General features: G+C 37.8%; 3 protein-coding genes and 1 long non-coding RNA gene across 20 annotated transcripts; 1 reads left to right on the top strand and 3 right to left on the bottom strand.

Moving 5' to 3' along the window:
• Positions 1 to 5,910: 5,910 nt before the first annotated feature.
• LOC145798933 (uncharacterized) lies at positions 5,911 to 11,212 on the bottom strand. 2 transcript variants are annotated; one of them, XR_014340844.1, is made up of 4 exons: positions 10,947 to 11,212; positions 10,724 to 10,845; positions 6,502 to 9,973; positions 5,911 to 6,319 (listed from the first exon to the last, which is right to left on the bottom strand). It is a non-coding gene; the product is annotated as an uncharacterized LOC145798933 (long non-coding RNA). The 2 variants fall into 2 exon arrangements; XR_014340845.1 differs by having other exon boundaries at positions 9,838 to 9,973.
• Positions 11,213 to 15,158: 3,946 nt separating this feature from the next.
• LOC145800082 (uncharacterized protein At4g28440-like) lies at positions 15,159 to 17,907 on the bottom strand. The gene is made up of 2 exons (XM_082889735.1): positions 17,685 to 17,907; positions 15,159 to 15,673 (listed from the first exon to the last, which is right to left on the bottom strand). The coding sequence occupies exons 1-2, from the start codon at positions 17,905 to 17,907 to the stop codon at positions 15,483 to 15,485; spliced, it is 414 nt and encodes a 137-aa protein (XP_082745861.1). The 3' UTR covers positions 15,159 to 15,482.
• A 14,299-nt stretch (positions 17,908 to 32,206) lies between these two features.
• On the top strand, positions 32,207 to 109,485 carry LOC114270342 (uncharacterized). Of its 16 annotated transcripts, XR_014340837.1 has the most exons (20): positions 32,238 to 32,528; positions 34,694 to 34,745; positions 44,565 to 44,606; positions 56,876 to 56,991; positions 57,215 to 57,290; positions 76,491 to 76,529; positions 77,002 to 77,043; positions 77,526 to 77,638; positions 77,853 to 77,928; positions 82,710 to 82,754; positions 83,321 to 83,362; positions 83,875 to 83,987; positions 84,203 to 84,278; positions 101,684 to 101,728; positions 102,299 to 102,340; positions 102,822 to 102,934; positions 103,150 to 103,225; positions 103,419 to 103,529; positions 107,894 to 107,944; positions 109,312 to 109,485. XR_014340837.1 is itself a non-coding variant. In XM_082888321.1 (19 exons), the coding sequence occupies exons 2-19, from the start codon at positions 34,706 to 34,708 to the stop codon at positions 109,341 to 109,343; spliced, it is 1,179 nt and encodes a 392-aa protein (XP_082744447.1). In that variant the 5' UTR covers positions 32,207 to 32,528; positions 34,694 to 34,705; the 3' UTR covers positions 109,344 to 109,485. The 16 variants fall into 16 exon arrangements, 9 of the variants coding, with proteins under 9 accessions (XP_082744447.1, XP_082744450.1, XP_082744451.1 ...); XM_082888321.1 differs by lacking the exon at positions 103,419 to 103,529 and having other exon boundaries at positions 32,207 to 32,528; XR_014340838.1 differs by lacking the exon at positions 76,491 to 76,529 and having other exon boundaries at positions 32,239 to 32,528.
• Positions 45,700 to 49,492, bottom strand: LOC145798932 (uncharacterized). Its single transcript, XM_082888320.1, has 4 exons — positions 47,456 to 49,492; positions 47,248 to 47,384; positions 47,093 to 47,168; positions 45,700 to 46,995 (listed from the first exon to the last, which is right to left on the bottom strand). Exons 1-4 carry the CDS (start codon positions 49,227 to 49,229, stop codon positions 45,785 to 45,787), a joined length of 3,198 nt encoding a protein of 1,065 aa, XP_082744446.1. The 5' UTR covers positions 49,230 to 49,492; the 3' UTR covers positions 45,700 to 45,784.
• Positions 109,486 to 116,699: the final 7,214 nt, after the last annotated feature.

Here is a 116,699-nt window from a genome sequence, read left to right as displayed (position 1 = left end):
CTTTGTCTCTTTTTATTATTCTTAGTCAACGATAGCACAATCACCATAGCTTTATTCCTAGCCAATAATGGCGCGACCCCCACGCGCAAAGCGCATGGAGGTCCAACTAGTATGATAAAAAAATTAAAATAAACTTTACCTGTGACACCAATAAAGATTTCACTCCTTTGTCAAATGTATATAAAGGAAGCAATTTTATTTTTTCACATTATTTTTTTGTCTTGTCACTATGTCAGAAAATTAAAAAAATTGAGAGATAGCAATGCATTATTTGAAGAATGAACAATGAATTGCTATAGAGAGTGAGAGAGATGCTTTGAAGAGAGAGAAGAGAACCGTGAGAAAAAAAGTAAAATTTTAAACTATCAAATATTTTTCTTTATTTTATTGACTCTTGTTTTGCATAAGGAAAAGTGTACGTATTGCTTTTGAGGGGCATTTCTCTAAATAACTTAAAATAATAAATCAATTTCCAAACTAAATCTAGTTTTGAAAGAATTCTTAAAATAAGTTAACTCGCGGTTCACAATCGTGATTTCAACATATTTGCACCTATCTCGCGTGAAAGTTGGTAAATCTTAAATTCGTGGTTTCAAAAAGCGCTTTTGATTAAGAAATCGCGGTTACAAAACGCGATTTTAATTAATTTTTTTTTCTTCTGTTCTGAATCACGATTTTATCCAAAAAAAATTTCTTCTGAACTCGCTGTTCCTAACCACAATTTATGCAAAAAAAAATTCTTCTGAACTCGCTGTTTTGAATCACGCTTTTAGACCAAAAACTTTTTCTGTTGAAATCGTGGTTGTGAACCACGATTTCAATACTGATTTGCCAACCACGCTTGGACCAACTGATGCCTAATGTAAAGTAAACACAGTTGGTCTAATAAAGTTATTTCATAAATAATAAAAAAATTCTAACAAATAAATTTCTAAAAATAAAAATAAAAATAAAATTCTAAAAATTTACGCTACCTTAGGTGCCGTTTGGTAACACTTTCGTTTTCAGTTTTCTGTTTATATTTACAAAAATTTTAAAAACTCAAATAAAAACTTGTTTGGTAAAATTTTTAATTTATAAATCAGTGGTTTCAGTTTATAAATTTGGCCAAAAAATGAAAACACAAAAAATGTGTTTCCGTTTTGAGTTTTTAATTTTTTTTTTTACCACCCAACATTAGCCACCACCCGCCACCATTTTCCACCACCGTCTTCCGCCACCATCACCCATCACCCACCCCCTACCACCACCTGCCACCATCACTCATCACCCCACCTGCCACCACCACCCACCCCTCGCCGCCGCCACTACCACCATCCACCCACCACCCGCCACTACCATCCACCGCCCGCCACCACCACCACCCGCCACCTACTTGCCACCACCACTCACCACCCACCTGCCACCACCATCCACCACTCGCCACCACCAGCCACCCGTCACCACCAGCCACTTGCCACCCACCCGCCACCACCACCCACTACCCACCCGCCATCCACCTGCCACCACCCACCACCACCACCACCCGCCATCCGCCACCCACCTGCCACCACCACCCACTACCCGCCACCACCCACCACCCACCACCGCCCACTCGCTACCACCCGCCACCACCAACCACCACCCACTACCCACCCGCCATCCACCTGCCACCACCCACCACTACCACCACCCGCCATGGTCATTCACCCACCCACCACTACCACCACCCACCTGCCACCACTACCCACTACCCGCCACCCGCCATTACCACCCACCACCGCCCACTCGCTACCACCCGCCACCGTCACCCACCCGCCCACCATCACCATCACCACCCGCCACCTACCCGCCACCACCACCCGCCCGCCACTGCCCGTCATCTGCCACCCACCCACCACCCGTCATCCGCCACTCACTCGCTACCATCCACCACCCGCCACCGTCACCCACCCACTCACCACCACCACCACTCGCCACCTACCCACCACCACCCGTCATCCACCACCCACCTGCCACCACCACCACCACCCACTCGCTACCACCCACCACTCGCCACTGTCACCTACCCACCCACCACCACCACCAGCCACCTACCCACCACCACCCGTCATCTGCCACCCACCTGCCACCACCACCACCACCACCCACTCGCTACCACCCACCACCCGCCACCGTCACCCACCCACCCACCACCACCACCCGCCACCTACCCACCACCACCCGTCATCCGCCACCCACCTGTCACCACTACCCACCACCCGCCGCCGCCACCACCACCACCCACTCGCTACCACCAACCACCCGTTACCGTCACCCACCTACCCACCACCACCATCCGCTACCCACCACCCACCGTCACCACTTTCCACCACCGTCTTCCGCCGCTACTTGCCACCATTTGTCATTTCTCATTCTTTTTTATATTTTTAAATTTTTTTAAACATTTTATCAATTACCAAACACGTTTGTAGTTTATGTTTTTCTAAAAATAAACAAAAACCTGTTTATAAAATTTTTGTAAATATAAACTGAAAACGTAAACGTTACCAAACATAAAATTTATTTTTTTTATTTTACTAAAATAAAAATAAATAAATTTTAAGAATTAAACCCTAAATCCTAAAATAAAAAAAATAAAATTTATCCGTAAACACTAAGGTAGCGTTTGGTAACGTTTACGTTTTTTGTTTATATTTATAAAAATTTTATAAACTAGTTTTTATTTATTTTTAGAAAAACATAAATTACAAACGAGTTTGGTTTGAACAAAATGTTTAAAAAAATTTATAAAATAATTATTGAAAGAAAATAATTATTTGAAAATTTTATCCCTAAACAATTATTTATCCCTAAACAAATAATTGAAAGAAAATTTTATAAAATTTAATTGAAAAAAAAAAATTATTTGAAAAAAAAAATTAATTGGGAAAAAAAATAATTAATTGAAAAAAATTATTGAAAAAAAATTATTTGGTCTTAATTTCAAATAATTGAAAAACAAATAAGACCAAATAATTGAAATTAAGACCAAATAATTTTTTTCAATTAATTTTTGTTTCTATTAGTTTTTTTTTTCAATTAATCCTTTTTTTCAATTAAATTTTTTTGAAATATTTTTTTTCCCAATTAAATTTTTTTTCAAATAATTATTTTTTCAATATTTTAGGCTTGAACAAACATATTTTTTATTTTACGTTTTTAAAATTTTTTAAACATTTTAAAACTAAAGGCATTTAAATTTTATAAATTTTTTAAAACATTTTGTTCAAACTAACGTTTGTAATTTATGTTTTTCTAAAAATAAATAAAAATTAGTTTATAAAAATTTTATAAATATAAATAAAAAACGTAAACGTTACCAAACGCTACCTTAGTGTTTACGGATAAATTTTATTTTTTTTATTTTAGGGTTTAGGGTTTAATTCTTAAAATTTATTTATTTTTATTTTAGTAAAATAAAAAAAATAAATTTTATCCCTAAACACTAAGGTAGCATAAATTTTTAGAATTTTATTTTTATTTTTATTTTTAGAAATTTATTTGTTAGATTTTTTTTTTTATGAAATAACTTTATTAGACCAACTGTGTTTACTTTACTTTAGGCATCAGTTGGTCCAAGCGTGGTTGGGAAATCAGTATTGAAATCGTGGTTCACAACCACGATTTCAACAGAAAAAATTTTTGGTCTAAAAGCATGATTCGAAACAGCAAGTTCAAAAGAAAATTTTTTTTTCATAAAATTGTGGTTAAGGACAGCGAGTTCAAAAGAATTTTTTTTTTTATAAAATCGTGGTTCAGAACAGCGAGTTTATAAGAAAAAAAATTAATTAAAATCGCGTTTTGTAACCGCGATTTCTTAATCAAAAGCGCTTTTTGTAACCACGAATTTAAGATTTACCAAGTTTCACGTGAGATAGGTGCAAATATGTTGAAATCGCGATTGTGAATCGCCAATTAGCTTATTTTGAGGATTCTTTCAAAATTAAAATTAGTTTGGGAATTGATTTATTATTTTAACTTATTTAGGGAAATGCCCCTTTCAACTTCCTTCCCTCCCTCGACAGTATTTTTTTTGGGCCTTGTGCATATTAATTAAATAAACTTTTATATATGAGTGGTGCTAGAATCTCAAATAATTTATTAAATTTTTTATATAGGTATGAAATTTATATATGTGTGGATTTGTGTATAGTGACGGAATCAGAAAATTAAATTAGAGGAGGTACTTATTAATTATAATATCTAAATTTTTTTATAAAAATGTTTCATGCAAGTTTTTTTGATTAATTTCGAGAAACATCAGAAAAATAATGTTATTTGTAACTAGTGTATTATGGACAATATAAAAAAATATGGATATAAGTCTCAAAATAAATTATATAATGATAAAAAAAAAAATTATACAAAATTTGATTAAAAATTTAATATAATGATAATAGCACGTCATTATTGATATGTAATATCACCAACTAATAGTATATAAACACATAGAGAGTGAATCTTACATGTCAAATATAACTAACAATCTAATAAATTTCATATATTGATAATGAGATTATTTATACCTACATGTCAATAATAATGACATCATCGTTACATTAAAAAAATTTCATAAATAATATGGTTTATAGTAGTCTCCTCATTTTCAATTAAAACAACCATTATTGTTCTTATATTTTTTAAAATGTCATTGACATTTCACTTTAATAATATTGTTGTAATTTTTTTTATTTAAAATATTTTCTTTATGTTTATAAAATTTTGAGGAAAAAAAAAGAAAATCCCAAAATCCAGGGGCACGTGATCCCCATGGGCACCTCCCTCTCCCATTGTTTGTATAGATTCCACACTCATATGAAAAGTTTGATAAAAAATTTAATAAATTATTTGAGATTCATAATATTTTTTCATATATATATATATATATACACAAACATATATATCATAAAAGTGGGCCCTTTATTATTTTAGGGTCTGAGGGGAGGGCTTTAGTGGCCTTGCACTTGGGCCATAGAATTCCCTGCTTCGTTATATATATATATATATATATATATATTTTGTAATGGAGGGGTCTGTGCGCTCTTATTTTGTTGTACTCCATTTGATGAACTATGATATGTAACTACGCTGGAACTATGCTGCATGTATGCCATTTCATTCCATTGGAAAACTTGCACCAGTGGCTTGGGTCAAGTATTTGAGTGAACTTTATTTTCAGTCAAGGAAAATAAATAGTAAAATCAATTAACAAAAGTCATTTTTTAAAAAATTTATAGATTTAATCTCAACCAACTAATACCACTACATTACTTCTTAATCAAACATATTTTATCTTATATCTCTAACTTAATACTATCACATTATTAATCTTTTCACTCAATCCAACTATATTCATAATTCTATCTAACATAATCAGCCAAATAAACACGACTTTATAAAAAAACTGGACAGCTACATCACATCACTTGCATCCAAAGAAAAAACCAAAGCGTTTTGCTTTCTGTTGAGGTCAATTATAACTTTGCTTGATTTTCCTAATTTTGACAACGATCAGTTGAGCGGTTCTCCCTCTCTCATGTGTGCACACAAATTTTCCGATGAACAGTTTTACCACCCGGGGAGCCACTACCGGGTCCCAAATGTTTGATTACAAAAAGACCTGAAGCTAGGAAGCTAATTTGGAGACTGCTGGGAAGAGCACTAAACAAAAAATTTAAATTTAAATTTAAAAAAATGTATATGTAAGAAGAAATACACAAAGCTATATCAGAGTAAAACCACATTGGGATTCATCCATTTCCATCAAGTCTCCGTGGAAATCCTCTTTCTTGCACCCGGAAAGGTTTTTTATATCTTGTGCCTTACCCACACTTTATATCCAGCATATACTTTGCTATCAAGATATTGCTATTTGGACCACTGAACCGATTGATCATCTCAAATCCCAATTCACATAAGAAGAAAGTTGATAATCCTCAAAATACAAAAAGTACCAACAACTATATCGATCCAACTGTTGAATTTAAAATAAAGTCTAAAAACATCAACGAATGACTATAGCCATCAAGGAAAGGAACATACAAAAATAATTAGCCAAATACCATTCCCTTCATAGTAATAACATACATTCCAGTGTAATATCTAAAAATTGTAGGAGCATACAAAAATCAAGCATCGCACTTCCTTACAAAAATAGAATGTATTCTTTCTTGCAGTCCCAAATAATTTATTCTGAGATGAAGGGAGACAAGAAAAAGTTTACTTTCAGAGGTAATCTTGCCTGCATCAGTGAGCATGTTGAAAACTTGAAGGCCCTGCTATAGCGGAGTCGCAAATCCTGTCCCCACGCAAAGAAAAACCACGTCATGTTGATAAACGATCCTCATACCAAATACGAGCCCTTAAAAAATTCAGATGATAAACAAGAACATGACAACGAAACAGGTTATCGTCTGGATATGTCACAGAACTTGTACAAATCCTTTTAAATGAGTCTCAAAAAATTTCAAAGATTTCAACCTCCAAGAGTTACAACACCACGTTCACAATTTTCTTCCGTAAGTTAACAATATGCATCCCCTGATCTGATGTTGTACCTATCACCCAAAAAAAAATTCCCTGGTCTGACGCATCTCCTGTAACAAACAGAAGACATGCAGCTCAACCCAGCAAAAATTCCAAAAATAAATGTTCTTAAAAACTGATCTTCTTCCACATTATTATCAGGTTCTCTCAAATATCTCCAATCTTTGCACCCACTGTCTTCTATAATGTCTTGTTCCTCATCCATAGAAAAGGCACCAAATTTCTACCATGACTATATCCTAAAAAGATGCAATCATCTTGCCAATCAATCACAAGATGCCCTTATAAGATAATCTAAAACTTAGGCACTATTTGGCATCCTTTACTCTTTTTTTTTATCTTTTTATCTTTTTTGGGCCACATCACTTCTACTTTTTCGCACATCGTTTCATAAAAATTCAAAAAGTATACTTGTTTAGATCATCTCAAACACCCTCTTAATTTAGAGATAATACCATTGGACACTAGGAACTTATAGCGATCTTGATTTTCCCTCCACTTGTTATTGTAATCCGGACTTGGTTCCGTGGATGTCTGTTGTTGTATATATTGCATTTCCGTTCTTTAATTCTTTGTATTTGAGTTTTAGGATGTGTTGGGCAGGTTTGTAGCAGGTTGGGTGTGTTTTGAAACTTATAGTCGCTGCCCAGTTTTTGGCGTCTTCGCTTGAGCGAGGCTCTTGTCACTTGAGCGAGCTCCGTGTTTTAGTTCCTTCGCTCGAGCCAGGGTTCCTTCGCTCGAGCCAGATTTGAGTGGTGTGTCTCTTGGCTCGAGCGAGCTTTCTTGCGCTTAAGCGTGCGTCTGCGTCTCTTTTTGACCTAAAGATTGTATTTCTTGGTTCGAGCGAGCTTTCCTTTGCTCGAGCAAGCGAGGACTATGTTTTGAGTTTCTTCGCTCAAGCGAGCATTCTTGCACTCGAGCGTGCTTCTGGGTTGTAGACCTGAAGCTTCGTGTTGTTCGCTCAAGCAAGGCCTTGTGCGCTCGAGCGAGGTTTATCTATGTCTGGTCGCTCGAGCGGCCACTCCTTCACTCGAGCTAACCTCAAATATATCAAATCATAGCAGCAGTCTCCTTCATCACTTTTTGATTCTCTTTTCATCTCAAACCCTAGAACCGACTCTCTCTCTCTCTCTACATTCATCTTCTCTCTACAAATACATCTAGTTCTAGTGGTCTTCTACCCTAGTCCCTTTGTAAGAAAGGTAGAGCTTGGTGTGGGCTACATTTTGATCCGAAAAAGTTGGTGTTTGGAGCATCTTGGGTTTTCACTTTCATCTCCTTGAGTCTCTTCTTTTGAGGTAGGGATAATCTACTCCTTACTATGAGTTTTGACTTGAATTTTAGTCATTTTGTATAAATGGTGAAGTTTTGCTAATTTTGGAAAGTTAGGGTTTTGAAATTGAAATCATAAAAGAGGGGTTTTCCATGTTGAAGTCTAATATGTGTATGAGACTTGAAATTGGAGTTGTTTATGAAATAGGAGTGAAATTTGGCCTTGGGGGCAACATCTGTGAATGGGGGGATTAAAGCCCTAATTGAAATTAATTAATTAATTTGTATAATTAGTTTGGGATATATGGAAATACGAAATTGAGTTAAGAATCATGAAATTGCATGGAATTGTGGTAGAGTGGCGTGGTTGGATTAATTCATCACCCACCTAGGAAATTGTTGATTATTTATCTGTTTGATAAATTTATTATCTGTTTAGAAATAACTATTTTGGGCTATCGGTAGAGGATAGTCTTGATTGTTGTAGACACTGCATGATGATTAGGAAAAATTGAAACTAATCAATTGGTATGTCATTGAATATGACAGTTAGAACAACACATTAAATATGTGTATTGATTGATCATTGTATATGATGAAGTGTTTAAATACATTGCATATGTATGTTTATGTGGGAGGAGATAGGAGATGTACTCCAATGTGTGGGTGTGGGAAGAGATATGGGATGTACTCCATTGTTTGGGAGGAGATAGGAGATGGACTCCATTGATAATTAAGTTGGCCAGAGTGTCAAGGGTGAAAGTCCCGAAACCTCATATGCATCTGAATGATGTTGATATTGGAAGTGTTTTTAATATGAGTTGTAGTCTCATTTGAATTATGGATATTGAAAATGGTTTTAATATGAGTTGTAGTCTCATTTAAATTATTTAGCCAAGTAACGAGTCATGTCTATGAATTGAATTGGATAAGTAAAGGGAAATGAAATAAAACACGAATGTATTTGTTGTTGAACTGGGAAATGTTGTGAGTTGGTTTACAAGTGCTTACCATTTGTCAAACGCTAATGTTTTAATTATTGCTTATATTTGGTTTAGCATATCTCTACTGAGCTTTGGCTCACCTTATATGGGACATTATTTTCAAGTACAGGTGATATGCCACCTCCAATGACGTAACTTGGGAGGCTTAGAAGCTAAAAGATCTTTTTGTTATTGTCATCATTTTGTATTACATGTAATTCAAGCCTAGGGCTTAATATGTTAAGAGTTAGAACTCTCTTTTGTTTTAACCAAGTATTGGCTTGGAAAGTTGTAAGTCCATAGGGCATTTACTTTTATTGTCAACATGTAATACTTTTTGTAATGAATACTCTGAAAAATGAAGAAATATCTCATTCTCGTATATCTATGGATGTCATATGTGATTGGGTTTTATGCATTATTTTGAAGGCGTTATAGAACTTGTGCCCAATCAGGATCAGTCATTTTCTAAGGGTGTTTTTTTTTTTTTTTTTTTGATCAGCAAATTTTTTTTTTTTTTTTTTTTCCAAGGGTGTGTGTGGTGGTGTTAATGGGGTAATTTCAAAGAAAGATTACAATATGTTTAAAGAGACCAAACAAAAACAATACATACAGAGAACACAACACCACACTGTTGGATCTTTAATAGAAACAAACTAGATAATGACTCATAGATAATTGCAAATCCATACGACTCTTCATTGGAAAATGTTCTCACATCGTGTTTCCAATTTTCTACAAAAAACTCAAGTTGTGCAACCTATTATTGGCTGTTATAAACTCAATGTGGAACTTAGAAAAGTACACTAAAAAAATCCAAAGAAAGCACAACTATATCTTACAAATTCATATGATCATAAAACTTAAATTTGATGCCCCATTCAACTTAAGGAAGAGACAACGACTAAATGTGAAAAACCAATGACCATACTGAATGACTAATTCCATTGTGCAAAACAATCTGCTCCAGCTATCTGATCTGGATGCTTTTCAAAAAGATAGGGTCTCAACATACATCTCAGCCATCACATAGTTGTTTCCACCATTGGATAACCCTTTTTTAACAAGAAGCAGGAGCCCATTACCAATAAACCAAGCTCAATTTATGGAGAAGCCTCTGATAGATTATAGAAGATACGATCAATTTGTTCCTGCAACATCCTTAAATGATCAGACTATTATTGAACTGGCCCAGGGTATTGGTTTGATAGGTTAGGCCGGTGCTAATTCCATTGCTTGAAAAGAAAGCAGATTCACATACATGGATAACATTCAGTTCAAGAATGTTCAAGTTTTATATGCCTTTGTTTCATCTAATCAAATCACAAAAGCTTCAGAGTGTTGCCACAACAATATTCAAATAAAAATAATCATCAAGTTACAACATTTTGTGGTCCCACAAATTGGGCACCAGATGAATACTGATGCAACATGTCTATGGCATATATAATCCTCACCTAAGTTAGGAAATTACAATAATTTTAATAGACAATTTAAATTACCATTGAAATCTTACCTTCTCTGTATCCTCCTTATTATTGCTAAGCACAAGCTATACATATATATATATATATATATATATAATGAAATTAATAAATGCATACCCTTACATAACCCACCAAAAAATATAATGTCCTTTTAAGGTTCTATCTTGAGTTTGTTTGAACGATAAACATGAAGTTCAAATAGAAGCGAATGCAATTTGGTTCCATCCAGTTTCATCAATGTCAACAAATGCAAAACCATTTATAACAAGAGATTATTATTCACAAAACCCCTCTTTCTAAAAACAAATGGCAACACAAATAGTATGACCAATGACCATAAACATTCTTCAATATGAATTGAACAACTCTGAGAAATAAACAAAATGGGAAAGACTTTTGGTAATTAATTAGTACCTTCAGAGAGACAACCCAATTGGCCAACCTTTGAAGACAACACAGAATTGAGCAAGGAAGAAGCAGTAGCAGAGTGAAGAGGCATCAATGACTCTCCACAACCCAACTCCACTGGCAACCTACTGCATTGACCATTGACAACCCCAAATCTCAGATCAGTTACATAATTACCAAAAACCCTCTTCAAAAAACAACCACCCCATTCACATAGACAAATGTGTACCTGGTGGAGAAGAAGGAATGGTGGTGGCGAGAGACGCGAGAGGGAGGACCAGAATTTGAGGAGGGTGCGAGTCCGCCGAGGTTAGATGGCGATTGGGTTCAACTTTTGCGACTCAGGAAGGCTTTAGCGTACGATGTTGATCTCTGAAATAGCCTTCTTGCAGGGTTGGTCGCCATTTTTGTCCCTTGCTCAACTCTCCTCCCCTCTCCTTGATTCTTTTTCAGACAAAACCCAGAGACTGGTCTTGGGAACGTGGGGGCGAAAAGAAACAAAATGATTAGCTACGTTATTAGAGAAAAGAAAAAATAAATAATTATGATTTCTTTATTTTTGTTTGAAAGAGATTATTTAATAACGTCAGAATATTATATCATCATATTCTAAATTAATTATTAATTACTTAATTTTTATATTGTTCTTTACCCTTAATATAAATCAGGGGCCTTACTTTTTTTTACTAATCAAAATTTTCAAAATTTTATAGAGCATCATGTGTTTATATTCCGAAAATACTGAATAATCACTCATTATTTTGTTACATTTTATAAGATAAAATAAAAGAAATTATTTTATGTTATATTATTAAAATAACATAAAGCCTTTGAGAACGTGGGTATCAATTATTTTATTTCTTTCTTTTATTTTTACAGAAACAAAATTGATATTATAAAAATATAAGAACTTGCTGGTTTCTTTTCTCTCACAATCTCTTCACTTTTAGAAAGATGAAAAATAAGAATTATAAGATAAATGAATTTTTCTCCGTTTCTCTCTATTTTTTCCTATCTCTCTCTACTTAAATTATCCAAACAAATAAATATATATATATATATATATATCTTAATTTCTTCTCTTTTAATTCCAAATCACTCAATCCAAACATAAACCGTAGCTTGTTTCTTTCTGCGAGAGTGATTGCTGATCAGACTCCAAGTCCAGATGGGCCTGTCCCAAATACCATTACCGATTCGTCCAATAATGATGGACTGTTTTCGGTTTGTTTGGGTCCCACGGAAAAATATTGGGAGAATAGCAAGGAGAATTTACGGCCTGATTTTATAGACTAGATTTATTTAATAATAATAAGTTTTGTTTTAATTTTTTAATATAAAAATATTTTACAAAAATACAATCAAATGATTTATAATTTTTGTATTTTATTTTAATACAAACTAATATAAAAAAATTAAATGAAATAAAAATAAATCAAAAATTATAAACAAAATCTAAATATCTCAATTATTTATCATATTGATAAATTTATGATGATCATTATAAATTTATAACACCAACCGGTCATTCTACGAATGCAAAACATATATATATATATATTAAAAAAATTAAAATTTCTCATTATCAAAACAATGGACAAATATGTAAAAATTAAAAATAATTTAATTTAGAATTTATGAGTTAATTAAAGTCCATAGGATCTGTGCTAGTAAATATTTCAAATAAAATAATCGGGGTAATTATTAATTACAAATTATAGGCAATGTAAGAGAGTATTAGGGGTATGTGTCTCACTTTGCATTTCATAATAATAATAATAATTTTTAAAATAAAAAATAATAATAAAATTACCCAAAATTCCCCTCATCCTTTTATGCACCCTTTAAGAAAAATAAAATACATACAAAATCAATTTATTAATATTGGAGAGCCTAACGAGCACTTGAAAACGGATGGTGGATAACTTACCCTGTGGGTATCTATGGAGACCCAACCCAAATACATTAGTTTTTTTTTTTTCTTATCCATTGGATAGGGTAAGTGATATTCTTTAAATATTCATAGGGGATGGGTCGGGGATCGGTACCCACTAATTTCCTCATATGTTTGTTTTGTTTTTGTTTTTTTTAAATAATTCACAACCAACGCTAAATATACATTCAATTTTTATTTATTTATTTATTTGTTCAGGTTCACAACCAATTTTTTTTTTTTTTTTAAGATTCACAACCAAAACTAAATATACATTCAATCTTTTTTCTTTTATTTATTTATTTATTTCAGGTTCACAACCAAATTTTTTTTTTTTTTTAAAGATTCACAACCAAAGCTAAATATGCGTTCAATTTTTTTTCTTTTATTTATTTATTCAGGTTCACAACCAATTTTTTTTTTTAACCAAAACTAAATATACATTCAATCTTTTTTCTTTTATTTATTTATCTATTTATTTCAGGTTCACAACCAATTTTTTTTTTTTTTTTTAAGATTCACAACCAAATATAAATATACATTCAATTTTTTTTTTTTTTTAATTTTTAAGATTCACAACCAAAACTAAATATACGTTCAATCTTATTTTATTTTATTTGGCTAACAACAAAATCAAATACACATTAATTAACATTGTCACATTATGCTTGTCAAATTTTATGCATATCTAGAATTTTTTAAATTTATTTAGAAAAATTCTATTCTTACAAAAAAATTACATCTTCTTTTTTATTTTATTTTTAATTTTATGTATCTCCTTCTCCTCTCTATTAATTGATCTTCGATAATCTGAAGGTGAGTTATTGCTCTCGTTTTCATCTTCTTCTTCTTCTTCTTCGTTTTAAAAATTTGTATTTGCATTTATAGAGTTATTGCTCTCCATTAATGGTAGGTTATCCATTGAAGATCAATTATTAGACAGGAGAAGGAGATACATAAAATTAAAAAAAAGAAGATGTAATTTTTTTTTTGTAGGAATTGAATTTTTTTCTAAATAAATTTAAAAAATTCTAGATATTCATAAAATTTGACAATAATAATGTAACAATGTTAATTAATGTGTATTTGATTTTGTTGTTGAGTCAAATAAAATAAAATAAGATTGAATGTATATTTAGCTTTGGTTGTGAATCTTAAAATAAATATATAATTGAATGTATATTTAGCTTTGGTTAAGATTGAATTTTTCAAAATAAATTTTAAAAATTCTAGATATACATAAAATTTAACAAGAATAATGTGACAATATTAATTAATGTGTATTTGATTTTGTTGTTAAGCCAAATAAAATAAAATAAAATAAGATTGAATGTATATTTAGTTTTGGTTGTGAATCTTAAAAAAAAAAAAATGGTTGTGAACCTTAAAAAAAAAAAAAAAAAAAAAAAAGATTGAATGTATATTTAGTTTTGGTTGTGAATCTTACCCAAAAAAAAAAAAAGTTGTGATCCTTAAAAATAATAAAAATAATAAAAATAAAAATTGAATGTATACTTAGTTTTAGTTGTGAATCTTATCCAAAATTAAAAAAAATTAAAAAAAAAAGAAAGAAAGTTGTGAACCTTAAAAAAATAAAAAATAAAACAAAACAAAACGGGAGGTCAAGTTGGGTTGGGGAATATCTAGACCCATTAGGAGATGAGGAGGGTAGTACCCATGAGGAATGAGAAATGGGAAAAAATAATTATATGAAAATGGAGATGGAGAATTAATATCCACCCCATTAACTCTCATTGCCATCCCTAAGTATATCTCCTCGTTACAACATTCTGCATTCATTGTCCAAAGTGAAATCATTAATAAAAATATTGGATAAGATATAAAATGAGAAGTTCTATTTGCACTCTGTTTTTCTATAAAATAGTCTTTAATATCAAAAATTAAAAATAAATGCTAATAATAATCCCCTTCAAAATCTGCAAGAATAACGTGAGAAAGCAAATGAATCGAAGTGAAATTCAACTGATCATGCATGAGGTTGCCTCATTAGGCTAGGATAAATTATGTTCTTAATGCCATAAAAAAAGTATAAATAAACGACTATATTGAGAATCACAGTCTTCAAACCAAAGTGAAATTCTTAATGCCATAAAAAAGTGTAAATAAACGACTATATTGAGAACCATAGTTCTCAAACCAAGTGAAATGCCGCTGATCATGCATCGAATCACGTACATATACATACTAAAGGCGGTTGCCAAACATCCAACAAAATAAACACATAATCACAAAACAAAGACACACCCTGTCATTAAGAGAAAACTCAACATAAAACCATAACACTTTAGGAACTGTGTTTGCACAATATCAACAAGAATAATACTAGGAATCATGAAAAAATATCATAAAATGTATCATGAAAAATTTTCATCCTTAGATCTTAGATTAATGTGTAGTGTTTTATTGTATGTGTAATCCAAAGATAGAAAATCTTTCATAATCATCTTCATGATATTTTTTTCATAATTCCTAACATTACTCTGAGCAATCCATGTGTTAAAACATAAATAAACAACCAAAGCAAGTTCCTTTTATCTCATCCCACTGTGGTTACCAGCAGGGCTAGGATTCTAATTTGCTTCACCAGCTGTGCCTTGACAGCCACCAAGGGACAATCTGACTTTCTTGTAGACACAACTTTGATGATTTTTCTTCCTAAACAAAGAACTTTCCCATGCATCTTGGAAACAGGATTACCTGGTAAACAACTTAAATATCACTTTGCCAATCTCATAAACCACAAAATCCACATCTTTGCCTGATTCAGTTGTTTTGGCCCCCGAGTAGTAGCAGATACTACATTTGCACGAGTCACTCTTCCACCACATTGACCAGTTCATATTCAACCAATGACAGGTTATTATCCTTTTTGACGATGAAGCTGGATGGTTCAGTTACTTCCACACGACCCCACTTGTCCACCGCAAGCCTCATTGACCCCTTAAACATGTCAATCTTTGCATTGCGTAGAATTATAGTAGCATCAGGTTTCATCATGTCCACTGCATAAAAAGGAAAGACAAAAGTACCGTTGGAAAAATGGTATTTTATATGGCTTATTTTTGGCCAACTTTGAAGCCAAAATTGAGTGGACCCCAAACGTCTTTTGGGGTGAGTCCGAAGAAGTGACGTGTTCCTTGTCGCGGGGCAAGTCACACGGTGAAGACGGGACGTCAAAACTATTTATGAGTGAATGGGAAATTAACGTCGTTTTAGGGTCTAACATTAATTTTTTAAACAAAATTCATTTGAATTTTTTCATAAAAAAATTATTGTGGAAATTTAATTTAAATTTAAATTCAAATTTTTAGTTTCCTAAAGTTTGTACCTTTTCATTTATTGATTAAACTATTCAAATAGTTTAATAATATTATTCCAAACAGTTTGAAAAACTGTTCCACTAACGATTTTTTTTTTTTATTTATTAAACTATTCAAATAGTTTAAATAAAAAAATATATTCCAATAGTGTTCAAACTTTGTCTCCAACGGATACTTTTTCATTTGTTTGAATAAAAGTGTTCAAAGTGCAACGGTCAGAGTCTGTTTGAAATTCGAAACAGGTTGCATCTGTTCACTTTCAGAACTGAATCTGTTGGACAGATTCACACCTGTTCGGACAGAGTTTTTTGTGCCTATAAATACCAATGTTCCAGCAGTCTTTTAAATATGAAAAAAAAAGTCTGCATGTGTTGATATTGCTGTCCAGATTTTATTTAGTGCATTTTTCTTCATTCTAGTTTTAGGAAAAAATCAAAGAGAGTATAGAACACAAGTTCTAATTCGCCGAACAAATTTGTTTGAAGTGCTTCTACAAATTTGTGAAGATCATTGTATCTTGGGAGATAGACGCCACTCAACCGTAAGCACTGTAGCGGGATGAATCTGTCTTAAGGACAGAGTGTCACACACTCGATTTGGTCTTTTAATTTTCGTTTGGTTCGACAAAATAATTTCTGTAAGTTTTATTTTATTTTGTTTGAATTAGTTTGAATTTATTTTATTTACACAGAAGATTGTTCCAACAAGTACACTCAACCAAACTAAGCAAAAACTTGACCTCAAAAAATTAAAGACACAAAACACATCCTGCTTTTCAGTTTAACTGTTTTAGCTAATAATATTCTATCTAAAATATGGAAGCAAATCTAGATTCTGTTGTCCACAGAACAAAACAAGTTTTGAAGTAAAACTCAATATAAAATATATAAGATTCAAGAAGTAGAACATAATATCACCATGCCAATCACCACCTCATAAATATGTAAAAGGAAAGTAATATATGCAACAAATATCAATGATAAACATGCATGATAGCATACATTCAAAATTTAAAGCGAAGATCAAGTAAGTGCAGAGGATACAAAAACAAGTAAACACCAAATTAACATTAGCAGCAGCACTAAAGAAGGTCACTAAACAGACCACAATAGCAGAAGAAAGAGACATTTAACCAATCCTAACTTGTACCGCGTTCCATGTTTAAGTTAATTTGAGATATCTTTTGTCTCTAATAATATATGTTTCCAAAAAAATATTTGAGATGTATTTTATGTCTGATTGACAAGGGGACCGTGTGTAAAAGCAAAAATTGCGCCATAAAACTAACACAAATCATAAAGAAGAGAAACACTCTTGGAATTTCAGAAAAAATTCCAAAATCTCACTTAATATGCCTATCAGTTCGTTCGGATCAAGTGATTTGGTGAGAAATGATAAGAATAAAGAGAAAGAGAACTCTTGTCATCTATTAGTAAAGAAAAGTGGACTCCAAAGCATAATTGCTAAAACAATGGCTAGGAAAGAAAAAAGGAACGACAGATTTGTGAGTACAAAAAACAGATATCAAAAGATGACCTTACTGCTGATGGTTCCTGAACCATGATTTTGCAAGTCATTGAGAGAGAGCAATAAGAAACAAAAACAAAAAACTAGAATAAAAAGATTTGCATGCAATAGATTTATTAAACCAGCCCACTAAGAACAATAATCAAGTCACCAGAAGGAACATTACCCTGGTCATTCCTTGCAGTAAACACGATTGTCCCAGTTTTATCTCCAACCAAGAACTCAGGAATCCGCATTTGGTGTACTTGGGGACCATCTGGGCGGCCCTTCTGTAATACCATATTCGAACTAACAAACTTCACAATGAGATTGTGTTCACTGGTGCCAGGGCGCAGCTGATCAACTTTAGTGAACACTGGTTTCCTCATGGATGATTTTGTTTCAGCCATTTCTAACAAACTCTGCAATATCAAATACACAAATTAAGAGCCAACCCTATAAAAGTAGTAAAAAATTGAATCCCTCGTTCCCAAAGTGTGCATGAGAAACTATGCAAAGCCACAACATGCACAATAGAGAAACCTTGTGGAAATATATATATCAAAACAACAGTCACCAAGGACCGATAATTGAAAATTATGAAAACCAATATACCCCATTGAGAGGGTAATTTATGAGTAAATTGGGCCGAGCTGAGTAATGGGCCTTCTATGGGCCATAGTAAGAAGGGCTTAGTAAGTGGACTGTAGTCCAGGTGTTAGCTCGGTCCAGGTATGGAAGTGACCTAGCAAGGGTTAGCTTGGTCCAAAAGAGCTCTGCCGTTAGCTCGGTCACCACACTCAGAGCGGTAACAGTTAGCTCAGTCATACCATATTGAGCCGAAGTATGTTAAGCTTTCCTCAGAACCTTGCTATTGGTTAGCTCGGTCTAAGCTCGTTGTGGTTAGTGCGGTCTCGGACAACCCAGTTGGAATATGTCAAACCGAGGTACACGCAGTGAAAGAAAGAACCGAGCTAGTGGGAGCTCGGTCTAGTCTGCGGTTTTAACATGGCTATGTTATCTCGGTTGTATTGACATCCAACCATGGTAAAACCATCTCACTTGGTTTAAGCAGTGAGGGGGGTGTTGAAGGATAAGCATTATCTTTCAGGAATGTGATTCCTAGGAGGACTCTACATGGAGGAGTAAGAGTCCTACTAGGATTGTGCCACACGGAACCTATAAAATCTCATAACATCACCTATGGAGAGGTAGCACAACTTTGATTCTTGAATACACAGAACTTTTGTCTATTTGTCTATTTTGCTGACTTAGGCATTGGAGAGGTATCCGGCACACACCCGTCGGCTAGCTCACGTTTGTGTCTTCAGGGAGTAAAGCGACGACGTTTGGAGGAGCGCGGACTTGATCAACAGAATTATACGAGAAGATTATTTCTTGCTCGTACAATTGGCGCCGTCTGTGGGAATCACAGAAAGAACAAAACCTCTTGATCAAAGTGTTCCTCGCTAAATTAGACGCAATGGCACACAATGAAGATCTGCCGCAGTCCTCCATTGACGGGCAAACCCCAGAGGGAGGTGGGAGGCGCGAAGGTTTGCCTTTCATCCCTCCCATGGCAGATTTGGAGCCCCAGCGACAGAATCCTCGGAGGGATGCGAGGGGAAGACGGGGTAACAGACCCCGTCGCTCATCAAGTTCTGACAGATAGAGGCGGAGGATTGACCCTCAAGTTTTGGAGGATCGGGTAAAGGAGCAGGACGAGTTAATCAGGAAGATGGCGGCGGACATGGAATTGATGAAGCGCCAGATAAAAGAGAAAGGGGTGGCGACAGGAGTGGGGCGCAAGAGCAATACGCCTCCTCGCCACTCAGAAGATCATGGTAGGCATACCACACCATCGCAAACAAAGAGTAGAAGCCTCAGGACAGGTGACACTCAATCAAGGACTTCCAGAACTCGTTACTCCAGGTCTGAGAGAACGAGATCATTAAGGTCTTACACTGAGGGAAGTACCTATCGGCCCTCACATACGCACCAGACATCATCTAGGCAAACGGAGTTGCTTAGATCGTCCGACTTACGGACTGTGCTTGAAGAAAAGGCATGACGGAAGGAGGATGCTAGGGCACGCGACCCACACAGAGTTTCAGCCCTTCAGTGGTTGCCTCCTCGAATGTATGGAAGCGTTGAGGTAGGAATGCCAATACCGCGTCTTGCCTACGAACCAACAGAAAAAGCACTGGCAAGGTTACATAGCTTGTCGTTCGTTCCAGCGATTGAGAATGCACCCTTACCTTCAGGCTTCATCCGGCCTAAATTTACGACGTACGAAGGAAAGACAGACCCTTACATGCACCTAAGCCACTTTCGCCAGGTCATGGCAGTATACCGGCAGAACGAGGCTTTGATGTGCATCCTATTCCCATCTAGCCTTGGTGACCTAGGTTTAACCTAGTTCGAAAGGCTACCAGAAGGCAGTATAGCCTCCTGGGCGCAGTTAGCAGTTGCGTTCGTGACAAGGTTCAGAACGAACACCAAGACGCCAGTAGAGATCGATCAGCTACTCTCCATTGACATGAGCGACAAGGAGACGCTGAGATCCTACAACAGTCGTTATTGGGAGACCTTCAACCAGATAGGAGATTATCCCACAAATCTCGCCATCGCGCAATACAAAAGAGGACTTCCAGTCGGAAACAGGCTGAGGGACTCAATTACTATGACACCTCCCCTCACAATGGAAGCTTTAATGGAGAGGGTACACCAACACATTCGAGTGGAGGAGGATGGCGCCCGTGCTAAAACAAAGTCCGGCACCACCGCAATACCAGATAAAAAGACTTCAGCAAAAGTCAGCGCGATAGACCGTTCAAGCAAGAACGGGCGAGGCAGGCGAGACAACGGAGAAGACCAAGATAAAAGATGGTTAAGAGTCCGCACTGCCATTACCACGGTATTCAAGAAACCAATCTACCGAGTTCTCAGTGAGATATGTGATGAACTTTTCGTCAGATGGCCAGCTAAGCTGGGAGAAGCGCAAAAGGACTACGACGAAAGATCCCGGTGCACCTTCCATAAGGAAAAGGGGCACCGCACTAAAAATTGCACATCGTTGAGGTAGCATCTGGACGAGTTAGTGGCAGCTGGTCACCTGGATCGGTACATAGAAGGAGGGGCGCGGCCAGCCCCCCAAAATCACGATCATCAAGACGGAACACCGACTGACGCCCCACCTCAAGGCGCGATAAACGTAATACATGGGATATTTGAACTTGAGCGAGTATGTGAGCTCAGGGGAATGATAAAGAAGACTGAGCACCTAAACAAAGTATTAAGTGCGCAGCCCACCATTAAAAAGGGGAAAACAGAGGCCACGAACGTCATGTCTTTTTCAGACAAAGACTTGGCAAGGATATATTGCCCTCACAATGATGCACTGGTCGTCACTCTCCACGTCAAGGATTACGACGTCAAGCGAATTTTGATTGATCAAGGGAGCTCATGTGAGATAATGTATTACGAAACCTTCAAACAATTGAAACTGGAAGACAATGACTTGGCACCTGCCGTATCCCCCCTGACAGGATTCAACTCAATGCCACAGTGGCCAGTCGGCAAGATTATCCTCTCAGTCAAAGCAGAAAGTATGACGAAACAAATGGAATTCTAGGTATTGAAAGTCCCTTCCACTTACAACATAATCTTGGGAAGGACATGGCTGCACGCCATGCAATCGGTAGTGTCAACCTACCATCAAGTAATGCGGTTCCCCAACGAAGCTGGAGTAACTGAAGAGGTCTATGGAGACCAAATTATGTCCAAGCAATGCTTCATCACAGTAAATGGAAGTCGAGCTGCCAAAGGGTTTGTTCAAATGGTAGAAGAACCTGAAAGCAATGAATTGTTTGCGGATGTTGGCAAAGCCGCTGAACAGAAGGCAGTGGAAGACTTGGTACAGGTAAGAATAGATGAAAAGGACCCGGAAAAATTCTTTTTGCTTAGCTCATCTATGTCCAGTCCCGAAAGAATAGAGGTCATGGAATTCTTGACTTCTAACATCGAAGTGTTTGCCTGGACGCCGTATGACATGCCAGGCATCGATCCAAACTTCATCTGTCACCAATTGAATGTCCACCTAACGGCAAGACCAATCATACAGCGCACTCGTAGATCGGCACTCCAACATGCCGAGATAGTGGCGGAAGAAGTAGAAAACCTGCTAGAAGCAGGAGCTATCAGAGAGGTGCACTACCCCAGATGGATCTCCAATACAATAGTGGTACCTAAGAAGAATGGAAAATGGCGTGTCTGCGTGGACTACAAGACAGTCAACAAGGCATGCCCAAAAGATAGCTTTCCTCTACCACGAATAGACCAACTAGTAGATTTAACGGCAGGACACAACCGTCTTAGCTTTCTTGATGCGTACAGAGGTTACCATCAGATCGCTATGTATGAGCCAGACCAGGAGGTCACATCCTTTACAACACCAAGAGGACTGTATTGTTACAAGGTCATGCCCTTTGGCCTTAAGAACGCAGGGGCAACATTCCAACGGATGGTCACCAAGATGTTCGAACCATTGTTAGGTAGAACAATGGAAGCCTACATCGACGACATAGTAGTCAAGAGCAAGGATAAGAATGACCATCTCAGGGACCTAGGCGAGATGTTTCAGATCCTGAAAAAACACAAGCTACGCCTCAATGCATCTAAGTGTGCGTTCAGCGTAGGATCAGGCAAATTCCTAGGCTTCCTGGTAACCAACCGAGGTATAGAGGCAGACCCTTCTCACATCAAAGCAATTTAGGATCTAGAGAGGCCCAACTCAGTAAAAGAAGTGCAGCATCTCACCGGTATGGTAGCCGCGCTCAACCGGTTCACTAGTCGGTCGTCAGATAGATGTCGACCATTTTTTTAAGCATTAAAGGCCAAGTTTGAATGGGATGAAGAATGTGACCGCGGCCTAGAAAGTTTGAAAGAATACATGTCTTCTCTGCCATTGTTAGTGACCCCAACACTTGGAGAAGAACTATTCCTGTACCTAGCCGTTTCACAGCACGCAATCAACGCAGTGTTGGTCCGAGCAGAAGGAATCCAACATCTGCCCATCTTTTATGTCAGCAAGGCATTGTTGGGCGCAGAAACCAGGTACTTACCATTGGAAAAATTAGCCTTAGCCTTGATGATGGCATCAAGAAAATTGTCGCATTACTTCCACGCCCACACAATAACCGTCCTCACAGCTTTTCCATTAAAAGCTTTGTTTGAGAGGGCGAACTTTTCTGGATGAGTCTTGAAGTGGGCAGTCGAGTTGGGATAGTTCGACATCAAGTTCCAACCCAGAACCGCGATAAAAGCCCAAGCCTTGGTAGACTTTGTTGCAGAATTCACCCCAGGAAGTCATCATATCTACCTAGTCGACCTGACTGATACAACCGAACTAGGGTTGGAAGTTGACGCCGGAATAGCGCAACCCCTGGTGCAGGATACCCAGTCAGACCTTAAGGCAGACTAGAGTAAAGTAAGGGAGGAAGAAGCAAACCATGCTACACCAAGTCAAGACTCACCAACAAATAAAGACTTGGTACAATCAGATAGCGAGGGACAAAAAGCAAGCATGGACCTTGAAGAAAATACCAGCAACACTCTTGATCCCAAGGCATCATCTGATCCCTCCACTTGCTGGAAACTGTTCGTTGGAGAGATGTGGAAGCTCTTCGTGGATGGTGCGTCCAACAGGAACGATGCAGGACTAGACATAGTCCTCATCTCACCAGATGGCCTAGTAATAGAGCAGGCAGTCAACCTTGGCTTCCGAACATCAAACAACGAAGCGGAATATGAAGCGCTTCTGGCAGGCTTAAAATCAGCATCCTACATGAAGGCCACCGAGCTAATAGTTTGCAGTGACTCACAGCTGGTGGTAAACCAAATTTCAGGTGACTACGAGGCAAAAGACGACAGGATGGCTAAGTACCAAGAGTTAGTCAGAAAAGAGATCAAGAAATTTGAAGCAGTACGGATAGAGCAGATCGGCAGGGAAGAAAACAGTAAAGCGGACGAACTAGTAGGCTTTGCTTCAATGGCAGATACCACCATCCCTCATCCATTGCTGATTGACTACCTACCAAGACCAAGCATTGAAGAACCCGAAGTAGAAAAGGTATGTTGTGCCAAACTAGGCCCTTCGTGGATGGATCCCATCATATTGTTTCTAAAAGACGGCGTCTTACTGAAAGAAAAGAGAGTGGCCAACAAAATAAGAGCAAAGTCACAGCGCTTTTGGCTCTTCCTATCAATGGCATTGTACAAGAAATCCTTCACAAGACCTTACCTAAAGTGTGTCCACCCTAGCAAAGTGAAAGCATTCTTGTTCGAAATTCACGAAGGCGTATGCGGAAGCCATCAAGGAGGAAGATCATTGGCCTACAGAGCAATTTCGTAACGATATTGGTGGCCATACATGCAAGCGGATTCAGAGAAGTATGTCAAGAAGTGCGAGAAATGTCAAAAGTTCGCACACTAAATACATCAGTCAGCCAGAGAGCTTCTATCTTTAACTAGTCCATGGCCCTTCACAATGTGGGGCTTGGACATAGTAGGACCACTTCCGACAGTACCCGGCAACAAAAAATTCTTCCTTGCAGCAACAGACTACTCCACAAAGTGGGTGGAAGTAGAAGCACTAGCATCAATAAAGGAGAAAGATGTGAAGAAGTTCGTTTGGCAAAATATCATCATTCGGTTCGGTATACCCAAAGCGCTAATATCAAACAACGGCACTCAGTTCAACGGAAAAATCTTTAGAGGCTTTTGTGAAGAGTACAAGATAGAATTCTACAACTCTACACCGGCATACCCCCAAGCAAATGGCCAGGCAAAAGCATCAAACAAAGTTATCTTGGATGGATTGAAGAAAATGTTAGAGAAAGCAAAATGAAAGTGGGCTGAGGAACTTCCTCATGTTTTATGGGCTTACCGTACCACACCTCGGCGATCAACCGGAGAAACACCATTCTCTTTAGCCTACGGCATGGAGGCAGTAATCCTACTAGAAATCGGCCTCCCCACAATTAGAAGTAAAAATTTCGATCCAGACTTAAATGGGGAAGCCATAGCCTTGGAACTCGACCTTGCGGAAGAAAGAAGAGAAAGAGCACTGGTTTACATTGCCTCATACCAACAAGAGTTATCCAGAAAATACAACAAAACAGTACATCCAAGGCAATTCAAGGTTGGAGATTGGGTACTGCGCAAAGTAATGGGAAACACCCTGGTACCCGGAGACGGCAAGTTAGGGCCCAACTGGGAAGGACCCTACAAGGTGGTTGGATTAGCAGGAAAATGGGCATACCACTTGGAAGATGAAGACAACAAAGCCATTCCCAGACCATGGAACACTGTCAATCTCAAACTATTTTATTTTTAGCTTTTCTTTAAACTCAGTTGTAGTTTTCTTTTCTCAATAAAATAAGTAGTTTCTTTTCAGCATAGATTGTTTTCTTCTGTAAGAGATTGTTTTAGTGAGCTAAGGGCATTGAAAGCATAGTTGGCCGGAAAAACCAACACCCCTCCTAAGCCCAGGATAAGGATCCAGGCTGCAGGACGTTTGGTCGGAATAACCAAACACTTTATTCTAGGTTGGCAAGAATAACCAACTTAGAGGTTGGCTGGAAAAACCAACACCCCTCCTAAGCCCAGGATAAGGATCCAGGCTCCAAGACGTTTGGTCGGAATAACCAAACACTTCATTCTAGGTTGGCAGGAAAAACCAACTTAGAGGTTGGCTGAAAAAACCAACACCCCTCCTAAGCCCAGGATAAGGATTCAGGCTGCAGGACGTTTGGTCGGAATAACCAAACACTTTACTCTAGGTTGGCAAGAAAAACCAACTTAGAGGTTGGCTGGAAAAACCAACACCCCTCCTAAGCCAAGGATAAGGATCCAGGCTGCAGGACGTTCGGTCAGAATAACCAAACACTTTACTCTAGGTTGGCAGGAAAAACCAACTTAGAGGTTGGCTGGAAAAACCAACACTCAGTACTCTTCAGCCGAAGTAAGGATCTAGGCTAAAGAGTGGTTGGCTGGAAAAACCAACGCTTAGTACTCTTCAGCCGAAGTAAGGATCTAGGCTAAAGAGTGGTTGGCTGGAAAAACCAACATTTATTGTTCTTCAGTCGAGATATGGATCTATGCTGAAGAAGTTGGTTGGAAAAACCAACACTTAGTACTCTTCAGCCGAAGTAAGGATCTAGGCTGAAGAATGGTTGGCTAGAAAAACCAAAGCTTATTGTTCTTTAGCCGAGATAAGGATCAAGGCTAAAGAGGTTGGCAGGTTTGGCCAGTCAGATTACAAAGCTAAGACCGGGATAAAAGTATCTCGGCCAGAGAATGTTATACTTCATTCAGATTACAGTTAGAAAGTTACATGCATGGTAGTTAACCGAAATAACAGTTGGAACAAAAGAGATTTCATTGATCATACAAAGTCAAAGTACAAAATGGGGGACTTCAGCCCGGTTATAGTCTTTTTCCAAAAGACAAAAAAGAAGAAAAATACATAAGTCAAGCAAACAGGTCATCTAAGTTAGCATCTAAAACCACTCGGTCTTCACCTAGAGGTAGCTCGGTTGTGGCAACCACGCTCTGGTTAAGCTCGGTTGGAAGCACAACATCGGACACAGTTGGCAAATGTGGGATGGAAACCTCAGGAGTTGGGGAGGTAGACTAGCGACCGGATTGAGTATTGTCCTCTGGAGCTTCATCTTCATCCTCCTCCTCCATAAATTGTTGTTGAACGGTAGCAGCATACTCCGCTAGTGAGCTCGGTATGAAATATGGAAGAGGATTGAAGGCCTCGGTCTCAGGTCCATGACTGAGCTGCGCCACAGCCCCCCTCCACCTGCATTTAAAGAACAGGTCCTTCGCAGTTTCACACTGCTTGATATACAGGACTTCGCCTTCTTTGAAACCACGGTCCTCCGCATCCTCCAGCTTCTTCTTGAGCTTTGTTATTTTGGCATTCTTTTTTCCTTCAAGCTTGGCTAGCTTGCACAGATATTTATCTTTTATCACGACCGCAGCCTTTTGCTTGTCTGCTTCAGCCGAGCTAAAAAGACCAGTCAGACGACCATTCTCGGTTTGTAGCTCGGCTATCTGCTTCCTGGCCTGTTCTAGCTCGGCGATTTTTTCATTAGCGTCGGCCATGGCCTACCTAGTGGTTTTTCGAAGTTCCAACACTTGCTTGTGAGGGATGTGGTTTTTCTGTATGGCTTGCAAAAGGATGGTAAGACAATTTTCAGTAAAACCAAGCCAAAAGTCGTAAGAATTTCTGAAAAATAAGCGAAGGAGCAACTGACTAGCACCATTGATTTTGTGGACGAATGAAAGGCCTTTAGTTCGGTTAGGTGGTCGTGGTGCCTCATGTCGGCTGGAAGGCAAACGCCTTTAACAAGGTTGAAGGCCATCAAGTGGTCTTTTTCTGTGACCACTGAGTCAGAATCCGTGATAGCACGGTTCTGAAATGTGATCTTTGGTACCCACTTTGAGGAGCTAGCTCGGTCTGAGCGCTCAGGTGGAGGGCTTGGTGAAGTGGTTCCACGGTTTCATCCTCGTCGACAAGGCGTGGCTCGGTTATGGAAGTCCGAGCACACTTGCTTAGACGAGATGATGAGGGCTGAGCAGTTGGTAATGCCACTACGGTCTCTTATGGTTGGCTTACTGGTGGTATCTTGGCTTGGTTTGTTTCGGTTAGAAGGGCCCTCATTGCTCTTTTCTTGGCCATTTCTTGTTCGACAGTTAGTGGGATGAGATTGATTTGAGGCAATGATGGATCTGGCTTTGGCTAAGGTTCAAGGAAGAAATCGGTCACCCTGGTCTTCTTACGGCTACTATATCAGTAGGTTGGTTCGAAATTCAGTAGCTCAGCCCAGCCTCTGTTTGGATATCGGAGTGCGGCACGAAGTATGTTTAAGTTTGGGTAGCTGTACTGAGACTTGAGGAAGTTCAAATCTGCATGAAGTAAGGAGAATACGGTTAGTTCGGTTCAAGAAGTGAAAACCGAAGTAAAGAAAAGCATGCAATAAAGCCAAGGTAATCCTACCGGCTTCACCCTTGTTCCAGTTTATTCTGTCACCTGGGATCTGGGCTCACTGGTCCTCAAAATTCCCAGATACCTAGAGGAAATCATCATCGTTAACATCCTTATCCGGGGTATCTTTTATTATCTTTTCACGTCGATGTCTTATTCTTAAATAGTAAACCCAGCCATCTTCATTTGAGTCAAGGGAGTACTGGTGGAAAAGCTCGGCTACACCAAGGTTAAGGCCAGCCCGGTGATTTAGCTCGGCGATGCCGTTTATTATACGGTAAGAATTGGTGGAAAGTTGGGTAGGGCAAAGGTTTGTTTGTCTAAGGAATTCACATAGAAGGGGCTGTACAAAAAATCTTAGTCCAGTTTCTACTATGGAAAGAAGTGTAAAGGGAACAAAGCCAAGGTTTCTCCAGGGTATGGTATCCAGTTCAGCTAGGGTGAGGTGGACATTATCAGGGATATGGTAGTCCCTTCGGAACTCGGCCATAGCGCCTGGGGTGTTTACCAAATATCTATATTTACCCATGAGGTTTTAAGTTATGAATAAATAAGCGGAGAATTAGCTCGGTCCTGAAATGACGCTTAGTAGCTCGGTCAAGCGTTCAAGGGAGTGCCTGGTAGCCTAAGTCTGCAAAGTGAAAAAAGAGGTGTTAAGCACAGATCGTTGGACCGTGCTACAAAAAACAAGGGCAAGATAAATGAAGTCCTAGCTCGGCTACACAAGATGCTATCAGTTTTTAGCTCGGTTTGAGCAATGGGCTTTTTAACCCGGTTGAGCCTTTGGGGCAGCATCCTTAGTACAGCTTGTACTAAGGAAGCTGGTTTAGCCCCAAGTTGTAGCTCGGTCGGAAGTTAAGGCTTTCTAAGTACGGTATTACGCAAACCTAGTACGGTCCGATTGCTCAGTTAAATGAAGCTAAAGGTACCTAACCTATGGAAACTACAAGTATGGCGTGGGTTTTAGTTCGGTTGTTAGATGTGGCTAGGCTTGCACCTAATGCAAACAATATCCTAGTTCGGTTGGGATGTGATTTTGGATCAAATACAGTGTTTTTTCACACTATTCATGAATGCAGTGGTTCTATCACAAGGTTTTCCCATAAAACTGAAAGTGAAAGTGGCGTGTGTTTTGAAAAACGTACGAATACGTGTGTTGTGTATTACAAAACAGATGTAAAATCAACAAAAAGGAAATAAGATTGGGCTACTTACAAGTTTGAAGACGAGCTGATGAAGATCAAAGCCACAAGAGAAAGCTCTTTGTAGGTACTATGTTTGGGAAAAATGGAGGTTCGAAGAGAGAGAGAAGGAGATGAATAGTGGAATGAATGATTCAAAACGAAGGGGTGTTTTGTGTAGAGGGAAGGACAAAAAGGCGAGATTTTTCAAAATACACGAAGTACGAAGACGGCGTGACAGTTACGCTGAGCCAATGACAGTTTGCCACGTGGCCATAGAATGGGAAGTGGTTCAGTATAGCAACCAAAGAGACGTTTTGACCGGACATGTTAAAGTAGCCTGGTGTAAATTTAGCTCGGTTGGAAGGCTAAAGTTTGAGCTCGGCTGGTAACAGGAAATCCCTATCATGCTGCGCAGATGAAATTAAGGGGCAATTGAGAGGGTAATTTATGAGTAAATTGGGCCGAGCTGGGTAATGGGCTGTTTTATGGGCCATAGTAAGAAGGGCTCAGTAACTGGATCGTAGTCTAGGTGTTAGCTCGGTCCAAGTATGGGAGTGACCTAGCAAGGGTTAGTTCGGTCCAAAAGAGCTCTGCCGTTAGCTCGGTCACCACACTCAGAGCGGTAACAGTTAGCTTAGTCATATCGTATTGAGCTGAAGTATGTTAAGCTTTCCTCAGAACCTTGCTATTGGTTAGCTCGGTCCAAGCTCGTTGTGGTTAGTGCGGTCTCGGACAACCCAGTTGGAATATGTCAAACCGAGGTACACGCAGTGAAAGGAAGAACCGAGCTAGTGGGAGCTCGGTCTAGTCTGCGGTTTTAGCATGGCTATGTTATCTCGGTTGTATTGACATCCAACCATGGTAAAACCATCTCACTTGGTTTAAGCAGTGAAGGGGGTGTTGAAGGATAAGCATTATCTTTCAGGAATGTAATTCCTAGGAGGACTCTACATAGAGAAGTAAGAGTCCTACTAGAATTGTGCCACACAGAACCTATAAAAGCTCATATCATCACCTATGGAGAGGTAACACAACTTTGATTCTCGAATACACAGAGCTTTTGTCTATTTGTCTATTTTGCTGACTTAGGCATCGGAGAGGTATCCGGCACACACCCGCCGGCTAGCTCACGTTTGTGTTTTCAGGGAGTAAAGCGACGACATTTGGAGGAGCGCGGACTTGATTAGCAGGATTATACGAGAAGATTATTTCTTGCTCGTCCACCCATTTTCACTGCCGATGGTGTGGTATTTGATCTTTATAAAATAACGTAATCTAATGCTCTATTTGGTTCACCGGAATCATATGGAATAGAATAGAATGATCATTCTTTAGACTCCACTATGGAATGATGATTCCATTTGTAATGTATTTTTTATTATTTTTTTAATCTAACCAAACATGAGAATAAACATTTTGATTGAATAATCATTCCATTCCAATCCATTCCAATGAACCAAACACTACTTAATTGTATAGTATATTTTATAACGAACACTATAATCCCACTGGAGATTGCAATTTGTATAGAAAATTGCACAAATATAACAAAGTATAATTTATTAAAAATATATATATAACAAAAATAGAGTATTCTAATTTTCAGGAAAGCTTCTATACATGGCTCAAGGAGATGCAGCAAAAGCTATATTCAACCTGTTTGAAGCAGCTAGCTTATAGCTTCTTTTCTTTTTTTTTTCTTTTTTTGTGTGTGAATTTGCACCAGAGTGTTTGGTTGGTGCAGTTTAGTTATATATTATGAAGCAAATATAACTTCGGATGAATTACACTAACGGTCTCTATAGTTTGGGGTTTGTATTACTTTGGTCATTGACTTTTCAATTGTGACACATTTGATTCTGAATTTTGAATCTTGTTTCAAATAAGGACAATTGAAGATACTATTGGATTTTTCATGGGCAAATTTGTCAATTTGATAAAATGTAAATTAATTTGCCAAAAATAAATGTCAAAAAATTATTTTTGAATTTTTAAAAATTATTTCTACCTACTAAAGATAAAATTATACAAAATTGATAAATCTTTTAGACATTTATTTTTTTTTACCAAATTAATTTTTATTATGTATTTGGATGATGATCATGTAAAATTATTTTTTAAAAATTAATCATGTAATTTTTATTAATTTTTATCAATTTTATCTTTGGTAGGTAGAAATAATTTTTAAAAATTTTAAAATATTTTTTTGACATTTATTTTTGTCAAATTAGTTTATATTTTATCAAATTGATAATTTTGCCATTGAAATTAAGCAATGGTATGTTCAATTGTTCTTATTTGAAACAATATTCAAAATTCAAGGTCAAATGTGTCACAATTGAAAAGTCAGTAATTAAAGTGACACGAGTCACAAACTATAGGACTATTAACGTAATTTGTCCTATAACTTAAATAAGTTGAATGAAAATTTGATTATCTTGAAACTAGGAAATGTGTGATTTTAGCTCCAGCTTATCAACTTTCAGCTTCAGAAGAGTTGTGCAAAACTTGCCAAATTATTGTTTGTTCTTCAAATACAAAGACATCATTGTACATACATATGGATAATTATAAAATTCATCGTGAAAAACAGGGTGCACAAAACTCGATTATCTTATCTTGCACATATGACGAACAAGAAAATTAAAAAACACAGATTACTTCCTCAGTAAGATAAACATAAAAATTAATTCACACCGATTGATAAAAAAAAAAAAACTTTTATCATAATTCACATCAATGCACATTAGAGATATACCCAGAAAAATTTAAACAAAAGTCAATGAAAATCCAATAAATAAAAAAATAGCAAAATTATCGAATAAAAACCCTAATATTTTCAGATCGGAGATAGGGAACTTTTGAAATGATAAGATTTATGTTGATTACCTTTTGATGGTATCAATCAAAGAAGCGGAAGAGGAAGGAAGAGAGAGTTATTCTTCAATATTTTTCTTAAATTCTTAGAATATAATTTTTTTTGAAATTCGAAACTAAACAAATAATCTTATTTTACAAATTCCTTGAAAAATATATTTAAAAATTAAAAGTATTAATATTAAAAATTTAGAATTTATTTTATTATAAGATTGAACCATACGGTTTTTTCAATAAACCATACGTTTTTTCAATAACATTATCATGAAACAGATTGCAATAAATAGATAGAGAGAGAGAGCGATAAAAAGGAAGATTTGAACAGACGAACAAAAATTAAACTGATAGGGTTTGTTTTGGTTTGGTATTGCAACAAATATGGGTTGGGTTTGTTGTCTAGTTCAACAGATAGGATTTGGTTTGCTTAGTATTTCAACAGATAAGAAAAAAATTAAACAGATAATAAACTTTAGATAGATATTTAAACAATAAAAATAATACACTCCTCTGATTTGACAGTTTTAGAAAACACTAATGAAAGAGAAAAATAAAAATAAATAAATAAAGCCAAAGCATCTCGTCACAACCTGCACACCAATTAGAGCTCCCAATCTGTTTAGGACTCTTGATTTAGAGCCCAATCTGTTTGAAAGTTTTGAATAGACCAAAAAACAGCTTCGTCTCATATTCACCCAAAAAAGCTTCGTCTCAAACGCGGACTCTGCCTCTGAAATCGTCCTCCTCTCAAACGCAGACTCTGCCTCAAACCCCTCTCTCTCTCTTAATCTCAAACAGCTTCGTCTTTATCAAATCGACCCCGGAGCCGTCGAAGCCCACAAACTGGAGAAAACAAGAACAACTAGGGCAACCGCAAAACATTTAGGCGTCGCCAATTTCTCTTGATCTCTGGACGGTAAAGCTTGATCACCTCTCTCTCCCTCTCTCTCTCTCCCTCTCTCTTCATACCAAACACAGAGTGAGGAGATGCCGTTGATTTCCTTCAAATCTGCACGCACTGATCATGTTTATTGTTGATTTGCCTGATTTTTGTGGTAGATCTATTAGATTTGTCTGATTTTCTTTCAGCAGTTGGGTATGGCCCTGTTTGTTTGGTGTAGCATTTTTAAGCTAAAATTGATAATATAAAAACAGAAGCTTGCTCCAGCTTATTTTGAGCAGATTACTGGTTCTGGCTTTTTAAAAGCTACAAAAGACTGTTTGGTTAAAATTAAAGCCAACAGCTTCAGCTTCCCTAGCTTTTTTTTTTTTTGAAAAGAAAAACGTTGGAAATCCTGCTCTCAACTTCCAAATAATCAGTTTTATTTATTTATTTATTTATTTTTTATTTTCAGCTTATTTAATCTATTCTTACCTAATAAGTTATAAGTAGAAAATTTTCAGCTTAAAATAAGCTATAATCACCCCAAAGCTGTAACAATCAGTCCCTATATCTCGTTTGAATTTCCATCTTCGATTTGGGGCTCTCTTTTTCTGTAGTTTAATTCTAATTGCTTCTATCTCCTACTTTTGATTCATGTTGATGCTGTTTTCGCTGATGCATTGATAATTAAAGTAATGGGTTATAAAGCTTTGCTGCTAATCGTTGGTTTGATGGTTGTTTGAAGCAAAGTTGTTAATCTCGTACCAGGCAAATATCGTTTTCTCGATTGGTACTGGTACTGGTATCAGTATGTTTTTGGATTTATCAAAATAATATTATGTATATATTAAAAATATTGTCTATTAGTAAATAATTTAAGCATATAATTTGACCATCTAAAGCTGTATTGTATTTTTTTTTTCGAGTAACAACGTGTATCATATCACATATTTGATATTAATATATATAGGTATTATATATATAATAAAACAAAAAATTTAGAAATTCGCTTTTGCTTGCGTGCCGTTCAATTTGGCCAGTATTGTCTGGTATCTGCAGAATTGGCCAGTACTCCCTGAGAAACTAACTGAAATGGTATTGGTCTATTTGTATTCTGTTTTTTCCTGTATGGTATGTACCGGCCGGTGCGGTATGGATTGACAACTATGGTTTGAAGAATACATGTTAATTCAATTGCGCCATACGGTTTCATATAAAATGCTTCTCTAGGTGGTTTAGGAAAAAAGGGGTTGAGTTGAAATTTGAAACAAACTGCATTTCAATTCAATTCTATTCTATTGTGAATTTGTATTGTGGTTCAGTGTATTTGTCATTCAGAATTAATTTTCTTGACTGTAGATTTATGTAAGGTGATTTACTCATGGTCTTTGTAAACTGAAAAAGTGATAATGGTGTTAAGGTCTCATTTTCCATTTTTTCTCATCAGTACATTTTGAATCATGTTCCCATAAAATCACAACCTCAAAGGCCAAGGTCCAAATGATATTGATGAAAAACCAAGATGCATAAGAGCCCACATGCCTTTTGTAGCATACATATTAGTGTCAATTTATCAATGCGATTTTTTAATATAACATTGAACATGTAAACAAGTGATAGAACACCGCTAGTAATAGGTTTATTGGACTATGATTGAGGTGGACACTTGCTACCTTTCTAGTTGAGTGAGTGACATCCTTACTTTAGGGTCTTGGCATTATGTGTACTTACTTCATATGGTAGAAGCTCTTGCTTTTCACTTAGGTTTGGGTTAGTATGGTTAGGCTCTTGGATCAAAGAAATGAAGGTGGGTTTATTTATTTATTCTTTTACATAAGAGATTAAAAAATGTAATGATCATTTTTAGTAGAAATAATATTAAAATGTGTAACTAATTTTTCATTGTACGGTTATTCTTGTCAACTTCGTGTTATGTAGATTTGGTACTAACCCCACTTGTTTAATATTTGCGTTATTAGGTTGTGTCATAGATGTGTTCATGTTGGGAAATGGTCAGCCTTAACTTGCTAACTTTGTGTACGGTTCAAGTCATGTTATCATGTCGTGTCAAATAATTTTATCCTTAATTTTGTTGGCCAAAAAAATTAGAAAGTTGCCAGCGGTATCAAACTCAACCACAAATTTACTTTTCTCTTTCTAATATATATTAGAAATTAATTGAACTACTCAATTCACAGGAATTTGAAACCATGCCCGCTTGTCCTAGTCGCGGAGGAGGTCGTAGAGGAGGTTAGTAATTTTAAGTTCCCGTGCTTCTATTGTTACGTTTCGTTTGGTTTGGTGTGCTAGTGTTGAAGTTGAATGTATAAAGAGAAATAGAGAATTGTATTATTGATTGATCTAATGTTATATCTATTACAATGATTCATGATTCCTATATATAGAAGAGGGTGAGTGTGTAGTAGGTAAGGAGTAGGTGAAGTGGAGGTGGTAGTGGTGTAGTGGGTTAGGTTTAGTGGAGTAGGTGAGGTGGTAGTGGTGTAGTGGGTTAGGTTTAGTGGAGTAGGTTTAAGTGGGTGAAGTAGGTGGAGAGTAGGTGGATTTTAACAGCCCCCGCAAACTCAAGGGGGATAGGAACTAACCAACTTGAGTTTGGAGAGAGTAACAAAACAAGAAAATACATAAAAATAAAAGAGGATAAGAGACACTGTATGGTCGTGTCAGACCATTGGTGAAGACACTGGATGGTGGTGTCATAACGTTGTAGAGGACACTGTATGGGGGTGTCATAACCATGTAGAGGACACTGTATGGTGGTGTCATAACGGTGTAGAGGACACTGGATGGCGGTGTCAGACCGATGTAGAAGACAGTTTATGGGGTCATGTCGGACCGTTGTAGCAGACACTGTGTGGTCGTGTCAGACCGATGTAGAAGACAGTTTATGGGGTCATGTCGGACCGATGTAGAAGACAGTTTACGGGGTCATGTAGGACCGTTGTAACAGACACTGTTGTGACAGTTGTTGTGACAGTTTACGGAGGCTTGCTGGACCCTTGTAGAAACTAACCGGAATCAATGTCGGGACAGTTTACAGAGTCTTGTCGGACCCTTGTAGAAACTAACCGGAATCAATGTCGGGACAGTTTACAGAGTCTTGTCGGACCCTTAAAAAGTCGCACCCTCAAAAGGTGTGCCCAATCTTTCAAAAGGCGTGCCATCAAAAGGCGTGCCCAATCCATAAAAAGGCGTGCCATCAAAAGGCGTGCCCAATCCATAAAAAGACGTGCCATCAAAAGGCGCGCCAGACACGCGGCGATGCACGTGATCGACAGTGCGCGTGTCGGCCTCTTCGTCATGCGCTATATAAATGAAGGCGGAGGCGGAGAGAACATGTGGAAATCAAACCAGTCTGAAACCTCTGAAAAAACTCTTCGTGGGCTGAGAGAGATACACTGGTAACACTCTGTAAACACTCTGTAACCAACCCATCTCTGAAACACTCAGCAACCATAACATGGCCTCTTCTTCCCGTCCAGCTACCCAGAACATGGCCTCCTCTTCCCGTGGTCTGCTTACGCTCTTTCCAGAACTGAACGAGTGCACAAGAGAAATAACTGGTGTGGTGGCCAGTGAACCCCAACCAAACACTTCTGGGTTTGCTCCTTTGAACTTTCCGATGCGGTCGGTGGAGCAAAAAATGGCGGTGCAAACTGATATTGAGGCCAATCAGTATACTCTGAAGTCATGTGTGGAAACCATGACGGCGGTCACAAACTTGTCGCACCGGCTGCAGAGCAGGACAAATGAAGTGCAACAGTTAAACTCCCAGCTGGCTCTGCTCCAACGCATGTATAAGGATGCGCGAGCAGAGATAAGTGTGCTAAAGACAGAAAACAAGGAGCTGAAGCGGAAGGCCACCGTGATGTTCCGATTTGGAGGGCCACCATATGCTGTAGTGGAGGAGCAGGGAGGACTGATCGTGCCCAGTGGAGTGGGAAACACGGAGGCAACACCGTCAAGGACCGCCCAGGACGGAGGCAAGAAGAAAAGACCGGCGGAATAGGCGAAGAAGTGAGGTCGGTGGGTGGCCGTTGGCAGAAAAGAAAACAAATCTTTGGGTGTTTGTGTTTGTGTTTTGGTTTTTTTTTTTTTTTTTTTTGTGTAAAATTGTGATCGGGGTTGATCCCTGAGATGAATAAAATATGGTTTGGTGTGCAAAGCTATATTTTTGTTTTTTTTTGTTTTTTTTTTTATTGTGAAAAATGGAACACGAAAAAAAAAAAGATAAGATAAATAAATAAAAATTCTATTTTGTGGTGAGGGAGTCGGTGAGGGAGGTGCAAAAGGTGATTAAAAGAAATAAATAAAGAAAGAGTGTGATGATGGATATGGGTATAGATGTAATAAAGGAATGAAAAGAAAGAAATAAATAAAGAAAGAAAAGAAGAAAAGAAAATGGGTTTGTGAATCTGTGCAATATGTTATAATAAACATATATATATATAGATATATATTAAAATAAAAGAAAGTTGAGTGGGTTGATTAAAAAAAGGATTGTGGGTTTGAAAGTGGAAAATAAAGAAAAGAAAAGAAAGGCATGTGGTGAAAGAAAAAGGAGCTGTGGGTTTGAAAAAGTAAAGTGAGAGAGAGGAATTTCGTTGCAAGTTTTCTGACTCTTCTCAAAAACAACACAGCAGTGTTAAACTCCACAAATGCCTTCTCTGGATCTTGAATCCTCAGAAAATTCTTTCCAGATTTCAAATGGGAAATCAATTCATGCTTCCTTGGATCAACAATTACTTCATTTTCTTGTATTCTACCACTAACAGAAGCATAACTCAGAGTGGGGGCATAAGACTCGATCTTTGCTTGCCTTCTTAGTGCTGCATTGATCTGGCGCAACTGCTCATTCAGCCGTTCCAATTCTCCTCTCATGTGTCTTGCAAGCAGTCCTCCAACTGTGGCCCCTACAAGGGCTACAAATAGCAGTAAGGGCATGTCGAAAGCAGATGATGCCTCACATGTTTCTGCCAGAGCTTCAAAAGGCATACGCAACATCAAGGCATTAGTGACAATAAGTGCCACGGCTGGGGATCTTACAGGAACCATCACCTGAGCAACTAAGGCCTAGTTTGGGAAGACTAAATAAGTGCACTTTTTGACTTTTTATGAAATATGGGTTGGATTTGGGTTGGGTTTGAAGTGATGTATTAGAGAGGTGATGTGACTTAAATAAGATGATGTGACTTAAATAGGATAGTGACTTTTTGACTTTTTATCTTTTTTCAATCTTCCCAAACTAGGCCTAAGTCTTCCGGAGTGGTGTCATAATCTACTTGTGTATGGACAGTATCACAAGTTCCTTCTGATACAGAGGTGTTGACATCATTTACTCCTGTAAGCATAGACCGACTGCCTAGCAGTGGCAAAGACATGGAGTTTGAGAGGAATTTGGCCGGAGGAAGATGAGCGGCGGTGAAATACGGCGGCGGAGTGAGGGCGTGTAGAAAACTTTAGCGGAATTTGTTGAGGTCCGGCGGACGGCTAAGGTGAGGTTGCCGCCCGCCGGTGAAGCGAAAATATTAGGTTCTAAACCTGCTCTGATACCATGTTGAAATTGAATGTATAAAGAGAAATAGAGAATTGTATTATTGATTGATCTAATGTTATATCTATTACAATGATTCATGATTCCTATATATAGAAGAGGGTGAGTGTGTAGTAGGTAAGGAGTAGGTGAAGTGGAGGTGGTAGTGGTGTAGTGGGTTAGGTTTAGTGGAGTAGGTGAGGTGGTAGTGGTGTAGTGGGTTAGGTTTAGTGGAGTAGGTTTAAGTGGGTGAAGTAGGTGGAGAGTAGGTGGATTTTAACAGCTAGTACTTTTGTTTTGTTTGTAAGAAATGCTAGAGACCCACACTTTTAGACTTATAAAGTCATCCACATTAATGTGGCAAGGGACTTAGGCCCTATATCATTGGGCGTGTAACAAATTAAAAGTTTAACACCTATCATATCACAACATTGTGGATCAAATTGTGGGAGCTTTTTGGGGGTCTCAAACATTTTTCTTTATTTTGATAGGCATTATGTGTTATTGCAGGTTCTCTTTACCTCTGTATATGGGTTTATTCCTATATTTTCCTTTTTGGGTATCAAATTTAGATTGCTCACAATTTCTGCTTTGTTCTAGCCCTTATACAACTACTAGTGGTTTAGATCTTGGTCTTATATTATTTTGGAATATATTATATTACATATTTATATATATTCCTAATTTACACAAATTAAATGATAATTACTTCATGCTAATATTCCATATTAGTGAATAATTGGACAGATTCTAGCAAGCATATATAGTAACTACAACATTTTTTCGTCCTACTAAGCCATCTTCTAACACATTTACGTGTTTTTTTTTTTCTTCTTTAAATTTTAAGTGAAACTTTGATTGGATTATGCTTAACAAAAATGCATCTTTTTGGGTATAAGATATTTATGCCAATTATGGAACTTTGATAATAAGATGTTTTAGTCTAATGTTTATTGTTTACGTGATAGAACTGATAAATGAAAGTGGGTAGGTTTGCCCTAGTGTAGCGCTTTTGGGTGTATTTTGGTTATATAGGATGAAAGAATTGCTTTTTATTGTGAGATTGTTTTTGGAGCGCTTTCTTTGTCCATTAGATTTAGGAATTTAGATAATTGAGTTTTTTTAAGGGCTTGCAGTCCTAATCAATGTTTTAAAATTGGACCGGACTAAGTTTCGGTTTTGATGAACCACCAAACCTGTTTTGAACAAAAAGTTGGCTTATTTTTGTTGAATCGACCAACTGTTTAAACTGGTAACGGGTTCAAGAAACCGAAGATGACCGGGCGTGTTATTTTTGTAAAAATTTGTTCAAATGGAGATAATCACTTTATTTTCTTCTCATCACTTGCTTTTATTTTTAAACAAATCAAAAATAAATATATATGTTTTTTAGGGGCGTACCTAGTGCACAAAGCTCCTGCATATGCGGGGTCTGGAGAAGTGTTGATGTCAAACCCATGACCTTAAGGTCACAATGGGGCAGCTTTACCGCTGCGCCAGGCTCGCCCTTCAAATATATATGTTTCTTAAAATATAAAAATAATTTAAATAAATATGTTCTGTTAATAATGATCATGGAGGGGAGACGCTTGGGCGGGGCCCAAGTAGAGAGCGAGGAGGTCCTGTGTTATTGAAATGAAGTTAAAAGTGTTATCGTGGAATGTGCGTGGCTTGAATGATAGGGACAAGCGCCTAGCAGCCAGATCAGTGCTTCGAAGTGCGAGAGTAGATGTGGTGTGCTTGCAGGAAACGAAAATGGAGGTGCTGGGTGGAGATGTGGTAAGAGAGGTTTGGGGGTGGTTGGTTTGTGGAATGGACATACTTACCAACAATGGGCATGGCCGGAGGGGTTCTTCTTTGTTGGGATAAGAGAGTGGTGTTGAAGGAGGGTGAGGAGTTAGGAGGTTTTTTGGTGTCCCGTCTATTTCGGTGTGTGGTAGACAATTTCAGGTGGGTGTTCTCTGGGGTGTATGGGCAAGTCCAAAATTCAGAGAGGGGTTTTTTTTTGGGCGAATTGGAGGATGCTGCAGATTGTTGGTTAGAGCCGTGGTGTATGGGGGCGATTTTAACATGATTAGATGGCTGGTAGAGAAGATAGGGAGTATTAGGGAGAAGGGGTCAATGCGGGCGTTCGGTGCATTCATTGATGAGATGAATCTGGTTGATTTGCCTCTTCATGGGAGGAGTTTCACTTGGACTAATGGGCAACAGATGTACTGGATTGATAGATTTTTGGTTACTCGTGGTTGGGAGGAGCATTTTTCGAAGGTAGTTCAAAGTCGATTACCTCGTCCAGTGTCACATCATTGGCCTATTATGCTTGACAGTGGAGGGTTTCGTAGTGGGCCGATGCCTTTTCGATTCGAGAATATGTGGCTGCAATCGGAGGGCTTTTTAGATACGGTTCGTGGATGAAGTATATGGTTAGTTGAACTCCTAGTTGCATGTTGGCTCTGAAATTAAAATTACTCAAAGGGGATTTGAAAAAGTGGAATAAGGAGGTTTTTGGTTGGGTGGAGGTTCAGAAAGTGAAAGTGGTGGCCATCCTTTAGTCCTTGGATGAGCAGGAGGTTTTTGGTGGGCTTCTAGATGCGGACGTGGCTAGAAGGAAGGCAGCAAGGCAAGACTATGTTTGTCTGGCTTGTATGGAAGAGAGATGTTTTAGACAGAAATCTCAATGTTTATAGTTGAAAGATGGGGATCGAAATACCAAGTTTTTTTCACAGGATGGCAAATGGCCACAGAAGGGTCAACCAGATTGTGTGAATGCGGGTGGATGGGAGAGATTTGACTACTGATGAAGAGATTAGAGGAGACATTGTGGGTTTAGTAGTGGCTTTTAAGGTTCAAGATGGGGCATGGAGGCCAGGGTTGGATGGGGTTCCTTTTTTAATGTTATCTTTGCAGGGGATGGGGGGAGGGGGGTTGGAGCAGGCCTTCACAAAGGAGGAAGTGTTCAGGGCTTTGAAGGTGATGAGTGCTGACAAGGCTCTGGGTCCAGATGGTCTCACTTTGGCTTTCTTCTAGCGTTGTTGGAGTGTGGTCAAGGAGGATGTGGTGGCAGTGTTTGAGGCCTTTTCACGACTGGACAGATTGAGAGGAGCTTTAATGCGACCTTCCTGGCTTTAATTTTGAAGAAACGGGGGGCTGAGGATGTGAGGGACTTCAGGCCTATTAGTTTACTTGGGAGTGTGTATAAGTTGCTGGCAAAAGTGTTGGTTTCGAGACGTAGTGTTTGAATCCTAGAATGTTTTTGTAGGGGGGCGGCAGCAGATTCTGGATGCGGTTTTGGTGGATAATGAGTGTGTTGACTCTCGAATCAAGGAATGACGGCCTGGTTTGATCTGTAAGTTGGATGTTGAGAAGGCTTATGATAATGTAAATTGGGAATTTCTCTATATATTATGGGTCAGATGGGTTTTGGTGCAAAGTAGTGTCAGTGGATGAAGTTCTGTGTATCCACGGTGTGGATGTCTGTTTTGGTGAACGGTTTGCCGGTAGGTTTCTTTTCGACTTATCAGGGTCTTCTGCAGGGAGATCCATTATCTCCCCTGTTGTTTATCCTAGTTATGGTGGCTTTTAGTAGATTGTTGTCTCGGGCTGTACATGAAGGTTTGCTGGAGGGTTTTAGTGTGGGTTCGCCAACTGGGACAACAGTTGGGGTGTCTCGCTTACTGTATGCGGATGATGCTTTGGTTTTCTACCATGCGGATGTGGAGCAATTGGGCTTCTTACTATGTGTTTTGATTTGTTTTGATGCAGTTTCGGGTTTACGGATTAATTTGAGCTAGTCAGAGCTGATCTCGGTGGGGGAGCTTTGGAGGTTGCCAGTGTTAACGGCGGTTTTATGTTGCAAGGTGACAAATTTAACGGTGACTTACTTGGGACCGCTGCTGGGTGCTAGTTTCAAGGCGAAAGAGGTGTGGGATATAGTGATGGAGCAGGTACAACGTCGTTTGGCAGGATGGAAGCGCGGCAATATCTATCAAGAGGGGGAAGGTTGACGTTGATTAAGAGTGTGTTAAGCAGTATTCCGACCTACTTTATGTTATTGCATGTTATTCCCGTCTCTATGGCTGCGAGTCTAGAGAAACCTCCGTGGGATTTTTTGTAGGGGGGTAGAGGAGAGGTTTTAGATATCACTTGGTTGATTGGGGACGGGTTTGTCGCCCCAAGAAGGTGGGTGGTTTGGGGGTGCGGAGTTTGGTGTAGTTTAATAGGGCTTTGTTAGGGAAGTGGTTGTGGCGGTTTGCTAGCGAGCGGGATCATTTATGGCGTAGGGTGATGATTTCTAAGTTTGGGGAGGTTGAGGGGAATTGGTGGTCGAGGGATGTGATGGGGTTTCATGGGAGGGGTTTGTGGAAAGGAATTTGGTTGGGGAGAGGGGGAGTTTTGGGAGAGGGTGAATTTTTGGGTGGGGATTGGGAAGAAGGTTAGATCTTGGAAGGACAGATGGTGTGGGGAGATGGTGTTAGAGGTGTGATTCTCTTTGATTTTTGGCATTGCAAGGGATCGGGAGGCCACGGTTGCTTCTTATTTGGGGGGTGGGAAGGTGGTGGTTTGGGATATTCAGCTTCGGCATGAAGTTCAGGATTGGGAAGTGGGTCAATTGGGGGAGTTGTTCGATTTTCTATATGGGTTGGGCCTAGCGGGTAGGGGGAAAGAATTGTTGGTTTGGAATGTGGTGGGTGGTAAAGGTCAATTTTCTGTTTAATCCTTTTATTGGAGCTTGGTGGGGGAGGTGGGAGGTGCGTTTCCTTGGAGGAGGATTTAGGTGCCTAGATTTCCTTCTAAGGTGGTTTTCTTTTTATGGACGGTTACCTTAGGTTGAAGTCTTACAATTGATAATTTGGTTCGTTGAGGGCATGTACTAGCGAACCGTTGTTGTATATGTTGCGTTGATGTGGAGTTGGTTGATCATTTACTTCTTTATTGTTTTGGTACTTCGCAACTTTGGGGGCTGGCTTGTTCTCTTTTTGGGATTATATGGGTGCAGCCAAAGGGGGTTGTGGAGATGTTGTGGAGTTGGAGGGGAGGGGAGGGGGGGGGGTTGGGTTGGGCGGCGTCAACGATGGGTGTGGTTGTTGGTGCCTTTTTGTTTGATGTGGTCGGTTTGGCTGAAAAGGAATAGAACTTTTCAAGAAATTGATCATTCGGTGTTGTGGTTGGAGAATTGGTTCTTATTTAATTTGTATAGTTGGTTGGAGTGTAGAGTTGATCTGGATTTGTTTACTTTCTTAGATTTTTTGGATGATGTAATTGGTTAGGCGAGTTTTGTTTTCCTCTCTTGGTCTTTTTGTATTCTTTGCATTATCTTGATATTTTTTCAATAAAATTCTATTATTTATCAAAAAAAAAAAATTTTTTTTTTGGGTACAAGTTTAAATATATTTATGAAGTAATTATAACATCACAGATCGATTCTGGTTTAATTCTAGTTGACCCGACTATTGAACTAGGGATCCATGAGTTGGGTCCTTTTTTGGTTTGATCAACCGTCCCAATTTCAAGACATTGGTCGTAATTGTCTTAAGGAAAAGTTGAGTTTTGGGATGAGGTTGTTGGCTTTTTGGATTTTGTTCTCCCAATTGGTGTGTGGGGGTTGATATTAATGTTGTTAGTTTTTTCTTTGAAAGGCTTACGGATTAAGGGTTACAACAGGCATGAGAGTTAGATGCATTTATTAGGGATTGTGATTGATTGATCAACCATTGTCCAATGCGCCTTTAGTCCAACGTGTATGTTGCAGGTTGGATATGTTTTTATTCTCTGAGTTGGGAGTAGAGGTTTCCAACTGTTAGGCAAGAAGTTCTTCCTAGTTGTCCAGTCCACTCACATTGTAGATTTTGAATCTTGCCGTAAGTTTCCATTGTTGATCCACCCCTGTTGTGTCTCTGCCGGTGCCAAAGGGACATGGTGAGCCAAACCTTCTATAGTCCCCTCCAATCTTTTATTAGATATTGAATGACAAGACTGTCTTCCTCAACATTTTCTGCGCTCCTCCACTTGTCTTCTCAGCCAAACATTCCTTTGCCAGAGGCCTCCTACTTGTGCATATATTGCTCCATAACTTATCAGAGCCTTATGAGCTCCACATCTTTCAACTACACCACTGGTGCCCCTAACCCTAAGAGTATAAAACTCATCTGAACTTCATTTTGTATTATCGGCAATGAGACTGAAAGAGGAACATCTATAATATTATTATATATGACCACTTGACTTAGTGTAGTGTCCTAACAATTTTTTCCCCAAGACACCCGTGCATGAGATGGTTTTTTGTTTGTGTTCCTTCACCACAAAAAGGGACAAATATATAATAGCAAGCCAATACCTATGTTCAAAAAAGAAACTCTTTGCTGTTTCAACCATCAAATCTCTTCTTGATTTCAAAAATAATAGCACACAGATCACGTGGGCTCAAATGCTAGCATTATATATGTTGGGAACTAATTTATATGGTTGTTGGTTTTCATTTATTTCTATAATTGTTTGATTTGGTTTGTGTCAATTGGCAGGAACGTCTTTTGGGACTTCTTCGAGTTCCAGGGGTGATACTGGTAAGTATATCTACTATAATTTCATATCAATTTATTTTATTGAACTTTTTTATTCTATATCGTTTTTGAGTCCTTGACTAATTGGTATTATTTCTTCCACTTCACATTCATATATTGCTGGAAATTTGTGTTAATGTATATAATAAGATAGTGGCATGTATATAATATGATAGTGGTGTTGGTGACAGATAGTGGCATGTATAGAATATGATAGTGGTGTTGGTGGCAGATAGTGGCATGTACATAATATGATAGTGGTAGATAGTGGTAATATATAATATGTAAGTGGCATATAATGGGTTATAATGATGTTTGTAATATCTCCTATATAAGGAGTGTCATTTGGTCTTGTAAGATAAGAAGTTTTGAATATAACAGAAATATATTCCTTCTTCCTCATAATATATTCCTTCTTCCTCATATTTTCGGAGTTCTTCTTCCTCATATTTTCTAAGTTGGTATCAGAGCAACAAAAAACACAGCAGCCCTAAAACCGTCACAGCCATGTCGGAAGTCACGTCCGAAACCACTTCAACGCCTGCCGCTGCCATTCCGGTGAAAACGTCCAACTCTCTGTCCAAATCACCACCATCCGCCTAAATGGTGATAATTTTCTCCGCTGGTCACAATCTGTCCGGATCAAGGTTCTGAAAAGCGGTTGCGGTCGCCGTAACGGTGGCGGTGACGCGGTTGCGGTTGCGGGGTGTAAAGGCCGCAGCGTAACGGTTGCGGTTACCGGAACTGTGAATTTTTTTATTTTTCGCACAATTTACAAAAAACTTACTGATACGCATATTTTTTTTTTAGAATCATATTTATTGGGTTTTAAAATAAATTTAGATAATTTTTTCATAATTTTTAAGTATGATCCAATATATTTCATATTTTTAAATCACTATAAAATAATTTTTTTTACATTTTATTTCAATAATTAATGACTTTATATGCCATAAATCCATGTTACACTTGTGGTAAAAATTTCTTTTATTGGACTTAGATGTATAAAATTATTTTTAATTATTATACTTGTGGAAGCATATGTGCATTTTAACTCAAATAGTTTTAAAAAAGTATACATTCTTAATGGAAGAACTTGAAAAAGTACATAACATCATAGCATAAATCACAAATAATAGAGAGTACATTTTACATAATGTTACTACTAAAATTACATAATGTCACCACCAAAATGAGTGACGTGGTGCATCTTGGGATTCAGATTGTTGAGCTTGATTGTTGCTGCTACTTTCACCCCACCAAAATGAGTGACGTGGTGCATCTTGGGAATCAGATTGTTGAGCTTGATTACTACTACCTTCACCCCATCCAGTAGGAAATATATAAGTAAATGTGCTCATCATGTCATCCCTTTCTGTTTCGTGCATTGGGAGAGAAAATGGATACCTTGGCTGAAAAGGATCAACATACTCTTGTTGGGCTTGTTGATAATTTGGCAAACCGTATCCTGGAGGACCACGTTGTTGAGGGGGCCAAGGATAATTTTGTTGAGGTGGGTAAGGATAGCTCTGGCTATCACTGCTATAGGATGGGTAAGGATGATATGGATAACTATGACTACTATCAGATGAATCAAGCTGTTGTTCTCTACTTCTTATTCTTCTTTCATCCCTACGTGTATCACTACCACGAAACCTCCTAGGTAGTTGGGGTAAAGGTGCAACAGGTTCTCCAATATCATAATGTTCCCCAACATCACATAATCCAAATCCTCCAATAAAATCTTCACTTCCTGCACCAAAACTAGTACCATCACCGCCATCACCACCATTGTCGCCGCCACCGCCACCACCGTCACCGTGAGAAGTGCCTTCACCATCACCATCATCACCTCCTCCATCAGATGGTGTTAAACCACCACTATTATCACTTTGAGTTGGAGTAGGAGTTGAACTTTGAGAAGTGCGTCGAGGTTGATATCTATGGCTGCCACCACCATCGTTTCCATCGCTGCCATCGCCGCCATCGCCATTGCTGTCGTTGCCACCACCACCATCATCATCTGAGACCAAATCTAGCCATTCAGAATTATCCACACCATCTAGCAAAGGATTTTCCCTTTCTTCTATCCATGGACTTATTGGATCATCTTCTTCAAATATATAATCCAAGTTAATAGGATTAAAACTCCTATCAATCTCCTCTTGGCTGCTTCTTTTAACATGTCTCAATTTTAATCTCATGTTGTAGGTGATGAAGACTAATCTTTGGATTTTCTTATATTTCAATCTATTTCTCGTCTTCGTATGGATGAGACTAAAAGTACTCCAATTACGTTCACAGTGAGATGATGTGGTGGTTTGACTTAATACTTTCACAGCTATTTTTTGAAGTTCAGGAGCACAACTGCCATGAATAATCCACCACTCAGCTGCACAAAATTACATTACATTAGACATAAGTCAAAATATGATAAAAAATTATTTAAGTATTTATATATTGTAAATTTGTAATTTTGAAAATAAAACCTGGATTTGATTGTTTCCATGCTCTTTGTGCTAAAGGAGTACCAAAAGTTTCCTGTTTATCTCGAAACAGCAACAACTACAATTTGGACAATCATTACAAGTAACATTTGCAAAAGTAGATTATTACTATTAAAATTTAAATAATTAGTACGTACTTGATTTGTTGCTTTCACTTGAGCATCCATATTAGGCTCCAGTCTGGTAATTACTTTTTTAAGCCCATCCATCACTTCTCTTATCATTTCATTGGATGACGTAACACCATATTGGAATTGAGGATTTAAAAAATATCCTTAAAAAATAAGAAGACAATTAATAATTGTAAATAAATATACATTTTATAATTGAAATCGTAACACTTACCAGCCGCATGCAAATCTTGATGCAATTGAAAAGACCATCGAGTATCAATAATTTTCCAATAGTCGGTGTAGTAGCGACAATCTCTTTGAATTGCCAACTTTGCTCTATCTATAGCTTCATATATGAAACCCATTGTTGGCTTCTCATCTCCATCAACCAACCTCAATACTCTGACTAGGGGCTCATGAACTTTACAAAGCTCTGTTGCTTTCTGCCAAAACTCCTTTCCCAAAATAATTTTTTTCACATTGTAAGGCTGCCCAGTCTTTGCCTTCCCCCATCTAGAATTCTTCCACTCATCACTATTAAACATAGCTCTCAATTGTTGTTTATATCTAACAATACTCTCAATGGCAATAAAATTTGTAGCAAATCGAGTGATGGCAGGTCGAATCAATTCTCTACCTCCAGTGAATTTTCTCATTAAATCCAACACCCATCCACTATTATAAATGAAATTGGTGATGGTTTTACCATCTTCAATCACCTTTGCTACACTTTTCTTATTGGCTATGTCTTTTAGCATGAGATCGATACAATGTGCTGAACAAGCTGTCCAATATAAATGTTTCCTTTTTCTCATTAACATTTTACCGGCAGCTTTCAGTGCAGGTTCATTATCAGTTACCACTTGAACAACGTATTGTTCTCCAATTTCATCAACAACTTTATCTAACAACCCAAAATAATATTCAGCAGTCCTACTAACAATATTAGAGGCATCAATTGATTTGTGAAATATAGTACCTCTATTGCAGTACACTAAGAAGTTGATGATGTGTTGCCGAGTTAGACTGCTCCAACCATCACACATGATGGATACACCTCTCTCTGCCCAAATTCCCTTGAATGATCCTATCCATTCTGTCATTTCATCATGCTCCATGCCCAAATATACTTCAGAAACTTCATAAGCACTAGGACCCTTTACTCCTGGCCCTACTTCAGCAGCAACATCAAGCATGGGTTGTGTATACTCTGAATCAACTGCATTGAATGGAATACGATTATAGAGTATAAACTTGGACACTGCCCGTCCCAATCTCTCTTTTAGCTTCTGTAAATTCATTGTGGAGATTTTTCGCTGTTTTGTACTCTTGCTTTTTTGGAGTTCTACATCCATTGCCCTCAACCTTGCTTCAGGAGCATTGGGCTTAATCCAATTACGTCCACTCCCACCAGTTTCACGCACAGATTGTGATCGACGAAAAACATTAGCAATACCTGACCCTTTTGGCATTCTTTGAGCACTACCCCCTGCACCAGAACTACCACCTGCATCGTATTGTGATCCATGACCTGCAACACCTCGTCTAAATTGTTGCCTTTCCTCCCATTGTTGTTGTGAACGAATACTTGCTTGTCTAGCCCTGGTCATCTCTGGATCAGAGTCAGAGTCATCATCTCGAAGATCTACAAAATCTCCCTCTTCATTTTCATCATAGAGATCATCTCCCCTAATATGTGCTTCCAATTCAGCTTTTCTCTTTTGTTTGTCTACTTTACTCATTTTCTTATTTTGTAAATGTTTCATCATTTCTTGCATCACGTCTCTACTAACATTGGGACAAGAACGCACTTGTCCTGTTTGATGTGCTAAATGTTGTTTGAAACGCGTAATCCCACCTTTAATGTGCTGTCCACAAAATTTGCAAATAATATGATGTCTAGTGCCTTCAACTTGAGTTCCAAATTTCCAACCAATATCATCACTTGGGGGTTCATCATTGGCACCCTTTTGTCGCGGCATTTTTGAATATGAATTCTGCATCATTAATACATTTTTTAAATTTATTTTTAAATGAAATGATTGTGAAAAAATATTTAAAATTAAATACTAAATAAAATAATTATAAAAAAATGTAACCACTATTTATACATTTGGATTTTATATGCCAATGTAATCATATAAAAATTTAAAAATAAATTATAAAAATATTTTTAAAAAAAGAAAATTTTGCCATAAAATTTGTTGTCACAACAAATTTTGTCATTAAAAAAAAAAATTTGTTATCACAACACATTACAATAAAAAAATAAAAAAATATTTATAATTAAATGTTAAATGAAATGATTATTAAAAAAAATTCAACCACTATTTATACATTTGGATTTTACATGATAATGTAATTAGGAATAAAGACGTTTTTCATGGCATTGATTGAGCTATTGTTTTTATTTTTATTTTTTTATTTTAGAGAAAGACATTTTTTTAAAAAAATAAATAAATTTGTGCTATCAAAATTGTTGTCACAACACATTACAATAACAATTTTTTTTTAAAAAATATTTCAAATTAAATACTGAATAAAACAGTTATAAAAAATACAACCACTATTTATACATTTCGATTTTACATGCCAATGTAATCATATAAAAATTAAAAAATGAATTATAAAGAATTTTTTTTGAGGTATTGATTTTTTTTTTAAAAAGACATTTTTTAAAAAATAAAATTATGCCTTTAACAGTGTTGTAATAACAAAATAAAAAATATTTATAATTAAATATTAAATGAAATGATTATAAAAAAAATTCAACTACTATTTATACATTTGGATTTTACATGCTAATGTAATTAGGAATAAAGACATTTTTCATGGCATTGATTGAGCTATTGTTTTTATTTTTATTTTTTTTTTATTTTAGAGAAAGACATTTTTTAAAAAAATAAATAAATTTGTGCTATCAAAATTGTTGTCACAACACATTACAATAACAAATTTTTTTTAAAATTTTTTTCAAATTAAATACTAAATAAAATAGTTATAAAAAATATAACCACTATTTATACATTTCAATTTTACATGCTAATATAATCATATAAAAATTAAAAAATAAAAAATAAATTACAAAGAATTTTTTTTGAGGTATTGATTTTTTTTTTCCTTTTGAAAAGATATTTTTAAAAAAATAGTGACTTCAATATTGTTGTCACAACACATCACAATAACAAAATAAAAATATTTATAATCAAATATTAAATGAAATGATTATAAAAAAAATTGCAACAACTATTTATACATTTGGAGTTTACATGCTAATGTAATCATATAAAAATTAAAAAATAAATTATAAAAAAAAAAATTCTTACATAGTTGTTTTTTGGGCTTCAATCACTTGAGTATTTGTTATCTTTTTGAATAACCTGCAAGAAAAAAAAATTCAATAAAAACTGACATATATAAAATGTATTAATTTAATTATAGGTGTTATGATTTTTAGATATTATAAAAAAAAATCAATCACTAATTATTATATATAAAATACTAAAAATAAATACATAGCTCTAGATATATATATATTTAAAAAAAATCAATCACTAATTATTATATAAAAATACTAAAAATAAATGCATAGCTTTAAATATATCACATAAATTTTGTAAGTTTTACAAAATTTAAAATCTGAAAATCATTGTAAAAATAAAATTAATAAAAAAAAAATTACTAGACACGGTTGTGTCTTTCCAGGAAGCTCCACACAAAAAAAAAAAAAAAAAAAAAACAAATGTTATATTATATTATATAATTTATATACCTTCCCTTCCCAAGGTATATCTTCCCCACGAAGCCACAAACAAAAATAATATATAATTTATATACCTTCCCTTCCCAAGGTATATCTTCCCCACGAAGCCACAAACAAAAATAATATAAAAAAACAAAACAAAGGCAGCACTTTCGGAGGAGGAGATGATTCGGTCCAGGAGCAAACACAAAAAAAAAAAAAAAAAAAAAGGAAGATCAGAGATGAATTCGGTACAGGAGCAAACAAAACAAAATAAAAAAAGAAGATCAGAGATGAACCTGTGGCAGCCGGAGAAGATCAGAGTTTTGTGTTGAAGATCAAAGGGGCAGCCGGAGAGTCACAAAACAGAGGCACGTTTATCTCCTCCCTCTTCTCTCTTCTCTCTCTCTATTTCTCACTCGTATCATCCGTATTTCAGATCTGAAAATTTGTGGATTGATACAGCTCACCTCGAAATGGTTCATGTGCTGTAAAGCAAAGAATTTGAACCCGTGATTGAGCCTCTGAATAATAAAGGTACCACATCTTTTGGTTTTTTGTTTTTTTCTTTTGTTTGAACCAACATATGCATCATCCGTATTTGTTTTGTTTTTTTTTTGAAAATAATCAGTGAAAAAAAGCCCTGTAACGGGTGTAACGGGCCGTTACGGCCGTTACGCCACCGTTACGACCGCTATGTCGGCCGTAACGGCCGATACACCTGTGAATTTCATTCACACCGCAAAATCGGGAGTAACGCGTGGTGCCTACCACCGAAACCGTTACGTAACGGCCGAAACCGTTACGTAACACCGCATTTTTAAACCTTGGTCCGGATGTATATCCGTGGGCAAGGAAAGATCCGTTACATCACTGGTGACAAGAAGGCTCCTGTTGTTAATGATCCGCTGTTCGATAGTTGGGATGCTGAAAACTCCATGGTTATGACATGGTTGGTCAATTCCATGGAGAAGGATATAAGCTCTAATTACATGTGCTATACTACTGCACAAGAGTTGTGGGATAATGTTAGTCAGATGTATTCTGACCTAGGAAATCAATCTCAAGTTTTCGAATTAACTTTGAAGTTGGGAGAGATTCGTCAAGGAGATGATTCCGTCACCAAATATTTCAATTCGTTGAAAAGGTTGTGGCAGGATCTTGACATCTTCAACACATACGAATGGAAATCGGTTGACGACTGCAACCACCACAAGAAAACTGTAGAAGACAGCCGTATTTACAAGTTTCTTGCCGGCCTCAACATTGAGTTCGATAAAGTGCGAGGAAGAATTATTGGCAGACCTCCTCTCCCATCCATTGGCGAAGTATTTGCTGAAGTCAGAAGGGAAGAGAGCCGAAGGAGCGTCATGCTTAAGAAAAAAGGTACTGGTGAATCAATTGAAATTTCTGCTTTAATTAGCGATGCTGCGGCCAACAAGGCTGCAAATTACCAGTGCAGGTTTGATGATAAGCCACGGGTCTGGTGTGATTTTTGCAACAAGCCTCGCCATACACGCGAAACGTGCTGGAAGATCCATGGCAAACCTGTCAACTGGAAAAGCAGCAAACAAGGAGAGAAGAATCGTGGCTTTCCTACCGCTAATGAAGCCGGTTCAGGTCCCTTCAACAAAGAGCAGATTGATCAACTCTTAAAGCTGATAAAATCCAACTCCTCATCCGGTACTCCTAGTGTTTTGTTGGCAAACAGGTAGAAATCCTAAAGCCTTCTCTTGCCTAAACTTCTCTCCGTGGATCATAGATTCCGGTGCCTCTGATCACATGACTAGTTTTTCCCATTTATTTAGTACCTATTTCCCTTGTTCTGGTCATGACAAAATCAGAATAGCCGATGGTAGTTTTTCACCTATTCAGATTAATTTTCTCAGTTAGTTTAGTAAATCCTTTTCCTGCAATAGGTGAAAAACTACCATCGGCTGTCTGTCAGTAAACTATCTAAGGATTCTAATTGTCGTGTTACATTTTTTGAATCCCATTGTGAATTTCAGGACCAGAATTCGGGGATGATGATTGGGCGTGCTAGGATGCTTGAAGGTCTTTGCTACTTTGATGAAGTACCTGTTAGTAATAAAAAAGTTCAGAGCTTTAATAGTACTAGTTCAATCTCTGTTCGAGAAAAAATAATGCTATGGCACTATAGGCTAGGACATCCTAGTTTTCTTTATCTGAAACATTTATTTCCAGAATTATTTAAAGGGATTGATTGTTCTTCTTTTCATTGTGAAAGTTGCATTTTTGCAAAATTTCATCGCTCTACTTATTTGCCAAAACCTTACCAGGCTTCCAAACCTTTTTATTTGATTCATAGTGATGTTTGGGCCCCTTCTAAAATCACTACTCTTTCTGGTAAAAGATGGTTTGTTACATTTATTGATGACCATACCCGCTTATGTTGGATTTATTTGATGAATAAAAAATCTGACGTGAAAAATTTATTCACAAATTTTTACAATATGATTGAAAACCAATTTCAAACCAAAATTGGTATTTTACATTCTGATAATGGAACAGAATATTTCAATGAGCAGTTGGGTGAGTTTTTGGAAAAAAATGGGATTTTTCATCAATCTACATGTCGGGATACCCCTCAACAAAATGGCATTGCAGAACGAAAAAATAAACATTTACTTGAAGTAGCACGTGCTATAATGTTTTACATGCATGTTCCTAAATATTTATGGGGTGAAGCAATTTTAACAGCCTCTTATTTGATAAACAGGATGCCTACAAAGGTGTTAACATACAAAACACCTTTTGATTGTCTCAAAATTTTTTTTCCTGACACGAGGTTGTTTTCTGATTTACCCGCCAAAGTTTTTGGATATACTGCCTATGTTCATGTTCCCAGTCAATTTCGTTCAAAACTTGACCCCCGTGCTATAAAATGTGTTTTTTGGGGTTATTCCTCAAACAAAAAGGGGTATAAGTGTTTCGATCCTCAAACCAAGAAATTTCATGTGAGTATGGATGTGTCATTTGTGGAAACAAAATTCTATTTCCCCAACACTTCTCTTCAGGGGGAGACAAGTGGAGTAGAAGACCATTTTTGGGATATTTCTATCCCGCTCCCCAATGTCATTTATCCTACACAAAAACCGCATCTGTCTGATAATGATCACTTAGGAGAACCAAGTTCTATGGTGCCTAGTCAAGAAGATTCTTGTTTAGGGGGAGAAGTACTACAAAATGATCTAAATTCTGAGCTTCAGGTTTATACTAGGAAGCGATTTCATTTGAGGAATAATGACCCGAATGTCCATCCTAATGACCCGAATGTCCACCCGAGTTCTGGCATCGAAATTTTAGGTAATCCTATTCCTTCTATTTCCGACCTTGATGTTCCTATAGCAATTAGGAAAGGTGTCCGAAATTGCATTAAACATCCTATTGCAAATTACCTCTCCTATCAAAGACTGTCTAAAACCATAGTGCTTTCACATCTAGGATTTCACACTTGTTTGTTCTAAGGAATATACAGGAAGCATTGGATGATCCGAATTAGAAATTAGCAGTCATGGAGGAGATGAATGCTTTAAGGAGAAGTGGTACTTGGGAGATAGTTGATCTACCCAAAGACAAGAAAACAGTTGGGTGTAAATGGGTGTTTACGATAAAATGTAACGCAGATGGAAGCGTTGAGAGATACAAGGCGAGACTGGTGGCTAAAGGCTTCACTCAAACTTATGGGATCGACTATCAGGAGACGTTTGCTCCTGTTGCTAAAATAAATTCCATCAGAGTACTGTTATCTCTTGCAGTAAATTCAGATTGGCCTCTACATCAACTTGACATTAAAAATGCATTTCTCAATGGTGATCTTGAAGAGGAGGTGTTCATGAGCCTATCGCCGGGATTTGAGCAGAGACTTGGAAGCGACTGAGTATGCAGATTGAACAAGTCATTATACGGACTCAAACAATCACCAAGAGCGTGGTTTGAACGCTTTGGGAAGGCAGTTATCAGTTGTGGCTTCTCGCAGAGTCAAGCAGATCACACAATATTTTATAAACATTCAAAAGACAGTAAAATTGCAATTTTGATTGTTTATGTTGATGACATCATTTTAACTGGTAATGATGAAGCAGAGTTAGCAGCCCTCAAAGAGAAACTCGCAAAAGAATTTTACATTAAGGATCTGGGAGCCCTCAAGTATTTCCTCGGAATAGAATTTGCAAGATCCAAGGAAGGTATATTCGTTAATCAGAGAAAATATGTTCTTGATCTCCTTGGAGAAACAGGTATGCTTGGTTGTAAGATGGTGGAGACTCCGATCGAGCCTAACTTGAAGTTACAAGCTGCTAAGGCTGAAGAAGTCAAAGAGAGGGAACGATATCAGCGACTTGTAGGGAAATTGATTTACTTGTCTCATACGCGGCCTGATATTGCCTTTGGAGTCAGCATGGTAAGTCAGTTCATGCACTCACCAGGGACAGAGCACTTTGAGGCCGTTTCTAAGATCTTAAGATATTTGAAAGGAACTCCAGGGAGAGACTTACTGTTCAAGAAACATGGACATCTTCAAGTTGAAGTATACACAGATGTAGACTGGGCAGGAAGTGTTACAGACAGGAGATCAACATCCGGATACGGCTCCTTTGTAGGTGGGAACCTAGTTACATGGCGGAGTAAAAAACAGAATGTGGTAGCCAGAAGTAGTGCAGAAGCAGAGTTCAGAGCTGTTGCCCATGGAATCTGTGAAGTAATGTGGATTAAAAGAATTCTTGAAGAATTAAAGCGTTCTCACCCGACACCTGTGAAGGTCTATTGTGACAACAAAGTAGCTATATCTATAGCTCATAATCCAGTTCTACATGATCGCATAAAACATATAGAAGTGGATAAACATTTCATCAAGGAGAAAATCAATGCTGGCATAATCTGTATGACCTACCTTCCAACAGGTGAACAATTAGCTGATGTGCTAACGAAGGGACTACACAAGAAGCAATTTGATAAGCTGACTAGCAAGCTGGCTATGGAAGATATCTTCAAACCAGCTTGAGGGGGAGTGCTGGAAATTTGTGTTAATGTATATAATAAGATAGTGGCATGTATATAATATGATAGTAGTGTTGGTGACAGATAGTGGCATGTATAGAATATGATAGTGGTGTTGGTGGCAGATAGTGGCATGTACATAATATGATAGTGGTAGATAGTGGTAATATATAATATGTAAGTGGCATATAATGGGTTATAATGATGTTTGTAATATCTCCTATATAAGGAGTGTCATTTGGTCTTGTAAGATAAGAAGTTTTGAATATAACAGAAATATATTCCTTCTTCCTCATAATATATTCCTTCTTCTTCATATTTTCGGAGTTCTTCTTCCTCATATTTTCTAAGTTATATGTTATTTGTAAAAACATCTCGTTTTGGCAAAATTTGAATGAAAAAATACCCTTGATGGAAGCAGGAGAAGTTCAGCTTTTTAGTTTGATTATTATTGCAATTAAATGGGGTATAGGACCGCTCTGCATGGAAATTGGAAAAATTGGAGGTTTGGTTAAATTTTACTATTACTGCAAAATAACTATTCAAAGCAATCAGAAAATTAATAAAACGGCGGTGCTACATGCACCAATTAGTATATTAACTAGTGTACCAACTAGTGTTATGACATTATTAGAGCCCCTATTTATTATACAAATTACAAATATTCAAAATTTTTAAAATTATGCCACATCATCTGTTATGTACACTAATTGGTGCATATAGTATTATTCTTAATAAAATTAACAAATAATCAATAAATTGGCTTTGAATATTTGTTTGACCAATAATCTAGCAGACGTAAGTTTTTCGTAAGTTAGTGTTAACTGTTCAGGGAAGTAAAGCCACTAGTTCAATTGATACTTTCTTTCATTTTCCTTGTAACTACAAAAGATTCGACGTTAAGGACTGCACTTTTAAGCGGCTTGAAGCTTTTTGGAGAAAAATATGATTTTGAATTGTTAGCGAAGCGTGATGAATGCGAGCGCCGTGTGAGGCTCTACAAAGAGGTACACTTTTTCCATTTTATTGAAGCATTTAAATAAGTTAAACAAATGATATATTAACGGATTGCCAGTTTTTTGGAGGATTCGTATTATTCAGTGGAAAGTAGTGTTCTTACTGATTTTTATATATATATATATTTTTTATTATTTTGTATCCATATTATTAGGCATGTTTGAATGATAAGTCTTCCTTATGAGGTATATTTTTCTTTTTTCTACCTGGCAGTGCAAGATTGATAGATTGAGCAATTGTGATTTTTATTTGAGACTGAGGTCTGAAGGCTGTCCTGACTTCAATAAGGGTGAGTAGTAGTTTCTATGTTGTGTTGGATCCTCAAATATGCTTGAACATATCATATTTGTTTTTTGGAATTAGTTTTTTCTTGTAAATATAAAGCAACACTTGGGGGAAATAAAATTTATTATTCTGGTTGATGTTACATTTTATTATTATATTTTTGATTTGCAACAAAAAGTGGATAATTTAAAAAAAGAAAAGGATTACTAGAGAGCCGAAGGATTTATCAAAAAAAAAAAAAAAAAAAAAAAATACTAGAGAGATGAAGGACAAGAAGTACTCCCAAAAGGAGAAGAAAAGTAAACAATGCCTGACATATCACCCACTGCTTTAAATCGAAGATGGTAAGTGTCACGGGGTCAATTTTCAGACTGAAATTTTTCCTGCGATGGCACCAAGTTTCAGCACGCTTAGTCAGCCAATCAATCCACACTCACACACACGAGATGAGGTTTCAGACAATATAGAATGCACAAACACGGCCACGTTTATGGGTAAACCCGACCTTTTTATTGCACAAACAATAATACAAAGGATACGACTTGACCATTTTCAAGTAACCATGGCATGCCCATAAATAGGCTACAATCAGTTAAATTTGAAATTCAAACACGCAACAAGATACAAGGGGAACCTGCCACATGGCATGGCAGTTGACACCCCTAACTGCCAAAGGGTTAGGACAGATCTGAAACAAAGTCTAGAGAATGAACTGCCACTACCTGCTCTTATTTTTTAGCCTTCCTTGTCCCTTGCCAACATGACATAGTCATGCAATTGCCAATAACTGCCGCTGTCAGGATTCTTTGGCCTTGCATAACTTCTCATCACCGCCCCAATAATCATGCTGCCTTGTCTATGCCTTAGACAAATTCGAATTGCACATGTGCTGGCCTTGGCTTTGCCCAAACAAAGCCATCTGATTGTGTCCAACCCCTAAGTGTGCTGCAGCCAACATTTAGGTCATATTAATGCCTTGCATGTGCCATGCTGCCCACACTTTGGCCAAGGGTTGAGTGCCACCGCCAAACGACACAAGTCTTTGCCAACCTTGTCGACATTTGTATGCTTCCCTCATGCCTTGGTCCAAACCTAACATAGGTGCAAGATGCCACCAAATGCCAGGCCACCAGCTCCCGAATATCAAGGTGTTAACAAACCACCCCCACCAGAAGAAGCCAACGTCCTCATTGGTAGGGTCTTCAAGTACTCAACTACTTGCTTCTCAGATTGCCACAGCGTGAAATCCTTCTCCCAACTTGCATTAAAATCTGGCAGACCTTTCCATTTCACCAAGTAATGGGTTCACCTGTTCTTTTTGCTCATGCCCTCCGTCTTGTGATCAAGAATCCTTTAACCCTCCTTGTCAAACTATTTTCGGACCACCGGTGGGGCTCTCTTTCCTTGTTTCCTCTTAGCATTCTCCATGTCTTCATGATAAGGCTTTAGGAAGCTCACATGAAATGTTGGGTGAATTTTCAGCTTATTAGGTAGTATAAGTCTATTAGCCACTGCACCAACCCTTTTCATCAATTCAAAAGGACCGTCATACTTAGGAATGAGACCACGATGAACAGTCTTGCTACTGATCTTCTTCCAAATTTGGGGAGTAAGATTCAGCAATACCTTATCTCCTACTTGAAACTTAAGTGGCCTTCTTCCCTTGTCAGCATATTTCTTCATGCGACGGAAGGCTTTAGACAAAATAACTTGTGCCTCTTCAAGCAACTCTTGCTCGGCACGTGCAAAACAATAAGTTGCGGGACAACGCCCCACTGTTTTCTATTTAGCCACCTCATGAGGAGTGAGGGGCTGATTTCTAATAGCCAACTCAAATGGACTAAGGCCGGTTGCAAAGGACTGGTGCATGTTGTGCCAAAATTGTGCACTATCAAGCAGGGCCATCCAATTTCTCTGACTTGCTGTGACATAGTGTCTCAAATATTCCTTAAGCAAAGCATTCATCATGCGTTTAGTTTGCCCATTCGTCTGCGGGTGGTTTGTTATGGAAAATTTCAATTCTGACCCCATCAACCCAAACAACACTATCCGAAACCGTCCGGTAAATCGAGTACCCCGATCACTCTCAATGTCCTCTGGTAGCGCATAGTGCTTTACCAGATGTTTGAAAAACAACTCTGCAGCCCTGTTAGCCTGACATGCATGTGGTGTAGTAATAAAGACAATATATTTTGAGAAACGATGAATAACAACAAATATAGAGCGCATAGCGTCCACCCTAGGCAATTTCGATATGAAATCCATGAAAACTGAAACCCATGGCCTCGTTGAGATAGGAAGAAGATGTAGCAAACCAGCTTCTTTCTTGCTCTCTGTTTTGTCTAGTTGGTAGATCAAGCATATCTGGACATACATCTCAATGTCATCCCCCATCTTCGGCCAATAGTACAAATGAGATAGAAGAGCCAATATCCGCTTCATCCCTAGGTGTCTAGCCCTTTGCAGATCATGTGTTTCTCAAAGTAACTCCTGTCTAAGTCCTCCATTGCTAGGGACAAATAACCTATCTCCTTTGGCATGGAGAAGGTTATCTTCCAATCAATATTTGCGGACAATCCCATCTTTCACTTGCTGTACCGCTTTCTTATAAGCGGCATCCCCAACAGCATTTTCTCGAACTCTGTCCAACAGATCTGACTCAACTGTAGTAAGGGCAACCATATATTCTTGAACTACTTTCCTACTTAAAGCATCCGCAACCTGGTTTTGCCGACCAGGCTTATGCTTCCCCTTGAAGTCATACTCCAAAAAATCTTGCTATTGAGCCTGTGTAGGTGACAACTTTTTCTGCCTCTTGAAAAAAGTATTCGCTACATTATCTGTTAGGACTTGGAATTAGGACTTGGAATTCTCTAGGTGAGAAGACAATGTACCATTGCCGTCATTTCTTTCTCATGGGCAAAATAATTTTTCTCCATAACATGCAACTTATGACTTTCGAAGGCAACTAGGTGCCCCTTCTACATCAAAACGCCGCCAATAGCTTTGTTTGATGCGTCAATATGCACTTCAAAAGGAAGTTCAAAATCTGGTAGCCGCAAAACCGGTTCAGTTGACACCGCAACCTTCAATTTGTTAAAGGCTTCTTGACACGTCTCGCTCCAGTTCCATTTCTGATCCTTCTTGAGAAAATCGGTGAGGGTGTCTTTTTGGAATACCCCTCAATGAACTTTCTGTAATAGTTGGCAAGACCCAAAAAGGAACGTAACTCAGGAACTTTGCTAGGTGCTGGCCAATCAACAATGGCTTGCACTTTCTTGGTGTCCATCTTCACATGGCCTTTGCAAATAATATGCCCCAAGAATTTGATCTCTCATTGGGCAAATTCACATTTCTCTTTCTTTACGTATAATTGGTTTTTCTTCAATCTAGAAAACACAATACGAAGGTTAGACAAGTGATCCTCCAAGGACTCACTGTAAGTTATAATATTATCAAGATAAACAACAAAATGATCAATATAATAAAAAATGACATCATTTATTAAGTCACAAAATGTAGCAGGTGCATTTGTGAGTCCGAAATGCATAACCAAAAATTCATATGACCCATATCTAGTAACACATCTGGTCTTGGACTCATCCCCTTAAGCCACTCTTACTTGCCAATACTCGGAGCGTAGATCCAATTTGGTAAAGTAAGTGGCTTTGCACAAACGGTCAAAGAGATCGGCCACCAAAGGAATTGGATATTTGTTCTTGATTGTCACTTTGTTTAAGACACGATAGTCTAAACAGATCGACATGGACCCGTTTTGCTTCTTTTGGATGAGCATAGGGGCACCGCAAGGGGCTTTGGATGGCTGAACCCGTCCAACATCCAGCAATTCCGTCAATTGCCTATGCAACTTTGCTAACTCCATTGGAGACATTCTGTAAGGTGCCTTTATTGAAGGTTTTGCACTAGGAGCCAACTTGATTTTGTGATTTGTGGCATGTTGAGGAGGTAGAGACTTAGGCAATTTCAGAGGCATCACATCTGCAAATTCCTTTAACATTACAACAACTTCATCAAGCACTTCCATCATCACATTAGGCTTGATTTCCACTAAGGCTGTAAAGTAAGTTCCAACGCCTTTCTTTAGGCCATTGCGCACTTGAATTGCTAATAGCATCTCTGTTTTCCTCATCATACCCTTGCCTTTGTCTGGCCTCCCCTGACCAAGAACAAAACAAGGCTTGTCTTCATCCAAGATAAGTAACCCACCAAGATAAGGCATCTATGCCACTTTGGTAGTTACAAATAAATCATTTCCAAGGGTGGCATCGAAATCATCCAACCGCACCACCATCAAGTTTAATTGTCCAACCTATTCCCCTACTTTGATCTGCACTTTGGAAGCCATTCCATGCATAGGTTGTGCAGTAGAGTTCACGGACTTGATCTGGCTTGGACTTTCGGAAACTTGTAAACTGAGGAATTGCACCATCTTTTCAGAGACGAAGTTCTGAGTGGCTCTTGTGTCTACCCTAGCCAGGACTTCCCCACTACTCTATGCCAGTACATCAGACCAATCAAAGGGGCTTTATCTGCATGAATTGCACTGAGTAAGTGTAAGGGATTTACACGAGTTGGGCCTTCAGAATCCATTTCCCCTTCGTAGTCCTCCGCCACCATAGCATTCAACTTCTCTCACTTAGGACAATCTTTTGCCCTATGGGGTCCATCACATATGAAACATCCTTTGTTCGACTTTCTGCCATCATTTTGTGAATGTAAAGAAAACTCTCCCTTTTGTTTGTACTTAGAATGGTCCTTCCCTTTCTACTTAGAATGGTCCTTCCCTTTCTTGAAACCAGACTTCTTTTCCCTATATTTCTTTTTCAATTTCTTCTACTTGTTGGTCTCCGGCATAGGATCCTTGCTCAATTTACAATCAAGCAACCCATCTGCAGCAGCCATTGCAGTGGCTAAATCCTTGATCCCCTGTCGACGTAATTCCAATTGCGCCCAACTTTGTAGGCTTGACATGAAGTTAAAGAGTTTGTCCCCCTCCGATATGTTCTTGATGTCAAGCATCAACGAACTGAACTTCTTTACATAATCCTGCACAAAACTAGTGTGTTTCAGTCACTTTTAACGCATCTCTTACAACCCAAGATGAGTTGCAAGGAAGGATTGTTCTTTTAATTCTTTCTTCAATAGCTCCTACGTCTCGATCACAGGATGGGCTTCTTTCTCCATCCTTGTTCGTCACCAAAGCTTTGCATCCCCAGAGAGATACATGCTTGTGATCGTGACTTTCTCCGCATCAAGAACATGAGTAGCCTTGAAATACTGCTCCATATCCCATAAGAAATTCTCAAGCTCCTTGGCATTGTGAGCACTGTAAATGTCCTAGGGTCAGGAACTTTTACTTTCAAAGGGGCTTTGCCATGAATAGAATGCCCACACACTGCCTTCTTCAAGATAGACAATTCGTCTTCCATGTTCTGTATCTTGGCATTGAATGCATTCGTCATGGCGATCATGTCTTCCTTGACCCCTTTAAATTGATTTGCTGTCTCTGTCTGAAGGGCAATGAACCGATCAAACACAACATCCAACTGATTTACTAGAGAGCGACTTTCCTCAGTGGGCGCCCCCACCAAACTCTCCAACTGAGCAACTCAATCTTGAAGAGCATCCATTTTTGAGCAAGCCGTGCTCTGATACCAATTGTCACGGGTTAATTTTCCGAGTCAAATTTTTCTTGCGATGGCAGTAAGTTTCAGCACACTTAGTCAGCCAATCAATCCAACACACGCGCACACACACACACAATATGAGGTTTTAGACAAGTAATATAGAATGCACAAACATAGCCATGTTTACGGGCAAACCCAACTTTTTTATTGCACCAACAATAATATGAAGGATAGCCAATGACACTCTATTACTTGACCATTTTCAAGTAACCATGGCATGCCCATAAATAGGCTACTATCAGTTAAATTCGAAATTCAAATAGGCAACAAGGTATAAGGGGAACATGCCACATGGCATGGCAGTTGACACCCTGAACTGCCAAAGGGTTAGGACAGATTTGAAACAAGGCCTACAAAATTAACTACCACTAATTGCTACTAACTTTCAGTCTTCCTTGTCCCTTTCCAGCGTGCCATAGACATGCAATTGCCAATAACTACCGATATTAGAATTCTTTGGCCTTGCATAACTGCTAATAACCGCCCCAATAATCATGCTACCTTGTCTTCGAATTGCACATGTGCTGGCCTTGGTCCAGCCCTATGAAGCATGGGCACGCCTCTTAAGGCTCCGTATCAAAGCTCGACGCGTGTCGGACATCGACATGCGTCTGACACGCAGTAGACACGTGTCCGACACGCCGTCTGACGTGGCCTCTTTTTTTTATTTTTTATTTTTCATCTCAGACACGTCTAGACACTTCATTGACACGTTTGAGATATGCCTGAAGCTTTTCCCCGAGAAAGGAGAGAGAGGCGAAAGAGTAGTCCCTGAATCAAAGCTCCATAGCCTCGGTTCGGAGAACTGCTTGAGACGAGATCCATCTGTGACATTGGGATGATAGAAAGACGAAAACAAAGCTTCTACTACGATGAAAGCAGGAACATCTTGTTGCAACATAGAGAAGAGAGAGAGAGAGAGAGAGAGAGTGGATCTGGACTCTTTTCTTTTATTCCTACGTAACCAATGTTTATTTACTCCAAGAAAAGGGTTAATGCTACCAGTCAAAATGTCATCTACCAACCAATCTTGTCACTTACCAGTCAAATGGTCAAAAAAAGTAAGCATCCACCAACCAATTAAATGGTCAAAATAACTATTTCAAAATACGTATATTTATATTTTTTTTATGTTGACAATTGTGTGCCATGCCATGTGAGTAAAATTGATTTTATATTAAATTTTTAGTTAATGTTAAATTATATTGTTGTTTCATAATTTTTAAAAAAATATTTATATATATGAGGTATATTATATAAATATATGCATCCTTAGCGTATCGTGTCCCTCATTTTTTGAAAATTAACGTGTTGGCGCGTCCGCGTCGGTGTGTCCGTGTCCGTGTCCGTGTCTGTGTCTGTGTCTGTGCTACATAGGTCCAGCCCAAACTAAGCCATCTGATTGTATCCAAGCCCCAAGTGTACTGCGGTCAACATTCAGGTCATATTAATGCTTTGCATGTGTCATGCTGCCCACACTTTGGCTAAGGGTTGAGTGCCATTGCCAATCGACACATGTTTTTGCCAACCTCGTCAACATTGGGATGCCTCCCTCATGCTTTGGTCTAACCCTAACATAGGTGCAAGGTGCCACCAAATGCCAGGCCGCTAGCTCCCCGAATGTCAACGTGCTAACAGTAAGAGACTAAATCGAGGCCCAAAAAGACGATGGACTTCCATAAGACGTTAATATCCTTTGTCTTGTCCTAATAAATTCTAGCATTTCACTCCACCCAAATAACCCAAAACATTGCTCAAATGAAGCAGTCCCACAACACTTGTTACCTTTTTTTTACAGCCAAAACCTTGAAAATCAATCAAAAGCTAATGGGAGCAACTTTCACAAGGCTTTCTTAAATTGAAGTATTTATTGCTTGATGCTCTTGTTTTGGCCTTTTATTTTGAAAGCTTTAGGTTAACAAGGTTTAATCTTTTTGTGACTAGGCAACATTCCCTTTTGATACCTTCCATTACAAATTATCTCACTCATAAGAAAAGCTAATTATCCAATGCTTCAATACATCGTTCCAGTAAATAAAAGTTATATTTTATAATGATAGAAACCTGGAGAAAAACAATTGTGACAATTAGATAATATAAAATGATGGTCCTAATCATCTAAAGTAACAATTGTGCCTAGGTTATGTGGTTTCATTTGGAAACCCGCTTGCCATGGCTATTAGAATCCTAACAAAATCTTACGATACATTTGGGCCAAATTGGTCTTGTGAAAAATCCCATGTAAGTAGGACCTTTCCATCCTAATAGTTGAATTTTATAGGATAGTGGAATCTCAATCTAGATCCGATCGTACCTGATCCAATTTGGAAGCATTGTTTTGTATTGGTTGGGCTATTTTATGGTAAATTTTATGTTTGTTGCCTAAATACCAATTTTTTGTGGTCCAAATCAATAAAATAAGTCATATCAAATTACATATGCTAAGGAAAACAAACTAGGAAAATAGAAATTCAAATATTAAAGTAATTTAGGAAAACTAGCTAGTTGAAAAATAAAATCTCTATTTTGCTCTCTTTCTATAGTTGCATGGTAGATTATTCAGGAGACCTTACCAAGTGGCTTACTCTGTTTCGCTCTCTTTCTATAATTTCACAAAGTGGCTTACTGTTAGCACCTTCTACTTGAAGGCTGCATGGTTGGCATTGGCGGCACCTTGCACCAATGTTCAACCAAGACCACGGCATGATGGTGGCATGCCAAAACAGCAAGGTGAAACATTGACAAAGTGCTGAGGCAGCAGCACAGGACCCTTGGCCAAAGTATGGGCAGCAGTGGCACAAATGCAAGGCATTAACATGACCTGAATGTGGGCTGCAACATACTTGGGGGTTCAAAGCATTCAGTAGGCAAAACTTGGTCAGGGGGCCAAGACAACCAAATTCGTGGCTGACTGAGAAGGCAAACAACATGGGCAGTTCAAAGCAGTTATGCTTGTCTGGCAGCAGTTACCCATGTTGAGCAAAAGACAAGGCAAGTTTGGACATCTGGAATCAAGGCAGGGAGTTAGCAGCAGTTACTAGCAGTTATGTCTCAGAAATGATCCTAAGTCCTAGGCAGTTGGGGGTGTCAACTGCCATGCCACTTGGCATGCTTTCCTTGTAATGCTGGTTGTAAAGTTTGTAACTGATTGTAAGCCTATTTAGGCATAGCCATGGAACTCGAAAATTAACTAAGTGTTGGTAAGAGTTTTCATAAGCATCCTTTGTATTGTTGGTGCAATTAATAAAGGCTAGGGTTTTCCTGTAATCTCTTGTTGCCTATTCTCTTACTTGTTATAGCACTTTGTGTGTGTGTGTATTCATACTTGGCTGAGACTAAGTGTCCAACTTAGTGCCATTGCAGGCTGGAATTTTGAAACAAAAATTGACCTTGTAACAATTGGTATCAGAGCACGGTTATGCTCTAATGGTTTCTGGCATGGATGCCTTAAAAGAACGAGTAACGCGGTTGGAAAATCTTGTTGGTGACCCTGCTGATGAGAACCGCTCGCTGACAGATCGATTGGATGCTATGGCCTCAGGGTTTCTTGCCCTTGAGACCTCGACAGCAGATCGGTTCAAAGACATGTTGACGGATGTGCTAGCCATTTCGGAGTCCTGGAAAGACAAGTTTCAAGAAGTTGTGGATGAATTGTCCTTTCTGAAGAAGGCTGTCTGTGGGCATACGAATTCGGAAAAGACTCCTTCGAAAATTAAAGTTCCAGACCCTAAAGCTTTTGGTGGGAATCGGAGTGCGAAGGAACTTGAGAATTTTCTGTGGGACATGGAGCAGTACTTCAAGGCTGCTCATGTGCCAGAAGGGGAGAAGGTTACAATCACAAGCATGTACCTTACTGGTGATGCTAAACTTTGGTGGCGTACACGTGTCGGGGACGATGCTTGGCCAGAGATCTCAACTTGGGATACTCTTAAGAAGGAAATGAAGGAACAATTCCTTCCTTGCAACACATCTTGGGTTGCAAGAGACGTCTTGAAACGGTTGAAGCATGCTGGATCGGTGAGGGACTATGTAAAAGAATTTAGTTCTTTGATGCTGGACATCAAGAACATGTCGGAGGAAGATAAGCTCTTCAATTTTATGTCTGGGTTGCAGAATTGGGCTCAGTTAGAACTTCGAAGACTCGGTGTCAAAGATTTGCCCTCTGCCATGGCTGCGGCAGACGGGTTGTGACTACAAGTTAAGAAACGAACCTACGGCTGAAACCAGCAAATCCAAGAAGAAAGGAAAGGAGAAAACGGGAGAGAAGAAGTCTGGTAGAGGGTTCCAAGTACAAACAGAAGGGGGATTCTTCTCAGACCAACAGTGGGAAATCTAACAAAGGGTGTTTCATCTGTGATGGACCCCATAGAGCAAAAGACTGTCCCAAGCGTGAGAAACTTAATGCTATGGTCGCGGAAGATGGCAAAGGGGAGTCGGATTCTGAGGGGCCGACTAGGGTAAAACCCTTACAATTGCTCAATGCAATTCATGCGGACAGAGCCCCTACTACTGGTCTAATGTACATCAAGGTAGCATTGGCGGGTACCGACATTTCGGGATGGTAGACACTGGTGCCACGCATAACTTTCTGTCAGAAAAAGTTGTGCAGACCCTCGGATTGCAAGTTACCCAAAGCACCAGTCGAATCAAGGCAGTAAACTCGGCTGCTCAATCGGTACAAGGAATGGCTTTCAAAGTATCGATCACAGTTGGAGAATGGACTGGACGAGTTAACTTGATGGTGGTTCCTTTGGATGATTTCGATGTCATCTTAGGAAATGATTTCTTCGTGACTGCAAAAGTGGCTTTGATGCCATATTTGGGTGGGATATTTATTTCGGATGAAGACAAGCCTTGCTTTGTCGCTGGTTGCAGTAAATCAGACAAAGGCAAGGGCACAAAGAGGAAGACAGAGACCCTCTCAGCCAATCAAGTGCACAACGGTTTGAAAAAGGGCGCAGAGACTTATCTTGCTGCCTTGGTGGAAATCTAACCTGATCTATTTGTAGAAGTGCCGGATGAAGTGGTAGAAGTGTTGAGGGAATTTGAGGATGTGATGCCTTCGGAGTTGCCAAAGTCCCTTCCTCCTCGCCGTGCCACTGATCATAAAATAGAGTTGATTTCGGGTGCTAAGCCTCCAGCGAAGGCACCCTACAGAATGTCCCCAATGAAACTTATGGAGTTGTGAAGGCAATTGACGGACTTATTGGATGCTGGACTGGTTCAGCCATCCAAAGCCCCTTTCGATGCCCCAGTGCTTTTTCAAAAGAAGCAAGATGGAAGTTTGCGCATGTGTGTGGATTACCGGGCTCTCAACAAAGTGACGATAAAGAACAAGTATCCAGTCCCTTTGGTGGCAGACCTTATTGATCGATTGTGCAAAGCCACTTACTTCACAAAATTGTTTTTTACGTGCTGGCTATTGGCAAGTCCAAGTGGCTGAAGGAGATGAGTCAAAGACCACATGTGTTACGAGGTATGGGTCTTTTGAGTTCCTTGTAATGCCGTTTGGGTTAACTAATGCCCCGGTTACATTCTGTAATCTTATGAATGATGTGTTCAATGACTATGTCGATCAGTTTGTTGTTTATTTGGATGATATTGTAATATATAGTGAGTCCCTAGAGGATCACTTCTCCCACCTTCGGATGGTGTTCACTCGGTTACAAGAACACTAGTTGTATGTCAAGAAGGAAAATGTGAGTTTGCCCAGCGGGAAATTAAGTTTCTTGGGCATATCATTTGCCAAGGCCATGTCAAAATGGATGGAAGGAAGGTGCAGGCTATCATGGAATGGTCTTCACCCAACAATGTTGCGGAGTTGCGATCCTTCTTAGGCTTGGCAAACTACTATCGGAAATTCATTGAGGGATATTCAAAGAAGGCTGCTCCCCTCACTGATTTGTTGAAGAAAGACCACAAATGACATTGGTCCATTAATTGTCAAGAGGCCTTTGACAAACTGAAAAGTGTAGTGGCAAGTGAACCGGTCTTGCGACTGCCTAGTTTCGAGTTGCCTTTCGAAGTACACACGGATGCCTCAGACAAAGCACTTGGAGGAGTACTGGTGCAGGAAGGACACCTGGTGGCCTTTGAAAGCAGGTGTAAGAAATAATGTATAGAGAAAGAGAGAGAATAAATTGTATGTATTATTATTGATTGATATATTAATGTCTATTACAATGATTCATGATTCCTATATATAGAAGATGGTGAGTGTGTAGTAGGTAAGGAGTAGGTGAAGTGGAGGTGGTAGTGGTGTAGTGGGTTAGGTTTAGTGGAGTAGGTGAGGTGGTAGTGGTGTAGTGGGTTAGGTTTAGTGGAGTAGGTTTAAGTGGGTGAAGTAGGTGGAGAGTAGGTGGATTTTAACAGCCCCCCGCAAACTCAAGGGGGATAGGAACTAACCAACTTGAGTTTGGAGAGAGTAACAAAACAAGAAAATACATAAAAATAAAAGAAGATAAGAGACACGGTATGGTGGTGTCATAACGGTGTAGAGGACACTGTATGGGGGTGTCATAACCATGTAGAGGACACTGTATGGTGGTGTCATAACGGTGTAGAGGACACTGGATGGCGGTGTCAGACCGATGTAGAAGACAGTTTATGGGGTCATGTCGGACCGTTGTAGTAGACAGTTTACGGGGTTATGTCGGACCGTTGTAGCAGACACTGTGTGGTCGTGTCAGACCGTTGTAGAAGACAGTGTATGGGGTCATGTCGGACCGTTGTAGCAGGACAGTTTACGGGGTCTTGCTGGACCCTTGTAGAAACTAACCGAAATCAATGTCGGGACAGTTTACAGAGTCTTGTCGGACCCATGAAGGAGCTAACCGGAATCAATGTCGGGACAGTTTACAGAGTCTTGTCGGACCCTTGAAGGAGCTAACCGGAATCAATGTCGGGACAGTTTACAGAGTCTTGTCGGACCCATGAAGGAGCTAACCGGAATCAATGTCGGGACAGTTTACAGAGTCTTGTCGGACCCATAAAGGAGCTAACCGGAATCAATGTCGGGACAGTTGACAGAGTCTTGTCGGACCCTTGGAAAAGCTAACCGGAATCAAATGTCGGGACAGTTTACAGAGTCTTGTCGGACCCCTAAAAAGTCGCACCCTCAAAAGGTGTGCCCAATCTTTCAAAAGGCGTGCCCAATCCATAAAAAGGCGTGCCATCAAAAGGCGAGCCCAAGTCATAAAAAGATGTGCCGGACATGATGGCGAGGCACGTGAGTGCCTTGACTGGCGCGCCCGTTTGTCGTCTGGCGTCAAGTGGCGCGCGATACGCGTGGCTGCCTCGCTATTTAACCAAGGTTGATGCTGATGCTGAGGCTGAGGCAGACAAAAAAACTTCTGAAAATCCTCTGAAAACAACTCTTCCTTTGCTGAGAAAGAAACTCTGTAATACTCTGTAACCAACCCGTCTCTGAACCACTCAGCAACATGGCCTCTTCTTCCCGTCCAGCTACCCAGAACATGGCCTCCTCTTCCCGTGGTCTGCTCACGCTCTTTCCAGAACTGAACGAGTCCACAAGAGAAATAACTTGTGCGGTGGCCAGTGAACCTCAACCAAACACCTCTGGTTTTGCTCCGTTGAACTTTCCGATGCGGTCGGTGGAGCAAAAAATGGCGGTGCAGTCGGATGTGGAGGCCAATCAGTATACCTTGAAGTCATGTGTGGAAACCATGACTGCGGTTACAAATTTGTCGAACCGGCTGCAGAGTAGGACAAATGAGGTGCAGCAGTTAAACGCCCAACTGGCTCTGCTCCAACGCATGTATAAGGATGCGCGAGCAGAGATAAGTGTGCTAAAGGCGGAAAACAAGGAGCTGAAACGGAAGGCCAGTTTTATGTTCCGATTTGGAGGGCCGCCATATGCTGCAGTGGAGGAGCAGGGAGTAGTGATCATGCCCAGTGGAGTGGGAAACACGGAGGCAACACCGGCAAGGGCCGCCCAAGACGGTGGCAAGAAGAAAAGACCGGCGGAATAGGCGAGAAGAAAAATCCCACTGTTCCGATTTGTGTTGGTTGTGTTTTGTTTTGTTTTGTGTTTTTTTATTTTTATTTTTATTTTTATTTTTTTTTTATGGTGTAAAATGCTGATCGGGGTTGATCCCTGGCATGAAGAAATGACAAGTTTGTAAAATGTTGTTGTTTTTTTTTTTTGTTTTTGTTTTGGGAGTGTTTTGTTGAAAAAATAAAAATAAAATGAAAGAAAACAAGGGAGAAAGAAAATAGATAAAAAATATTTATAGATGGATTATATGAAAAACATCAGTGCGATTGTTTCAAAATAAAGTGGGGTATTTAAAAAAGAGGAAAAGTGACTTGGAAAAAATAAATAAAAATAAGTGATTTTTGAAATCAAATGGAGGAGAGAGAGGGACAAACCCATGTGATAAAGTGGAGAGAGAGTCGGTGAGTGGGGTGCAAAAGGTGAAGGAGAAATGATGGATTGAAAATGGTTTGGGTCAAAAGTGGACACTGTTAGTGGGGAACATGAGTGCATTGATTATTTGATATAATAATAATAATAATAAAAATAAAAAGTTAGAACAGTTGGAGAGAATGAGTGGAGTATGGTAAGGGTTTCATCCAAAGCCAAAATTCCTGCAGCGAATCACTTCGCAAATCCTAGCATGAGCTTTTTCTCTTTCCAGGCTTATTCATGAATTTCCTGGTGATTTCAAGAGCCTCTGGTGGCATTGTGGCAGAGAACACCCCAACCTGGATTGTGGGTGGCAGCAACTGAGAACACCCCAACCTGGATTTTGGGTGACAGCATTTCATCAGCTTCATCCAAGACAAACATTTTGATGTAAACAGGGCGAAGTGATTGTCTCCGCAACATGTCAAACACACGACCAGGAGTACCAACAACAACATGAACCCCACTGGAGAGAATGCGCTGATCTTCGCGCACACTAGTCCCTCCAACACAAGCATGAACCTTCACACTTTGCTGGGCAAGTTCAAGAGTGGGTGGAAGAACCAAAGCTTGGCACTCAACCAAGCTATAATCTAGCTGCTGCAGAATTCCAGAGCAGAATGTTGCAGTGTTTCCAGTTCCAGACTGTCTCGTCATATGAGGTGAAGAATTCTTCTCCATCAGCCTCACACATGACTACAGTTGCACAAATCTTTGTTGATTTTATCAGCGGAATAGGTTGAGGTCCGGCGGGCGGCTAAGGTGAGGTTGCCGCCCGCCGGGGAAGCGAAAATACTAGGTTTTAAACCAGCTCTGATACCATGTAAGAAATAATGTATAGAGAAAGAGAGAGAATAAATTGTATGTATTATTATTGATTGATATATTAATGTCTATTACAATGATTCATGATTCCTATATATAGAAGATGGTGAGTGTGTAGTAGGTAAGGAGTAGGTGAAGTGGAGGTGGTAGTGGTGTAGTGGGTTAGGTTTAGTGGAGTAGGTGAGGTGGTAGTGGTGTAGTGGGTTAGGTTTAGTGGAGTAGGTTTAAGTGGGTGAAGTAGGTGGAGAGTAGGTGGATTTTAACAGCAGGAAACTAAACGCTGCTGAGAAGAATTATTTAGCCTATGAGAAGGAAATGACGCCAGTTGTGCATTGCCTACTCACCTGGAAGGTCTATCTGTTGGGATCAAAGTTTTTGGTTCTTACTAATAATGTGGCTAATACATTCTTCGAAACTCAGAAAAAGTTGTCTCCAAGGTAGGCCCGTTGGCAGGAATTCCTTGAAGAGTATGACTTTGAATGACGACACAAGCCTGGACGACATAACCTAGTCGCTGATGCCTTAAGCCGGAAAGAGATAATTGAATATGTGGCTGCTATCTCCAACATTGAATCACAATTGCTGGAAAGGATCAGGGATAGTGCTGCCATTGACTCAGAATATCAACGGTTGGTCCAGCAAGTAAAGGATGGAATTGCTCGTCGGTATTGGCTTGAAAATGGTCTTCTCCATGGCAAAAGAGATAGGCTATGTCCCAAGTGTTGAGGGACTACGAATGGAACTTCTTAGAGAAACACATGACCCGCAGTGGTCATCCGGGGCAACAACGCATGATGGCTCTTTTGTCGCGCTCATATGTTTGGCCAAAAATGGAAGAAGACGTAGAGGCTTATGTCAAAACATGCATGGTGTGCCAATTGGACAAGACCGAAAGAAAGAAGGCAGCTGGGTTATTACAACCACTACCTGTCCCTGAGAAGCCTTGGGTTTCCATATCCATGGGCTTTATCTCCGGATTTCCCAAAGTCAATGGGATGCGCTCCATCATGGTAATTGTTGACCGTTTCTCTAAGTATGCTGTTTTTATCCTTGCTCCTCATGCTTGTCCCGCAGATGTTGCTGCTGATTTATTCCATAAGAATGTTGTAAAATACTTTGGCTTCCCTGAGGACATAATAAGCGACAGGGTACCCGGTTTACGGGAAGGTTTTGGACTGTGCTCTTTAATTTGCTGGGTTCCGACTTAAAGTTCTCCACAGCAAATCACCCTCAGACGGATGGTCAAACCGAGAGGATGAATGGATTGCTAGAGGAGTATCTCCGACATTATGTGACCGCAAGTCAAAAGAATTGGGTTGAATTGTTGGACAGCGCACAGTTTTGCTACAATCTGCATAGATCATCTGCAACCGGGATGAGCCCGTTTGAATTGGCCACGGGGCAGCAACCCCTAACTCCTTACGAAGTGGCTAAAACAGGCTCTGGTGGTAGATGTCCAGCAGCATACCGCTTTGCAAGGACCAAACAAGAATTGCTGGAAGAAGCACAAGACAGTTTGGCCAAAGCAAGCAAGCGTATGAAGAAGTATGCTGACAAAGGGCGAAGACCCTTAGAGTTCAAAGTGGGTGACAAAGTGCTACTGAAGCTTACTCCACAGATCTGGAAGAAGATAAGCAGTAAGACAATGCACCGTGGCTTAATTCCGAAATATGATGGCCTCTTTGAAGTCTTAAAACGCGTGGGCAATGTTGCATACAGGCTAGTGCTGCCTTATCGGTTGAAAATCCACCCAACTTTCCATGTCAGTTTTTTGAAACCATTTCATGATGATCAAACAAACTTGACAAGGAAACAAGCTCGGAGAGCACCCCCGGTGATCAGAAAACAATTTGACAAGGAGGTGGAATAGATTCTTGATCACAAGACCGAGGGTCAAAGCAAAAAGAATCGAAGGACCCATTACTTAGTAAAGTGGAAGGGTTCCTCTGAATCAGATGGAAGTTGGGAAAATGATATAACATTGTTGCAATTTGAAAAACAAGTCCAGGAGAACTTGAAGACTCTACCAACGAGGACGTTGGCTTCTTCTGGTAGGGGTGGTTTGTTAGCACCTTCTACTTGAAGGCTGCATGGTTGGCATTAGCAGCACCTTGCACCAATGTCCAACCAAGACCATGGCATGATGGTGGCATGCCAAAACAGCAAGGTGAAACATTGACAAAGTGCTGAGGCAGTAGCACAGGACCTTTGGCCAAAGTATGGGCAGCAGTGGCACAAATGCAAGGCATTAACATGACCCGAATGTGGGTTGCAGCATACTTGGGGGTTCAAAGCATTCAGTAGGCAAAACTTGGTCAGGGGGCCAAGACAACCAAATTCGTGGCTGACTGAGAAGGCAAACAACATGGGCAGTTCAAAGCAGTTATGCTTGTCTGGCAGCAGTTACCCATGTTGAGCAAAAGACAAGGCAAGTTTGGACATCTGGAATCAAGGCAGGGAGTTAGCAGCAGTTACTAGCAGTTATGTCTCAGAAATGATCCTAAGTCTCTAGGCAGTTGGGAGTGTCAACTGCCATGCCACTTGGCATGCTTTCCTTGTAATGCTGGTTGTAAAGTTTGTAACTGATTGTAAGCCTATTTAGGCATAGCCATGGAACTCGAAAATTAACTAAGTGTTGGTAAGAATTTTCATAGGCATCCTTTGTATTGTTGGTGCAATTAATAAAGGTTGGGGTTTTCTTGTAATCTCTTGTTGCCTATTCTCTTACTTATTATAGCACTTTGTGTGTGTGTGTATTCATACTTGGCTGAGGCTAAGTGTCCAACTTAGTGCCATTGCAGGCTGGAATTTTGAAACAAAAATTGACCCTGTAACACTTACTCTGTTTTAAAGTATTTACAACTTTCTACATATGCAAAAAGTGTGTTGGCACCTTTGCATGTGAAACATCTTTATCGAAGCTAAGTTTAAATCCAAGACTGTTTGCCCCCTGTATATAGGAACCAAAGAATTCTATTACACAGTTTTGAAAATTAGAGAGCTCTGTGTAATTTCAATACCACATGGGTGTTGAGCATAGTATAGACAAACATCAGCAAGCAGTTTATGTAATTTAAGTTCATTGTTATTTTAAGAAAACTTTTTGCAAAAAGCTATTGAACAATATGATAATTATTTACATAGCCTTATTTTGCTGGTACACTCAACAAAATTAAAGAAGGGCGTAAAAGTAGACTTGGAGGGTTGAACAGATATCAGGTAAACAATTTCAGCACACTTATTGGGGATTAGCATTAGGGATAATGTAGATTTGTAGAATTCGCCATACAGACTGGCAGAGAAAATCTGCAGAGTAAACTATGATCCAATTCTATGTTGATATTTTTTTTTAATTGACTATACTCATAAAATTTTGTTACTCCTTGACCTATTATTGTTTTTCATTATTTCCCTTTTTTAATATTTTTAGCATTGCTATCCAATAGTACTTGGCCTGACATATTGTCTTTATGCTTAAGAGGATGACGCGGTGTTCTGTAATTTATTAGAAGACATGAATGTTTCGTCAAATTCAGCTTTGTATTGAACCCTAAGGGGATGGCCTGGTGGAAAGACCTCGAGTCTTGGGGGTGTGTTTCCTTTACGGTTTAGGGATTGAAACCTCTTAGATGCTAACAATTCCTTAGGGCCATCGAACTGGGAGAGAACCCTTGAATTAACCGTGGTGCAGGAAACTCCTTACCGAGGGCTTGTGCACCCTTGGAGATTAGTTGGGCTTTGATCCGGACACCCCGGTACCAATCAAAAAAAAAAAAAATAAAAAAAAAATAAAAATTCAGCCTTGGATAGGAATGGCAATGGGGTTGGGTAATCCATTTTGGTTTGGTCATCTTGAACCCACTTCTTCTCCTCCGTTCACTGTTCTTCATATTTTTTTTAATATTTTGGCATTCAAGGAAGGATTGCCTTTCCTATTCTTTTCTTTTTCAGTATTGAAGTCTACAATTGGGCTTATGGCCAAGCTTCGGATGTGTACACTGAAACATTTTTGGGGATGGAATGGAAACTTCACCTCATCACCTCGTATTTGTTATATGTATAATGTCTATAGTTAACCTCAATGATGCTTAGTCAAGAATTTTGCTGCTTATTATTTCACTTTGGGGCAGTTTGAAGGCTAATAATTGCTTTTTATTCTCTCTCTCTCTCTCGCTCTCTCTCTGGTATCTTCTTTTATTTATTTGAATTTAAATTATGTTGTTTCTTGGTGTCACTTTTGCAGAAGAGTTTTTGCAGACTTTACGGGTGTCTAATCCAAAGGGTAAAAGTCTGACATTCTTGTCATAAAATCTGTGTTTGTTTTTTTATATATATATATATCAGCGAAACATTCCTTTGTCAGAAGCCCTGGCCCTTTCCTACCTGTGCATATACTGCTCCATCACTTATCAGAGCCATATGAGCTCCACATCTGTCATCTAAACCATCAGGACCCCTAACCCTAATAGTATAAAACTCTCTTGAACTTCATTATGTATTATTGGCAATGAGACTGATTTGTGTTTCTTTACCATAGAAAGGGACAAATATGTAATGGCAAGCCAATAACCATGTTCAAAATAGAAACTCTTTACAGTGTCAACCATCAAATCTCTTCTTGATTTCAAAAAATAATAGCACCCGCATCACATGGGCCCAAATGCAAGCATTATATATATTGGGGACTAATTTATATGGTTGTTGATTTTCATTTATTTCTATAATTGTTTGATTTGGTTTGTGTCAATTGGCAGGAACGTCTTTTGGGACTTCTTCAAGTTCCAGGGGGGATTATGGTAAGTATATCTACTATATTTTCATATCAAATTATTTTATTTAACTCTTCTATTCTTTATCTTATTTTGAGTCCTTGACTAATTGGTATTATTTCTTCCACTGCACATTCATCTATGCTATTTGTAAAAACAACTCCTTATGGCAATATTTGAATGAAAAAAATACTTTTGATGGAAGCAGTAGTTAAACTTTTTAGTTTGATTATTATTGTAATTAAATGGGGTATAGGACCACTCAGCACGGAAATTGGACAACTTGGAGGTTTGGTTTGGTTGAATTTTACTTTTGGTTCATAATTACTATCTAAAGCAATCAGAAAAATTAATAAAATTAACAAATAATCAATAAATTGGCTTTGAATAGTTGTTTGACCAATAATCTAGCCGACGTAAGTTTTTCATAAGTTAGTGTTCACTGTTGAGGGAAGTAAAGACACTAGCTCAATTGACACTTTCTTTCATTTTCCATGTTCCTACACAAGATTGGTTCGAGACTGCAGTTATAAGCTTCTTCAAGCTTTTTGGTGAAAACTATGATTATGAACTGTTAACGAAGCGTGAAGAATGCGAGCGTCTTGTGGGGCTCTACAAAGTGGTACACTTTTTCCATTTTATAGAAGCATTTAAAATAGTTAAACAAATGATATATTAACGTATTGCCAGTTTTTTGAAGGATTCGTAGTGTTCAGTGGGAAGTAATGTTCTTACTGATTTTTTTTGTGAGAGATTATTTTGTATCCACCTCAGTAGGCATGTTTGAATGATAAGTCTTACATGTGAGGTATATTTTTCTTTTTTCTAATCTGCAGTGTGAGACCAATAAATTGAGCGATTGTGATTATCATTTGGAACGGAGGCCTGAAGGTTGTTCTGACTTCAACAAGGGTGAGTACTAGTTTATCTGTTGTGTTGGATCCTCAAATATGCTTGAACATATCTTGTTTGTTTTTTGGAATTAGTTTTTTCCTGTAAATATAAAAGCCACAGTTGGGGGTAGTAAAATTTATTATTCAGGTTGATTTTACATTTTATTATTATATTTTTGATTTGCAACAAAAAGTGGATAATTTAAAAAAAGAAAAGGATTACTAGTGAAACGGAGGAGAAGAAGTCCTCCAAAAAGGGAAAAAAATGTAAACAGTGCCTCATGTTACATATCACACACTGATTTAAATCGAAGATGGTAAGAGACTAAACCGAGGCCCAAAAAGACGTTAGACTCCCATAAGACATTAACATCCTTTTTCTTGTCCTGATAAATTCTAGCAATTCTTTCCAACCAAATAACCCAAAAAATTGCACAAAAGAAGCAGTCCCACAACACTGATTGCCATTTTTTTACTGCCAAAACCTTGAAAATCCATCAGAAGCTAATGGGAGCAACTTCCACAAGGCTTTCTTAAATTGAAGTATCAATTTTATTACTTGACGCTCATGTTTTGGCCTCTTGTTTTGAAAGCTTTAGGTTAACATGGTTTAATATTTTTGTGACTGGGCAACATCCCCTTTTGATGCCTTCCATTACAAATTATCTCACTCATAAGAAAAGTTAATTATGCAATGCTTCGATACATCATTCCCGTAAATAAAAGCTATAATAATATCTATAATGATAGAAACCTAGAGAAAAACAATTGTGACAATTGGATAATATAAAACCATAGTCCTAATCATCTCGGTTTTAAGTAACGGTTGTGCCTAGGTTATGAGGTTTCATTTGGGAACCCCCTTACCATGGCTATTAGAATCCTAACCAGATCTTACGATCCATTTGGGCCAAATCGGTCTTGTAAAAAATCCCATATAAGTAGGACCTTTTGATCCTAATAGTTGGATCTTGTAGGATAGTGAAATCTCAATCTCAATACAATCATACCCTATCCAATTTGGAAGCATTGTTTTGTATTGGTTGGGCTATTTCATTATAAATTTTATGTTTGTTGCCTAAACACCAATTTTTGTGGTCCAAATCAATAAAATAAGTCATATCAAATTAAAATATGCTAAAGAAAACAAACTAGGAAAATTTAAATTCAAATATTAAAGTAATTTAGGAAAACTGGCTAGTTGAAAAAACAAATCTCTGTTTCTCTCTTTCAATAGTTGCATAGTAGATTATTCAAGAGACCTTACCAATAATATGTTTCACAAAGAGGCTTACTCTGTCTCAAAGTATTGACAACTTTCTACATATGCAAAAAATGTGTTGGCACCTCTACATGTGAAACATCTTTTTCAAAGTTGAGTTTAAATCCAAGACTGTTTACCCCTTGTTTATAGGAACCAAAGAATTGTATTACACAGTTTTGAAAATTAGAGAGCTCTCTGTAATTTCAATACCACATGGGTGCTGAGCATAGCATAGACAAACATCACCAAACATTTTATGTAATTTAAGTTTATTGTTATTTTTAAGAAAACTTTTTGCAAAAAGCTATTGAATAATATGATAATTATTTACATAGCCTCATTTTGCTGGTGCACAACAAAATTAATCACTCGGCTGAAGAAGGCGTAAAAGTAGACTTGGAGTCTGGAACCGATATCAGGGAAACAATTTCAGCACACTTATTGAGGATTAGCATTAGGGATAATTCTGTGTTTATAATTTTTTTTATTCATATAATTTTGATACTCCTTGACCTACTATTGTTTTTCATTATTCCCTTTTCTAATACTTTTAGCATTGTTATCCAATAGTAACTGGGCTGACATATTGTCTTTATGCTTAAGAGGATGACACCGGGTTCTCTAATTTATTAGAAGACATGAATGTTGTGTCAAATTCAGCCTTGGATTGAACGCCAAGGGGTTGGCCTAGTGGCAAGGCCTTGGGTCTTGGGGGGTGTGCTCCCTTCATGGTTTAGGGATCGAAACCTCTTAGGTGCTAACAATTCCTTGGGGCCATCCGATTGGTAGAAATCCTTGAATTAACCATGGTACATATGCGGAAAACTCCTTGCTGAGGGCCTGCGCACCTGTAACGCCCTGAAAATAACCAATAGAATAACAATTCTCCCATCTTTACATCGTTAGTCAACAAGTTTACACAAAAGTTCCACATGGGAATTATACATTCAAGGATAAATGAATACATGAATCTATAGCATGTAGAGCGTCAAGTTTCAAAATAAATAAAATGCCCTCATGGGCTACAACTTCCAAGGCTTAAGCCCGGTTACACAAAAGTGGCCTCTCGGACTCTTACAAAAATAGCCCATGGCTAGCAATTAAATCACAACAAAATAGAGCTATCAACTCTTCACACAATATATTCACGCCCTCAACTCTGCAGGATCACCACATCTTTACCTGTACCAAAATCCCATAGGGGTGAGCATAAAGCCTAGTAGAGAATCCTTACAAAGTATATACAGTTATGCTAGACTTTGCAATATTAAATGTGGTGCCATGCAATGCCAGTTTAAAGGAAATTTCATGCACATGCTCTTCTTAAAAATCATCAAGTTTCAACAATAGTTTAAAATCACAATAATTTAAAATCTCAATAATTCCGAAAGCTCCAATTTTAATCATTAAGGGCGGTAAATACGACTCAGGTAATCCCTAAGTTGGTGTTTGCAAGTAGATTCAACAAGCACTACCAATAACTCTACTTTACCGGTTGCTAACCGGAAGGGAAGCGGTACCTCCTCTGCGCGTGTTTTCGGTCTTTCATCCCGGACACTCGGGCCAACTTAACAAATTCATCTACACCTCCTAACCGGACTTACCAACGTATTTACCGCATAAACATTTCAATAATAGTATTTCACAGTATTCCTTTCTCAAGCAAAATGATTTCAAATCTCAACTCAACACTTGCAACAATAGATGCCAAAAATGTTTATACAACATGCCAAAGCTAAATAAAAATCTTGTAATAATCAATTGAATGAATGTGCAATGCCATAATTGGTTGTTTTTCGACATAATATTCACAATACACAATAATGATTAACTTCCTTTTCTTCTTGCAATGCTATTCCACAAATAGCCCAAAGTTTGTTACCAATCATCACCATTACAATAACATGTCCACAATCCATACACTTCCATTACTTTCACCATTTCTAATGATATTGCAAAATTTTAAACAACACTCTCAATCTCCAAAATTTTTCATGAGTAGACGAGCCCAACATCACTATGTAGTTATACAAGCATTTATAATTAAACAAGGAAAACTCTCCACTTTCCATACTTGCCAAGGCACACCACTATGAATTTATATATATTTATACACAATGGCAAACATAAACCCTAATCTTCTTTTATTCAAGAAAATCCCCAAATTTCTAGGTTTTCTTCTCTACAAAACACACACACACACACACTAAATACTTGAAAGGGACTTGAAGTAACACCCCATCTTCTTACTTAAGAGGATTTCACTCTCAAAATGCCATCTTTGGAAAGGTTTGAGATTTTTTTTAAAACCCACATTTGAAAATCTCTACATCTTGGCCACAACATCAAAACCATATAATAACTTCAAGAAAACCTTTAAATCATCAACAATATAGCAAAACATGTATATATAACTCAAGAAATCCCTACCTCAAGGTTTGATGTTGAAAGGGATGAAACCCTAGAGTCAAGATGGAAGATTCTTCAATTTCCACTACACCAAGAGGAGCCCTAGCTTTGATCTTCAAGATTAGAGCGGGATGATGACTCTAGACTCAAAGGATCACAAGAAATCAAAGATCTTGAGTGCTAGATGAGGGTTTTTAGAGAGGAGGAGAAGTAAAAATGAGGTTTAGAGTGAGATAGAGAGGCCCCAAATGTGATACAAATTCGGCCGAAAGACAAAAAAAATAGAGATTCGGACTGCCAGAATCTCGCACGTGCGGAGCGCCTTCCCCGCATGTGCGGCCCTCACCCCCGCACGTGCGGTGGTCCTTCCCGCACTTCATTCTGCACCTGCCTTTTAGGTAGTGTGCAACCTCCCACAACTCTCCCTACCCCGCATGTGCGGCCTCATCCCCCGCACGTGCGGTACCTGGCCCAGCTGCCCAGAAAACTCTCAGCTCTATTCCATGCACTTCGGACTCGATCTAGTACTCTCTGGAACCAGTGAAGAATCAACACCGAATAAACAAGAACGAGAAATTATTTGAGAAAGGCTTCCGAACATCGCAAACCCAATGAAAACAAAAGTGAAGTGACGCAAAAAATGAAACCGGTCATCACAGCACCCCTGGGGATTAGTTGGGCTTTGATCTGGACACCCTGGTGCCGATTAAAAAAAGAAGAAAAAGAAAATCAGCCTTGGATTGGAATGGCAATGGGGTTGGGTTATCCATTTTGGATTGGTCATCCTAAACCAAATTCATGTCCTCCGTTAACACTTCTTTAGATCTTTTTTTAATATGTTAGCATTCAAGGAAGGATTGCCTTGCCTATTCTTCTCTTTTTCAATATTGGAGTCTACAATTCAGCTTATGGCTAAGCTTCACCTCGTCATCTCTTATTTGTTATATGTATAATGTCTACAGTGAACCTCAATGAGGCTTAGTCAAGGATTTTGCTGCTTATTATTTCACTTTGGGGCAGTTTGAAGGCTAATAATAGTTTTTTATTATCTCTTTCTCTCTCTCTCTGATTTCATCTGTTATTTATTTGAATTTAAATTATGCTGTTTCTTGGAGTCACTTTTGCAGAAGAGTTTTTGCAGACTTTACGAGCTCCTAAACCGAAGAGTAATGGTAAAAGTCTTAACATTCTTATCATAAAATCTGTGTTTGTTTATATATATATATATATATCTCAGCCAAACATTCCTTTGCCAGAAGCCCTTGCCCTTTCCTACTTGTGCATAAACTGCTCCATCACTTATCAGAGCCATATGAGCTCCACATCTTTCATCTACATCACTGGTGCCCCTAACCCTAATAGTATAAAACTCCCCTGAACTTCATTATGTATTATCGGCAACGAGATTGAAGGATGAATATCTATACTATTATTATATGTGAACACACTTGGTGAAGTGTCACAACGAATTTTTCCCCCAAAACATGAGATAGTTTTTTTGTTTGTGTTTCTTTACCACAGAAAGGGACAATTATGTAATTGCAAGCCAATACCCATGTTCAAAATAGAAACTCTTTACAGTGTCAACCATCAAATCTCTTCTCGATTTCAAAAAATAATGGCACCCGCATCACGTGGGCTCAAATGCAAGCATTATATATATTGGGGACTAATTTATATGGTTGTTGATTTTCATTTATTTCTATAATTGTTTGATTTGGTTTGTGTCAATTGGCAGGAACGTCTTTTGGGACTTCTTCAAGTTCCAGGGGGGATTATGGTAAGTATATCTACCATATTTTCATATCAATTTATTTTATTGAACTCTTCTATTCTATATCTTATTTTGAGTCCTTGACTAATTGGTATTATTTCTTCCACTGCACATTCATCTATGTTACTTGTAAAAACAACTCCTTATGGCAAAATTTGAATGAAAAAATACCCTTGATGGAAGCAGGAGTTAAACCTTTTAGTTTGATTATTATTGTAATTAAATGGGGTATAGGACCACTCTGCACGGAAATTGGACAACTTGGAGGTTTGGTTTGGTTAAATTTTACTTTTACTTCATAATAACTATTTAAATTTTACTTTTACTTCATAATAACTATCTAAAGCAATCAAAAAAATTAATAAAATTAACAAATAATCAATAAATTGGCTTTGAATAGTTGTTTGACCAATAATCTAGCAGACGTAAGTTTTTCAGAAGTTAGTGTTCACTGTTGAGGGAAGTAAAGACACTAGCTCAATTGACACTTTCTTTCATTTTCCATGTACCTGCAAAAGATTGGTTCGAGACTGCAGTTATAAGCTTCTTCAAGCTTTTTGGTGAAAACTATGATTATGAACTGTTAACGAAGCGTGAAGAATGCGAGCGTCTTGTGGGGCTCTACAAAGTGGTACACTTTTTCCATTTTATAGAAGCATTTAAAATAGTTAAACAAATGATATATTAACGTATTGCCAGTTTTTTGAAGGATTCGTAGTGCTCAGTGGGAAGTAATGTTCTTACTGATTTTTTTTGTGAGAGATTATTTTGTATCCAGATTAGTAGGCATGGTTGAATGATAAGTCTTACTTATGAGGTATATTTTTCTTTTTTTCTACTGGGCAGTGCAAGACCAATAAATTGAGCCATTGTGATGTGTATTTGGAACAGAGGCCTGAAGGTTGTCCCGACTTCAACAAGGGTGAGTACTAGTTTCTCTGTTGTGTTGGATCCTCACATATTGTTGAACATATCATGCTTGTTTTTTGGAATTAGCTTTTTCCTATAAATATAAAAGCCACACTTGGGGGAAATAAAATTTATTATTCAGGTTGATTTTATATTTTATTATTATATTTTTGATTTGCAACAAAAAGTTGATAATGTTAAAACAGAAAGTGATTACTAGAGAGCCGGAGGACAAGAAGTCCTCCAAAAAGGAAAAAAAAAGTAAACAGTGCCTCATGTTTTACATATCAAACACTGGTTTAAATCGAAGATGGTAAGAGAGTAAATAGAGCCCCCAAAAGACGATAGACTCCCATAAGGCATTAACATCCTTTGTCTTGTCCTAATTAATTCTAGCATCTCACTCGAACCAAATAATCCAAAAAATTGCACAAAGAAGCAGTCCCACAACACTTGTGCCTTCTTTTTATGGCCAAAACCTCGAAAATCAATCAAAAGCTAATGGGAGCAACTTCCACAAGTTTTCTTAAATTGAAGTATTGAATTTTGTTACTCGATGCTCATGTTTTGGCCTTTTGTTTTGAAAGCTTTAGGTTAACATGGTTTAATCTTTTTGTGACCGGGCAACATTCCCTTTTGATGTCTTCCCTTACAAATTATCTCACTCATATGAAAAGTTAATTTTGCAATGCTTCAATACATCGTTCTTGTAAATAAAGCTATAATATCTATAATGATAGAAACCTAGAGAAAAACAATTGTGACAATCAGATAATATAAATCCATAGTCTTGAACATCTAGGTTTTAAGTGACAGTTGTGCCTAGGTTATGAGTTTTCATATTGGAACCTCTGTACCACGGCTATTAGAATCCTAATCCAGATCTTACGATCTATTTGGGCCAAATCAGTCTTGTCACGCCCCCAAAACAACAACATAAATACATCCACAGACATATGTAAATGATAGCATAAATCGGAGTAAATATTCATTTCATTACAATAAAAGTTGATGATACAAAAGTGTTCAAAAAAATAGATGCCTTAATGGCTTACACCTTTCGCAGCCTCGACTTGGTTACAACAAAATGAGTTTCGCTCAGTACAAAATTAGCCCTAGGCTATACAAGAGAAACAAAACATGAAGCTCTGGCTTCCCAAAGGTTCTTCTAATGCTATTTCCTTGGTGGAGGTAAATCATCAACACTTGAAAATGTTATTCCCAAGTAGGCTGAGCCACAGTTCAGTAGAAATCATCTAACACGGTATATGAAATTTAGCAAAGGTATAAGTACAAGTACATAAACAATGTTTGTGTCAGAACTTTTCACTATTATACATATACTCACATATACTCATAAAATATTAATTTCAAGTCTTGATCCATTCACTTTTAATTCTTATTCCGTTTACTTATTTGTCTCCATTCATGAGTCAATTTCGTTATTTCTCAACAACTGAACTGAGATTTCAACTCACTCATTTTCAAACCATACAACACATATGCATAAACATTTCAAACTTCCATTTCACGGATATTTTGCCCGCGGCCAGCCGTCAAACGGGACCCATGTAAACGTAGGCTATACAAGCGCTACAATTGCTATTTTACGGATATTTCGTCTGCGGGCTAGGCATCTATGTATAATTTCGGGACTTTCACCTAAGACACTCTGGCCAATGTTTCGGACGTGACTTCCGACATGGCTATGACGGTTTTAGGGCTGCTGTGTTTTTTGTTGCTCTGATACCAACTTAGAAAATATGAGGAAGAAGAACTCCGAAAAATATGAGGAAGAAGGAATATATTTTTGTTATATTCAAAACTTCTTATCTTACAAGACCAAATGATACTCCTTATATAGGAGATATTACAAACATCATTATAACCCATTATATGCCACTTACATATTATATATTACCACTATCTACCACTAACATATTATATACATGCCACTATCTACCACCAACACCACTATCACATATTCTATACATGCCACTATCTACCACCAACACCACTATCACATATTCTATACATGCCACTATCTACCACCAACACCATTATCATATCATATACATGCCACTATCTTATTATTAACACAAATTTCCAGTACTCCCCCTCAAGCTGGTTTGAAGATATCTTCCATAGCCAGCTTGCTAGTCAGCTTATCAAATTGCTTCTTGTGTAGTCCCTTCATTAGCACATCAGCTAATTGTTCACCTGTTGGAAGGTAGGTCATACAGATTATGCCAGCATTGATTTTCTCCTTGATGAAATGTTTATCCACTTCTATATGTTTTGCGCGATCATGTAGAACTGGATTATGAGCTATAGATATAGCTGCTTTGTTGTCACAATAGACCTTCATAGATGTCGGGTGAGAAAGCTTTAATTCTTCAAGAATTCTTTTAATCCACATTACTTCACAGATTCCATGAGCAACAGCTCTGAACTCTGCTTCTGCACTACTTCTAGCTACCACATTCTATTTTTTACTCCGCCATGTAACTAGGTTCCCACCTACAAAGGAGCAGTATCCGGATGTTGATCTCCTGTCTGTAACACTTCCTGCCCAGTCTGCATCTGTGTATACTTCAACTTGAAGATGTTCATGTTTCTTGAACAGTAAGTCTTCCCTGGAGTTCCTTTCAAATATCTTAAGATCTTATAAACGGCCTCAAAGTGCTCTGTCCCTGGTGAGTGCATGAACTGACTCACCATGCTGACTGCAAAGGCAATATCAGGCCGCGTATGAGACAAGTAAATCAATTTTCCTACAAGTCGCTGATATTGTTCCCTCTCTTTGACTTCTTCAGCCTTAGCAGCTTGTAACTTCAAGTTAGGCTCGATCGGAGTCTCCACCATCTTATAACCAAGCATACCTGTTTCTCCAAGGAGATCAAGAACATATTTTCTCTGATTAACGAATATACCTTCCTTGAATCTTGCAAATTCCATTCCGAGGAAATACTTGAGGGCTCCCAGATCCTTAATGTGAAATTCTTTTGCGAGTTTCTCTTTGAGGGCTGCTAACTCTGCTTCATCATTACCAGTTAAAATGATGTCATCAACATAAACAATCAAAATTGCAATTTTACTGTCTTTTGAATGTTTATAAAATATTGTGTGATCTGCTTGACTCTGCGAGAAGCCACAACTGATAACTGCCTTCCCAAAGCGTTCAAACCACGCTCTTGGTGATTGTTTGAGTCCGTATAATGACTTGTTCAATCTGCATACTCAGTCGCTTCCAAGTCTCTGCTCAAATCCTGGCGGTAGGCTCATGAACACCTCCTCTTCAAGATCACCATTGAGAAATGCATTTTTAATGTCAAGTTGATGTAGAGGCCAATCTGAATTTACTGCAAGAGATAACAGTACTCTGATGGAATTTATTTTAGCAACAGGAGCAAACGTCTCCTGATAGTCGATCCCATAAGTTTGAGTGAAGCCTTTAGCCACCAGTCTCGCCTTGTATCTATCAACGCTTCCATCTGCGTCACATTTTATCGTAAACACCCATTTACACCCAACTGTTTTCTTGTCTTTGGGTAGATCAACTATCTCCCAAGTACCACTTCTCCTTAAAGCATTCATCTCCTCCATGACTGCTAATTTCTAATTCGGATCATCCAATGCTTCCTGTATATTCCTTGGAACAAACAAGTGTGAAATCCTAGATGTGAAAGCTCTATGGTTTTTAGACAGTCTTTGATAGGAGAGGTAATTTGCAATAGGATGTTTAATGCAATTTCGGACACCTTTCCTAATTGCTATAGGAACATCAAGGTCGGAAATAGAAGGAATAAGATTACCTAAAATTTCGATGCCAGAACTCGGGTGGACATTCGGGTCATTAGGATGGACATTCGGGTCATTATTCCTCAAATGAAATCGCTTCCTAGTATAAACCTGAAGCTCAGGATTTAGATCCTTTTGTAGTACTTCTCCCCCTAAACAAGAATCTTCTTGACTAGGCACCATAGAACTTGGTTCTCCTAAGTGATCATTATCAGACAGATGTGGTTTTTGTGTAGGATAAATGACATTGGGGAGCGGGATAGAAATATCCCAAAAACGGTCTTCTACTCCACTTGTCTCCCCCTGAAGAGAAGTGTTGGAGAAATATGATTTTGTTTCCACAAATGACACATCCATACTCACATGAAATTTCTTGGTTTGAGGATCGAAACACTTATACCCCTTTTTGTTTGAGGAATAATCCAAAAAAACATATTTTATAGCACGGGGGTCAAGTTTTGAACGAAATTGACTGGGAACATGAACATAGGCAGTACATCAAAAAAATTTGGCGGGTAAATCAGAAAACAACCTCGTGTCAGGAAAAAAAGTTTTGAGACAATCAAAAGGTGTTTTGTATGTTAACACCTTTGTAGGCATCCTGTTTATCAAATAAGAGGCTGTTAAAATTGCTTCACCCCATAAATATTTAGGAACATGCATGTAAAACATTATAGCACGTGCTACTTCAAGTAGATGTTTATTTTTTCGTTCTGCAATGCCATTTTGTTGAGGGGTATCCCGACATGTAGATTGATGAAAAATCCCCTTTTTTTTCCAAAAACTCACCCAACTGCTCATTGAAATATTCTGTTCCATTATCAGAATGTAAAATACCAATTTTGGTTTGAAATTGGTTTTCAATCATATTGTAAAAATTTGTGAATAAATTTTTCACATCAGATTTTTTATTCATCAAATAAATCCAACATAAGCGGGTATGGTCATCAATAAATGTAACAAACCATCTTTTACCAGAAAGAGTAGTGATTTTAGAAGGGGCCCAAACATCACTATGAATCAAATAAAAAGGTTTGGAAGCCTGGTAAGGTTTTGGCAAATAAGTAGAGCGATGAAATTTTGCAAAAATGCAACTTTCACAATGAAAAGAAGAACAATCAATCCCTTTAAATAATTCTGGAAATAAATGTTTCAGATAAAGAAAACTAGGATGTCCTAGCCTATAGTGCCATAGCATTATTTTTTCTCGAACAGCGATTGAACTAGTACTATTAAAGCTCTGAGCTTTTTTATTACTAACAGGTACTTCATCAAAGTAGTAAAGACCTTCAAGCATCCTAGCACGCCCAATCATCATCCCCGAGTTCTGGTCCTGAAATTCACAATGGGATTCAAAAAATGTAACACGACAATTAGAATCCTTAGATAGTTTACTGACAGACAAAAGGTTACAGGCTAAGTTGGGGACGTGAAGAACAACATTGAGATTAATTTTCTCAGTTAGTTTAATAAATCATTTTCCTGCAATAGGTGAAAAACTACCATCGGCTATTCTGATTTTGTTATGACCAGAACAAGGGAAATAGGTACTAAATAAATGGGAAAAACTAGTCATGTGATCGGAGGCACCGGAATCTATGATCCACGGAGAGAAGTTTAGGCAAGAGAAGGCTTTAGGATTTCTACCTGTTTGTGCCAACAAAACACTAGGAGTACCGGATGAGGAGTTGGATTTTATCAGCTTTAAGAGTTGATCAATCTGCTCTTTGTTGAAGGGACCTGAATCGGCTTCATTAGCGGTAGGAAAGCCACGATTCTTCTCTCCTTGTTTGCTGCTTTTCCAGTTGACAGGTTTGCCATGGATCTTCCAACACGTTTCGCGTGTATGGCGAGGCTTGTTGCAAAAATCACACCAGACCCGTGGCTTATCATTAAACCTGCGCTGGTAATTTGCAGCCTTGTTGGCCGCAGCATCGCTAATTAAAGTAGAAATTTCAATTGATTCACCAGTACCTTTTTTCTTAAGCATGACGCTCCTTCGGCTCTCTTCCCTTCTGACTTCGGCAAATACTTCGCCAATGGATGGGAGAGGAGGTCTGCCAATAATTCTTCCTCGCACTTCATCGAACTCAATGTTGAGGCCGGCAAGAAACTTGTAAATACGGCTGTCTTCCACAGTTTTCTTGTGGTGGTTGCAGTCGTCAACCGATTTCCATTCGTATGTGTTGAAGATGTCAAGATCCTGCCACAACCTTTTCAACGAATTGAAATATTTGGTGACGGAATCATCTCCTTGACGAATCTCTCCCAACTTCAAAGTTAATTCGAAAACTTGAGATTGATTTCCTAGGTCAGAATACATCTGACTAACATTATCCCACAACTCTTGTGCAGTAGTATAACACATGTAATTAGAGCTTATATCCTCCTCCATGGAATTGACCAACCATGTCATAACCATGGAGTTTTCAGCGTCCCAACTGTCGAATAGCGGATCATTAACAGCAGGAGCCTTCTTGTCACCAGTGATGTAACCGATCTTTCCTTGCCCACGGATATACATCCGGACAGATTGTGACCAGCGGAGAAAATTATCACCATTTAGGCGGATGGTGGTGATTTGGACAGAGTGAGAGTTGGACGTTTTCACCGGAATGGCAGCGGCAGGGGTTGAAGTGGTTTCGGACGTGACTTCCGACATGGCTATGACGGTTTCAGGGCTGCTGTGTTTTTTGTTGCTCTGATACCAACTTAGAAAATATGAGGAAGAAGAACTCCGAAAAATATGAGGAAGAAGGAATATATTTTTGTTATATTCAAAACTTCTTATCTTACAAGACCAAATGATACTCCTTATATAGGAGATATTACAAACATCATTATAACCCATTATATGCCACTTACATATTATATATTACCACTATCTACCACTAACATATTATATACATGCCACTATCTACCACCAACACCACTATCACATATTCTATACATGCCACTATCTACCACCAACACCACTATCACATATTCTATACATGCCACTATCTACCACCAACACCACTATCACATATTCTATACATGCCACTATCTACCACCAACACCACTATCACATATTCTATACATGCCACTATCTACCACAAACACCACTATCATATTATGTACATGCAACTATCTTATTATTAACACAAATTTCCAGCACATACATATGCAATGTATTTAAAAAGATAATCAAGAATGAATCACATCCCCTTTCTACTTCCAAACAAACATACATATACAATGTATATAACCACGGTCATATTTAATGACAACCATCAAAAGATTAGTTTCAATTTACCTAATCCACATGCAATTTCTACAATAATCAAAGTTATCATCCACTGATAGTCCAACATAGATATTTCTAAACAGATATTCAATCTCAACAGATAGTTTCTTCAAGACTTCCAAAAGGATAAGTTAATACATAACCAATTCCACCATTTATATCAACACCTTATCAATTTCACCTTTCCAATGCCAATTCCAATTTTTGTACAAAATAATAGTTTAATTTCAATTAGGGCAAATTCCCCCGCCTCCCCTTTTTTTTCCCAAATATTAATCAAGTGCCAAAATCATCAAATTAGATATAGCACAACATCATTTTCAAACTCCACAAACATTAATTTCACCTGCTAAATATCATATGAAGGTGTAGAAAGATCCCTACCTCAAAGAGAGAAGACGAGTCAAGCAAGTGTGGAGTTGCAAGAATGCCGAAATACACTTCTACTCGGCTCAAAACAAAGATCTTGACGAGCTCTACTTTTTTCTCAAATGCACTATGGGGGAAATCCTAATGGATCTAGATGAAATCCTAGAGAGAAGGTGGATTCTAGAGAGAGAGGCTCAAGAACAAGCTTTTTGGAAAGTTTTAAAGGGAGAGAGAAGAAAAAGTGATTCAAAATGTCATCTTCTCTGACTGTTATATACGCAATCCGCTCGAGCGTGGGAAGTGACGCTCGAGCGTCAGACACAGAAGTTCGCTCGAGCGTGAAAAGCGTCGCTCGAGCGAGAAATACACACTTCCTGAAGTTCTGCAGATGAAGGTCCTCACTCGAGCGTGAGAATCCCCGCTCGAGCGTCAGACACAGACTCCTGCTCGAATGTGAAGCTGGACGCTCGAGCGTCGAATGCACTCTCTAGCATCTGCAGACCTAAAAAAAAATGTTGAGAGTTGAAGAACTCCGCTCCAGCGCGGGAATGGCCGCTTGAGTGGAAGAGCAAAATTTGTGAGGCCCGCTCGAGCGGAGAGGCCAAAATCTGGGCAACACAAGTTTTGAAAAGAAAGCAACGAACCTGTTTCAAATGCACAATTACAATCTGAGTCTAGAATACCACAAGAGACGGGTTAAAAATCGGAATCTCTATAACCTCCCCTCCTTTAAAGAATTTCGTCCCCGAAATTACAAATCAAGCTCACAACATAATTAAACCATTCATAACAATGTTATTCTCACAAGTCCATCACTATGACCCATTCTCGGGTCATCCATACCCATGAACTCGATACACAAGGTCCACATTGAAGATACATTTTACAATTTCCCAAATATTTGCATTGTTTAAATCAAAATTCAAATTTTCAAAATTTCACGTGGCATATGCAATGCTTCCTAAAGTGACATAACACATAAGATATTCCACATTCTCAAAACATATACAATGCTTATATAGAATCCATGTTTCCAAAATGCCCATAACACATGCAATGTTCTCAAAATTTCTTAACATATACAATGTATATAATTCTCATCGTCATGATCGAAATCTCAATATGAAATTAAACATCAACAAACAAGTCCGGGTATTTCTCTCGGACTTCAAACTCGCGCTCCCAAGTCGTTTCCTCGACCCCGTGATGTTTCTACAGTACCTTGACCAAGGGAATTGTCTTGCCTCGTAAAATTTGGTTCCGCCTATCCAAGACCCTCACCGGTCTCTCCTCATACCAGGCATCCTCATCTACTTCTAGGTCTGTCCAATCCAGCATGTGTGATGGATCCGGTTTATATTTCCAAAGCAAACTAATATGAAACACGCCATGCACCCCGATAAGTTGTGGTGGTAATCCTAAACGATAAGCAACCTCCTCAATCCGCTCAAGGATCTTAAAAAGGCCAATAAATTGAGGGGATAATTTCTCACTCTTCCCAAATCTCATCAAACCCCGTCTAGATGGTATCTTCAAAACAACACATGATCCCCCGCCTCAAAAGACAAGGGTCTCCTCCTACGGTCTGCGTAGCTCTTTTGGCGACTCTAGGCTGTAACCAACTTTTTACGAATAAGTGCTACCTTCTCCGTCGTTTCCCGTACCAACTCTGGGCCCAACAAAGGTGCATCACCCACCTCGGCCCAACATACCGGAGATCTACACGGTCGGCCATACAAGGCCTCAGATGGTGCTATGCCAATACTCGATTGAAAACTGTTATTGTAGGCAAATTCCACCAAGGGTAGGTGCCTCTTCCACGACCCTTTAAAATTAAGCACACAACCTCGCAGCATATCCTCAAGGATTTGAATTGTACGCGCTGACTGTCTGTCAGTCTGAGGATGATACGCAGTATTAAGGTCAACTTAGTGCCCAAGGCACTCTGCAAACTCTGCCACAATCAGGTTATGAAACACGGATCTCTATTTGAAACGATCGTCATAGGGACTCCGTGTAACCTCACTATGTCCTTGACATACAAGGCGAGATGGTCTACCGAATCACTTACGCGCATAGGTATGAAGTGCACAGACTTGCTTAACCGGTCAACTACCATCCAAATAGCATCACTACCTCGTTGAGTCCTCGAAAGACCCACAACAAAGTCCATCGTAACATGCTCTCACTTCCACTCAGCTATAGGCAAGGGTTGTAACAAACCCGCTGGCCTCTGATGCTCGGCCTTAACTTACTGACAAGTAAGGCATTTCGATACAAACACGGCTACATCTCTTTTCATTCCTCTCCACCAAAACTGGAGACTCAGGTCGTGATACATCTTTGTGCCTCCCAGATGCACTGCAAGGCGAGAATAGTGAAATTCTCGGAGTACTTCTCGGCAAGACTCTGACACAAGCAAACAGTTTCGGTATCTAATACTCGAGTCAGGATACACACTCAAGCCTTGTTCTACCTTCCCATTGGAGATCTTCTCCCTAAGGGTTTCTACCTCAAGATCACCCCTCTGTGCTTTTAACACTCGGTTCACAGGTGTAGGTTGGGCAATTACTGTAAACAAGGCCGCAGATTCAACGGATTCACCAAGATATAGGTTAAACTCTCCAAGAGCACCCAACATTTCTCATTCTCGGATAACGATACAAGCTACACTGCTAATAGACTTCCTACTCAAAGCATTGGCCACTACATTGCAACTCAAAGTCATAGTCTTCTATGAACGCCATCCATCTCCTCTGCCTCAAATTTAAATCTTTCTGAGTAAATAAGTACTTCAGATTCTTGTGATCAGAAAACACTTCAAATTTGTTTCCATACAGATAATGCCTCCAAATCTTTAAGGCAAATATGACCGCTGCTAACTCCAGATCATGAGTGGGATAGTTCTTCTCGTGTGTTTTCAGTTGACGTGAGCCATAGGCCACTACTTTTCCCTCTTGCATCAATACACAATCCAGACCTTCCCGTGAAGCATCACAATAAACCGAATAGCCCAAACCCCTCTTTGAGATAATCAACATTGGAGCTGTGGTAAGTCTAACCTTAAGCTCTAAGAACGATTTCTCACAAGTCTCATCCCACACAAACTTGACTCCCTTCCTCGTTAGCCTAGTTAAAGGTGAAGCTAGTCTGGAGAAATCCCTCACAAACCGACGGTAATACCCGGCTAATCTCAGAAAACTGCGAATCTCAAAGGCATTCATAGGTTGTGCCCAATTTTGCACTGCTTCTATCTTGGATGAATCTACAATCACCCTTTCCCCGAATACCACATGACCTAGGAATTTAGCTTCTTTCAGCCAGAATTCACACTTCCCAAATTTAGCATACAACTTATGGACTCTAAGCAATTCAAGCACTACCCGTAAGTATTCCTCGTGTTCCTCCTCAAAAGGTGAGTAAATCAAAATGTCGTCCACAAAGACGACCACGAAATGATCCAGAAACGATCGGAAGATCCGGTTCATCAAATCCATAAACACCGCTGGAGCATTAGTTAGCCCAAAAGGCATCACAAGAAACTCGTAATGGCCATACCACGTACAAAATACCATCTTCAGGATATCTTCCTCCCTTACCCTTAACTGATGGTAACCCGACCTCAGGTCTATCTTAGAGAAACTGCAAGACCCTTTCAATTGGTCGAATAGGTCATCTATACGAGGCATTGGGTACTTATTCTTAATGGTAACCCGGTTTAACTTTCGATAATCGATATAAAGTCGCAAGGCTCCACCTTTTTTTTTTAGCAAAGAGGGCTAGCGCTCCCCAAGGCGAAGTACTAGAGCGGATGAAACCCTTATCTAACAATTCCTTGAGTTGAACCTTCAACTCACCCAACTCAGCAGGTGCAAACCGATATGGTGCTATGGAAATTGGTGCCGTGCCAAGCACTAAATCAATAGAGAACTCAATCTCTCGGTAAGGTGGTAGTAAGGTCTTCAGGAAAGACATCTGGATACTCACAGACCACCCTCGGCAACTCAACCTGGACTTCATCATACTCACTACTCGGAAGGCTAGCAAGAAGACAACTAAGTTCACTCCGCCCACGTGGATCATACACTGGTGATAAAATTCTATCCACCCGGTCCCCCAAGAAATAAAAGCAGTCACCATTCGAGGTACGTACAGTAACCCTCTGACGATAACAATCTATAACAGGCCGGTATGACGATAACTAGTCCATATCCAGGATAACATCAAAACTAGTCATATCAAGCAAGACATGCAAAAGGAAGTCGATGACCGGCAACTTCTATATCACAACCTTGACACCCCTGTTTCAGAATGACCTCGCCACCAATAGGTGACTCTACACAAATAGGAGATGCTAACTGTGCCAACCCCAACCCCAAAACTGATACAAATGCAGACGAGATAAAAGAATGGGATGCACCCATATCAATCAATACACTAGCAACTGAATTGCAAAATAAGAAAGTACCTCTCACTACTGAAGGAGCAAGTACAAGATCTGGCGCGGTAACAGCATACACGCCCTGTTGGCCTCTGATCTACCTGCTCATCCCTCAGAGCGTAGGCCTGCTGCACTGACTGAGCCGAAGAAGCTCCTTGATTGGCTCTCGAGGCCTGTGCTGATTGTGTAGGCTGGTGACTTTGTGTCTGTCTCGAACCAGACGCACCAGGTGTGCCACCCAACCGTGGGCAAGACCTCTTTAGGTGCCCCACCTGACCACACTGATAACAAGTGGGCGGTTGTTCTCTACCCTGACTCTGGTCCTGAGAACGAGTCGAAGACGAAGCTGCTCGCTGTCCTCCTCTCTGCGGGCAAGCCGGAGACTTGTGACCCAACTGACCACACTTGAAGCAAGTCACATCTCCCGGACCACCTCTCCCAGAACCCGAGCTAGGCACTGGAAAGGTAGACCTCAACTGAACCCCTTGGGACTGCTGAGGGTTAGAACTCCTCTGCCTCTTACCGTCCTCCTGATTGTCTTGACTCCTTCTGGAGCTCCTCATCCTCTCCTCTCCTCAGCCTACATAATAGTCTCAAGATGGGCCACTGCGTCCACAAGGTGCCCATAATCCCTAATCATGGACCCGGCCACTCGAAACATGAGTCCAGTTCTCAACCTTTTCTCAAATTCCAGACAACAACGCTCCTTAGTCGCCACCAACTCAGGTGCAAACATAGAGAGGCTAGTGAAGGTGGCCTCAAACTCGGCCACAGGTGTGTTCAACTCCTTGAGGCAAGAAAACTGATCCCTCAACTTCTCCCTAACAGTGGAAGGCAAGTACTTGTCCTGAAAGGCGTCAATGAAAGCCTCCCAAGTCCCCCCAATACGTCCCCACGCATACTTCCACCATTGACCTGCGTCTCCCTTCAACTGGAAGGACGTCAAGGTCACTCTCAAACTTCCATCTTCGATGCCCAGCATCTCAAAGGTCTTCACCTTCTGTTCCAGCCACTCATCACCCTTCAGTGGTTTCTTTGGGTTACCTAAAAACTCATCCGGATTCGACCGGAAAAACTCTTTCAGAAAAGAAGGCCCTGACTTAGCTACCTGGGCCTGGACTTGATTCTCCGCTCTGAGAATGTCCATTGATTCTCTCAATGCTCCAGTCATTTCACGAGCTAAGGTGCCCATGGCCTGCTGACCCACTGGCTCAGCCACGTTGGCCTGACCACCCCTTCTTCCTGAGCTGGAATTTCATCCAGTATAGGCACCTCGTGCCTCTTAGGCCTACCACACCTACCTCCATGACCACGTCCTGACATCCTAATAAAGGTAACAAAAGAGGTTAGCACATTTGCAAATGTACCGAAGCTAACTCACTCGCGTCCCAATACATTGGACAAAAGTAATTCACTCCACATAAGCACATAGCACATAAACACATGAATTTCATTTCCGGATAATGACTGTCCCGCGGCGTTGCTAGAGTTCCAATTAGAAATAGTAGTGATCAAGTGCCTTTCTAGCAGGACTCCTAGAAACTCGTAGACCTAATCAATATCCAAAAAATTCAATCCCATACCCAAATAATCACATAAGCATGTTGTCATATAAGCACATACTGTCTATACTTAAGTCTCTAACAAGCGAAACAAACCCATTGTGGTACTAATCACTTCTTACGTATCTAAAGTATTCAAACCTGGTAAGCTCTGATACCAAGTTGTCACGCCTTCAAAACAATAACATAAATACATCCACAGACATATGTAAATGATAGCATAAATCGAAGTAAATATTCCTTTCATTACAATAAAAGTTGATGATACAAAAGAGTTCAACAAAATAGATGCCTGAATGACTTACCCCTTTCCAAGCCTCGACTTGGTTATAGCAAAATGAGCTTCGCTCAGTACAAAATTAGCCCTAGGCTTACAAGAGAAACAAAACATGAAGCTCTGGCTTCCCAAAGGTCCCTCCAATGCTATTGCCTTGGTGGAGATAAATCACCAATACCTGAAATGTTATTTCCAAATAGGGTGAGCCACAGCCCAGTAGAAATCATCTAACATGGTATATGAAGCTTAACAAAGGTATAAGTACAAGTGCATAAACAATGTTTGTGTCAAAACTTTTCACAATTATACATATACTGATAAAATATCAATTTCAAGTCTTGATCCATTCACTTTTAATTCTTATTCCGTTCACTTATTTGTCTCCATTCATGAGTCAATATTGTTATTTCTCAACAACTGAACTGAGATTTCATCTCACTCATTTTCAAACCATACAACACATGCATAAACACTTCAAACTTCCATTTCACGGATATTTCATCGGCGGGCAGCCGTCAAACGGGACCCATGTAAACGTAAGCTATACAAGCACTACAATTGCCATTTTACGGATATTTCGTCTGCGGGCTAGGCACCCATGTATAATTTCGGGACTTTCACCTAGGATACTCCGGCCAACTTAATTATAGTGGAGTCTAACCCCTTTCTCTTCCCAAACAAATATCCATACATATGCAATGTATTTCAAAAGATAATCAAACATGAAGCAAATCCCCTTTCTACTTTCAGATAAACATACATATACAATGTATATAACCACGGTCATATTCAATGACAACCATCAAAAGATTAGTTTCAATTTACCTAATCCACATGCAATTTGTACAACAATCAAAACTTTCCTTCATCGATAGCCCAATACAGATATCTCTAAACAGATATTCAATCTCAACAGATAGTTTATTCAAGACTTCCAAAATAATAAGTTAATATATAACCAATTCCACCATTTATATCAACACCTTATCAATTTCACATTTCCAATGCCAATTCCAAATTTTGTATAAAATAATAGTTTAAATTCAATTAGGGAAAATTCCCCCCCTCCCCAAATATTAATCAAGTGCCAAAATCATCAGTTAGACATAGTGAAATCATCATTTTCAAACTCCACGAACATAAATTTCACCTGCACCCAAAACCCCTTTTGTATTTTATGTTCCAAACCCTAGATTTGTTTTAAACATCCCCAAATCCCACCATTGTTATGCAAACGACAATAACTAAGTTAAATATCATATGAAGGTGTAGAAAGATTCCTACATCAAAGAGAAAAGACGAGTCAAGCAAATGTGGAGTTCCAAGAATGCCGAAACACACTTCTACTCGGTTCAAAACGAAGATCTTGAGGAGCTTTACCTTTTTCTCAAAGGCACTAGGGTAGAAATCCTAACGGATTTAGATGAAATCCTAGAGAGAAGGTGAATTCTGTAGAGAGAGGCTCAAGAACAAGCTTTTTGGAAAGTTTTAGAGAGAGATTCATGATTTCATATTCTCGGACTGTTATACACGCAGTTCGCTCGAGCGTGGGAAGCGACGCTCGAGTGTCAGATACAGAAGTCCGCTCGAACGTGAAAAGTGTCGCTCGAGCGTGAAATACACACTTCCAGAAATTCTGCAGATGAAGGTCCCCACTTGAGCGTGAGAATCCTTGCTCGAGTGTCAGACAGAGACTCCCGCTCGAGCGTCGAATGCACTCTCCAGCATCTACAGACCTTAAAAAAAATGCCGAGTTGAAGAATTTCGCTCGAGCGTGGGAATGGCCTCTTAAGCAGAGGAGCAAAATTTGTGAAGCCCGCTCGAGCGCAAGAGTGCCTGCTCGAGCAAAGAGACCAAAATCTGGGCAACACAGGTTTTGAAAAGAAAGCAACCAACCTCTTCCAAACGCACAATTACAATCCGATAACCAAAAATAGAGGTGAGACAAGAGAAACAAGACATGAATAACCTTTCAAACCCATACAACCAGAGTCCAGAATACAACAAGAGACGGGTTAAAAACCGGAATCGCTATAGGTCTTCTAAAAAATCCCACGTAAGTAGGACTTTTCGATTGTAATAGTTGGATCTTGTAGGATAGTGGAATCTCAATCTAGATCCAATCGTACCCAATCCAATTTGGAAGCATTGTTTTGTATTGGTTGGGTTATTTCATTATAAATTTTATGTTTTTTTGCCTAAATACCATTTTTTTGTGGTCCAAGTCAATAAAATGAGTATCAAATTAAATATGCTAAGGAAAGCAAACTAGGAAAATAGAAATTCCAATATTTCAGTAATTTAGGAAAACTAGGTTGTCAAAAAAACAAATCTCTATTTCCCTCTCTTTCTATAGTTGCATAGTAGATTATTCAGGAGACTATTCCAATAATATGTTTCACAAAGCATTTATCAAAAAAAAAAATATATGTTTCACAAAGTCGCTTGCTCTATTTCAAAGTATTCACAACCTTCTACATATGCAAAAGTTTGTTGGCATCTTTACATGTGAAACATCTTTTTCGAAGCTAAGTTTAAATCCAAGTCTGTTTCCCCTTGTATATAGGAACCAAAGAATTCTATTACACAGTTTTGAAAATTAGAGAGCTCTCTGTAACGTCAATACCACATGGGTGCTGAGCATAGTATAGACAAAACATCATCAAACAGTTTATGTAATTTAATTTTATTGTTGTTTTTTAGAAAACTTTTTGCAAAAACCTATTGAATAATATGATAATTATTTACATAGCCTCATTTTGTTGGTACACAACAAAATTAATCACTCGGCTGAAGAGGGCATAAAGTAACTTGGAGTCTGGAACCGATATCAGGGAACAGTTTCAGCACACTTATTGAGTGTTAGCATTAGGGATAATTCTGTGTTGTTAATTTTTTTTATTCATGTAATTTTGTTACTCCTTGACCTACTACTGTTTTTCATTATTTCCCTTTTCTAATACTTTTAGCATTGTAATCCAATTGTACCTGGGCTTACATATTGTCTTTATGCTTAAGAGGATGACACTGGGTTCTGTAATTTACTAGAAGAGATGATTCATGAATGTTGTGTCAAATTCAGCCTTGGATTTGAAGGGCAATAGGGTTGGGTGATCCATTTTGGATTGGTAATCCTGAACCCACATCATCTCCTCTGTTCACTGTTCTTCAGATTTTTTTTTTAATATTTTGGTGTTCAAGGAAAGATGTCCTGTTCTTCTCTTTTTCAATATTGGAGTCCACAATTGGGCTTATGGCCAAGCTTCGGATGTATACACTGAAACTTTTTTGGGGATGGAATGGAAACTTCACCTCATCTCTTATTTGTTGTCTACAGTGAACTTCAATGAGGCTTAGGGATTGTTTGGGATGTTCTAAATAAGTGTACTTTTTGACTTTATGAAATATGAGTTGGGTTTGAAGTGATGTGTTAGAGAGGTGATGTGACTTAAATAAGATGATGTGACTTAAATAAGATGATGCGACTTAAACATGATAGTGACTTTTTGGCTTTTTTTAAATATGCCAAACTTAGTCTCAGTCAAGGATTTTGCTGCTTATTATTTCACTTTGGGGCAGTTTGAAGGCTAATAATTGTTTTTTATTATCTCTCTCTCTCTCTGATTTCATCTGTTATTTATTTGAATTTAAATTATGCTGTTTCTTGGAGTCATTTTTGCAGAAGAGTTTTTGCAGACTTTACGAGCTCCTAAACCGAAGAGTAATGGTAAAAGTCTTAACATTCTTATCATAAAATCTGTGTTTGTTTATATATATATATATATTTATATCTCAGCCAAACATTCCTTTGCCAGAAGCCCTTGCCCTTTCCTACTTGTGCATAAACTGCTCCATCACTTATCAGAGCCATATGAGCTCCACATCTTTCATCTACATCACTGGTGCCCCTAACCCTAATAGTATAAAACTCCCCTGAACTTCATTATGTATTATCGGCAACGAGATTGAAGGATGAATATCTATACTATTATTATATGTGAACACACTTGGTGAAGTGTCACAACGAATTTTTCCCCCAAAACATGAGATAGTTTTTTTGTTTGTGTTTCTTTACCACAGAAAGGGACAATTATGTAATTGCAAGCCAATACCCATGTTCAAAATAGAAACTCTTTACAGTGTCAACCATCAAATCTCTTCTCAATTTCAAAAAATAATGGCACCCGCATCACGTGGGCTCAAATGCAAGCATTATATATATTGGGGACTAATTTATATGGTTGTTGATTTTCATTTATTTCTATAATTATTTGATTTGGTTTGTGTCAATTGGCAGGAACGTCTTTTGGGACTTCTTCAAGTTCCAGGGGGGATTATGGTAAGTATATCTACCATATTTTCATATCAATTTATTTTATTGAACTCTTCTATTCTATATCTTATTTTGAGTCCTTGACTAATTGGTATTATTTCTTCCACTGCACATTCATCTATGTTACTTGTAAAAACAACTCCTTATGGCAAAATTTGAATGAAAAAATACCCTTGATGGAAGCAGGAGTTAAACTTTTTAGTTTGATTATTATTGTAATTAAATGGGGTATAGGACCACTATGCACGGAAATTGGACAACTTGGAGGTTTGGTTTGGTTAAATTTTACTTTTACTTCATAATAACTATCTAAAGCAATCAGAAAAATTAATAAAATTAACAAATAATCAATAAATTGGCTTTGAATAGTTGTTTGACCAATAATCTAGCAGACGTAAGTTTTTCAGAAGTTAATGTTCACTGTTGAGGGAAGTAAAGACACTAGCTCAATTGACACTTTCTTTCATTTTCCATGTACCTGCAAAAGATTGGTTCGAGACTGCAGTTATAAGCTTCTTCAAGCTTTTTGGTGAAAACTATGATTATGAACTGTTAACGAAGCGTGAAGAATGCGAGCGTCTTGTGGGGCTCTACAAAGTGGTACACTTTTTCCATTTTATAGAAGCATTTAAAATAGTTAAACAAATGATATATTAACGTATTGCCAGTTTTTTGAAGGATTCGTAGTGCTCAGTGGGAAGTAATGTTCTTACTGATTTTTTTTGTGAGAGATTATTTTGTATCCAGATTAGTAGGCATGGTTGAATGATAAGTCTTACTTATGAGGTATATTTCTCTTTTTTTCTACTGGGCAGTGCAAGACCAATAAATTGAGCCATTGTGATGTGTATTTGGAACAGAGGCCTGAAGGTTGTCCCGACTTCAACAAGGGTGAGTACTAGTTTCTCTGTTGTGTTGGATCCTCACATATTGTTGAACATATCATGTTTGTTTTTTGGAATTAGTTTTTTCCTATAAATATAAAAGCCACACTTGGGGGAAATAAAATTTATTATTCAGGTTGATTTTACATTTTATTATTATGTTTTTGATTTGCAACAAGAAGTGGATAATTTTAAAACAGAAAGGGTTACTAGAGAGCCGAAGGTTATGAAGTCCTCCAAAAATGAGAAGAAAAGTAAACAGTGCTTTAATTCGAAGATGGTAAGAGACTAAACCGAGGCGCAAAAAAACGGTAGACTTGTTAGAATATAATAGAATATTATAAATTTGTGTTTTGTACAAATTAGAGTCCTATTAGAGGCATGATTGTGTTATTGAGTTAGAGTCCTGTTAGAGACATAATTGTATTTGTATTTTCCTTTTTGGTTTAGGATTTAGGGCTATATAATCTACGATCTGATTGTAATCTTTGACACATTGAATTTTGCATATACAGAAAAGTTTTCAGGATTCTTACATGGTATCAGAGCTTGGTTCGAAACCCTAATCTGAAGGATTCGAAACCCTAGCAACCATCTCTGTTCGTTTTCGTCTGGTTCGAAATCAACCCATCCATCGTGATTCGTCTGTTCGTCGCAATCCATCTGGGTTCAGGTCAAGACCCATCGTCACAACCTGCTGGTTGTCTGTTTCTGCCTCTTTCGTGCCTTGCGCGATGGTCTGGTCTGCTTCTCTCCTCACAAAGGTCTGCTTACTGGTTCTTATATAATTTTGGGTTGATTCGTCTCGCTCTGTCTGTGGTTTGTCGCTACTTTGCTGGTTGCTTTGTCGCATCTGCTGGTTGCTTTGAAGTGATCTCAGTGCTTCTCTTTCTCTACATGGGATTTCTAGCTATTAGTTCTTGACTTCTAGAAACTTTTTGTTTGAGTTACTGAATTTTGGAAAATCTGGTTCTTGGTTTATTATATCTTGACTCATCTGATACTAGCTTTGGTATCTCTAAACTGGTTGTCAACAAGTCTGGTTTTTCAGGATTAAAAAAAAAAAAAAAAAAAAAAAAAAAAAAAAAAAAAAAAGAAGTAGTCTGGTTATTACTCTTTTACCCAAGGTTCTCAGAAATTATAATTTGATCCCAAAGTTTCAAGTTTCTTGGTTCTTTAGTATCATCATGTCGGATGATAAAATTCAGGCTATCAGCTGTAGGCTCACTGGTGCCAATTATGGTTATTGGTCCACTGTTATGAAGAATTTTCTTACGGGTCGAAAAAAATGGGGTTATGTGTCTGGGTCTATACCACGTCCTTTGGATCCAAAACAGGACAATTATCTAGCTGCTTGTGACACATGGGATTGTGACAATGCTCAAATTCTGACTTGGTTTCATAATTCTGTAGAAGATCGCATTGGAATGATGTTCTCCAAATATCCTACTGCCAAAGAGGTGTGGGAATACTTATTTGGTGTCTATCAACAGTCTAACTTTGCCAAACGGTATGAGTTAGAGTCCGCTATTCAGCATGCTCGTCAGCGGGATAAATCTATTCAGGATTTTTATGTTGAGATGACGGGTCTCTGGGATCAGCTTGCTCTTATGGAACCTCCTCGTCTTACAGCCCTCGATGATTATGTGCAGTTTAGGGAAGAGGGTCGTTTGGTGCAATTTTTAACGGCTCTCTCTCCTCAGTACGAGGCTATCCGCGGTGGCATCCTTCACCGTTCTCCTCTCCCTTCTGTGGATGCTATTGTTCGTGAGCTTCTTTCCGAAGAAACACGTCTCAAAACAACCAATCAGACTGTGTCTCCTTCAGTCTTCTTAACACAGCCACCCCTATTGGCACCTCCATCTGCGTCTCCGCACCAGTCTTCTGTCAAACCCACAAAGGGGCCCTTAGCATCAGATGAGTGTGCTTTCTGCCATCAAAAGGGTCACTGGAAGTACAACTGTCCTAAGAAGAACCGTCAGTTTGCTCAATCATCTCAGCCACAATTCCGAGGTCCTGCTCCGAGTACTTTTCACCCTCCTGCTGCTTATACTTCATCTGCTCCGGCTTCTGATCCTGACTTGGCTTCCCTGAGTGCTCAGGTTGCACAACTTCAGCATATCTTGTCCACCTCTCAGTCATCTCCATCTGCCTCCGCTCTCACCTCTTCTCATTCAGGTTTGCTTGGGTCCTCTTCAGGATCGGGTATCCAAGAAGCAGATTGGGACCGGCCGTAGAGTTGGAGATCTCTATGTGGTGGAACGCCTGCATCTTCCTCAGTCTACCTCCCCCGTTGCACTTTCATCTTTTCAGTTAGATTCTCAGTCGAGTCAGTTATATCTGTTGGGTCTGTTATACTGTCTGCTGTGTCTGCAGTCTCTATTCCGTCCGTTTTTTATGTTCCTCAGTTATCTGTCAGTTTATTATCTATTAGTCAACTGGATGCCTTCTGAGATTGAATCTGAATCTGAATCTGTCTCTGACTCTGAAACTGATGTTCTGGATGCCTTCTGAGATTGAATCTGCATCTGAATCTGTATCTGAATCTCACACTACCGCTCGGTTTCAGTTCCTTCTTAGCAAACTCTCAGTGTTTTCTGCTAAAACACCTTGAGTTTGAGCGGGGGTGTTAGAATATAATAGAATATTATAAATTTGTGTTTTGTACAAATTAGAGTCCTATTAGAGGCATGATTGTGTTATTGAGTTAGAGTCCTGTTAGAGACATAATTGTATTTGTATTTTCCTTTTTGGTTTAGGATTTAGGGCTATATAATCTACGATCTGATTGTAATCTTTGACACATTGAATTTTGCATATACAGAAAAGTTTTCAGGATTCTTACAAGACTCTCCCACACATTAACATTCTTTGTCTTGTCCTAATAAATTCTAGCATTTCACTCCAACCAAATAACCCAAAGAATTGCACAAAAGAAGCTGTCCCACAACACTTATTACCTTTTTTTTTAGCAGCCAAAACCTCGAAAATCAATCAAAAGCTAATGGGAGGCACTTCCATAAGGCTTTCTTAAATTGAAGTATTGAATTTTATTACTCGATGCTTGTGAACTTTAGGTTAACATGGTTTAATCTTTTTGTGAGAGGGCTACATCCCCTTTTGATGCCTTCCATTTTGAATTTTCTTACTGATAAGTTAATTATCCAATCCTTTTTAAGTAATAGTTGTGCCTAGGTTACGCGGTTTCATTTGGGAAACCCCTCACCATAGCTATTAGAATCCTAATCCAGATCTTACGATCCATTTGGGCCAAATTGGTCTGTAAAAAATCCCACGTAAGTAGGGACCTTTCGATCCTAATTATAGGATAGTGGAACCTGAATCTAGATCTGATCGTACTGATCCAATTTGGAAGCACTGTTTTGTATTGGTTGGGCTATTTTATGGTAAATTTTATGTTTGTTGCCTAAATACCAATTTTCTGTGTTCCAAATCAATAAAGTAAGTCATATCAATTAATATATGCTAAGGAAAACAAACTAGGAAAATAGAAATTCAAATATTAAAGTAATTAGGAAAACTAACTAGCCGAAAAAACAAATCTCTATTTCCCTCTTTCTATAGTTGCATAGTAGATTATTCAGGAGACCTTTCCAATAATATGTTTCACAAAGTGGCTTACTCTGTCTTAAAGTATTCCCAACTTTCTACTTATGCAAAAAGTGTGTTGGCACCTTTACATGTGAAACATCTTTTTCGGTACTAAGTTTAAATCCAAGTCTGTTTGTCGCTTTATAGGAACCAAAGAATTCTATTACACAGTTTTGAAAATTAGAGAGCGCTCTGTAATTTCAATGCCACATGGGTGCTTAGCGTAGTATAGACAAACATCACTAAACAGTTTATGTACTTTAAATTTATTGTTATTTTTAGGAAATTTTTTTTGCAAAAAGCTGTTGAATAATATGATAATTATTTACATAGCCTCATTTTGCTGGTACACTCAACATAATTAATCACTTGGCTTAAGAAGGGCGTAAAAGTAGACTTGGAGGCTGGAACCGATATCAGGGAAACAATTTCAGCACACTTATCGGGGATTAGCATTAGGGATAATGTAGATTGGCAGAGAAAATCTGCAGAGTAAACAATGGTTCAATTCTGTGTTGATAGTTCTTTTTTAAGGGACTATGTTAATATAATTTTGTTACACCTTGATCTGGTATTGTTTTTCATTATTTCCCTCTTTTAATACTTTTAGCATTTCTATCCAGTAGTACCTGGGCCGTCATATTGTCTTTATGTTTAAAAGGATGAGACTGGGTTCTATAATTTATTAGAAATGAATGTTGTGTCTAATTCAGCCTTTGATTGGAATGGCATTGTGGTTGGGTGAACCATTTTGGATTGGTCATCCTGAACCCACATCATCTCCTCCGTTCATTGTTCTTGAGATTTTTTTGAATATTTTGGCATTCAAGGAAGGATTGCCTATTCTTCTCTTCTCAATATTGGAGTCTATAATTGGGCTTATGGGCAAGCTTCGGATGTGAACACTGAAACATTTTTGGGGTTGGAATGGAAACTTCACCTTATCTCTTGTTTGTTAAGAGTAATAATTGCTTTTTACTCTCTCTCTCTCTCTCTCTCTCTGTGACATCATCTTTTTTTGTTTGAATTTAAATTATGCTATTTCTTGATGTCACTCTTGCAGAAGAGTTTTTGCAGACTTTATGGGCATCTAATCAGAAGTGTAATGGTAAAAGTAAGTCTAGACAGTCTTATCAAAAAATATCTTTTTGTTTATCGGAATATGCGATTTTCCCCTTCAAATGAGGATGCTAAAACTGTCGCCTGCCAATATCCAATGAAAATAATGGATCATTGTTTGTTGTTGATAAATCAAACCAAATCAAACCAAACCAAGCCTAGCCTTATGTCCCATCGATCATTGTTTGTTAAGAAATTTGAAAAATGTTAACTTGTCTTTCGACAGTTCTTTTGTTGCCTTTGGTTGGGTTCTTCCTTAAATTTTCCATTTAATTATTTCAAACAATATAATTTTTTCTATAATCATAAAATGAGTATTCATTTCACTTATCCTTGTTAACTTTTGGTGCACATATAATTGTTTTTGGTGAACCTATTAATGTGCTTGATTATTAGATTTCGGAACCAATAAATCTTTCATTTTATAATGGTAGGTTTAGTTTATAGAAAATACTCTTTTTTTTTTTTTGGGGTAAATAATATCATTGTGTTACCCATTAAACTTTTGTTAGTTATTTATCAGTCTTTTGGAGGGAAATATAATGTAATCATATTTTCACACTGAAATGTATATTTTATCATTGATTAGTTCTGATCACTTTAATCGTCGTATTAAAACAATTAAACCCCTAAACCACATTTCTTTTCCTTCATAGGTTCTACAAAAGGAACAATACGAAAACATATAAATATACAAGCCTTGTCTCCACATATTTTAACATAATTACATTTATATGATTTCGTATTGTTCTTTTTGTAGAACCTATGAAGGAAAAGAAATGTGGTTTAGGGGTTTAATTGTTTTTATTACTGGGTTATAATGGGGGTGTACAGTGTTGGGTACTCATCTGTTTCTATCATAAAACGTACAACTCACCTAGTGGCATACAACTAGTGTAAATCACACAATTTTGTTTTTCCAAAAGTCCCATCAATACTGTATTTTTCTCAAATATATTTTTTCTAATTAGCAGTTACTGTAAGGCCAAAATGTAAAATCCATCAACCAAAAACTGTTACACCCTCCCTCCCTCCTCCTCTCTCTCTCTCTCTCTCTCTCTCTCTCTCTCAACAACTGTTCCAAATGCGCACACCTTTGCACACAAAACTCTACTGGCATGTTTGATTGGAAGGATTAAAGCATGGGATATGGATTATTAATCCGTAGGTCTAATTATTCTATGTTTATTTTGACATTTTGGTTTAGGATTATTAATCCAATGGATAATTAATCTAACAAATTTGTAAGATTATTAGTAATAGGGTAGGGATGGGATAGTGAATACTACACTAATTTGATACTATTAGTCTTGTAAATCAAACATGGCCTACTAGGACTATAATGTTTTTTGGTTCATGCAGATGAGGAGCAACTTGGGGACCAGTCACGTTGATTACAAGAACTCTTTGATTGATATTAGTTATTTAGTAGTTTTGGAATACTATCTGACATAGTTCATGTAGTTGTCAACTAATGTAGCTGAAAACTTTATGGTTTTGAATAACTAATTATAATTATAAACCTTTCCCAACTAATTATTTTGCTGTGTAATTATTTTAAATGTTTTATGACATACTTTTATGAAAAAGTGTAAATAATTATTTAATGTTTGTTATCAAGTGTTTTAGGTTATTTGTTACCAAAATCAGTTAATAATAACCAAAATTTAAAAACAATCAAATGTTATGGTTTTTATATTTGGAAGGTAAGGTCATAGCTAATTATTAACTTCAAAAAATTAGGATCTTATTAGCCAATATTAAGAGATTGTCCGCAAGCCTATGTTTGTTGTATCGTAGAACAAGATTATTTGTTTAGTTTAGAATTCCAAAAAATTATATTCTAAGAATTTAAGAAAAAAATTGGAGAATAACTTCCAATACTCTTTTAGTTTTTTACTTCGAGATTTTAGAAATTACATTGAACCTTATTAGAATGGATGCTTGGGCCAAAAATTCAATTTTGCATTTTGTTGTTGAATTAACTTGTCCATAAGGACAAGTTTATGTTAAATGACCAAAATAGCCTCGCTGTATATATACGCAATATGCATTGTGCAAACACAAAAAATCATGCTTCTTTTCTCTCTCCTGCTTATTTCTCTTTCTAAATTTTACATCAAACAGTTGTTGCTTCGTCTCCGGTCGTCGCTACCCTGTGATTTCCTTTCTCATCTCTCTTTCTCTCTCTCTTTCTCTCTCCCTTATGTCTTCTCGCCATCTTCGTCAACAGCTCTGCTATCTCGACAGGGACGATTGGCAAAATTGGAAAGCGCGATAAGATCATTTGGTCACTATGAGATCTCTCTTCTTTTTCTCTCTCTTATCTTCATGCCTCATCTTTAGAGTTTCATTCTCTCGACGTTGTCGTGGTCTTTGTCCAGACTGCTACATCTACTCTCAGACGCGGATTCGAGATCCAGTCGCCTGAGAACCTCCACAAGTGGTGACGTTTGAGAAAGAGAGAGAAAGATGAGATCTGAGTAGTCGCCAACCACCACCACCATTCTTGCGCTGTCGATCTAAGTGTATCTGTCCATCGTAGCTCTTTCTCTTCTTCTACCTCAAATCTCTCTATTTTTGAAAAAGATGAGAGAATTTATAAGAAATTTAGAAAAGAAGTTGGCAAAATTTGAGCAAAGGTTGGGAGTGAGTTAGAAAATGAGAAGGTGTTCAAGGTATCATGGGAGAGAATTGGTGAGGATTACAATGCTGAAAGTTTAAGGAAGTTGTTTGAGAAGTTTGGCGAAGTTGATGATGTCGTAATCAAGAGTTCGAAAAAGAGAGGCAATGCGCTTCTTTCTTGTGATGACAACTAAAGATGCTATGGTAAGTTAGTTTTGTTAATCTTTTTTGATTGCTCACTATAGTGATCCTTAGCATTTTGTGTTATTGTTTACACAACGATGTTTTATTCAATAGGTTTTTGCTACCAGAAATGTGGAAAAAAAAAAAATGAATAGATTTGTTGCATTTTTTTTTTTATCTGTTCAATACATCCTTATTATTATTGTTGTTGTTGTTGATGATGATGATGATGATGAAATAGATTGAAAAAAAATATATATATTGACAGATAGAGTTTAAACATATATATGTATGTATATCTGTGAGTGTATGTATCTCTATGAGTGCGTGTATCTATGTATATCTTGAGTATATGTATATTTGTTAGTGTGTGTATCTATGTATATCTTAAGTGTATATATATCTGTAAGTATATGTATATCTGTGAGTGTATGTATGTATGAGACAGATCTGGAAAAAAAATTGATGTTGATGATGATGATTGTAACAGATAAACAAAAAAGTTGACATAGATTTTCAACATATAGAATTCAAGGGAAAATTGAATAAATAAATATAAAATTGAACATATATATAGAATTTAAGGGAAAAATTGAACAAATCGATAGAATTTAGGAGAAAAATTGGAGAGAAAAAATTGAGCAGATAGTCAAAAATTTTGAATAGGTAGGCATAAAATTGAACAGATAGTCAACGAAAAAAAGTCAAGGGATAAAATTAGAAATAAAATGTTTTCTAGAAGTTCTCACCAAATTATTTCACAAACTTTTCACCAATAAAAAATATTCACTGGACCTAATGCGTTACACCCTCCTTATATTGGATTTATCACCAATTTTCTCTATTAGAATTTATGTAAACACCTCTAATAGAAAAATAGAAATGATTTTATTATCTTTTTTCCCTCCTCTTTGAAAGCACTCTACTTTTACTCTTAACTCTCTCTCTCTCTCTCTCTCTCTCCGCGCAAATTGCAAGATATGCAAAAAAAAATCTATCTATCTATCTAACTGTATTATAAGAGTAACAGGGAGTTTCTAAAGATAAGGCTTGTGGGAGATCTAAACCCTCAAACTAAATTTTATGATTTTTACATAATAAAAAAAATTCTAATAGTTAAACTTTCATTTAATCACAATAATAAAACTCTAATTATTCCATAAATTATGATTTTTAAAAGGATAATATGCTCAACTTTTTCAAAATTTAAATTTGTGTGCCACTATATAAGGAAGTAATTCACTAAAATCTAATTATTTTTTATTTTTAAAAAAGTCTATTGGTTAACTCTAATTAATCATAACAATTAAACTTTAATTATTCCATAAATTATGACTTCTAAAAGGAAAGTATGCTGAATTATTTCAAAATTTAAATTTGTGTGCCACTAATATGGAAGCAATTAACTAAAATCTAATTATAATCATAAAAAAACTCTAATTATTTCATAATTTATAATTTTTGAATATATATATATATATATATATTTCCATTTCAAGATTTAAAATTATCTATCATTAAATATGATAAACAATTTAATAGAATCTAAAATTTATAAAAACTTTTCAAATGGTCACGTTATCTATACAACTAATATAGAAATCTTTTTTAAAATTTATGATAATGCTCATTTCAAAATTCAATATAATAAGCTTTCAAAATTACATTTAAAAAAAAATCAAAATTATTTTTATTTTTATTTATTTTCAAACCCACATGCTAAATTTATTGATTAATTTTTATGTATTATTAAAAATTAAGAAAAAATTCTAATGGGTAATACCTTTTCAACAATAAAAATATAACTATCTAATGATTTATGAAATTTAAAAGGAAAGTATACTGACCTATTTCAAAATTCAAAAGTGCCCCATCTAATTATTAAAAAAAAAAAAAAATCTAATCTCTCATAATTTATGATTTTTAAAAGGAAATAACACTAAATCAATTTTAAAATTGTGTATCAAAAAATTATGAGAAGCAAAAAAAAAAAAAAAAAAAAAAAAATCTAACCCATTTCATATTTTTATTTTATCATAAATATAATTTTTTTTTAATTTGTTCTATTTTTTTTCATATTTACCAATTAAATTATGACATCTATTTCTTATTGTAAACTTAGAATATACAATTAATGATATCACAATTGCAATATATATTCTAATAAAATGATTAACAGTTAATTCATTCTAAATTATTTGTCCATACTTTTTAAATAAATTTTATGTTATTATTTAATTTTAAAATTATTTTTAATTATTTATTTAGTCCGTGCGTCACACGGGTTCACATCTCCCATAATTTTTCTCTCTTTCCTCATTGGATTCAAGTCAAATTAAAGTCAGTATTCATCAAGTGTTGTAACTTGTAACGCCCTCAAAATGATACATATAAACCAATCATTCATGACATCCATAGACATAAGAGAATAAAATATCTTTTCATTTATCAGAGTATTCAATACAAAATATTACATGTTGACAACAAAAGTAAATGCCCCACAGGCTTACAACTTTCCAAGTCAACACCTGGTTACAGCAAAAGAGAGTTCTAACTCTTAACATATTAAGCCCTTGGCTTGAAGTACATGTAATACAAAAAGGTAACTACAAAAATAAGCCTTTAACTTCTAAACCTCCCAAGCTACATCCTTGGAGGCGGCATATCACTTGTACTTAAAAATGATGACCCATATAGGGTGAGCCAAAACCCAGTAGAGATACGCTAAACATAATATGAGAATTAACTAAAACATTAGCATTTGATAAATGTTTAACTCATATAAACCAACGTACATCTCTTCCATAACCAATTCATATTCACAACCACATTTTAATCCCTTTCCGTTTCATTATCCAAACCAATTCATAGATATGGTTTATTGTTTATCCGAATAGTTTAAAGTGAGACTACAACTCATACTATTAATACTTCAATCATAATCAATTCAAATGAGACTACAACTTATATTATTAATACTTCAATCATAATCAATTTAAATGAGACTACAACCCATATTATTAACATTTCAATATTTCAATCATCTACGTTATGCAAACATAATTAAGGTTTCGGGACTTTCATCCTGGACACTCTGGCCAACTTAGCTGTCAACGAAGTCCATCCCCTATCTCCTCCCGAACAGGTCATGGAGTACATCCCCTATCTCCTCCCAAATAAGATACATATGCAATATATTTAAACGTTTTATCATATACAATGATCAATCCAGGCACATATTCAATGTGTTAGTTCAACAGTCATATTCAATGACATAGCTCAGTCAATTAGTTTTAATTCACCTAATCATCATGCAGTGTCTACAACAATCAAGACTATCCTCCACTGATAGCCCAAAGTAGTTATTTCTAAACAGATAAATAAATATATCAAAAAGATAAATTATCAACATTTTCATAGGTGAGTGATTAATCAATCCAACTACACCATTCATTCTCATAACTTCCCAATTTCATAACTTTCAACTCAATTTCATATTTCCATAACTTTTCCAAATTAATTATACAAATTAATTATTCAATTTCAATTAGGGCTTTAATCCCCCTATTCTCAAACATTGCCCCCAAGGCCAATTTCACTTATATTACATAAACAACCCCAATTTCAAGTCTTACACACATATGAGTCCAAACATGGAAAACCCCTCTTTTCAATAATTCAAGTTCCAACCCTAACTTCCCAAAACTCCCATATTCTACCATATATACAAAATACCCAATGTTTATGTCAAAACTCGTAAGAAGGAGTAGATCATCCATACATCAAATTTAGGAGCTCAAAGGAGAAGGAGGAAGAAACTCAAAGTGCTCCAAAGCTCAACTTTTTCGGATCAAAACGAAGCCCACACCAAGCTCTACTATTTCTTCAAAGAGACTAGGGTAGAGACACCCAAGAACCAAGTGTATTTGTAGAGAGAAGGCGTATGTAGAGAGAGAGTGTGCCGGATCTAGGGTTTGAAGGAAGAAGAGAGTGGAAAAGTGTGCAAAAACACGTTGCTGCGAATTGATATACTCGAGGCTCACTTGAGCGAAAGAGTAGTCGCTCAAGCGACCAGACACAAAAGAACCTCACTTGAGCGCAAGAAGCGTCGCTCGAGCGAACAATGCGAAGCTTCAGGTCTGCAACCCAGAAACACGCTCGAGCACAAGAGTGCTCGCTCGAGCAAAAAAACTCAAAACATAATCCTCGCTCACTCAAGCGAAGAAACACAACCTTCAGGTCAAAAAGAGATGCAGACGCACGCTCGAGCGCAAGAGTGCTCGCTCGAGCCAAGAGACACACCAATCAAAGCTCGCTCGAGCGAAGGAACTAAAATCCAAAGCTCGCTCGAGCGACAAAAGCCTTGCTCGAGTGAAGAAATCAAAATCTGGGCAGCAACTATTTATTTCAAATCACATCCAACCTATTTCAAACCTGCCCAACACATCCCAAAACTCAAATACAAAGAATTTACAGGACGGAAACAAGATAAAGACAACAACAACCATAACGGAACCCAAGTCCGGAATACAATAAACAATGGAGGGAAAACTGGGATCGCTATAACTGTTGGTGGCGGGAGCAATTGTGAAAAATTTAATTAATAATTTTTTTCTTTGTAAGTTTATGCTTTTTTAATAAAGATCAATTTCTAATATTTAGTCTCTCGCATCCTTATTTCTATTATGCATCTAACAATTATATTAATTTCTAAAAATTTATTACATGCTTATTTAATGTAAGTATACTTTTATAAAATAAATCTCCAATATCTTCGGTCACGGTTCAATGATTTAAAATCTATATATATCAAGTGCACAAATATAGATGACAGAGGCTATTGAGAAAATGCACATATTTATTCGCAATATAATCAATAACAAATTTTCATTGTAATTTTCTTCTTCTTCTGGAGGATGTATATGGTTATAATATTACTTATGCATTTATGTTTTGTAATTTCCATGATTTCATATATCAAAATTAATATAAGGTTTGCTTTTAATTTTTAGATTTTATAATTAGTGCATTTTTTCTTGAATAATGTTATACTTATTATATTTTATTTTATTGTGTGACTAAGTTTGTTTGGTTGTAATTTTAAATTATTATTTATTTGACATTTTTATAGCTTATTTGGCTAAATATAGACGTTTTTTAAATTACAAATTGTAACTTTTTTTAAAAAAAAAAAATTATTGGAAACCCTTGAATACATATGAACATAAGAGTCTCATATCTTTCGTCTTATTAATAACTTTTGAGTCATTATGAATATTTACACAATAAAAATGTTATATAGATTATCAAAAGTTGCACTGCACCAAATAAATTTACAACTTATTTTAAGTTAATAACAAATAAATTTACAACTTATTTTAAGTTAATAATTTAAAATTTTAATAACAATTTATAACCATTATATGGGTCATACCAAACATTAGATAAAGTTTAAGAAATACAAGGTGCATTTAGGTTACGGTCTAAGTTACATAAGCTTAATAATGACTGTAAACATGGTGCACTAACATGTGAATGGTTTTCCTAAATAAATATTTGTCAAAATTTTGAATGAGAAAATTATGTTTAAAAAGAAGGCTGATTATTAGATTTAGAGCATATTTGATAAAACTTAATTATTGATTTTGTAATGTTAAAAGTTTTAATAAAGGATAAATTTTTTAAATTGCATAAATTTATTCATAAATATTAAATGAAAAATGCTAGGAGTAAACCAAACCAAATCAAACCAAGCCTTAAGTCCCATCAAATGGGGTCGGTTAGGAGTATTTGAAAATATTAAATTTTCAAATGCTAGAAGAACTATTTGACTAAGTATATAATTTTTTTTAATAAAAATAGTTTATTAATATTTCATGCATATTTATAATGTATCAGGTCCTTTTTTTTTTTGTGATTAACTCTTAAAAATGTATAAAATT

The sequence above is a fragment of the Camellia sinensis genome, chromosome 9 (genome assembly GCF_055761805.1).
Source record: "Camellia sinensis isolate YWXY chromosome 9, ASM5576180v1, whole genome shotgun sequence".
Classification (NCBI taxonomy): Eukaryota; Viridiplantae; Streptophyta; class Magnoliopsida; order Ericales; family Theaceae; genus Camellia; species Camellia sinensis.
The sequence above is the reverse complement of the archived record's forward strand: the minus strand, read 5'-3'. Positions and strand labels throughout refer to the sequence as shown.

Bases quoted from the DNA above. Each gene is read 5' to 3' on its own strand.
- LOC145800082 (XM_082889735.1), bottom strand. From the start codon at position 17,907: ATGGCTGAAACAAAATCATCCATGAGGAAACCAGTGTTCACTAAAGTT. The intron at 15,674-17,684 runs GTAATGTTCCTT...CTTTTTATGCAG, and splicing joins TACTGCAAGGAATGACCAGG to TGGACATGATGAAACCTGAT.
- LOC114270342 (XM_082888321.1), top strand. From the start codon at position 34,706: ATGCCCGCTTGTCCTAGTCGCGGAGGAGGTCGTAGAGGAG. The intron at 103,226-107,893 runs GTGAGTACTAGT...TCACTCTTGCAG, and splicing joins TTGTCCCGACTTCAACAAGG to AAGAGTTTTTGCAGACTTTA. The intron at 107,945-109,311 runs GTAAGTCTAGAC...TGGTTCATGCAG, and splicing joins TCAGAAGTGTAATGGTAAAA to ATGAGGAGCAACTTGGGGAC.
- LOC145798932 (XM_082888320.1), bottom strand. From the start codon at position 49,229: ATGATGCAGAATTCATATTCAAAAATGCCGCGACAAAAGGGTGCCAAT. The intron at 47,385-47,455 runs GTAAGTGTTACG...TTATTTTTTAAG, and splicing joins TCAAGATTTGCATGCGGCTG to GATATTTTTTAAATCCTCAA. The intron at 47,169-47,247 runs GTACGTACTAAT...TCCAAATTGTAG, and splicing joins AAGTGAAAGCAACAAATCAA to TTGTTGCTGTTTCGAGATAA.